At 48.6% G+C, this 137864-nt stretch overlaps 1 protein-coding gene across 3 annotated transcripts; it reads right to left on the reverse strand.

Moving 5' to 3' along the window:
* Positions 1–24277: 24277 nt before the first annotated feature.
* On the reverse strand, positions 24278–119924 carry HUNK (hormonally up-regulated Neu-associated kinase). Of its 3 annotated transcripts, none has more exons than XM_032865437.1 (11): positions 119654–119924; positions 80057–80349; positions 68103–68158; positions 62802–62937; positions 52330–52457; positions 46583–46718; positions 41682–41844; positions 37500–37583; positions 32731–32778; positions 28828–29008; positions 24278–26053 (listed from the first exon to the last, which is right to left on the reverse strand). In XM_032865437.1, exons 1-11 carry the CDS (start codon positions 119912–119914, stop codon positions 25395–25397), a joined length of 2145 nt encoding a protein of 714 aa, XP_032721328.1. In that variant the 5' UTR covers positions 119915–119924; the 3' UTR covers positions 24278–25394. The 3 variants fall into 3 exon arrangements, with proteins under 3 accessions (XP_032721328.1, XP_032721330.1, XP_032721329.1); XM_032865439.1 differs by lacking the exon at positions 119654–119924 and adding an exon at positions 98997–99036; XM_032865438.1 differs by lacking the exon at positions 119654–119924 and adding an exon at positions 98595–98648.
* Between the last annotated feature and the right edge of the window lie 17940 nt (positions 119925–137864).

A 137864-nucleotide genomic window follows, 5' to 3' on the forward strand; every position in this document is an offset into this window, starting at 1 on the left:
TATGCATAAGCTGTAATCACACCATGCATTGTCACTATGATGATTTGGACCAAACTGTCTCTGTCAGCTCCATTGAGAATAAGAAAAATAAAATATTTTATTTTAGCTTCATTTATTCCTTCTCTAATGCTCTCCCCGTTTTTATGCAAATCTGTGTTCCTTCCCTCTGAAGAAATTCTTTTAACAATTCTTGCAAGGCAGGTTTAACCAGGACAAGCTCCCTCACCTTCTGTTTATCTGAGAAAGTCTTGGTTTCCCCTCTGTGTTCAAAGAATAATTTGGCAGAGTACAGAATTCTTGGTTGGTGGGGTTTTTTCTTTAACCTATAAATGTTTCACTCCACTATCTTCTTGCTTGCCTGGTTTCTGAACAGAAATCAATGTGATCTTTATCCTTTTTCCTCTCTAGGTAAGGGGTTCCTCACCCCCCTCTTGAAATCCTTTCAAGATTTTCTCCACGTCTCTGATTTCCTGCAGTTTGAGTATGATACACATAGAAGGAGTGAATGCTTCTAACCCACGTGGACAGCTTTATGATCACTGTGTTCCTACAGCACTGGAGTGAGGAATTCCTTTCCTGTGCATGCATGCGTGTACACTCATGTGCACACACACACACACACACACACCAAACTATGCCAAGAAATTCTAAGTCAGAAAAATAAGAGGTTCCCTTGGCATCTGTAAATCTTCCATTTCATGGGAACAAGTTTCCAGACTCTACTTTATGGGACCCTGGAAACACAAGCCACGGTGACCCACAGGCATCCTGTCTATCCCTCGGCCTGGCAAATAAACACTTTGAGTTATGCAACATGTTGGGTTTCAACGGCGATGCAAAATTCAGGGCCAGGGGGGAGATGCGGGGGCACAGTCCCTGCCTTGAGGTTCAATAATTCACTGGAAGGACTCATGGAGTTCTGAAAGCTTTATACTTATGGTTACAGTTTATTGCAGGGAGAAGGTACAGATTAAAATCAGCCACGAGAAGAGGAGCATAGGGGGAAGTTCAGGAAAGTTCCAAACACAGAGCTGACAATTGCCCTCTCCTGTTGGAGTCAGGACAGCCTCACTCTCCCAGCAGAGATGTGTGACGATCTGTAAAGATCAACCAGGAGCCAACCAGGAAAATTCTCCAGACCTTGGAGTCCTTATCAAAGCCCCCTTACTTCACCCTGGTTGACCTCCTACATGGTTGACCTCAGTATCCAGCCCCTCGGGAAGTCAGCTGATAGTAAGGGACCTGATGCCCCCACCCTAAATCACATTATAGTTGTAGCTCAAAATCTCAAGGACTCCAGGCAAGTAAACTCTCCCCTGCCAAGGAGTATGTCCCAAGGTCTTAGCAATCCCCTCCTGGAAGCTGAGGACAAAAGACCAGACCTCTATCTTGGGCAAAGTTGAATTCTTCAGCATGCAAAAGATGAGAGTTCTCTCTCCTCTCAAAGGAACCATATCACACATCCCATCCCCATCTCTTCACTGGGTCTATAAGTCTGGACAGGCTCAATTCCTAGCCCTTTTGTCTTTTCTGGATCAGATACCACCTCCTCACCCTAATCTAAATAAGTCCCTGGGGTCCGCCAGTGATGCAGGTGAGGGCTGATGAGAACTGGAGTTTTGGGTACCCCTCTAAAACCTTCCTTGTAGATGATACCTAGATGCCTTAAGTATAAGACAAATCGGATTCGCTTTTTTCTTTTTGTAATCTTGGGAATTTGTCGTCCTAGGTATAAGTCATGAGCAGATATAACGTGAAATTTGTAATACTATTTGAAGATATTATACTCTGTTATAAGAGACAGGAAAACAAATGGAGGGGATGAACTTAATAAGGTGAAAGAGAATGAGGAAGCAAGCAGCTTGGGAGACATAAGCAGAATTCATAAGAAATGTTAAGTATAATAAGAAGTTAGTAACCTGTAAGAGATGTTAGTGACTTAGAAGGAGGAGGAGGAGAGGAGGAGGAAGAGGAAGATAGCCAGAGGGCTACTTGGTCTTGGAAAGACCAGGTCAGTAGGAATGGGTCATGCCACCTTCAAGCTGATGGCTTTGCCTCTGCATCTCTCCAATAGAACAAGTATACATGGACCACAGGTGTCTCCCTCCTGCTAAACCCCTCTTCAACCCGGGCACCAAACCATCATGGCGGAAGGTTGGTGCAGGCCACAGAGAGAGAGGACATGTACGTGTCATGCAACCTGGATTTGGTTGGATGGCCTTTCCACCTCACCAGCCCACCCTCCTGACTGTGGTAGCAGCCCCAGCCCTTTCTCCCTGCTTCTTGCTGCGTGTTTTAAGTTGATTTAACAAACCAACAAAACCTTGAGAGGCGAGCATCTTAACTTGAGCTGTGCGTGTCTGTCTGGGGAGCACTGGAACTGTTTCCAGGGCAGTGTTCGCAAGACCAAGGTAATTTCCCACCTGACAGCGGGGTTAAGGGTTACAAATGATTACAAGAGAAAATTCAACACAGAGCTCAGGGGCAGACCCAGCATTTCACTGACCTTTGAGGAAGGAAAGAGGAAGATGTGGGCCGTGCTCCCAAGGCTCCGAGGGCAGCATCTGTCCCCTCACAGCCCAGAGGATGAGCCTGGATAGTCTTGTGAATAGCGAATCAGGCAATTCTTTGCCTTAGTGATTCCCACATAAGAGGGAAAAATCATGAAGCCAGGATTTGGGTATTTATTTTACCTCACACCAACTAAAATAGGAGTGTTTTACTTTTTAAATGAGACAGGGTCACCCTGATCTGTGACTTGTCCTCAGAGAAGTTCCACTGGAAAAAGGTTCAGGATCCAGGACTAAATTTCCTCTCTGTCCAGGTGAAATGATTGAGAAGAAGAGCCTTGGGAGAATAAATGATCTTAGAAGAGACAGCTTCCCTAAAGGGACTACACTAGGCCTTGGGGGAAACAGTGGGGAGGAAGTAGAGGTAATCTCGCCCTGGGGAAAAAGAGGGGATGGTTGCTAGTGCTGAGGATTGGATTCGTGTACCTTCCTCCCCTCCTCTCCCCCTTCTGCTCCTCCCCATGCCATCCCCCACCACACATCTTTTCCTCAATGGTTCCCCAATAATTCTAAAATTCGTTGTAGGAGAGAGTTAGGGAAATAGATGTGGCCAAAGGCTCTGGGAGAAATGTAAATGAGTAAAAAACTTAAGAAGTTCAACAACACTAGTAACTTCAGAAACAGAATTTTTTTTTTTTTAATTTTAGTTATTTATTTGTCAGAGAGAGAGAGTGCGCACAAGCAGGCAGAGGCGGAGAGAGAAGCAGACTCCCTGCCGAGCAAGGAGCCTGATGCGGGACTCGCTCCCTGGACCCGAGGATCATGACCCGAGCCAAAGGCATCGGCTCAACCGACTGAGCCACCCAGGCGTCCCAAGAAACAGGAATTTAAAACAATACAATTCCTTTGGAGAGTTTGAAAAAACTGAGCAAGATGGTCTCAAGTCTGTCCAAGTCTGGAGACCTTTCATAACTCCCTGGGTATGCCTCAAGATGTAAATGATTCTGATTTTAGAGGTGTTCTTTTTCCCCCTATGCTAGTGAAATAATACTGTTATATCATCAAAAGTTGCAGGTATCTGGGATTTAATAAAAGCATGGTATCCAGGATTTATTGAAATCGTAACTCAAGGCAGTCTTGTGAGATGACAGTCTTAATTTTCTTTGCCATTGTTCATGTGGAGATTTCATTTGGAGAAATCAGATCCGAAAACCAGCACTGAGTTTTGCAAGAGGAAATGGTCCCATCTGCATGATGCCTGGAGCCTTCTCTTTCTTTCTTCCTTGGACTCTCGCCCCAACCCCCACCGCCGTCCTGCTCCCTCACCTGTCGGCTGTAGCCTGGGTGGCCAAACTAATAAACTACCGAGACCCAGTGACCTTCTTTGTTAGCAGCTCCTCCTCTTTCCCCGTCCAGAGAAAATGGATGTTTGGAGGTTCAGCTAAAGAACTTTCTGGTTGGCTCCCCTCTGAAATAAAGCTGAAACTGCCTCACGTCATCTAGGAACAGAAATGTACAAGATGGAACGTCCACGTGTTTCTTCCACCCTTCACTTGTTGAAGGACAGATTTTTATTCCATATGCCAGAAGGAATTTCCTTTTCTCTTCCCTCTGTCTCCTCCTCTCCGCTAGGAAAGAAGTTATCCGTTAAGAAGCAAAGCTCAATCTTCCAATAATGCCGAACTGCCATAAGGCATTTTCCTTGGGCTCTGGTCTACCTACAACCCACCTCCCCAAGGGACAGCTCCACCAAATGTCTGGGACACAAGTTGTGAGGGCCGATCCCTTGGAAAGTTCTGCCACATTCCCAACCCTATGAAGAGGGGGAGATTATTGTGTTGTGATCATTAAAGGATTCTGGAACCACTTTCTGGGATTAGCACAGGACGATCCAGTAGGATTTCACTGGCCGCCACCGTCGTGACCCTTGGGAAAGTTCACCAAAATATTTAAATCCAATAGCAAGGCTGCTGGAAACAGAAATGCTGGCGAAACGTCCTGTTGGGGGATCTCTTTTAGGCCCTGTTCTAACTTGCAGTGGTGGTACGTTTTGCCTCAACCTTTGAAACTAACAAGTGGGCCGCTGGGAGGACCACAGATGCTGGCTTTGAAATTCCTGGTTGTTGTTTTCTTTCTTTTTTTTTTTAATTCTCATTTGTATCCACCCAGGAGCTGCTTGGCACCGCGTGGCTGGGAACGGGCGGGATGCCAGAGCCTCATGGCTGTTCCAACGGCAGATTAGGACGTCTGAGAGGCTGCTTCATTCACAGTTTGCATGCCTTGGCCAACGTGAACTCCTCCAGGAACCTCCCCACGGGTCACGTGGATGGGGGGCAATGCCCAGGACACCCTTGCCACTCACACTTCTGGCTCAGATTCAGTGTGGCTGCAGTCAGCAGCCAAAGGGAGCGATCAGCCTGGGGGGAAAGCATGGGGGTGGGGGGCCGGGGGCCCTGGAAAGCCCCGTCCTCTCTGCAAGCGTGCCAGGTGCCTCTGCTGCAGCCAAGGCAAGGGTCCCCCATCATCCATGCAAGCACAGAGGCATCAGCAGGAGGGCAGGGGGCAGGATTCTTGCCCAGAAAGGCTCTGGTAAGCTTGTGTGTTTTGTTAATGTCTCTGTAACCAGCCTTCACGGGGCACGTTATGCACTGAATTGTCATCCCCAAATTCTTCCGTTGGAGCCCCAGCCCCGCAATGTGACTGTATTTGGAGGTCTGAGCCCAGGTAAATAAAGTTAAATGAGATCATAAGTGTGAGGCCCAGTATAAGAATTAAGTGTCGTTATAGGGAGAGACTCCAAAGATCTCTGTCTCTCTCTCTCTGCACTTGCACAGAGTAAAGCCCAGATGAGGACACAGCTAGAAGCTGGCTGTCTATCAGCCAGCACAAGAGGTCTCACCAGAGACTTGGACTTCCAGCCTCCAGAACCACAAGAAAGTCGTATCTTGTACAAGCCACCCAGTCTATGGTATTTTGCCGTGGCAGGCCAAACAGATGACTGCAATAGATTTTCAGAGCAAAAACTGGGGAAGTCCAGGACAAACCAGGACACGATCGTCACCCGACCTAGGGGTCCCATATGTCCCCCATTACCCTTCCTGGAAAGCACAAGGGTATATGCTGCCAGCCCCCCTCCCACCACGGGAAGGTCAGCACTCCTCACATCTTCTCCAAGGAGCTCTGGTCAGCCCTGGGCTCTGGGCAAGCCCTGGGCCAGGAACTCCAGGGCACGTCCGCTCCAGGCCCCTGCAGTTCCAGCAGTGGGCCCCTGAAGGTCATAGGGACAAGCGGGTAGAAACAAAGCAAACAGAAGCTGGGAGATGCATGCACAGGGCAGACAAAAGGGATCCCTGGATTACTGGAAAGAGCATCCAAAGTGTCCCCAGGCCGGGGGGCAGGGGGGGCCTCCTATCATCCCATTTCATAGATGAAAAAAGTGAGGTCCAGGGAGATGAAGTGATTCGCCGAAGACTAGAGAGCTTTGGTTTGGGGCACCTTGATTTTAGAGTTCTGGCCTCCAGAACTTACAAGAACAAATGTTGGTTGTTCTCAGCCTCTCGGTTTGTAGCACTTTTTTACGGCAGCTACAGGAAACTGAGCTGGGGGTGGGTGGCCGGTGGTGGTTAGGGGGTGGGCCGGGGGAAGGATCTGTGATCATAGATTCGGGGGCATGATTTTAAGGACCCTGGGCAGCTGCGGGGTGTTTAAATGAGTGGGGACCGCAAGGACAGCAACTGAGATCCCCAGGTCCAGTCTCCCCGGCTTCCCAAGAGCCTGGCCAGTCGCTGCCGCAACAACTCCCCGTGGGCCACCAGCCATTGTCAGCACGAACCTCCCCACGCAAACCGAGTCCAGCCCCCAACTGCTGTTTTCTTTTCTGAGCCTCAAGAACACATGTTAGAAATCAAGAGTTCCCTGCGGACCTCCTACCGTGATATTTCCAAGGCTGGTGATTTACTGCGCCCAAAAGCTGAACAGGAGCCAAGCGCACCCCGGGGAGCGCCCGTTCTCCCACCGTGGGTCCTCAGGCTCAGGGAGTCACCACACCCCAAGGGGCCCACCCAGTGACCCGCCCACCTCGCAGCCTGGTAGCAGGGAGCACCCCCAGGCTACCCTTGAGCCCCTCCCCGCTCCGGGAGGGTCCTCCCCGGGCAGGGAAGCCTTGGCCCTCGTGCAGACTAGGAAGCTGCCAAAGAAAACGACATTTATGGAGAGGTTTTCCTTCTTTTGTTCTGCATTTGCATTTTGTATTTTGTATTTGCAGCCAAGACTGCATACGCACTTAAAAAGAAAAAAAAGGCTTAAAGACGCCTATTCTCTTGATAACGGTACTGTGGTTGCAGAAGATCTCATCCCCGGCCCAGTCCCTAGGACGGCCATCCTCAAAAAGAAAACACACACAGCAAGTGTTGGCGACGATGCGGAGAAACTCCGGGCTTTGCTGGTGGGAGTGAAGCATGGGGCAGCCACCCTGGAAAACAGGACGGCGAGTCCTCAAAAACTAAACCTAAAGTTATCATATGATCCAGCAATGCCCCTTCTGGGTGTGTATCTAGAAAAAGCGGCAGTGGGGTCTTGAACCCCTTTCGTGGTACACCCACCCTCCGAGTAGCTTCATTCACAATAGCCAAGGGGCGGGAGCAACCTGTGTATGCATCAGCGAATGAGTGGGTGAGACGAATGGGGTCTATCCCTCTGAGGACTGAGTCAGCCTTCAAAAGAAGGGAGTCCTGACACCTGCTGTGCCACGGAAGAACCTTCGGGGCATCACGTTACATGAGAGAAGCCAGTAACAAAGGGAGAACTCCTGTGTGATTCCATATGCAGGAGGCACCTGGAGGAGTCACATTCAGAAGCAGAAGGCAGAATGGTGGGTTCGTGCAGGGGAAATGGGGAGTCAGTGTGTAACGCGGAGAGAGCTTTAGTGTTGCAAAATGAAAAACATTCTGGAGGGGGACGGTGGTGACAGGTGCAAAATCATGTGAACGTACTTATGTCACTGAATTGCATGCTTAAAAAAGTCGAAATAGTAAATTTTATGTGATGTATATTTTTCCACGATTTAAAAAAAAATGAAAAAGATAATATCTGGGGAAACCAGGCGAAGGGGGCGCAGGAACTCTCGGTGCTAGTTTTGCAACTTATATGAGCCTAAAATGATCTCAAAATAAAAAGTTTTTTAAAAATCCATTTAAAGAGTAAAGATGTCTTTATAAATGCACAGGAAAAAATTCTGAGTACACATCAAATGTCGTTTTTAGGTCATGGGATTTGGGGAAAATATTTTTTCCTCTTTTTTAAATTGTCTAGACTCGTTAAAATCCAATGGCATTATTTCAATTGAGGGGAGAAGGAACCCTACTTTTAGAAAGTCCTTGGATACTCTTCTAGTTAAACAGAGAAATGTCTCTTTTGACATCCGAGGGCCAAAACAGAGTCTTATTTTAAGATCCCCAGCCCCTCGCAAAATTTATTTATAAACAAATATTTATAGATTTGTAAATCTATATTTATAGTAGTAAGTAAATTTCTGTTGAAGGAATTATACCATCCCTCTAATCAGCAGTGAGATGAAACCAAGACAGACCAGCTACTAAATAAAGGAAACAGGCGTCAGCCACAGCCGAGGTGAGTGTCTGGATGCTACATCCTGAAGGGGAAAGAATGTCATTGCCACCAAAGACTAGCGGTCTTGTCCATGGAAATCAGGAAACATTTCTATGAAGTTCCGTCATGACATAGGGACATAGGGGCTCTGGCGCCTTCCATCATCAGGCCCCTTCAGCCTTTCCCACCCCCTCCTTCATTGGAAACCACCGCACAAAGTGCAGAGAAAAGTTTTCTTGGGAAAATTGGAGCCAAAATTCTCACCTCCTGGATGACAGGTTGTTATAGGGTAAATAGTGCGTCCCTCCCCGCCCCCCAAAGATACATTGGAATTCTAAAGCCCAGTACCTAGAATGTGACCTTATTTGGAGATAAGGTGTCTGTAGAGAGAACGAAGTTAAAAGGAGATCACTAGGACATCCCTAAATCAATATGACTGATATCCATATAAGAAGAGGGGATACAGAAGCGGACAGGCTCAGAGGGAGGAAAGCGTGAGGACAGGAGGAGAAGACAGCGGCCTTCAAGCCAAGGAACAAGCGAGGCTCCCAGAGACTACAGAGAGACCTGGAAAAGAGTCTCCTTTGCAGCCCTCAGAAGGACTCAAGCCTGCCAAAGCCTTGATCTTGGACTTGGACGCTCTAGAACCGTGAGACCCATGTTTCTGATGTTCCAGCCTCCTGCCCGTGGCTTTGCTATGGCAGCTCTCACGAGCAAATACACTGGCCTTCGCGGCACTTCCAAGCCCTCTGCTTTCTGGACAAGCCGTTCACAGGCCGCCGATGGGGGTGCTCTGCCCTGGACTCAGTCGTTGCTGGTTCAACCCCCTTTCCAGACCCACCAGCATCTGAAGCAGCTGCTTTCCCGTTTGTACCGGAAAGGTACGAGCTCGTCATCTTTGGCCGTGTTATTTTAGGCTGCCTGACAGACTGGATCTTAGCCCATCCCGAAGACCCCTCTCTCCGTTCTGCCTCACCGCAGCCCAGAACAGAGGGATGCGGGACCTAATGACCTTTGACACCCAAGACACCAGCTACCCTGGGAGCCCCAAGGACAGAAGGACGACGGGTTCCAACCAGCCGGTTATTCAGCCTTTCATGTCCCGGGTCGACAGACAGTGGGCACAGCCTCAGATGAGGGTGCGTTTCCACCCTGCAAGGACTAGATGGTGGTGGCCACTTTTTACTTATTTATTATTTTTTTACTTATTCAACCCCCAGCTTGTGGGTTAGCCCAGAATGAAGGAAATGCAGCAGCCCACACGCCACAGTGGGGAGGGTGGTGGGTGAGTTCACATGGAGTCACGAGCTCCAACTCCATGTGGTTTGGCAACATGAAGACCCAGCAGTACTAACGTCTTCAAACCTCAAACCTCCTCTGCGTGGGGAGGAGGGACCCTCAGAGAGCCTGCCCCACCCCGGTTCCGCAGGGCCTCCCTCCTTGCACCTCCGGCCTGCAGCTCCCTGAAAGGGCCGGATGTGGCTCCTCTGGGCTTGGAAAGGGGGGCAGGGACTCAAAGGAGCCAACAACTTGCTGGGCCCTTTCTTCTCTGCACTAGCTACATTCTTGGGTGATCTCAGCCCACGTCAAGTCCAGCCAAAAGTTAGATCTGAAAACCACAATAATGTCTCTATTTATATAACCGTTCAACAAATGTTTGCTGAGCACCTCCTATGTTCGGGGCATGGCTGGTACTGGGAATACAAGATGAGAAAGGTAGGGTTCCTATGCTTAAAGAGTATGCAGTTGGAGGGAGAAGGGAAGGGGGGAGGGGCAGAGAGATGCAGACATAGACGACTGTCTGTTGATAATAATAGTAAGTGATATATATAACCGGTTATGGGAGAATCAGAGAGCATCCTTGTGGTTCACTGAATAATATCCCTGGGAAAGATAGTCACATCCTAATCCCCAGAACCTATAAGTGTTATTTTTTATGGCAAAAGGAACCTTTGATCACAGAAATGATTAAAAGGCTCTTGCTAGGCAGGGCGAGATTCTCCTAGATTATCCAGATGGACTCCATCTAATTGCAAAGCGCCTTATAAGACGGAGGGTTGAGGGTCCAAGTCCGAAAAAAGAGGCATATGATAAAGGAAGCAAAGACGGGTGTGATGTGTGTTGAAGGGGTTCACACACCCAGGAATGTAGGCAGCCTCTAGAAGCTGGAAGGGTGGGAGACAGATTCGCCCTTCAGAGCCTCCAGAAAAGACCAGCGATGACAACACTGTGATTTTAGCCCCATCTGATCCATGTCAGACTTCCGATCTCCAAGGACGTGAGAGGATACATTGGTGTTGGTAAGCCATTAAGTGTGTGGTGATCCAGGACAGCAGCCACAGGCGGCTAACCCAGTCTCCGAGGTTGGGGGGGGGATGATTTCTCCTGGTAGGACCACACATGACACTGTCTCACGAAACAGGCAGGAAAGGGGGCCCAGCAGAGAAGATGGCAAACGCGCAGGGGGAAATCTTAGCAGTTGAGCAGGGCCGGAGCGCCAAGTTGTAGGCAAGAGACAGTGAGAAGTGAGTTGGGGGACAGGCAGGGACCAGAGGGCACAGAGCCCTGCGTCCTTGCTGAGGAGTGGGGATTTGCGCTGCTGGCCGTCAGGAAGCCAGGGAAGGGCCCTATGCACAGGAGTCACATGGTCGGAGTTGCTATTAAGGAGAACAGGGGCCGGGCCGACGCAGGGTGGATTTCGGGAGACCAGGTCCCCAGACCCTTGATGCGAGGGGCTTGATGAGAGATGATCAGGGTCAGTGCATAAGCGACTGAAGGGTGGAAAAAGTTAGATCCTGATGTTGGTTGAACGTGGGAGCTGAAGCACAGGATTCTGGCCTGGGGGCCACAGACGACAGAACAGAGAAGTGAGAGCAGATCCAGAGGGGGAACCTGGTAAGTCGGGCTTTGCAAGGATTGACTTTGAGGTGCCCACGGAGTATGTGACAGACGTCCCGCCAGAAAGGGATGGACCCCCACATTTGAAGGTCAGGGAGCTCCAGATGGCGACAGCTCTGGCTGGCAGAAAGAAGCTAGACAATGAGGGGGAGCGGGATGCTGGGGGACAGGAGAGGGGGACACCATTGTTTAGAAAGCAGGTGAGAGAAGAAGAAATCCAGAGGGCAACCAAGAAGCAGGAATCTGATAGAGAAGACGAGAGTGATAGAACCAGGGTAGGAAAGAGTTTCTGGAAGGAAAGTGTCTTAGCTTGGGCTTAAACAACAACCGTTTCTTTTATCCCAGTTCCGGAGTCTGGAAGTTCCCGATCAAGGTGTCGGCAGGGTCGGTGTCTCCTGGCAGATGGCTGTCGTCTCTCTGTATGTTCATGTGGCCTCTTCTCGGTCCCCTTGTTCTTCGGCCATGGGTTCTATCCCACTGGGGACTACCCTTAGGACCTCATTCAGCCTTCTTACCTCCTTAAAGGCCCTCTCTCCAAATACCATCACACTGAGGGTTTAAGGTTTTCACATATGAATTGGGAAGGGGGGCAGAATTCAATCCATAACAGAGATAGTCCAGGAAAATAAGCAAAAAACGTCCATTAGAAGGCACTGCTGGCGGCCTGTCAGTGTGGCTGTGGCAAATGGTCTCCATTCCAGCAGGTTCCGCAGCCCGGGGCTGACTGACTCGTGGCTCCCAGTGGGGACGCAGGGTACAAAAGAGAAAACCAAAAATATCTAATATATTTGACAACGAGAAAAGTCTTTAACAATGCGGGAGAACAATTTCTGCGAGGCAGTGGGAGATGCCAGCATGCAGTGGTCCGGCAAGGTGAATGGAACAACGTAAAGAGGCAGAGGCAGCGAATGGGAGGACATCTATTTTTTTTCGGGGGGGGGAGGGGCAGAGGGGGTGAGACAGAGAGATTCTTAAGCGGGATCACCCCGGGGCTCGATCTCACCACCCTGAGATCGTGACCTGAGCCCAAATCAAGTCAGACGCTTAACCAACTGAGCCACCCTGGCGCCCCGTGAGGACATCTTTAATGATGGTGGATACGTTGGGATGAGAAGGGGAGAGGAGAAAACAGATTCAAGATGGGACCATGTTGGGTCAAGACAGGGTAGGACTGACACCTTACTGTTGTTTATGGGGCTCTATAGAATAAAGCTTTGTGGGGAATTTGGGGGGACTCCTAGCCAAATGGCACATGGCCCTTCTTAGGTCGGTGTATTAGTTGGGGTTCTCCAGAAAAACAGAACCAATCAAATATGCGTACATGTTATACATACAGTATCCATGTCTGTGAGGGACGGATTTACTGTAAGACATTGTCTCATGAGATAAAGAGGCTGAAAAACCCCCACAGTCTGCCCGCTGTAGGCTGAAGGTCCAGCAAAGCTGGTGTTAGAATTTAGTCCAAGTTCTAGGACAGGAGAACCAGGGGAGCATCTGATGTAAATCCCAGTTCAAAGGCCATAAAGGATGGGATGAGAGGTCCCAGCTCAATGAGTGAGGCGGGAAAGAAAGGGGAGAATTTCTCTTTTTTCTGTGTTTTGTTCTATTCAGGCCCTCAAGGAATTGGGTGAGGCCCATCTACACCGGGGAGGGCAATCTGGGTTCTGTGTCCTCCAATGCGGTAATGATAATCTCATCCGAGAAGGTGCTCACAGACCCAGGCAGATCTAACACGTAACCTGACTGGAGCTCCCTGACTTGTCAAGTTGACGGGTAAAATTCATCCTGACAGACAGAATAAACATTCTAGCTCTGCCCTGTGAATACATCTGTCTGTCCACTGAAGTGGATTTCTGTGTGCTCCAAGAGGGGGCCTTCGAGGCCGATGGAAGTCAATGACTCATCTTAAAAGGAATTTGCTCCAACCTGTCTATGCCTGGCAGCGGCCGGACCCCCCACACCTGGCAGACAGGTCCGGGCCAGAGGCCTGAAGAAGACATGCATGTTGCTTCATGCCTGAGTGAAAATGGTTGCAGTTTTAAGAGCAAAGGATCTCAAAGTTTGTGTCAAGTGAAACAATGGGCAAGCTAGACATTTGACATATTACAAAGAAGCATTTGGAGAAGAAGCCAAGAACAGATGGCAAAGAGGAGAGGTTTGGGGTTGTCACGGAAGGCTGAAGGCAGGGAGGAGAGCCGGTTCAGCGACAGAGCACGAAGGAGTGGCCTTGTCACTCACGAGAGCGGTGGAAATGCTGAAAGGTCAGCATGTGGGACAATTCATCGTGAGCGTGTTGGCTGACGTGTTACATTCACTTGGAAGACAACTTGACCACCAGGGGAATTTCTGTGAAAACTTGCCAAGGATTCTGAATGATGAACTTAACACTAAAAAGCCTTGGCATTTGCTCTGACTGTTCAAGGGTGTTGGGGTGGGGGTGGGGTGAAAATATTTTAAAAGGCACTCGTTTTTGAGAAAAATAGTAACCGATCACTGAACATGGTGTTTGTATTATGATCCAGAAGCAAAGCCTGAGGGTTTGTAGTGGAAAACTTCAATATCCCTAAGACTTAGAAGAAACACCTGGGGCACCTGGGTGGCTCAGTGGGTTAAGCCTCTGCCTTCGGCTCAAGTCATGATCTCAGGTCCTAAAATCGAGCCCTGCATCGGGGGTCTCTGCTCAGCAGGGAGCCTGCTTCCTCCTCTCTCTCTGCCTGCCTCTCTGCCTACTTGTGATCTCTGTCTGTCAAATAAATAAATAAAATGTTTAAAAGAAGAAGAAGAAGAAGAAGAAGAAGAAGAAGAAGAAGAAGAAGAAGAAGGAGGAGGAGGAGGAGGAGGAGAAGAAGAAACACCCATTTCCAAAACAAAAGTGAAGAAAGTACCCATTTGTTTCTTTCACATCGGTGACATTGTTCATGCTCACAAAGGAAGATTTGACCAGATTTTTTGTATGCATAAACCACATGCAAATAGTTAATGCCTTCACTGCACTTACTTTGTACCAGAGTGTACAGGATGTCTTATATATTATTAACTAATTCATCTCATTTACCCTATTACCCCCAAATTCCTATTTTGCAGATGGTTCTGGATTTGATGCGTCTTCGATTGCACCATGCTAAATGGCAAGAGTGACAAAAGAACGGGTTTCCTGCCTCCCATGTGGAGTTTGTACTGATGGCCCCAGCTAGCCCTTCATCTTTGGAGGATGGAACTAACAGGTGCTTTGTGAATGGACCAGATGTGGGAGGTGAGGGAAGAGTGTGGTCCAGGATGATGCTCAGGTTGGGAGGTCTGAGATGGCCTTTACTACGTTAGAGGGCATAGGAGAAGCTGTTCTGGGGCACGAGATTATTTGTTTTATGAATACAACGGGTTAGTGCGAACCTTCTGTGGGGCTCCGTAGGCATGTCTAAAACTCCAGAGAAGGTTCTGTTCCGAACAGAGAGTTGATGAGTGATCTGGATTTTGTGAGGAATCACAGGTCCCATCAAGATTCCATAAACCCTCGGGCACAGCATTCCCCCAGCTGTCCCTCTGTGAAAGTCTATGTCGGGAGGACACCAGAACGTCTACCTGCTTCAGGATCTGCCTTCCCTGAATGGGCATGCCAGTCACTTCGTGTGATCAGATATGGATTCCTCTCCTCTCTGCCTCTAAGCATCCTGAAGTTTCCACCCAAAATGTCACCTCCTAACATCCTCTATTCTGGATGTCACAAGACTTTGCAGAGTTGACTTCCTTGTCATGCCCAAGCCTTCGCATCAAGTCCAGATTTGCCAGGCTTCCCGGCCTGGTGACAGAGCGGGGCCCTTAACCAGTAGAGCAATGAATAGCGTCTCCTCCAAAATTCACGTCCACCTGCAACTTCAGAACATGACCTGATGTGGAAATAGGCATTTTGTGGATGTAATTCACTTAAGATGGCTCTAAGTTCAATGACTGGTATCTTAATACAAGCAGGCCACACGAAAGCACGCAAGGAAGAAGGCCACGTGAAGATGGAGCAGACATCAAGGAGAACTGGGCGCCAGAGCCGAAGAAAGCCAAACTCTGCCTAGAACCATGGGAAGCTGGAAGAGGCAAGGAAGGATCCTGCCCTAGAAACTTCAGAGAGAGCATGGCCGGCTACACCTTGATTTCAAACTTCCCTTCTCCAGAACCGTGAGGGGATTAATTTCTATTGTTTGAAGGCACCAAGTTTGTGGTGACATTTCACTGCAGTCCTAAGAAACTAAGCCAGGTCAGTGGGGTGAGAAGACATCCCACTCCCCTGTGTGATACAGCATGTGCAAATGGACAGTGGCTGGGAGATATGTGACGGCAGGACTCTGACCCACCACCTCTGTGGTAACCAGACTCTGAAGTCAAGCCACAATCAGCCCAAATGCTTAGGGCTTGGTCAGTGACTCCCCCCAGTTTTGCCCCTCCTTCCAACTCAGAACCAATCAGAAAAAGCCAAATATGCTCCCCGAACCAGTCATGTAGGATGCCCCCCTTCTAGTTCGCCTGCTTCCGGCTTCCCCAGGACAACAGCCACCCAGCAGGGCACACCTGAACCCTCCCCTTTATCCTGCTGTAAAGCTTTCCCACTCCTCTGCCCACTGCTGAGTCACTGCTGAACACAAGGGATGGTTCTGACCCCTTCGCTGCAGCAAGCTCTGATAACTGCCTCTGTTCTCATCAGATGCTCTTTGTTATTTCCACACCTGTGACTTGTAGGCATGGACTCCTGGAGTCGCCATAACAAAATGTCGTGACCTTGGTGGTTTAAACCACAGAGATTTATTTTCTCACTGTTCTGGAGGCTGACGATCAAAGTGCCGGCAGATCTGGGGACTCTCTCTTGGGCGGACAGATGGCAGCCTTCTCGCTATGCTCACGTGGTCTTTCCTCTGTGTCCTTGCATCCCTGGGGTCTCTCTGTGTCATCAAATCTCCCCTTCTTAGAAGGATACCATCGAATCAGGTTAGGGCCCACCCTCCCAGCAGCCTTGTTCTGAACTTAATCACATTTTCAAAGGCCCTATCTCTGAATGCATCTCCTGCAGTACTGGGGGTTCAGGGTTCAATATATAGACTTGGGGAGAACTCAGTTCAGCCCACAAAAGTGGAGAAGGTCAGCTGGAGGAAGACAGGTGTGTGAATGCTGTCCAGTCAGCCATATACCTGCCTCGTAAAAATGCCTTATTTGTGTGTAGCCTTTAGATGGTTTGTGCGCAATGAGGTTGGAAGCTTGTGGCAAGACATGAGTGAGGATACCGGCAGTTCAGAGTCGGCATTAGGACACAGAGAGGAGTCTGGGCTTCAGTGTCCTGGGCCAGTAGATGACTGTGGGAGGGAAAGAGCTGGGCTATGGAGCTGGCCCTGCCTCTCATATAGTTGCCTCACGTTCTTGCCAAATCTAAGGTCACCAAAGGTAAACAGCCAAATGGGTGTACATGCATTTGACAGATGAGGACAATGGCTTCGCCACACAACCAAGGTCCATGATCACTTGTTTCCAGGGTGGCAAATGGACTTAGAGTAGGGGGAGGCGGTGCTTTGGCTGCCACATGTGAAGGATGTTGGTACCCAAAGTTCGTGCCCTATTTATTTTCCAGGCCCTTTATTTTTATGTTTAAAAAGTATTTGAGGGCTCATGCCTGAATTAGGGGAGTATTTCCCTTTCCCCTAAGTGCCCTTCAGCCATCCACTAATCTAAGTCATTTAACTCCTCTTGGCATTTACTCTCATCCTGTTCACTCATCATTCTATCCACCACCCATCCATCCAACCTCCCACCCATTCACCACTATCCATCTACCATCCACCACCCAACCATTCACCACCTACCCATCCACCATCTGCCATCTACCAACCCATCTATTTGCCATCCATCCAACCACCCATCCATCTATCACCATCCATCTATCATCTATGCACTCATCCATTCATCTCCCCAATGACCCATCCATCCATCCACTATCTACTAACCCATCTACTAACCCATCTATTTACTATGCATCCAACCACCCATCCATCTACCACCATCCATCATCCACCCACTCATCTGTTCATCTCTCCACCCACCTATCCATCCACTACCTACCACCCACCCATCCATCTATCTACCTTCCACACACCCATGTATTTACCATCCACCCAACCACCCATCCATCTACCACTATCCATCTATCACCCACCCACTCATCCATTCATCTCTCCATCCACCCACCCTCCCATCCATCCAACCATCCACATACCCACCACTATCCTTCTACCATCCATCCATTCACTATCTACCCACTCATCCACCCGCCTATTCATCCATTAATCCATTCATCTATGTGTTTAGGTCACTGGGTATAAATACAAAAATGAGTATAATAGTGTCCTAGAGCCCTGGAGGACACGGCAATATGTTGACAATTATCATAGTCAGTGCTCCAACGTGTATACCTAGGAGTACTCAAAGGAAGTCAAGACAACTTGGCTTGGGAAGGTGGAGAGAGCACAATCTGTATCCTCTCCCTTCAAACACTCTTCACAGATCAATTTCCTTCTTTCTGTTATGATCATCACTATATCCACCCTGTGGACCAAAAAAATTTGAAAGGGAGCAAGTAGACCCAACATCACGACATCCCCAAGCATCCCAGCCTTAACTCTGGGCTCTTTGCCAGGGATGGTGGGAAGAAAACCGACCATGGAGGCAGACATTGCCACCGACAAATTGGGAGTTCTTCAATGCACCGTTTCTCCATTTCAGTGTCAGATACATCATGTAAATCAATGTAAAATGAGGGAGGTTGGCTCTGACTTCTACCTTTCAAAATTATTCCCAGAACTATCCAAAGCAGAGAGGACAAGGAGGGTTGGACTCGAAAGACTCACACTGATTTTGCATCTGAACACTTGACAGGTTAGTTGTAAGTTAAAAAAAAAAAAATCAAATTTAAATTAGAGGTGAGTTATAGAAACTCTGCTCCATGAAGTTGCTTTGTGCTTATTCTAAAAACCCACATTTTTTTGGTGCTCTTTGAGGACTGCCCCAAATTCCAGGAGACTGAGGCTAGGGCTGGGTGACCGCCCCCCCACCCACCAGGTCCCTGTGATTCTGTGGCTTGGACCCAAATGTTCTAAAAGTGAGAATGGTTCATGTAATTGAAGCGGTCATGGGTGGGAAGGACTCTGAATGGGCTCTTTGGAACTGATTCAGATGACACGATTCATCTTTCATGAAAGGGGACACTTGTCAAACCTTTGGTGACACGGCATCATTCAGGTGTGAGTAATGGCAGTGATTCATCTATGAGACACTGTCCCGCCTCACATCTGCTCTAGATTTAGACTTGTTCTTTAGGACTTTCCGCAAGCTCTTTCTTTATCAGCCACGAGAACCCATTTTTGAGAGGCCATTCACAGAGAGAAAGGGGACATGGCTTGAATGGAAAATGATTTGCGCCCCAGAGCCACGTTCCGTTCCTCGCGGATGAAGGCAGGGATGAATCTGAGGGTGGGGACTCCATGGCAGGGGCAGACTCGTGACAGGGACGGCTCTCCGGAAGCACCACTAGGTCTGTGGACAGCAGCCAACCCTGAAAATCCACTCAGAGCAATACAGGGAGCAAGGCCAGGGTCTCTCCCCACCTCCAAATTCCCTTGGCTTAAATCCTCACCCCAGGCCCTTTGCCCGGTTCCTTACTATGAATGATGATGCCTTCTCAGCACCTGTGAGCCCAGATATCACAAAAGCAGCTCTTTCTCCTTTTTACAGGTGGCTCGTTCCTAAAATGAGTGCCTGCAGTGTGTGGCTGAAATCCTGATTGTGTGAATTGGGCAAACGACCTAAACTTACCTCCTTACCTTGTCTGAGACAACATGGCCATTTACAAGGTTCTTGGGAAGGTACAGCAGGAGGCCTGAGGGCCCAAGTCTGCGGTGGCCTGTTTTTATGTGCCCACTAGGTAAAAATTGTGGTCGCATGTTTCAAGGGCCGTAAAGAAAACAAACACCAAACTACAAACCCAAAAATGAATATACAACAGAGTATATTTCCCACCTGGAGAAATATACTGGAGTATATTTATATAAATATACCAGGAGTATATTTACTACCTGGCCCTTTACAGAAAAAGTTTGTGCATCTCTGGATTAAAAGAAGAAATCTACTTGGAACTGGCTGGCACAGGGCCTGGCACACAGGGGACACTTGGAAAGGTGGGATTTCACTGCCAAAAAAAAAAAAAAAAAAAAAAAAAAAAGAAAAGAAAGGACATTCCAGGAGTGATTTAGTTATAAGAAAATGTAAATGGGATGCAGATACAAGAGAAAGTTTGTCAGATTTGTGGAGCATATAAAAATATTCCTATCTGGCCTCCCCGCTGTGTTGGTTCTCTAGGGCTGCCATGATGAAGGGCCATAGACCAGGCAGCTTAACAGAAACTTATTTCTCTTTAGTTCTAGAAGCTGGAAGTCCCAGCTGTCGGTGGATTTGATTTCTCCTGAGGACTCTCTCCTTGGCTTGTGGATGGTTGTCTTCTCACTGTGTCTCTCTCACGGTGTTTCCTCTGTCTGGTGTCCCTGTATGTGTCCAAATTTCTTCTCCTTGTAAGGACACTGGTCAGATTGGACTAGGTCTCACCCTAACAGTGGCCTTATTTTCACTCACCTCTTTATTTTTTTTTAAAAGATTTTATTTATTTATTTGACAAAAATCACAAGTAGGCAGAGAGGCAGGCAGAGAGAGAGAAGGGGAAGCAGGATCCCTGCCGAGCAGAGAGCCTGATGCGGGACTCGATCCCAGGACCCTGAGATCATGACCTGAGCCAAAGGCAGAGGCTTAACCCACTGAGCCACCCAGGCGTCCCTTCGCTCACCTCTTTAAAGGCTCAATCTCCAAAGACAACCACATACTGAAGTCCCGGGAGTGAAGACTTTAATATATGAATTTTGCGGAGGATAACAATTCAGCCCAAAACACCCCCACTTAAATTAAATGAAACATTAATAATTAACAATGCGTATTCCTTTGTTTGGAACAAATAACCCGTACATACTAAGAGGTGCCATAATTGGGTAATGGAAAGGGAATGGCCGGTCTAGTTTGCAGGGCAGGCATCTTTACCTTCCCTGTGACAGAAACAGTGACTGTACCCCAAACACCCATATGCACCCCCACATCTCTCAGCCTCTGGCTCACAGGAGGGCCAGGGCACTAATTTCAGCCCTCAGAGAACAGGCAAGAGCAGAGGAAGGCCCACGACTTCATGTTCTCTCTGCTACAGCAGCCACAGAACCACGCTGGGTGGATGGAGCCAATGGGCCAGAAGCAGCCTGAATCCCTGAGTCACCACAGGGAAGATGGCTGCCCTGGCGTCAGCCAAACTGCCTACAAATCTGTGTGAGAAATAACCTTTATTGGGCAAGTCACAGAGATTTCGGGTTTGTTAGCAGAGCAAAGCCTCATCTATCTAACACTTCGGGTCACCAGAGAAGTGAACCCTGACGAAGGGGTCACGGAAGGCGTTTTCCTCTCAGACCTGCCATGAATTCACCGCCCAACTTTGGGCGAGAAGCCTTGTTCGTGACATGGGCTCGCTTCCTGCCCTCTTCAGCTGGCTCCAGGAATGAGGCCGATACAGAATCCTTTTTGTTATTCCTGAGGGTTTCTAATACCAGCCTTTCTAATACCTAATACCTTTCTTTCAAAATAGCTAATGGGTCATGTTCTGAGCAGGGACTATGTTGCGTAACTAGCTCAGGCCCTGAAGTCGGACCCATTTATTTCGTCTACCTGAGAACCATGCCATGTCCTGGCATTGTCTTCTCTGCCGAGTGCCATTGCCTGGTTTTAAACCGCTAAGCTCTGGCCGACCCCTGGGTTTACTCCATTGCTTGGTTTAATACCGCTAAGCTCTGACTGACCCCTGGGTTTACTCCAACCTGCCAGAGCAGGTTGCCCCAAATGTCTCCTTACCCACACACCAGCTCAGATGGAGACAGACCCACGGAAGGAGACTACTTTCTGTAGGAAGGAGACTCCCCCACCCTGCCCCCACTCCAGTCCATCAGTGCCACAGCCATCAGATTTCACAGATAACCGTGTGTCACGAAAACAGGGCCGCAGAAAACAAGTATATACCCCATTTGTCTCTGGAACCAGATGTCTGAAAAACTCCCTTGACGAAAAAGCTGCCACAAATAATACACTCATTTACTACTCAGGAAATACGCTCCTTTCATTGAGAAGTGATGACATTAAATTGAACCGGCTCCCAGTACTGCTCTGAATTATTCTCACTGTGCCTGGAGCTCACAGGGGTCCTACAAAGAAAACAAATGTAATAACCGAGAGGCTTCCAGACCCCCCCCCCCCAAAAAAAAATATCAGTCTTGCACTCTTTCTGAATTCACTTCATTTTGTGACATGGCTATTGAGAAGATGTTTTATATTGATTTCATCTAGTAAAATCCAATAGCATTTTAAAAGCTAACACAGATAACTAAGAGTCCCAGGGGTCGTTGCTCACTTGGAAGATCTGTTGAGACAGAAAGTCCTTCTCTGGTGGTTGGATGGTGAAAAGAGCGTGATGCGCAGAATCTTAAGAAACCGCATGATTCTGATACTGACCTGAAATTGCAAAGACCGGTCTATGGAAGGAACTTAAAGACACCTGTTGTAATGACAGCTTGTTCGCGGTGGACTCCCCACTCTGTCCACGACAGCCACACTCTGACTTCTGCGTGTTCTTGGAGGGGGGAGCCCTGCCTCCCAGACTTGCTCTGGCACCAGCTCACTTAGGGACGCTGGGGAGTCCTTAAACCATTCAGGGCCCCAGTTTTCTCTTCTGCAGAAAGCTTGGGGTTGAAGCACATCATCTCAGGTCCCTTTCTGTTCTGAAATGTTTCTGATCCCTGGGTGGAAAGAGCATCGCCAAAACCCGATACTCATTGTGGCTCCCTGAGCCCACCACACTTCAGGAAACCTCGCATGGCAAAAGGTGCACTCCCACTACGCCATCCTCTGAGCCACACCATGCAGGGGGACACAAGGCTTTAAGCAAAGTGATATATATGTATATATATGTAAAGCTTTTTACAGACAGTGATGAGTGAAGTCAGAACTGGGACAATTCAACCCTCCCATTCCCCCTCATCACCCTTCTTCCCCCAACCCTACAGCAAGGACAAAAGCTGGAGGTACTATTCACAGATGTCATTCTTCATGTGCCATTTTCAGAATCTCCAAGGGAGATCCTGAGTCTGCTGAAAAAGAGAGAAAATGTTGATTTTTCTTGAACCACCGTCTGCTGTCCTTCGGTCAGATAAGAATTCTGTGGATCAGGGCACCTGGGTGGCTCAGTGGGTTAAGCCTCTGCTTTTGGCTCAGGTCATGATCTCAGGGTCCTGGGATCGAGCCCCACATCGGGCTCCCTGCTCAGCGGGGAGCCTGCTTTCCCCTCTCTCTCTTCCTGCCTCTCTGCCTACTTGTGATCTCTGTCAGGTAAATAAATAAAATCTTAAAAAAAAAAAAAAAGAATTCTGTGGATCATACACCTGCTACGAGGGAAATGAAGCGGTGATACAGGAATGGAAGATGTCTGCAGATGCCCTACAGCTGGGTTCCCACCTGTATGCAGTCCGAGGTGGGGTCACGGGCGTAGAAAACAGCCTGACTGTTGCAACGTACTCAATGTGTTAAGATTTACCAAATGCAAAGAAATGAAGCAGTCGAAGTGAGGGAAAAAGTGTATTTCACAGTCATTATAAAAGTACATATATTTAATAATGGTGACATAAATACGGTCCTTACTCACGACCAAATCGAACAATTACACTTGACTTTTTCCTCCTGGATCTCACGTGGCGATAGGTCAGTCATTTCCATCGGTTAACTACAGGCTGACTGAGGTCATGGGCACAGACTAATGAGAGACAGTCATGGGTCGCAGAGACAACACACTCAGTACTTAACCAAAGGGACAGTCAAGTTTCCCATATAAATATAATAAAATAATAAAGAATTTAACATTTCTTCTTTCACTCGGTTTCATAGATTTGTCAGGTGCTCACATACAAAAAATACAGTTGGCTCCCCCCTTTTCTCACTCCCCCTCACCTCTCACCGGATTCTGGAATAAACCTGAGTTCACAGTTCAAGCTACCAATGGTGACATGGTCAGTTAGTTGCATGACCATCCGTGGCTGCTCCTGTATTGAGGAACAGAACACATGTCCCAATGAGCTAAAAGCGATACAGAAAAACACTATGTTCTAAAGGCAAGTACAATACGAGAACGAGACACAGAGCGCAAGAAGTCCACAAGGCACAGGGACGGGGCCTACAAACCTGCAGAGCGGGACACCTGCTAAAACAGTTCCTTCGCTGATCAGAAACCAGACACTTCACATCCAATGGAGAGGGGTCTTTTTCAGATGCTTTTCTTCTCTCTGCTTAAAAAGCTCCATTTTCAATGGAAAGTTCTGGAACCCGGTCTGGAGCCACAGAGAGGGAAAACACCAACACCCAGGAACCCGACTCCTTCATAGCAAGCCCTAGAGCCGGGAGGACCCCATTGAAGGGGGAGGCAGCGGCTGCAGGGTCTTGTCAAGATCAGCCAAGACTGGGCCTATCCCAGCGGCTTCCAGGGTCAGCCAAGTATCTTTCTGCCTCGGTCAGAATCGTGTAGAGCAGAAGGAGGTCACCATGGCTAAATGAGAAACGATGAAGAAGCACCCCACAGCTCCCCAGCCTGGGCTGGCTGCCGGGGGAATGAAGGTGGGCTTCGCACTTCTCCAGGCCCACGGCCTGTTTCAGACTCGGAGGGCTGAGCGGACTAGCTGTAGGGTGACCTGTGGGTTCTGCTCATGCCTGCACGAGCCAAGAACTGAAGACCCCGAACCACGGTGTGACCTGTCTCCTGAGCTAACCACGATCTGCCCCGTGCTGGTTCTTCTTCTTTTTTTTTTTTTCCCCCAATTTTGCTCATGATGGAGTGGCCTCCCCTCCCCCATCAAGCCCCAGGGCCCAGGTTCCACGTGGAGGCGGCCCCAGCAGGCTCCTGCGAGACATGGTCAGACAACACGGAGATCCACAAAGCCATGCAGGGATGGCACAGACACGGAACCGGAGACGCATCTTTGGTTCAAGCCTTGGCAAAAGGTGTGAACATGGGACGCAGACTCAAAGCGCATTCGAGGAATGCTGCTCTCCTCAGAGAACACATGGAACTGCTTTTCTGACCACGATTCCACGATTCTGAGCCGCAAGAGGCGGCTCACAGCTTACAAAGAACTCGTCCGGCCGAAACCACTCTTGGTCTCTTGGCAGCCCCAAAACAGCACTGGGCAGAGGTAATGAATGGTGCTTTCCAAATGCATCCACATTGAACCTTAATGTCTTCTCTCTTTCTCAATACCCAGCTGTAACTAGGTCCCATGCCTTCCAGAAGGTTAGGCTGTGTTGGTAAGGTGGGAAGAACACAGGGCCCACGGCGATCATGCCCTCCTGCAGGCCATCATGGGGAGGGCCACCGGCCACTGAAAGCCTCACATGGGAGAGCACCCACGCCCTCCACATATATCATCTCGTGAAAACATGAGTTTGGTAGGCTCGCTTCTCATCTCCCCACCCAAGTTTTTAAAATCCTGTTACTCTGATTTGACATCCCCTAAGGAAAAATCATCTTTGGAAAAGATAAGTCGACACTTAGCAAGTTTCAACCAAAAAAAGATGGCAAATGTGTGTCCCCTTTGGCCTTTGCCTTTCGTTGGGGTGCCACTGTCTGGCTCCATCTTTGCCTGCCCCTTCCCACGTAGAGAGGGTGGCACCGCTGGCCGAGGCTGCGGCCCACTTTTCTCGGAGGTGTCCGAGGCCTGGCTGATGAGTCAGCAGCTCCCCGGGCCCTGCGGGGAGTCACCTCTACTAGAGGAAGGGGAACCACTCTGGGACACTGCCAGTCCCCACTTGACAGGCTCCCTGCTGAGAAGTCACAGTCCCGAGAGGCACCCCCAGAGTACAGCATGAGCATAGAGCCCATAACAGGCTGGGATAGGGGTAGCCCAGAGGCTGACGGCCACAGTGGCCCAGCACAGGGAGGTGGGCAGAGGGCTGGTGGGCGGGCGGGCAGAAGCAGGACACAGAGATTGCACCTCTAGCCAGACCTCCGAGTGAATTCCAGCATCTCTGGGGTCCCTGTGCAAGGCCGGGCTGTGCAGGCTTTGGGTCTGTGGGTGTCAGCCATTCACAGTTGGGAGACGGCACGGCAGGGGGAGAGGAGAGACCCTGAAGGAGGCTCCCATGCGGCCTTCCAGTCGTCACACCCTGATGCTCGTGGGGAGCTCTGTTCCTTTGCTTTCCTCGCAATTACCCAGAATCCTACCCCGGCCCAGGTCAGCACTGGCCCTTGACCCCATCGGGCACGTCGAAGGAGAGGCTCACGGGGGCCATGGGCTGCAGCGGGGGCATGCTGGCCTCCAGGGGCCGGTCTGCGGAGGGCTGCAAGCTTTGCTGGCGTTTCCGCAACATCTGTCCGATGCCCATCATGGGGAACCTGCCCCGGCTTTTCACGCAGTTTGGGCTCCCCAGGGGCTGTGTGGTGCCACTGCTGGGAGCTGGAGATGGGGAACACACGCCCTCTTCCTTTGGGGGGCTGTTCTTTTCTTCATGAGCAAAGGAGACCAGAGTGGGATGCAAAGGAGTCTGCAGGGGGGACAGGCTTCCGGGCAGCAGGCCTGGGGAGAGCGTCCGCTCACCGGGACTCCCACGGGCCAAGCCCCCAGGCGAGCCGAGAATCCTATAATGATGAGATGGGGACAGTGGCTCCGTGTGGTCCTCGCGATCCACGGACTCGAAGGAGCGTACCATATCCAGCACCAGGGGGTCTTCCTTGGGGGGCAGGCCAGGGACCCCAGGGCCCTGCTGAGGGGGCTCTGGTCTCTTGACAATCCTGGGGGTCCTGGGAGGGGGGACAGGGATGAACTCCATGGAAGAAGAAGCCACACAATTGGAGTCTGAGGTTTTGCGGAAAATATTGCGGCAGCCGAAGGAATCTGCACCCAAGAAAGCAAAGGACAAAGGAGAGAAAGCAAAGGACATCGTGAGGAGAGTTGTATCAACTGCGCGAACGGCCCTCCCTGGCCTGCTGTGGCCTCCTGACCGAGCCAGACCCCTCCCGGGGAGACCAGGAAGAACCAAGAAGCAAAGGGCTCCGGCGTCCAGTGCCCCCCACAGGGAACCAGATGCTCTTCCTAGGTCAGAGGGGACAGCAGGCCAGGGACAGGCGGCCTCCCGCATCCTGATCTGCCCACGGCACCACCTTAACACCTGCTCTCCTTTCGGTCACTGAACTCCAGACCCTGCCAATGAGTCTTTGAATAAAAAAAGTACGTGGCTCAGCAGAACCACTGCCCCACAGCCAGAATGACACGCACCTGGCCTGGCTTGCTGCGGACCCATGAACTTGGTCCTCAGACAACTGACCCTAGAAGGAGTGTTTCCCTCGTGACTTTGTTTTTTGTGTTTTTTTTTAAATTGTGGTTAAAAAAAAAAATGACATAAATTTCTCATCTTAAATCATTTTTCGGTGTATAGTTCAGTAAGGTTAAGTAGAATCCTTAATAAAATCCTTAGTGGCAGAAATCTAGAACTCTCCCCTACTCAACAGGAACTCCCGTTCCCAGCCCCTGGCACCCACTAGCCTGCTCTCCGTCCAGGACTCTGACTACACCAGGCGCCTCACGTAAGTGGGATCTCCGGTGCCTTCTGGGACTAGCTTGTCTCACTGAGCAGAACCTTCTCGACGCTCACCCGTGTGGTAGCAAGTGTCCAAATTTCCTTCCTCATGATGCCCAGTCGGACCAGAGCCTCACCCAGTTCTGACAGGGGTGACACACTCCTCGTCTACACACCGAAGGCCACAAGCGAGTCCCCACAGTTTCCACCTCAAGCAGGCCCAGCCTGGAATCCAGGTTTGCAAATGGGGCCAGAAAGAAAGGGAACGCCCCCAAATTTGAAGTGCAGGGCAATCAGGCCAAGTTCCTGCAGAGCAAGGCCGGCCTCAGTGTCCCTTCTCTGCCGCCAGGCTTTACGGGCCCCCATCCGGCCTCAGCCGCAGGATCAAACAGTGATTCACGAGCAGCCGAGGCCGCCGGGCATCCTCTTCGCCTCACATAAATAAATCGCAGATCCCGAATAAATCTCCTCCTCGGGCCACCACAGATGCCTGAGGTCCACCGGGGGAGACAAGCAAATTCTCACCAACGGCTGACGTGCCCGGTGGGCCAGCCAGCATTCGAGCATCCCTTCCTCTCCCCTCCCCTCCCCTCCCTGCGATGGCTGTGGGCTCCTAATTGGTGGCCCGTGGTCCCCCTCCTCTGCCCAGTCCTGCATCCTCCACTTCCCCGGAGATGCAGAGCCTGTGAGGAAGCCTCCCACGCACACCCTGCTCATCTCCAGCCCAGAGTCACCTGGAAGTCACCCGCACACCGCATTACCCCCCCACCCCCTCAGCAAGGGCCTGCTCCCCAGCCCCCCACCCTCTGAGCGCTCTGGCTGGCTCCTCCTCATCCATCCTCATCAGGAGGCAGGCGGCTACACGGGTCAGGAGAGAAAGTTCTAGAGCCAGGCGGCCCAACGGGAAATCTGGACTCTGCTGCTCACCAGCTCTCTGACTTTGCACGGTTCCCTGTGCCTGGTTCCTCTGCTCTAGAGAGGAGGGTGAGAATAAGCTCACTGGGGTGAGCTAAGAGCCTGAAACAGGGTCCGCCACACAGCGCGTGCTCAGTGCTAACGACTGCGACCTGCCAGGCTCTCAGACGCCTCAGGGCGAAGGAAGAAAAATGCAAAGAAACCAATGATGACGGGCCGAGGAAACTACCAGAAACGGAATCTACCTCGAGGGTGGCAAAGTTTTCCAAAGTATCAGCACTGACCTAGACTTTCTTGGGGACAAGCACGAGATAGCACCATCAAGGGCCCGACTTCGCTGCTGGTGACCAAGCCAGAGAGCAGAAGCACTAAGGGGGGGACAAACAGAGCTCCGCCCAGAGAGATCCCCTGCCTTCTGCAAGCTCAAGAATGAAACTGAATCCAGTGGAACTTTCCTCCCCGGCTGAGAACCAGGTCTCTCCTAGGGGAACAGCCCTAGTGCTCAGAGCCCTTTGAATCTTTCCAACACTTTCCCGCCCCCCCCCTCCCTTTCTACACCTCTCCGGGCTGTCCCGGAGGAGCGAACCTTGTATTTATCAGTTACCTGAGGGAACGAATTTGGATCCTCTGAGGGTCAGGATCTTAGCTCACAAGAAGCCAACAGAGCAGGGGTCTGAGCCCTCGACCCGCAGCCCAGAGCCCAGACTCTATCGACCAGGCTTCAGAGCCTCTACCGGGCTCTCTCATGTGCACGCTCTCTCAACACCATGCCCTGCACCCCGATCTCTGTTCCTATAATACTGAACACCTGTCCCTTATTCCACAACACTGGGCACCCCAGTCTCTACTCCTGCATCCCAGTCTCCGCTGCTGGAATATTTTGTTCCCTGATCTCTGCTCCCAACCACGATACCATGTACCCCGTCTCTGCTCCCACAATACAGTGCAACCACCTCCCCCCACCACCCCGCTGTCTCAAAGCCTGCCTTCATAGGCAGCCAATACCGCACGGTCTGGACCTTGATGGTTCTCGAGTTCCCTTGGTGTGCTCCCTGCCTTCCCACGGGCACAAGAATCACTTGTGTCCCAGGGGCCCACACAGCCATCCATGAGGGGTACGCAGCAACCATGCATCTTGAAACACAAGGGATCCAGCCCGTAGCCCGAGCTGACCTACCTTTGTCAGGGAAGCCGGCCTTGGGGGCCTTGCGGTCCTTCAGCAGCGCTTTTGTGTTCTGCATCTGCGTGATGAGAGAGGCCGAGGGCTGTTTGTGCGCGGGCGTGTTCTTGTCCGGCTTCTTGGAAAACGGCCGATGAAGAAAATCTCCTCTTTTTTCTTGTTCTTTGGGCTTTTCATCCTTCAAGTCAGAAGTAAACACATGGACTCAGACACACACAGATCTCCGAGGAGATCCGAGACAGCCCAGCCTCCCAAAACTCTGCTCTCAACTGCATGATGAACGTCACAAGAGCCAGGGCCCTGCAGACGCTCCGGGGAAGCCCCCTTCCCTGCCATACCACCCCACCCCGGGCCCACAAGCCAGCTTCCATCACCCCCAGCTCCCTGCATGGCACTGTTTAGAGGTGTGCCAGCAAGAGCAAGGTCACCCTGAGGAGGTCAGTGGCTGCAGAACACAATGAAGAAACTAAGGCATAGCCCATGAGGACTTCTGGAAATCTGTTCACTTATCTAAAGCAGGGCCCTCAGATTCAGCCCACAGAGGAGACACAACCACTTCCATCCCCATGTCTACTCCTGTGTGTTCAGTCAAGCCAAGGAGGCGGGAGCCCTGAGCCGCCCTGGGCGTTTCTGACCCGTGCCCACCCTTGGTCACTCACGCCCTCGCGCGCGCGCTTAACACTGGCACTATTTAGCCATTTTTGCTCGAAGTCTTGCCTTCCCTGAACTCTACCAGGATCCCTCTGACAGGAGTGAAGTTTCCTATTTTACGTATCTTCCACCCCACAGCCTCGGGCATAAAGCCAGACGTACAGAGAAGGTTTAATAGTTATTGAAATGTTTATTTTAAAAAAGCCAGTGAAAACCGAACTGAATTAAAATCGAGTTCAAGCTTCTGGGAAGGGAGTGATAGGGCTCTGGAGTTCCTTCTCTGGCCCTGAAGAGTGTCTGGTGTTTACCATTTAACAGAGTCCCTGACCTCACCACCAGGGAGGGGGAAGAAAAAGACAGTTTTGCATTTTTGCCTTCAGTGTTGAGAGCATTTGCAATTCAAGAGAGCTCATCCATTTTTCATGGGTGTTGTTGAAAAGCTTGTAAGGAAGCCTTGGAAGGCCCTTTCTGATGAGGATTTTCAAAGCCTCTCCAGAGTGGGGTTCATTACGCCCACTCTGAAAATGGGAGGGAAGGAATTGAAAGTGGGGGTGCCATGCTGAGCCTGGGGTCTCCGTGAGGGCCACGTGGCTGTCACCAGTGTAGGGCGGAGGTGGGAAGAAAGAGGCGGAGCCCAGAGAGTGGTCGTTCTCTCCCGTTGCCACTGCAGGCCCTCTGGAAGGCTGGGGCAGGGGCAGGAGAGAGAAAGAGCAGGGCACAGGGGCTGGCGAGGGACAAGGACTGAGCTGTGGTCCCCAGGCTCCAGGTCAGCATTGGGGATGGCACAGAGAAGGCTTGTGCTCCAGGTCCCAATGCAGAATGTTACTGAGTGGAAAGAGGGGGCCGCCTGCTCCAGCCCATCTCGGTCAAGGCCACGGTTCTTTACTGCTTCACTCTCCCTGTTTCAATGAAACACCAACAACCCCTTCTCTAATGCAAAGGGGAGCAAGCTTTCACACGCCCCCGTGCCCCAAACATCAAAGGGTACATGAGAGGCTTGTCCTAAAAAGTCTGGCAAAATTTCCTCCTCTCACGCTGTTCTTTCTACTGTTTTTATAAGGAAAGTCACCAGGTCCACTGTTAACACTCTGAACAGCAAAAAGGCAATCAAATGCACTTCTATGAAACACTGTAAAACAGTGTTTGGAAAGAAAGACAAGATTGGCGTTCCCTCCTTTTCAGGACTGGTCTACAACAATGAGTACAGTTTCCTTTGGGCTGCTCTGGGACCCTACTCTTTAGAGGGCTGCTTGGTTTCATGGCTTCATTTTAGCTCCTCCCCGGCTCTCTTTGGCTTCTCAAAAGCTGAAAAGTAAAGATGCAAAGTTTCTGGGCCCCAGCAACACCACTTAACCAGAGTTCATTAGCACAGAGAGGCATGAATTTTCTGCAGAGAGAACCCAAGGTTGGCTCTAGAAATCTCTCTGGTAACTGACGAAGGGATATGTGGCACCAAACAGAAAGCTGCTATTGGGGGGGGGGGTGGTCAAAGGAGGGGGGAAATGGAATAAGGACACCTGCTCAGGCCACCCTGTTGAACCTAATCCCAGGATCCTACACCCTAGTGTTTCTCCCAAAGGCCCCAGGACGCCCTTCTCCAGCCCAGAAGAATGGGTGATTTCATGGTGACCAGTTTCCTGGGGGGATACCAAGAATTCAGAGTCCGGCAGATCCCTGCCAGGGATAAAGTGCCCGATCGATCGGTGTGGATGGTCGACAGCCCACATGAGGGACGTGTGTGCATGTCACCAGACAATCTCAGAGCCCTCCAAGCGCAGGTGACCAAATGCAACCGGTCATCCAATTATACCTTTTCATTTGCATGCCCTATTTTCTCCACAAGAGATCTAGGGAACAGGATGCGAAACTGCTTTATGTAACAGAAACAGATCTTCAGAGGGACTCATTATGTTCCCCCTTCGACATGCCCACACCCGCTCCCGCGCTCCCCTCCCAGCGATACTGCTGCCTGCGCGGCCTCTTTGGTTTTCTTCTGATTCTCACTTTCTCCCCACACCCACACACCCCCCTCCCACCGCAACCGAACTCCCCAAGGCAGATCAGAGAGGGGGACCCCAAGAGGACCCAGAAGCAAGCCCCGTACAAACCTCCTGGTTTTCTTTAAACCACTTTCTACCCACTGCCCAAGTGAGCGGATGTTTATAAAACTGGACACTTTGAAAATGTGGCATCATAAAGGAGGGTCTACCCAAGACTCATCTAGTGTCAGGACTGTTTCAGAGAAGAGAGAAAGCAGCTAGTGCGTGATGGTGCACCGGGCTTCTGGAAGGAGCGGTCTGCAGGCCTGACAGCGAGTAGGAAAAGGAAAAAGGAGGTCCTTAGCCTCTGAGATCTGAGCCCCAGCACTGGTCCCTTGAGACTTGTCCCTGTGACTCCAGCCTCCTGCCTTTCAAAGAGCAGGACCCCTTCCCTTTCCTCCTCAGCTCTGCTCCTGTGGGAGTAACAAGGTGACCTTCTGCTGGGATGGCCCAGGGGCCCAGGTGTTACTTGCTGTTGCTTTGGGAAAGCCACAGAGATCTGATTTTGCCACAGGACAAACACAACAGAGTTGAGAAAAAGAGGGCTTGGTTCATAAATTAGGCCATGGAAGCTCTGGACTATCACACAGCCCACTTCTCATGCAGGTAGAGACATAAACGCGTAGCCAAGTATAGAGTTACAGCAAGACAATAAAAAACAGTCAACTAAACCTAGAAAGCACCAGTCTGATCTGAGGGGATTCTGATAAACCCACTCACAACTGGATTCTGCATTTTAATTCCAGACTGGGATGGGGGGAGGGGATGTAGAATCCAGACAGCCCTGAGCAGAGAGATCCCTCAACCTTCAGGGTCATATGTCATGGTTAATTTCAAGTGTCGACTTGGCTAGGCCAAGGCACCCAGTGTTTGGTCAAACAGCAGTCCAGATGTTGTTGTGAAGGTTACTTTTCAGATGCGATTAAATCAGTAGGCTTTGAGTAAAGCAGAGGACCCTCCACAGTGTGGGTGGGCCTCGTGCAATCAGTTGAAGGCAGTAAGAGGAAAAAGACTGAAGCGTCCTGAGGAAAAAGGAATTCTGCTTCCAGAAGGCCTTGGGACTGAGCTGAAACATCCATTTTTCTCTTGGTATCCAAGCAGCTCTCTCTCTCTCTCTCTCTCTCTCTCTCTCACACACACACACACACACACTCCCTGTTGGTTCTCCTTGGAGAACTTAGACGAATCCATCACAACCCCAAGTTCTTACCTGCACAGCATGAAATTCAAGGTCTCTTGTCCAGGTGTCCAGGGAGGCCTGTGAAAAGCAACATTTTCAACCATTTAGAAACTGTACCTGCTATTTATCCCCTAAACTCTATCCCCTACCACTTGCAGTTCTGGCTGAGAATTACTCATTTCCATGTTTAGAGACAAGAAGCCAAACTCTTAAATCACCACGAAAGTAGGTAGCAGATGCTCCAGGTCATGCACTGAGCAGGTTTTCTAGCTAAGTTTTTAATTAAAGTCTAAGACACGTAACAGAGGAGTGCTCTAATGGCAAGGAAGTGGTTCAACCAATGCATTTTCTCCAAGAGTAAAAACACGCATGGAACGAGCACCCAGACCAAGCTACAGAACCCAACTGCACCCCCACCCGTGTCCTCTCCCAGTCCCCAATGGTAACCACAACTCCAATTTCCAACAGCACGGACTGTCTGATCTGATTCCACACTTTATTTTTACAAGTTGCATAGATTGGAAACAAGACACCAAGGGAAAGTTTTAGTATCTTCCCTTTAAACTTACTGCCCCTGTGATGGGTTTTATTGCATTCCCCCGAAGTTCAGACACTGGAGTCCTCACCTCCAGGATCTCAGAATGAGACCTTCTTGGAAGACAGGCTCAGGACAGTCTGACCGTGTCCCCTTTGATGCTTGGGGGATAGGAGCATGTGAAAGCGCATTCTCCTTCACCTTTGAGAAGGGGGCCTGTTGGGGAGTCACCTTTACGGAGGTCATCCAGCCCCACTGCGATGGGACTGGGATTCTCATTAAATGGGGGAAACTGGACCCAGAGACGCACACACAGAGAAGAGCAGGCGAAGACACAGGCAGATTTCAGTGGTGCTCTAAGCCAGTGAACCCCAGAGATCCTGGTAACCCCCGTAGCTAGGAGGCACGGGGCAGGTTCTCCCCTCACTGCCCTCGAAGGGAACCGACCTTAGGCCCGGACTTCTGGCCTCCAGAATTAGAGACAGAGAATCCTCGCTGCTGAGCACCCTGTGTGATGCTTTGTGACAGCAGCCCCCCGCACACGGGTCCGGTCCCTCTGTGACCCCCCGCACAGCGTCCTTCCCAGGCTGCCCCATGGCTCTGTGCCACAGAGGAGCCCTCCAGCCCGAGCTGACTTTGCACATGAGCGATTTTAACAAACATGGCCTCTGGTTCTCTGTGGCTTTAAGAAGCCAGTTTAAGTATGATGGCTGCCTCTCCTTGACCTCCACAGCCCTTGGTCCTTGAGGGCAGCTTTTCTTTTTTTTTTTTTTTTTTTTAGAAAGAGAAGCCCCTGGGGCACATGCTCCAGGCGTTCTAAGGTGAGACAGATGTCCCACTTTTACAGACATATTTGCCACCTTTTAAAGTTAGAGGAGGAGGAGAAAGGTGGGGAAGTCGTCCAAGAACAGCCCTGTAATCCCACGGGGGAAATTATTCCAGCTTAATTCCACTCCTTTGTCTCCTAGGAGAAACAGAACTGGAGCCGAGAAGAACAAAGAGGTCACGCACGCTCCCAGGACACGGACATGGCCCCGAGCCACCCCCGAGCCACCCTGGTGCCAGCTAGCGCATGACCTGAAACCCATCCCTCTCCCCGCAGCTTTTCCTGGACCAGCGGATGGCGACTGGAAGGAGGCTCACGAAGGCTCCGAGGGGGCTTTATCTAGAAACCCTGGGCCCCTTCAGCTCTTCTGAACACGCTTTCTAACTGGCCCCATTCCACGCTCTGGGCTCCAACAGAGGCGGGTGAGACAATCTTGTAACGGCCTGTAATTTAATTAGTACAAGTATGGCTGCCGTTTGGAGAAAACAAATGGCTCATAGAAAATTGAAATGCTCTTTTTCCATTAGCGTTCCTATTGAAACCCTAACCATTAAATGTTTCAACAAGTGTTTAAAACACTCGCCATGTGTTTTCAGGCCAAATGAGATAATCATCCGAGAAAAATAATCTGGGTGGAAAAAAAAAAAAAAAAGGCCCTTTTTCCATCACAGATGCTTTCAAACAAACAATTGCAGGGGTTAGGTTCAAGGGCGACCAAGGACACGGGCATCAGCAAGGTGACTCAGAGGCCACTTAGGGCACACACATGGGGCACTGGATATGTTGTTACTGGAGTCCCTCAAGAGTCAAATGCAGACCAAGAGGCAAGGGAGCCTCATGGTGAATTCTGAATCCTCTGCACCCCAGTTGAGGTAACAACCCTCAGAGCAAGTGACTGGATGTCCCTCCCTACCTTAGGGCTTGGGCAGCAAAAGGGACACTCCCTGCTCTTAATGAACTCACAGTCCAGAGTGGGAGATAGACATGAGTCAAACACTCCCTGAGCAGCAGAACGTGCAAATGGGACAAGTTCCAGGACGTGGAATGGGGTGTGACAGCCTGTAGAGAGAGGGGACCCAATGGCAAAAGCCAGAGAATGGCAGGGGTTGGAATGTGAAGACAGAAGATATCAATCAGCAAAGAGAGGTGACGAGAACATTCTGGAAGAAGGAAACGGAATGCATAGCGCTGGGAGCCAGGAGAGCACAGAAGTCTGAAGGTCCCGTGGGTCTGAGCCCACAGCAGGAACCAGCGCTGCGTGTGAATGTCTGGGGGACAAGTTAGATGCGGCGGCTGTGTCACTGACTTTGCCTTCCAGGTGAAGGAAGCCTTCAAAGGCTTGGAACAGGGAAGTGATCCCATCTGAGTATGGATGGCTTAGCTCTGGCTAGCATGCTGAGAAGCGAGAGGCAGGCGTTCATGGAAAAGGGGGTGACCAGTGAGGACTGTGGCCAACATCCAGGCCAGAGGCGGTGCTGTCTGGATGGGGGGTGGGAGGGTCGAGACGGAGGGGGTGGATGGGGTTTGAGAGGTTTAGGTGTCAAGCTGGCAGAGGGGCCAGGAAGAGCAACTCTTGTGTTTCTGCCCTATACTGAGTGTGGGCGGTCACCTGCAGAGGGACACAGGGGTGGGGCAGTTCCAGGCATGCTGGACTGGGGAAACCTTTGCTCATGCAGGAGGAGGGTTAGTAAACAACCAACCAGAGGGGTCTGGAGCTCAGGGGTCTGCCCCCTACACCACCTGCGCCCCCCTGCCCTCAGCCTGAGAGCCGTGCTCGGGCTTAGGGCTCAGCCCCGGAGCACCCCCACCCCAAAAGCTGACCTGCACCCCTTATCACGCTGGCACTGCAGCCTGTCTCAGAGGAAGACAGCCCAGGGTCAAGGCTAAGCCCTCCCACCCCCAGCCATCCCTGGAGTTCCTCCCAACTTCCCTACCCTCACTCCTCCCAACCCACATGGCCTCTCCTTCTCTTCACGGCCAATGTCAGCAGCAGAGAGGTCTACCCTCACTGTCTTTACTTCCCTCCCTCCCCTTCTGGAGCCCATGAAATCTCTTTCTGCCTCTGCCACTTCCATGGGCTGGTCTACTGACCCTGCCAGAGTCTAACTAACAGCGCAGCTGACACCACGGACCATTTTACACTGGGCCTCTCCTGTGGTCTCCTCCGCGCCATTCCCGGCAGCGTCTCCTACACGCCCCCCGGCCACCCCTGTCATCCTTGCCAGTTCCTCAGCCACGGGTGCCTCCCCATCCCCACCTCCCTCAATCTCACCGCCCCCTAGGTTCTGCCTAGACGGGACAGCCCTGCCATTCTGCCCTGCCTTGACGCTCAGGGGTGGCCTTCCCTGGGCTCCTGTCACAGTGGTGCCTGGCAGCTCAGCTCGGTGTCACCCATGTCACCAGACTGGCCTAGGCCATGCCCCAGGTGCTCTCTGTCGCAGCCAATGAGCCCAGAATGGTGTTCAGTCACCACCCACCCTCACTGAAGAACAACCCAGAACTTCCTTCCGAGGTGACAGGCCCAGCTCGTGCAATCATGAGGATGGAAAACTGAGTCCAAAAAGGGAAGAGGAAGGGGGCAGGCCCATCGGCATGAGGAAGGCTTCCGTTTTGATCTCTCCTTAAATGAAAACATTCCGGGGGCATATGGCAGAGGCTCCTGGGGGAAAAGCAAGCAGATTCCCAGGAAAATCAGTGAGAAGACAGAGGAGCTACGTTTGACAAAGCACCAAGTGAGGAGTCCGGGACGAGTGGGTGGGGGTGACCTCAGCTTGGGCCCCGGGACCCCGGATCTGGCTTTTCAGGCAGTCTCTTCGCAAGCACATATATCGGGTCCAAAACTGGTACAACTTGCCATACGATACTAGTTTTTCTCTGAAATCGGAAAATCTCAGTGTTTTCTCTTAGATATGTACTGGGTAGCCATAAGTTGCCAGGAACAGGTGCCTGGAAAAACTTGGTTTCATCCAAAACTTTTTCTGTCCCTCATTTACTATCTCCTTCCGATGCCAAGCGTTACACTCACGTACCTTTTTGAGCATCTATTTTTGCCTTCTGAAGCCCTGACAATGGTTTCCGACCTTGGCCACTCAATGGGGTCAGCCAGGGAGCTTTAAAAAATACAGAACCCCCCACCCCACCGCCCACTGATTCCCGCCCCCATGAGCTTCAGTGGGGGGTCTGTAGGGGCAGTCCACACACCCAGATGTTTAAATGCTCCCCAGTGATTCTAACAATGTGGCCACAACTGAGAACCACAGTCTGACGACTGAGAGATGGTGCTTGACTGGAAACCATTTTTCGGGGCTCAGTTAAGCCAGGAAGCATTTTGTCTTTTGCTGCTTCTATGTCCCACCGTCCTTGGTTTCCTTTCCATTCTGCTCTCCAAATGGAAATCCACTCTAAGCGATCCTGGGTTTTGCTTTAGGGGTCACTCACCTCATAGGGCTCCTTGGCTGGCCTGCACTTTTCTATCTGGTAGAGCTGCGTCTTGTAGCAAATGCTGTCCTGGATGTCAGATTTCTATCAGATGAGAAGAGGGGGGAAAGCACGGTTTAACCCACAGGAAACAGAAATGTCCATTAAGCAGTCATTAATTTTTCAGCCAGCACTTGGCGGAACAAGTGTTAAAAGCGGCTGGCAAGCCAGTTCATTGCGATGCAAAGCCTCATCTGAGGAGGGCAGGCAGGCGGGATGCGGCGAAGGGGGGAGCCCCGGACCCAGAGTCAGGCAGCCTCCTCCTGCTGACCCTGGGCACGTCTCCGCTCCGGGCTGGTCTCAGATTTTTCACCTGCGTGATGAAGGCTGCTCTAAGATGTGAAAGCAGAAACCAAGTATGTGAGCTAGAAAGAATAAGTTATGTTATGGAACCATGAACTAGGACAGGGACCTTGTTTATTGGCTTTATTGAAAAACAGTGAGCCGCATCTACCCCTCCCCCCATGATTCACAGCAATTCATAATACGGCTTAAAGATGACGGCCAACTATATCTAAAACAATCTAGGTGCACGATGGAGGTCCAATCCTGCCTGGAGATGGGTAAATTACATGACTAATTGGTTTACTAACCAACAAATTTTCACGGAATGGCCTTACAGGCTCCAACACAAAGTCCACGCTTCTTGGTTCTACGAAGAAGAGATGAGAACCAAGAGAGAAAGGGAGAAACGACCAATAATTAAGTAATAATCAAGGTATGTATTTTACTTTTGAGTTCACTGGTTTCAGTTTTTAAATTATACAAGGCTTGTTAGTAATTGGTTGATGAGATTAATAGCTGGGACAGTGCATCCTGTGCAATTAAATCAGCCGTGCACGGAAATTGTGGAGCGGACCAGCTGTAGCTGTCTGCGGGGATTAATTCACTCTAGTTAAAAGCAGCCCCTTGCCTAGACACTGGTTCTCAGACCAGGTAGGTGCTATGATTGAAGGAACAAATGCCAAACAGACATCATACAATAAAAACCTTCTCCAGCGAGAAGTACATTCGCTGAGTTTCCATAGAACATTCTCGGGAGACAGAGCCGGGCTCAGCTTCGCAACACTTGCGTGCCACCCCGATGCTGGGCAGAGCGGGGGAGCAGAACCAAGCAGATGGCAAGAAACAAAGACAAATCAAGAAACAGCCGAAGAGCTTCAGTGATTGTTTAGGAAGAGCGTGAGTCACCGAAATTGGTATCTGTACATACGGAGGCAGGCAGCAGAAAGAAAATATTTTAAAAACTAAAGACCCGGGGCACCTGGGTGGCTCAGGGGGTTGAGTGCCAGGCTCTAGGTCTTGGCTCAGGTCATGATCTCAGGGTTGTGAGATCGAGCCCTGTGTTGGGCTCTGCACTCAGTGCAGAGTCTGCTTGGGACTTTCTCTCTCCTTCTCCCTCTGCCCCACCCCTGCTCATGGGGCACGCTCACTCACTCAATCTGTCTAAACATAAGTAAATGAATCTTTAAAAAAAAAATAAAAAATAAAGTCCCTTGGGGTGCCTCGCTGGCTCAGTCAGTAGTGTGCGACTCTCGAGTTTGGGGTTGTGATTCGAGCCCCAAGTTGGGTATAGAGATTACTTAAAAACAAAATCTTTAAAAAACAACAAAACAGGGGCGACTGGGTGGCTCAGTGGGTAGGGTCTCTGCCTTTGGCTCAGGTCATGATCTCAGGGTCCCGGGATGGAACCCCGCATCGGGCTCTGCTCAGCAGGGAGCCTGCTTCTCCCTCTCTCTCTCTGCCTGCCTCTCTGCCTACTTGTGATCTCTGTCAAATAAATAAATAAAATCTTTTAAAAAAACAACAACAACAAAACAAAAAACCTCCAAAGTCCCTCCATCTTATCGATCAGCGTCCAAACAAGTTCTGCCAAAATAACGTTTGAATCGGCTAGCTTGTTTAGGAAAGTAGCAATTTCAGCCTTTAAATAGAGAACTGTGACTTCGATAGTCAGCTTCAGGGAGACACTTTCTAAAAACTAATTTTTGAACAACAGTCATCATTTGAAAAAAAAATCAGTGTGTTGCTCCTCTTTTCTTCCTCTTACTTGACAGCTATTTAAATTCTTTTTCTTTTTAAGATCTTATTTATTTGAGAGAGAGAGAGCATGAGAGGGGAGAAGGTCAGAGAGAGAAGTAGACTCCCCGTGGAGCTAGGAGCCCCATATGGGACTCGATCCCGGCAGTCCGGGATCATGACCTGAGCTGAAGGCACTCGCCCAACCAACAGAGCCCCCCAGGCACCCAACAGCTATTTAAATTATTTTTTTTTTCCTAAAGGTTTTATTTATTTATTTGTCAGAGTGATCACAGGCAGACAGAGTGGCAGGCAGAGGCAGAGGGAGAAGTAGGCTCCCTGCTGAGCAGGGAGCCCGATGTGGGACTTGATCCCAGGACGCTGGGACCATGACCTGAGTCGAAGGCAGCCGCTTAACCCACTGAGCCACCCAGGTGTCCCAACAGCTATTTAAATTCTTAACTACTATCTTCTACCACAGTGGTCCCAGACGGTGTGACCTTAAACTCATATGAGTGAAAAAGGTATATGAAGGCACCTATAATATATGCATATTGTAACTATAAGCATGTACCATTGTACTAACAGATCACATACATGATAAAATATATATCAAATAGGAATTTAAAAGGATAAGATAAGAAACATGAGGCATGTGGTCTTCTTATAAAAAGGAAATGGGAAGGACCTTCAAGTCCGATATCTCTTAGGTTCATCATTATGGGAGAGCAGAGAACTGGGCAGGGTACAAGAGGTTTTCTTACTCCTTATCACATAATAAAACGATATAAAAAATATACTGTGTCAGAGCACCTGGGTGGTGCAACCGGTTAAGTGTTCAACTCTTAGGTTCGGCTCAGGTCCTGATCTCAGGGTCGTGAGGTCAAGCCCTGCCACGGGCTCTGGGCTCAGCATGGACTCTGCTTAAGACTCTCTCCCTCTGTCCCCCACCCCAGCATTTGCACATGCACTCACGCGTGCGCTCTCGCTCTCTCCCAAATAAATAAATCTTAATTTAAAAAAAAAATACTGTGTCAAGGGTCCTGTCTTTCTGGCCTCCACTCCTCTCCTACAGTAGCTTTCCTGCAATGGTGACACCATCTCTAACATCCACTCTCAAAGCTGAGTATTTGTCCCCATCAGAAGCGTCATCCCATCACTGCTTACACAAAGCATGTTTCCTTCCCCTCCATAAAACCCTGTTCTTATTTTTAAAAGCCTTTCACTGTTGAGAATGCTTCTCCTTGTGTACATCTCTCCTTTGGTGGTTCACCCAAGAAGTACTTCTGTGGATAATTTCCTGCTGGAGCAAAGTCTAGCAAACTCCCCAAGCTGAGTCAGCTTAGAAACATCTGCAGTCTCAGCCAACTGTCTGACAAACCTCCCAATGAGCTTCTTCGTTGATCCAGCAATGTTTTCTAGACATCTCCCAAATCTGTTTGCTGAAGAGATACACTCTGACCGTCTTGTCTTCTGGGCATTATCGCGTGGTCCTTTCTGCCATGGCAGGGGAATATCATCTCCCCAGTTCTAGGCAGATTATCGTCTTTAGCCCTAATACAGAACCCTCACAAAAGGTTTCAAAGCCTATTGTTTAGCGGAGTTTTGCAGAACACTGGGTTGCCTATCACATGACTTTAAATAGCACTGTCATGAAGGGCGACTCTCACGGGGTGAGGGCTTCCTTTTTACTTTCCAGAGAAGTACATATAAATAATGGCCTCCTCACAAACCATGCTTTAGAGATGAATGCCTGAGAGGCACTGCTCCCCAACTTGTATGACCAAGAAGTCCCCAATGCCTTTAACACGGGAACCCAAGATACCCAGAGGCAGACAGAGAAGGCAACACAGAAACTGAATGGGGAAAGTGGCTTGAATGTCTACCGGTGCCGCCCGGGGGGTTAACTCTGTGGGAGGATGTTTGAAAAACACCTCAGATAAAAAGCACCAGCCACCTGAGAAGCAGGTTTTGCTACTACTTTATCCCACATTCAGAAACCCAGCCTCCCATTAGTTCAAATTAACAGCTCAGATCAAGTGTCAGCAACTGAGAAACACTCCAGGTGTAAGAGCTCCTTTTTCCACGGAGAGCAGAGAAAATTGCCACCAGGGCCCCACTCACCCCTGACAGATAGCGCTCGAGTTTCTTGTTTAAAAGGAAGTAGATGGCGAGGATGTGGCAGGCGCGGTTGGAGAGCACAGTGTTGATCACGTCGCTGTTCTTGTAACCCAGCTTCTCCGTCATGTGAAGCACCACGCTCGGGCTCAGGTCCTCCAGGGAAATCCTGCCCAGCAAAGAGAGCACCGGTCACCTCTCCACCTCCACTGAGAAGCTCTGGGGCCCCCTTAGCGATGCTCACAAACATGGTGGCACAGAGCACCCACTGCCCCCCACCAACCAGGGCTCCAGTGGACAATCGTGTCCATCCATCCACCTGTCCATTCATTCACTTGATCTTTTTTATTATGAACAATTTCACACAGACAGAAAGCTAGTAAGAAGAGTATAAATCACTTTTGTGTACCCAATACCAGAATACACCACTGTTAACACTTTGCCCTATTTTCTTCATTTATTTACTTGTTTATTTAGTGCTCAAGCACTTTAAGTCACAGACATCATGACCTTTCATTCTTACACATCCCAGTGTGCTCCTTTAAGATCCAAGGACGTCTCCTGCAGAATCACAATGTCATCCATATACCCAATAATTTAATAATTTGTAATAATCCTTAGTATTCTCTAATATCTAGACTATATTCAAATTTCCCCAATGAGCTTCGAATTTCTTACAATCTGGCAGTCTTTTCTAAAAATGTGTTTATTGGACACAGGTGTAGAGCCCACACTTGAGTTGGGTGTAAGCTGGGCTCGGAAAGGAGCACATTCACCAGCCAAACCATACTGCGTTTAAAGGAACAGTGTGAGATCCCGCATTCACAGAGGGAACTGGGGGCTCAGGTGTAAAGGAGGGTGCTCTGGGAGGACAGATTAGAGCTTCTTCACAGGAGTATTATGAAGATAAACTCCCTAGTTAAAACTGAATGCTTGTTATTCATTTATCTACTTATCCACTCATTCACTTATTTATTCCTTCAACAAGTCCCTGTCTCGTGGAGTCAACATTCCAGTAGGAAACAGACATTAGTTCATTTATTCTTCATGAAAATCTTACGAGTGGGTACTATGATGATCCCCATGTTACAGACGGGACAAACTGAGGTCTGCAGCTGTGAAATGCACTGCCCCAGGCTCCCACAGGCAAGAAGGAGCGCACCCTCAGATAGAGTCTGGCTCGGAGTCTGGATGCTAAACCTCTACACTCAGCAGCTTTCAAATAGACAGACACGAGGAAGGGCTACAGAGAACAAGCAAGCAGGCTGGGGAGTGTAGCACGTGTGTGAGGGTAGCGGGGGTACATCATCAACTAGAACACTCTAAATCCCTTAAGAGAGCTATAAATAGGGCAGTCTGAGCAGAAGGCAAGCACAACCGGCCAGAGAGCTCTGTAGCCCACCAACCCTCCGCCAAGGGTCCCAGGATACTTTTTATGGGACCTCAGACCATAACACCCCGAGAAACCACACAGGACAAGTCCATAATGATACAGAAGAGGAAACTGACTTGCCGAATTTACAGCCCAGCTGAAAAGGGGGGCAAGGGCAGACCTCGGTCCGCGGCCCACCTTCCACCCCGCATCGGTGTAACCCATGGCCGCACACTCCCTCGCTAGACACCTAAGTGCCATTCAGAGAATGCACCCAAGGAACCACAAAATCTGCCCTCCCCTCCTTGTTGGCCACAAAATCAAATTCTCGATAATGGATGGGAGGGGGGTAGGAATGACTAGTGGTAAAAAATAATAATAATAATAACGTTTGTTTAAAAAGAATGCAATTGAACTTTGACAAAGCACTTACTAAAGCAGAAGGCTCCATTTTGGAAACTACCCAGCAATGCCTGTGTGGGCGTGGCCCTGCCTCTGGCCAATCAGACCACAGCCCTGTACCTAGTTCTTGGCCAATCAGAGCACGGCCACATGGCCTCACCCCTGGCCAATCAGATCGTGGGTACATGAGCCGCCCCTGGCCAATCAACCACCGCGCCATCCTCGGCAGCACGTCCCATACCCCGCCCTCTACCCAGAGCAAGCCCGGGAAGGGAGAGCGATCAGGAAGAGGGATGCCTCCAGGGTGAGGTTGGGGGATGGGGGTGAGAAGGGGGCAGTAAGCAGGGTCAGGTACCCCATATCTGCCCTTCATATCTCCTGTCCTCAGAAACAGGAGAGCTCTGTCGACTCCACTGACTGGGAGTACTAAATATTTTCAGTAAGCAACATGTATATTTGGAAGTCTGCAATATCAGTTATTTAATTGTTTACTATCTCCCCGTGTTTGAACGATATAGACCCTAGTAAAATGTTCCAGAACACTAGCCAATGACTTCCTTTCCTTCCCACCCACCCCCAGAGCTAAGTGGACGGTGGGAGACTGTCCAGGCTCTAGCAGGGCGATGGAGGAAGGCAGCCAAGGTCACCTCCCTAAAAATATCTGCTCCTAGCCCAGGGAGGCTGGCTCCCTGCACAGCAAACTGTTGACTGCTGGCATGAATATTTATTATAAAAAGTTGACTTTTAAAGATACTTTCCTCTTGCCTTTTGGAGATCAACTTGGAAGCTGAAATGACTTAACAGAAGGCTTTACGGAAGAGTGATATAAAACATAAGCCCCATATTTTCGCTCTTTCCCAAAAGTAAAACATTTTAACGACATCTAAAATAATGACATCCGAGGCTAGGCTTGTTGGGAAGCTATAAAATATACTTTATGATATAGTCTGTATTCCTTTCCCTGATCACACGCTCTGACCCCAGTTATCTGTGCTCTGGTCAAACCAGAAAAATAACTATCAAAAGCACTGTTTCTTTTTAATTTTTCTTTCTTTTTCTTTTTCTTTTTTTTTTTTTGCCTTACACATTTTTCAAAGTCAAGACTAAAAAACCAAGCTCCTGCAAGAGTTTCTTTAAATCTCTTTAAATTTATTTAAATCTAAAACTTTTAAATGGAACATGATTTTGCCTCTGGTACAAAATGAGCAGTGGGCCGTGTATAAACAGAAAATAGCAAGTGGTTGTTTTCTTTAATATACATGATCTTAACCATTTTCACAGGCCAACTAGTTCATGGACAGCCTTTATGTTTCTGACCGGAGTCCAAAGGCAAAAAATTGCTCACCTGGCAAAAAACAGTGGAGGATCCTTGCATTTAAGTTTGAATTTACAAATACTGACTACCACCCGTAGTATGGTATATATATATGGTGTGTATATGTATGTGTGTGTGTATATATATATATATATATATATATATATATATATATATATATCCCAAAACTATAGTATGAGACGCCACGGTATGATTCTTTGTCAATGACAATGCAGCCAACAAAGTGGGGGAGACTGGATTTCCAATACCAGCTCTGCTTCCTCTGAACAGCTGCCATGCTGAGTGGATTGATTACGCTCATTTAGGCAGTGATTACATTAGCTTAATGACTCATGTGGCTGCCACCAGCACCCCTCCTCTAAGGGAAAGCACACCTGTGTGTTGCCGTCTTTCACGAGCACAGGTAATGAGGCATGGCTCCTTGGCTTTGCTTTGCGTCTCACGTTGAGGTAATATTTCTGGTGTCTGTTTCAGATACGGGCCAAGTGGAGGTAGTGTTGGAAACCAGCAATCTATTTCCAGGTTCCCTTGGTAACCTAAGTAACCTAGACTTTGCTTACATTACATCTCAAGAGTCAACTGCTAGAATTCTAGATCGCTGTGGAGTGAAACCACCTCATCTACGGCCACAGGGAGGGTAAATTTGGCTCAGTAGCACAGGAGGCAGACTCCACCTGTGGCCTCTTAAGTTCTCTAGGAACTTTCTCCCCAAGACAGAGCCCTGCTTGCCCATCCAATTTGGAGAACTCAGTGCGACAGCTTTCTTACAGCTTGGTGGATGTTTCTAGAACTTTCTGGACATTTTGAAAATATCTGTACCCCTTCATCGGCAGTCCTTGTTCTCATCTGGGCTTCAGACCAGAGTGACCAGGCCTAGGCCCTAGAGCGTGGGTCTCAAGCTTGGAAGGTATTTGACCCATGTGGTCTTCATGTTTGCTGTAAACGAACCAAGGTGAGGGGCCTCGTGCCTTCACTCGGGGCAGTTAACAATATGTCCAGTGAGTAGGCAGAAAGCACAAGGCAATGTTTTCTTGTACTTGTTTTCAAATCTGTAGTCAGTACAGCAACAGTGGAGACATGTGTGGAGGGGCCCCTCAGGGTCTCCACGCTGTGGATCCCCACCTGCAAGCCTCGCCTGAAGCATTCTCCTCTTGGAAGCTGCGAAGGAGAAGCCCTCACAGGAAGTTCACAGGGAAACATGGCCTGAAGCAACTGTCTCCTTCTACTGCCTTTTCTTCCTGTCCCCAACATTCTAAGCAGGAACTCAACATCAGAGCAAAGAGGCAGCAGCAGAAGGGCCCAAGGGGCGGTCTGAATGGGAAGAGGGACCGTTCCACTGGATTCTGCCTGAGCCTGGCAGGAGGGCTCGGGAATGGATCTCACACACATTCAAACACAACCAGATACCCTCACAGATGCACTCAAACACACACACAGTCACTCACTCAGGCCACAGCTAGTCCCAATGGTTCCTTTGTGTGAATTAGAAAGAGGAGCCACTCTGAAGATGCAAGTCGCCAGGGCAAGTCTGACAAGGGGGCTGTGGCGTGGATTCTGGTCTCCACCCACCCCTGCTGGGTGTCCCAAGCCGGCACACTCAGCACAACATGGAATGGCCCCATCTACACTTCCTCTCGTGTGCTGAGGGTATGTGGGCATGGAGTGGGGGGTGGGCTGCCACGAGAAAACACAGCTTTTTCTTAAATCACCTACCATTTCCTGTCTAGAAGGATTTGGGGCTCCTAAGGCAGCCCCATCCGGCCTGAGAAGGGGTCCACTCTGTGTGTACTTGGTTACCTGTTGGGATAGGTGACGTTACATGGCACTTTGCCCGTGTAATTCTCATTAAGCCAGCGGTTCGCCAGTGCTTGCTGGATATTGGGTCTCTTCACAGGATCTGGTTCCAGGAGAGAACGCAGGAAGTTGATGGCACCTGGGAAGACATTGGGCAAACATACCCATGTTACAGGCCGAACGCAGATGCCCCCAAGACTCAAGGCAGGTGGTCCGCCCCCTCTCCTGAGTCACGGCCAGCACTGGTCTATTCCCGGGATCTCCGGGTGCCTCAAGTCCAAAGAGCTTAAGATATCTGTCCGAGGGTACACGGTGAAGCAAGAACCAGTTCGGGTCTCCCCATGCCCTGCACTTCCCAGGACAGCCTGTGTTCCAATCTCGCAGCCCGTCTCTAAAGATAAGCCCAAGAGCTGTTCTATTTCCAGGCTTGAAGGGATAAAAGCAAGTAAAGAGAAAATGGTTGTCCTCAAGGTGGGTTTTTGAGTAAGTACTCAGAAAAGAACCAGGGGGGTAAAGGCACTCTAAATTATACCCTCTAACTTGCCCCTCACCAGGTAACACACAGTCTCAAGACACCAAGAGAGGTCCTGCTTGCTTTCTGGTCTTTTTTTTTTTTTTTAAGGGTTGGGGAGGGGCAGAAGGAAAAGGGGAGAGAGAATTCTAAGCAGGCTCCACGCCCAGCGTGGAGTCAGACGCAGGGCTCCATCTCACAAGCCCAAGATCACGACCTGAGCTGAAATCAAGAGTCAGAGATTTAATCAGCTGAGCCCCCCAAGCGCCCCTGGTCCTTTCTTTTAAAGGCATTTTACGTGGCCGCCCACTTAGTCCCCAGACTCTGAACGGACAACACGGTGCCCAGACCAGCCAGAGCCCACACAGCCAACCCCATCAGAGAGCCAGGTTGAGGGAAAGTGTAAGGAAACTCTGTAACAGTCCCCCAAGTTTCATACGCCTCGTTTGTGTACAAAGTTCCAGTAAACCCATGTCTACTTGATGGGCCCTTAGCATTTCTGGTTAATCATACTCTGAAAAAGCCTGGCGGTAGCCTTGTTGTACAGGTCCTTTGAGGGTAAGCTACAGAGATGTCTCAGAAACGTTGTGAACTCGCAGCCTCCACATTTCAATTGAGGAAGCCCGCATCTTTTTTGTTTGACCCATAGGCAGCCCTGATCAGGCATCCAGATGACTCTTGCAACGTTCAGAAATGCTAAGAACAGACTGGATGTGTGTTTCTATTCTATTTTCAGAACCACACGCTCGCCATCTTCGCAAATTGCTGATGAGCACAAGTAATTTTAGTTCTGATCTCTACTGATGAATTTTATTTCTTTGGACATCACCAACATTGCATTCCTATCCAAAAAGGACTTTGAAAATATCAGGAGAGTTCTCCAAAGTTTGTCTTAATGATCTTGAAAATCCCAATGTTTCATGAGCAAGAGGGATTAAAATTCTCCACTGTCCTGGAAAGCCATGGTAGGCACAGCCTCTCATGGCTCTCCACTCTTCTAAGCTAGTCACTGGGGTCTCCATTCATGCCCCAGGGTAGGAATGACCCACACAGAAAGCTCTCTCTCTGAGCCCCATATCACAGGCAACACACACTTCTCTGGTGCAAAACCTACTTTCCTCCGGGAGGCATCTGCTTTCCATGGTCTGGACCAGTGTGTGTGAACACCTTGACACCGTGCCTAGGAAAAGGGCTAGAGGCCACAGACACAGACACGGGACTTTCTGTAGAAGGGGAGCCCATCAGACACGAGTGGAGTCCCATCCCCACTCGAGGCTCCTTCCCTACCAACTCCAAGGCAAAAGCAACAAGTTATATGACTTGTTGGACCTTCTCAGAGATCTCCCTTGCAACTGCGAACGCCTCCCCTTCAGCTTCACTTCCCTGACTTCGTGGTACAAAATTCTCCTGCTCGGAAATGACTGTCTGGAATGTGGAAGCACCATAACTGAGATGTAGAGATGTAAAGACAAGCTGTCTGAAAAATATGTAAGCCATGAAAGGCATTCCCGATGCTGTGATATGCCAAGTGCCAACAAGCCGAGAGAGACTGTCTAGAAGCAAGAACTGGAAAGGTCCCAGAAGCTTCAGTTTCCAAGCTACGTGGTGGAGCTGAGGGGCAATTCTTCGAAAGCATGCTTGAAGGACTCACGAAAGCAGTAACGCTGTCTTTTTCCTTCCAACTGGGCAAAAATGCTCCCAACTTAATCTAAAAAAGAGTACTACTATACAATCGATGTATAGAGATCATTGCAAATATGAGTGACAGAGTCATTAAATTAAAGATGCATTGGTGAGGGGCAACTGGGTGGGCTCAGTCGGTTGAGCGTCTGCCTTTGGCTCAGGTCATGATCCCAGGTGCTGGGATGAGCTCTGCATTGGGCTCCCTGCTCAGCCGGGGGTCTGCTTCTCCCTCTCCCTCTCCCCTCTTCCCCTCTCCCCCTTCCCCTCCCCCCAATTGTGCACACACGCACTCTCTCTCTCTCAAATCAATAAATAAAATCTTTTAAAAAATAAATAAAACAAGGGTGTTGGTGAGAGACTTAATGAAACTGGCATATTTACATCTGGACATCCCAATTCTGACATTACTCAGAATATAAAAGCAATAATAAATAATTCCCCCAAATCTGAAGGGAAGGGAAGCATCTTATACCCAGTAAAATAAAGGGAGAGAGGCAGCCCAGTCTAGGAGGAAAACCCAGGTTTGGGAGTTGAGCAGACATAAAATCAAAAACAAAGAAGCTACATAAGTTCATTAAGACTCAGTTTCCTCACTGATACACTGGGACTAAGAGTACTTACCTTGCAGGATTATTATGAGAACAAAAGGATAATGTGAAAAGCACTTACATACAGCCATTCAGCTACTCTTGTTGCTGGAGAGCGAGTATTTCTGGATATAAATGAGATGGTACCACATGGTATCATACATGAAGGTGGGCCAGGCTGGTTGGGAAGAAGGGGTAAACCTGGCAGGGTGTAAAAGGCAAAGGGCTGGAAAAATGGGGGGTTGTCAGGAGGCCAGGGGCTCATCTCCAAAACTGGGATCCTTCACTGTGTAAACAAGATAAGAGGGCCAGCACGGAGCTCAGGGCCCCAGTGGCTCGGGTCAAGTCCCATCCGTGAGCAGGCGGGCAGATCTACGGGCTGCCTTCCGGAGCCATACACTTGGACAATCCAAGTCAGCAGCCTAGATTCCCTGAGCAAACACCACGCTTGATAGCTGGCATGTGCCCTTGTTGAGGAGAAATACTTATATATCTCAATAGTTTAAAAAAAAAAAAAAGGTTATGGGAGGAGTCTGGATTCCTTAATTGGAAAATCAAATATAGAAATGCAATTCTTGGGGAGCCTGGGTGGCTCTGTCGGTTGAGCAACTGACTCTTGGTTTAGGTCCGGTCATAACCTTGGGGTCCTGAGACTGAGCACCGTGTGGGGCTCCGCACTCAGCAGGGAGTCTGCTTGTCCTTCTCCCCCTGCCCCTCTCACAGAGAGAGAGAATGAGAGAGAGAGAGGCAGAGAAGCAGACTCCTCACCCAGCAGGGAGCACAACACAGGGCTCGATCCCAGGACCCTGAGCCAAAGGCAGACGTTCAACCAACTAAGTCACCCAGGTGCCCTTAAATAAATGAAATCTTTTTTTAAAAAAAAAGAAGAAGAAGAAGGAAACGCAATTCTTGCTTGTTCACGCTTGACAAGTCAAGACAACAAAGTCCCTTAGGAATGTGAAGATCTTTAAAAAGCACACACAGAGCTTAAGGCCAAAGTCAAAGCTGTCTGCTCAGAGCAGGAGCCAACCCCAGTGATGCTAAAATTGCTCAGAACATTTCTAATATATCTTCTTTGGAATTTCTTCTGAACTATTTTTTAAACACCTTCAGGGTGGAGCTTTTACTTCTTTAAGGTAAATTTAATTTTCACAATCAGAAAACGCTCAGAGCCCAGCCTGCTAAGTCTGGGTGAAATTACTGGGGTTAAAACGGTGTTGGTTCTTTGCCTTTTAAAGATTGAGATATTGATTTGAGAGAGCGAGAGCACGAGAGGGAGGGGCAGAGAGAGAGAGGATCTCAAACAGACACCATGCTGAGCAGGGACCCCGATGCGGGGCTTGATCCCAGGACCCTGAGATCATGAACTGAGCCGAAACCAAGAGTTGGACACTTAACAGATGGCACCACCCAGGCACCCCAAAACAATGTCAGTTCTGAAGTCAGGAGACTGACTTCTTGGACTGCAGAGCTACTTGCCCTTGTCCTGTTGCACAGCCCATCCCTGGGACCATGGGCCAAAGCACCTGCTCCTCTTCCCACAGCCCGTGGCTCACACTCACGATGTTCAACAGATGTTACCGGTTTTCCGCCTCCTAGACACACAGTTGGGTTGTATTTCCCCATCCCTTTTAGTAGGGTGAAGCCAGGTGATATACACTTTACAAAGCTAGGAGTTATGAACAGCACATTGGTGGGAGACTTAATTGCTAAACAAGATATGATCTAGACTTCTCTTTTCCTCCACATGGACCTGGTATGTTTGAAATGGTAGCTGCTCCAGCAGGCTGGGACCCCGACTGACTAGGAGGGGTGGAATCCTCCAACTCTGGACTCAGTTCTCTGCAGATCTGTGGCATGAAGGAGAAATAAGTCTTGGCCACTGAGATTTGGGGGCTATTTGTTACTGCAGCACAGCCCGGCCTATCATGACTAAAATAACGAGAAGCCTTTCTCCAGGTTCTTAGGGTCTCCATGGGATCCAAAGTGAGCTCTGTCTGCCTTTTCCAGGCATAAGGGTACAAAGAGATTCTACCCTCCCTAGCCAAGGGGAAAGTACAGACCAAATGAGGTCGTTAAACACAAGAACACATTTCAGCTTGAATTCCATTTGGCAAGCATAAATTCAAGGTCAGCTTCATGGATGCTTTACAAACTCAAGAGAAAAAATACCTAACAGTGATAAAATAAAAATGCTGTATTTTAAACCATGTATTGTAAGTTGAAATAATTACTTTTTTTTATTGTTGGTTGGTCACATGCCTTATCTCAGTGAAGCTGAGTTTAATGTTTATTCTAAGGAGCCAATTAAATGATCGCCAGGGCCAACCTGAAGCCAGGAACTTGAAGTGAATCGTGACCCAAACAAAGGAACGAACTGTGCTAATTTACTGGATCTGAAACCAAATCTCAAGGCGACCCGTTTACTGAAACGTGAACCACCTGAAATTCGAGAGTATTTGCCAAACACACCTGACGATTCAGTCTAATCGAGTCACTGAAACTACATATATTTAAAAACTTTCAAACAGGCTCCAAACCTCAAATAGCGAGACAAATCACAGACCAAACTTGAACGAAAGCAGTATTTCTTTACAGGGAATTGACCGAGGAAAGCACAATAGAAATGTGATTACAAATGCTTTTTTCAAAGACGACCTTATAATATGGTGAGATTTAAAACAATCAAGGCTGCAATTATTTTTCCAAGATCCTTTCAATGAGTGTGTTTTGTGCAGAAGGAGAAAGGAGGAAGTTGGGGGTTCAGAGTTATAATGGAGAAGAAAAGGACCAAGGTGAGACGAAGGGTGGCTTAGCCATGGGAAACTCAACCACCCCTGAGTCATAGTTTAATCCCAGGAAAAGGCCTAATACCATTTCTGTGAAGTAAATACTGGTTTCATGGACAGACCAAATCGGATAGGCACACAAGTCCTGGAACCCGGAAGCCACGGCAGCGGGCACCTTACCTGCGGAGAGCTGGGTGGGGAGGGGGTTCATTTCCTTGTCCACCATCTTCTGGTACAAAGCCCTCAGGCTAAAAGGCTCCACTGTGAAAGGCAGGGTCCCGGTCAACATGGCATACATGTTCACGCCTCTAAAGAGAGAGACACCAAAGCATGAGACCAGAATGAGGCTCCCGGGAGGGGAAGACAAATAGGGCACGGGCTTGGCGAAGTTTCAGCCCCGTCACTTTCATGCTGACCTCAAGAGGCCTTCTTTCTAGAAAACTCGGCGCCACAGTGAAGGAGCAAAAGCAAAAGGCATGGGTAAAAGCTCTCCTGAGAAGACTTGGACAATGGACTGTGGAGATCAAAGGAGGCTAAGGAACTTCTAGAGCTGCCCCCTAAGGAAGGGAAACCATGCGCTTCCTTCTGGAAGGAAGTCCAGACGAAATTCTCTGGAAAATACCAGAAGCATGCTGGGAACATGCTAGCATGAGTGAACATGCTCGCTAACATGAGGGAAAGTAGTCTTGCCATTATGTGGTCTTCCAAGGATGGCTTACAAGGTGGAGCCTGGAGGAAGGCACACCAAAAAATATAGGGCAAGACCCTGCATGGGGGCGCAGGGCGGGGGGAGTCACAGCCCAGCTGGCAGGTCTGGTTCCCCATCAGCCCTTCAAAACAAAAGTCTCCTCTCCCAAACTGGCCTGTTGTTCCTTGCGCCTGTAACTAGAGAATTCCACGGGTGGTGGGGGTGGGGGCGGGGAGTATCTCCTTCCCACTCTTATTTTTTATACCACACTTCATTGTGAGATTCGGCCCTGAGCCCTGGCCCCCGTAGCTCAGATGTGGTCGGAAGACCTTCTGAGTGGGCATAACTGCTCATATCCAAAGCCAATGGCAACATCTTCTTGGAGGACTTTTATTTTCCTGATGTGCAAACCCAGTATCATTTTGATGAGATTTCCTGATGGGGATGAAATGACTGCCTTGCCAAGAGGTCGCAAGCGTTCAAAAGGGCCCGAGGGACTATGTTTTAAAAACAGGCAATAGGATTTCCACTGAAAACAAATCCAATGAGACCGATTGAAATGAAGACCCTTGGGGCCCAATTCCACGGAGGCACCTCTGAATTACAGTGCCCCGATGACGGCAGGTACAGAGCCCACGGGCTCCAGCCAGAAACCATTCTCAAATTGCAGGCATAACTCTTAAGACCCAGTTCCTCCTCTGCAACCCACAGAGTTAAGGAGAGAGATACACAAACGTCCAGGCGACAGACACTTGCTGGCCGGCTCTCTGCCCCGGGCAGTGGTAGAGGTGCTGGGCAGCGGTGAACCAGACAAGGCCCCGCCATCTTGGATTGTGGGAACAGACAGTCAACAAGTCAACAGGTGACTAAGCACAATCTCTTCAAGCAGAGATGAATGCAGGGGGTTTAAGAAACTCTGCTGCTTCTGACCACAGAGGCATTCAATTAAGGGAGAAAGAGGTCTTTAATGAATACTTGAAGACAGGTGGCCTCTTGGGGAAGGGGCGAGTATCTGAGTGTGACCTTCTGCGTCTTTGGGATGGGGATGGTAAGTGGGCGGACAAGATCCGGAAACAAGAATGAACCAGGCATACACAGAGCCATGTAGGGCAGCATTTCCCTGTGCGTTTGGTGGAACACCCTCCCCAGGACGGGAATAGATGTTGGGCAAATACAAGTTCCACAGCCAGACAACCTGCGGAGAAGTCATCTGGTATGAAGTGGCTTTTGGGGGTTCAGACGGGGAGCAGGAGCCTGGCGCAGTAAATCGGCAGGCTGCTCTCGACGGCTGAGCGGGAGGGAGGGCAGGCCAGAGAGAGAAAGGCTAGTAAGTGTCAGACATCAGAAGGAGATGTACCAAGTTGTCCCCAAACCCGGAAAGTGGGCCAAATGGTGGGAATGGTGACAGAACTGAAGATACCAGGAGGGGCGGAGTTCTTTTGGCAATATATATCCTACAAGTTGCAACCAAGGCCGTCGGACGGCCACCACAGAACCAAGTCCACACTGGATTTCTGAGCTTGCTTTTGCATTTGTTTACTAATACACAAGCTTTGCCCAAATACAGCACTCTTATTGTCACAGACTAATGACAAAGGAACAGAAATGAACTCTGGGAGGAGGGGTTCCCAATGTGTGCGGCATCACCTGGAAATGTTGGATCTGCAAATTCTGGGGCCCCGCCCAGAATCTCTGGGGATACAGCCGTGGTTGTGGGTTGTGGGTTGTCACAAGCCCTCCAGGTGCTTCAGAGGCAAGTCAGGTTTGGAAGCCACTGGAAGGGTGAAAACGGGGGATGGGGAAGAATCCAGTGATCACGCAGCACGGGGCCGACCAGCTCGGCGCGCCTGTGCCCAGCAATTCTATTCTCATGGCACCCGACTAATTTGACTATCTGGGGATTCTTTCAGTCTCGGTTATATTTAACTTGTAAATCAGTTCTGGGTCTTTATTTGTGCAGGGCCGTACACAAAAGGAGTTTAATCTTAGGTAGCGTATATTCACGTACATTAAGCAACACTTAAATAAAATATAAATTACTCAAGTCAATATAAAATAAAAAGAGCTTAAATAAAAAGAGCTCAAGTCAACGCCGGGGGTTACCAAGAATGTTCTTCCCTTTTAAGAACAGTATACGATACTCCCAGTTTGAAGAATGCTGCCCTATGACCTTATCTATTTCCCTTTGTCTCCAGGGGACATAGAGCTTCCTGTCACAGGTGGGGAGAGTAAAATAGCGCTACATCCTGTAGGAGGCAGGACATTACGGTCATCATGGAGGGAAATCCGACTGAAGGATGTAATATGTAACCTGAACGTAATATGTAACATGAGGACCAACTCTAAAGCCTTTATGAAAGTTTCTTTCTGTGGCTCAGTTGGGTAAGCGGCTGCCTTCAGCTCGGGTCATGATTCTAGAGTCCTGAGATTGAGTCCCACATCGGGCTCCCTGCTTGGTGGGGTGTCTGCTTCTCCCTCAGACCCTTCCCCCCTTCATGCTCTCTCATTCTCTCTCAAATAAATAAAATCTTTTTAAAAAGAAGAAGAAAGTTCCTTTCTTCAAGGTGTCTTTGAGACATCTCCTTGCCACCAAATGGCTTCAAAAGAAGACGTTCCAGTCACCACCTTTCTCCATTATCTGGCTGAGACCCCAGATAAAGGAAAAAGATGCTTGTTCTAAAGACAGTGCTGGTGACCCGAGGCGGAGGAGTCCAACCAGGATGGAGCGAGTGGTTTTTATAAAAACCGATTCTTTTACCAAACCGACTCCCAGAATTTCATGTCGCTTGGAGAATTTTATCATCAGCATAAACAGTTACAAGTCATTAAAGAGGATCCCGCGGTCTCATCCAGGGTCCCTCCTCTATAAAACATCAGTAACAACAGTGCCTCCTTCTCAGGCTGTATGAGGGTCAAATGAACTACGCCACAGAAAGTACTGGATTCTGGGCCTGGTACAGACTCAGTGCCTGATCAATGTGATGGGCTTCATCGCTAAACTTTTAAAAACCACAGATACAAAGCTACAATTGTTATACAATTGTATCCTGTTGCCAAATTAATAATGGAAATCTACGTGAAGAGTCATTCCGTCCCAGGAGATTTTATAAAGAAACTAGATCGGGTGTCTTCCTTCCTCTCCTCCAGGCTTTTCATACATGTTTAATATTGGGATAAAGGGAAATCTCATCCCTCTGACATTTCAGAAGTATGTGAGAATACCAAGGGAAAAATGCGGAATGCAGTTTATAAACTTCTGTAATCCCACAGAATTAGTAGGAGTCCCAAGACATGTTCAGAATTTCCTGATGTGTCTTTTGAAATATGGTCCAGGGGCTTTCTAACTGCTCCGTGGCAGACATGGGGCCCCCAGGAATCACAAATAGTTTTTTTGCTTAATATTTTTTTAATTTATTTAGTAGAGAGTGTGAGCGGGGAGGGGCAGAGGGGGAGGGAGAGAGATTCTCAAGCAGACTCCACCCAGGGTACAGAGCCCGACACTGAGCAGGGAGCCTGCTTTTCCCTCTGCCTGCTGCTATCCTCTCTCTCTCTCTCTCGCTCTCTGTCAAATAAATAAATATTAAAAAATAAAATAAAGTCTTGAAAGTAGAGTGGGAACAGATCTGTCCATTTGGAAAATCTCAAACTTCATGACTGCTCCTTAAAATGGACTGTGAAGAAAGTAATTTGTTGTGGATTTTAACACTTCTTCTTCCCTTTTCCTTCCTCCTTTCCCTCTTCCATTTTACATGCACAGGTTAACTACAAAAAAAAAAAAAAAAAAAAAAAGCCTGAGATTTTATAACTGAAAAATTTTAGAAACTAAAGGAAATCTGTCTGATAAAAGTCAAAAGCCCTAAGCTATACAAAAGAAGTCGTAGGTCTCCTGTTTCTACCTCCTTCTCCTGCCATTTTGAGGGGGTATAAATGGAGAGAAAACGCAATTTCTTCCCCATTTGACCACTTGCAGTAGCTGGTGGTATCTGTCAGTATCTACAAAAGAGAGTCTAGGGGCACCTGGGTGGCTCAGTGGGTTAAGCCTCTGCCTTCGGCTCAGGTTATGATCCCAGGGTTTTGGGATCGAGCTCTGCATCAGGATCTCTGCTCAGTGGGGAGCCTGCTTCCTCCTCTCTCTCTACCTGCCTCTCTGCCTACTTGTGATCTCTCTCTGTCAAATAAATAAATGAAATCTTAAACAACAACAACAACAACAACAACAACAACAAAACAGAGTCTAAAGCCTAAATGCCTGAGCAGGGCTGGCAACAAGATGGCTCCCATTCAGCCAACTTGTCTACCCAAAGGAACAACACTGGGGAGAGATTTTTCCCAGTAAGTGAAAAGAGATTCAGTGAGACTGGGGTGGTAGTCTGGGTGTGTTGTACACCACCCTCCAATAGGCACAGGTCTTCACATAAATACTTCACCCCCTCCCACTCCTACCCCCCACCAGGCACTCCCAGGAGAGCAAAGAGCAGCTTTGGTTGAAACAATATAACATTTCCAATGTTTTGGGGATTGGACTCTCAATTTCTATTTTCCTTACTCTTAGAGATTCACCAAAGTTCTCAAAAGGGCACTGTAATGCTCTGAAAATAAAGTTAATTTTTATTCTTTTCATTTAAAAAGTACATCTGCATTAGTGTTTTTTTCTTTTCAATTAGCATATATGCCACTCTGAGGAAAAGTCAGTTAACCATAAAAATGGTTCACTACCACAGAATGAACATTTTTGGTTTCATGTCTGACATCTCAAAGTTCACTAGAGATATTAAGGTAAGACATGAATGATTTGAAGATACTCATAAATGAAAATGAAGACCACTGAAAATAGTAAACTGACATTGTTAATGCCCGATTCACTAGAGGAGGAGGGTCCTGGGGGCCCAATTAATGGAAAGAGCTCTCCTTCCGAAGATTTCCATGAGTGACAAGCTGGTTTTCTTCCCAAGTCAGTCCCAGACGTCTTGGAGAAAGGCACCATCCATCCGTCAAAGTCCAAACCTCTGGGAGGCAGAAGTTTGCTCTTGATTTGAGAAGTGAATTCTTCATTCTGTTGTCTCAGAATGATAAAAAGGATGTTTTATAATAACAGTGTCTGACCCAGAAAGAAAATTGGTTCCATTTTCACTCTCCTTCTTAAATGGCCTTTTAAATTAAATTCTGTTTGGGTTTTCCATTTCCAACTCTGCAAGCAAAGTCGTGGGCACCAAACAGAAACCCAACCAGTATCTCAGACACAACACCCCAAAGCAGTGGAAAATTAATCTCTTAAAGAAGGTTCTGAAGTTTTTCATTTTCTCCAGGATCAAGAATGATCGTAATCAGGTCTTCATACGTTCAAGCCTCTGCATACGCTGTTCCCTCTGCCTGGAAATCTTCCTCTCCTCTCCTCCACCTGGCAAACTCCACTTTATGCCTCAGACGCAGATTAAACTCTCCTCTGATGGCTTCTTGAATTCACCCAGCTACGCAGCTGGGCCCCCTGAAAAGCCAGAATTGTTTACGGGTAATGCAAGTAGGTAAGTACGTGTGTTAGTGGCCCCAGGCCATCATGACAAAATACCACAGATGGGGTGGCTCAACCAAGAGACATTTTCTCACAGTTCTGGAGCCTGGAGCCAACATGGCGGGGCTGTGGTGGGCTCTCTTCCTGGTGTGCAGATAGTCACCTTCTTGCTTTGTCCTCACTGTCGGAGAGCAAACAAGCTCTCTGGACTCTCCCTTCTAAGGACCCTTATCCCATTATGGGCACTCCGCCCTCATGCATGGCTGATGGGGGCTTCCACTCGGCTGGGTAAGGGATGACCATGAATCCCGTTGGTCTACTTCATTCGTCTGTTAGTGAATTTGATTCAGTACAGGAATCACTTCCTACTTCCTGGGAAGGAGAACGGCTCTTGAGATCTGGAGTGGTGAGTTTTGACTCATCAGTTTACTTTTGGCCTTTCCCAAGATTTCAGAGCTTAAACAATAGAAATTGATTTTCTTACAGTTCTGGAGGCTTGAAGTCCAAGCCAAGAGAGTCAGCATGGTTGGTATTTTCTGAGGGCCAGGAGGGAGAACCTGTTCCATGCTGCTCCCAGAGCTTCTGGTGGTTTCTGGCAATCTGGTATTTCTCAGCTTGGAGATGCAGCATTATGGTGTCCCCCTGTGACTCTCTTGTGTCCCAATTTCCCCCTTTATAAAGACATCTGTCAGACTGGATTTTATGACCACATGTTCACTGGGTTACCCTTATAAAGACCTTCTCTCTAAATAGCATCACATTCTGAGACACTGGGGGTTAGGACTCTGGCATATCTTTTGAGAGGAGAACCCAATTCAATCCGTAACATGTTGTTACCCACCTGCTTATAATCTTCCAGTGGCTTCTCACGACCTTTAGGGCAAAACCCAACCCCCTTCCCACACCTCCCCTCCCCACCCCCACCCAGCCTTGCCACATCCTGTTCCCTGTGCCCTGGGTCTTTCTCCCTGACACCTCCCCCTCCCCAGAATTCAGTTCTACTCATCCTAAGGATCTGGTTTTGAGGTCTCCTCCCCTGGAGGCCACCCCCATTCTTCTTTGCTGTATCCCACCTGCCTCCTCCCCAGGCGTTCCCACACCCAGCTTATAGCTTGTTTAAAAACCGTCTGTCTGCCCCACCAGAACGTAAACCCCACGAGAGAAAGCACAATGTAGTAGAAGTAGAAGCAGTGAAAAGTGACCATTTAAGGCCAACGCTAGCGTCAAGCCAGCTTGGTCAAATCCTGGCTCTATACCCACTATCAGTGCCACTTGCCTGAGAGCCCAAGACTCCTTCGGCCTCAGTTTCCTTATCTGTAAAGTGGGATCACAGAGCACTCCCTTGAAGGGTTGTTAGGCAGGTGAGATAAGTTAATACTTGTAAAGCCCCTGGAGCACTGCCTGCCACTCCGTCCAAAGGACATGAGCATTAATAATGACCTTTATGGGAGCAGGGACTGACCAAGGCTGTTTGGCTGTTTTACTCCCCATTGTGCACTCAGAATTCGGCACAGTGCCCGGCTCAACCCGTATTTGCCAAATGAACAAATTGCTAGTAAGCTATCTCTGGCTCGCATGGCTTCTTTTTGTTTTTTAAGCTTTATCAACAGCTTCTAAAAGGGGCCTCACTGATGCCATCCCTGTGAATTAGGCATGGGTCCTGTGGCCTCATCCCCTAGAGGACATTCCAGGGTCAGCTAACCAAGACTTCCTCCAGGGAAACCTTGTTCATAAGAATAAAACAGAGTCCTTCTCGGCTAAATAGGGAGAGACTCTCCTACCACAACTCCCCACCGCAGGGTACCAGCACACGGAGTCTCTGGTCTACCTGGGATTCCCCCCCACAGCCTCCAGAGTTATGCCACAATCAACGAAAGACCAAGGTGTATATGGCATGTTACTTTCTGTCAAAGACTTCCCCACACATCAATCTCTGACACCAAGACCAAGAATGAGGCCTGATAGGATCTTTTCAAAAGACCTGAAGCTGCATATCACCTTTTTGGCGGGGGTGGGGGGGGGAGGCAACCAAGTGGGAGGTGAGTGAAGAAACATCCAGCAGCTCCAGACAGCCCAATGGTGACAGAAGCCAGCGTGGGGGAGGGGAGCGAGCGTTCCGGGGCACCCCCATCCCTCCCGCAGCTTCCCCTCCACCCTCCCTCCTCTAATGCCACGTTCCCCATGGAATCACTGCTTCTGGCGGACGGAGGCGGATACAACGGGTGGCAGGAGACCAGGCCCCTTTCTTTGAATCATGGGGTCCCCAAAACTGAGAAATAGAGCCCCTGGGGTCCCTAAATGTGGATTTCTTTCCCAAGTCCAGGGACTTGGCAGGAGGGGCAGGAACGAAGCCTGAGCTCACACTGGACCCTCACCCCGTGCTGCCTTTTACAGCTGGTGCCTTTCATTGCCCCTTGGATTTCCCCAGACAGGAGAGTCGGCTTCTTCCCATCCTACAGGCAGCACGAGGGGACGAGAGGTTCCACGCCGGTGAAACATGCCCAGGAGCTTCCCTGAGGCTCTGACAATCCGCGAGGCTCCTTCCCCCTACCAACGCTTCTAGACAGCCAGGAGCTGCCTGCTTTTCGAGTCACGGAGCGGAAAGGTCCCCCTTTGTAGGCTGAGCCTCGTCACCATGACAACTTGTGCTGACACCTATCCTTCCATCCCAGGGAGAGCAGGGCTGAGGAGGACACTGTCACCGGCTCTCCGGCCGCCGCTTCTCATTCCCGTGGCCGTTATGCCGCCCACCCACCTGTTACATCCCGCCTCGGAACCTCTTGGCCTTTCAGGCTCCCTGTGCTCCATAGCCTTTTTATTTTAATTTTATTTTTTGTGCACCAATGGTCCCTGGTATAGCTCTCCATTTAGCATAAGTGAGTTCCCCGACTGTTAAGGAGAGAAGGTGATTACAGACTCTAACGTGTGTATTCCTCCCTTAATAAATATCTACATGCGCCAGACACGCGTGACAGTTCTTCAGCATTGAAAGCGACAAGAATGGATTTCACCTCAAGGGTCAACTCTGATCCCTTGGCAGTGCTTTCTGACATTGTGCTAAGAAGGATTCTGAGGCCCTTCTGGGCCCAGAATAGAGAGCCTGTGAGTCACCAATGCCGACCAAACAACCCAGGGCACCTCAAGGAGAAGGCTGCCTCTGCCAGGACTTCCTGTCCCCACTCCCACCCATTCCAGCAGCACCCCCCAGGACCCCCTCCCCGGAGTCTGCCTGGTTCAATCCCCAGCTCCACCGCTTAGTAGTCCCGTGACCTTAAGAAATTTTACTTTTGGCTCTTACGATGGGTTTCTTCTTCCATAAAATGGGGAGAGCAGAGAGTAAGAGCTTCGCTTGGTTACCGTGAGGATTAAGTGCCATACACCACGCATGGGGCAAAGGTTCCCTTTTCTCCAAACTGGACGGGATGGGTAGCAAGAAGGGAGAGAAGTAGGGGAATTCCAGAAATGTACGGATCCACATACTCTGGGTTCAAACAAGCCGCCCTCATCATCAGCTTCCTTAATCAGGAGCCCCCCTCTGTCTGCAGCCCGTCTCCCCTCGGTGAGGAACTTGATCCCCACCCCAGAATCCAGGATTCTGCTCGGCTCCCTGTACCATGCACACCTGATGCTGAGGGGCTCACTCGGCGTGGGGATCATGGGGACCATGGGGACCCGGACTCAGCAACGCCACAGCAACCCCTGACTCATCCCTTCGGCGGTGACTGAGTTTGCCCCAGGAGGCCCACGCTGTGCGGGACACCGGCAGAGCAGACCCATCGGGTCCCCATGCTCATACAGCATCGTTTCCCGACTGGGGAGACAGACACTAAATGGATTCCCAAACCATAAAATGCCAGGTCACCATGGGTGCTAGCGAGGGCTTTGCAAGGGTGAGGAGACAGCATCGTGGGGGCCTTTCTCACAGGGAACTCAGCGATGCATTCTGTGGGGGAGGGGAGGGGACACTGGATTAAAACCAGGACGTGGGAATGGACAGGCCACCTGAAGATCCGGGAAATGGCATTCCAGACCCGGAGCAGGTGCAAAGCCCAGACGTGGGAGAGATGAAACAAAGGCCAGCGTGCCTGAGGACTCGTGAGTGGAGGGTTGGATGGGAGGCACAGGCAGCCTGCTTTCTGGAACCCCTGGAAAGCCTCGAGATGATTTTAAAGCAAGGGAACCACAGGAGTGACTCCTGAAACCAGAACATGAATTCTGGGAGCTCAGAACCCTGTTTTCTTGTCTCCCCAGCAACAGAATGAATTTTGGCAAAAGCCTCTCTGGTGGTCTGTGAAGAACCAACCAGAAGGCACAGAGGTGGGAAGCCAGGCCCCAGGAATCGCTGGATATCTGTCCCAGCGCAGGTAACACAACACCCTTCTTATCGAATACTCAGAGGTTATTTTGTAAGAAAGGGAGAGCGGACGCGGCAGAAGGGCACTGTCCATAACTCACATGGACCAGACATCAATTTTGGGGCCGTATTTCTTCCGGGCGAGAAGTTCAGGCGCGGCGTAGGCCGGGCTGCCGCACTGTGTGCTGAACGGGTCGGAGTGGCCCAGGATCCCCGCACAGTTGCTCAAACCAAAATCTGCAAAGAGGGGAAGACAAAACCGCCTCTGAGTTAGAAAACTGTGAAACAGAAGACGGAAGGAAAAAAACAAAAACAAAACGAGCAAACAAACAAAGAACAAACAAACAAAAACCCCACAAAACAAACAAACAAACAAAAAAAAAACAAACAAACAAACCAACAACAACAACCAAAAAACCAAACAACCAGAAGGCAGCAGGAAAGGAAACATTCTCTCGGGCTGACACATCAGTCAGGATCCCAAAGGAACACCAGCAGCTGCAGACCATAACCTCTGGACACGGGTCTCAAGCCTGGAAACATCTGACATCAGGCCTCACTGTAAGATCCAGCTCGAGCTAACACGATGTTGCACCAAAACATATTTTCATCAAACCTTGCAAATGAGTCATCTAGGAAAAAAAGGGAGGCTTTGCTTTCTAGGACTAAAGGCAAGAAGAGAGGACGTGCGGAGGCCTCGGAGTCAGCAATCTGGCTTTCAAGGGGCCACGTGCGAAACGCAGAGGGAAGATCCGGTTTCTCTGGCTGGGTCAGCGTCACCCTGGGTGTCATGCGATCCCCCCCATGTAGACTTGACTCTTTTCCAGCTCCATGTTTCATGTTATGCAAGTCGTTGTAAAATGCTCCCGATGCACGTAGCCCTACGTGGGGATTGGAAGAGGGAAAACCATACCCCCGACGATTTAGACGACGCTGAGTGTTGGCTGGGACGCTAATGCCAGGAGACAGCTAAGCGACATCCTAGTGTTGCCTTGTTCTCGGATGATGAAGCAAATGGGAAAAGCCAAGAAGAGTCCGATGCCTCCAAAGCTTTTCTTTCATGTTTACTTTTTTGATCCTCAGGATACGGCAACTGACAGGTGATCAACGATGTCAGTGTCCTGTCCTCATCTGACATCTTTCCTCAATCTTTGCTGACTCCCAGAATTCAGATCATGGCTTCTCCTTCAAACTTCAACGTGAATATTACGGTTCTTGTCCCCCAAACAGGAGACTCTGCCCACAGGGCTCAGTGGCCAGAGACTGGCTCCATGTGTCTTGAACAAAACCCCTGTCTTTTTTCCTCAACCAGCAGGATTTATACCTGCTTTCAACGACTGTGTTTTCTCCTTGACTGACGGGCCACCACCTGCACACACATGAGTGCTCTAACCGCTCTGGAAGGTTCAGGAACAGAGGAAGACGGGACAAGGCGCAAAGGGACTTTTTTAAGTCCACGAAGTGACTCACACCCCGGGTCAAGAGGCACCACTAGAAATTCTCCCCACAGTTGCTGGCTAAGGCTGTGTCATGAAGGAGCGTTCCTAAAAAGAACCCCCACCAGGCAGAGCGCCAAAAACTCTTCAAGGCTCCAGGCTTGGAGACGGAGAACCAGAACCTACCCCGGGGACTGGCAAACCACCCAGGGATGCTGTTTGTGGACACAGTTAACTCTTCCTTTGTTTCCGGTTTTTATGATTTCATGTTTTTTTTCTCATGATTTCCCTTTACTCCCTACACTCCCCCCTACACCCCCACCCAGCCCCCATTTCCTTCCCCTCTCTGACCCTCCCTGCCCCAGTCCATACCAGTAGGTCCCACATAACCTGCCCAAAAAGGCCCCTACAGGAGCCACAGGGCCCCCAGTTCACCATCTCAAGGGGAGAGCTCTGTGCCAAAGGATCTGAGGGCGCCTGTTCTCAGACCTCTCAGACCGTGAGGTATCGCCTACATGGGAAAAAAATTGGAAAGGCGAATATTTTCATAAGAGGAAAAATCATAGTGTGCTTGAAATTGGATGGTTGCTTAAGTGTTTTAGATCTGCAAATCACCCTAAAGGAATTTTAATAAAACAACAAATGCAGAAAGAGCACCATGCAATAAAGATTACATTGTTTGGGGGGCAACATTTTAAGGGAAGTTTCACAGTCATGTTAGAGGCCCGATCTCCTAGGAGTCCCATAAAGTTTCTCTCTAGATTTCTGACATTAAATCAAAAGACTCGGTGTCTAATCTCAGCGGGGCGCCATTCCCAGCAAAGGACCGCCTCATTCAGGTCTCTCCCTCCACTGCGCCTCCCCCAACTGGGCTCTGAGAAGAACTGTGGGACACCAAGAGGGCAGGGCAAGATAAGAGACCAGGTCACCCCCGACCCTCCTACCTACCCCCCTCACCTCCCCCCTACCCTCGCTCTGCTCCCAGGCAAGCTGGAGAACACAGCGCCTTGCCTTGTCACAAGCAGTTTCAAAAAGGTAAATTAGCAGCTGATCTGGTGCGGGGAGGAGAGATCTGCATTTTAAATGACTTAAGGTTGACCTCGCTGGAAGGGTTTCCTTTAAAATATATCATAGAGAAATAACCGGTCCTTTTCACACCCATAAGGGTAATTATTAAAATGTTACGCATGGGCCTATAATTAGAACGGAGAAACTAGAGAGAGGTCTGCCTCCTGGGGTGTCACCCAGGTCTGCCCCAATTAGATCTGGTAAATAGAGAAGCCCACTAGCCTCAGTTTTCCGAGAGCCACAAAATCTCACAAAAGGTCCCAGGGAACCCTGCTGTGGGTCACCAAAGTGAAAAACCGTTCTAAACCATCAAACATCAGACTGCTTTTTCTGAAAGGGGAAAAAAAAATCTTGATTAAATCAGATCTTACCCCCAGTTAGCTCTAGTTTATTTGAAACATGGCGGACCTGGCTTAAGTAAATGCATTTAAATCGAATTATTTCAAAGAAGGAAAACTAATATATGAGGCAATGCAAAGAGCTATAATCCATCTTTGAAAAATAACTAGGTAATTCCTTTGAAGAAAAGGTTCAAAGAGCTTTCGAGTTGCAAAAAGACAGTCACAGAAACATGGGGTCCAAATGGCTTGACCCAGGGGCAAGAAAACGCACATGACCCCGGGTCTTCCCTCCCTCCAGCGCCCACCACTAGCTTCATGATTGACCCACTGGGAAAAAAATGGGGAAAATCGGACACTGGCCAACACAAGGCAATTCCCAGTTGTCCTCTCTGCTACTGTAATGTCTCCTTGGATTACGGGTGTGCGGTAGGACTTCTGGTTTATCCTGGTCATAAGGGAACTGGGAGCCACATAATAAACTCCAATAATGGGAAATCCAAAGATCAGAGCCTCCTTGCCAGCAGTCTTGGAAACCGTGGTCTCTGACACCACGGACAGAACCCACTTGCGTCCTGGCTTGGGTGCCCGTCCACTGGCTGCCATGTTGAGTGGAGATGACTTGAGGCATCCGAATCCAAATCCACCATCCTGCTCTCCTCCAGGGGAACCGTGGGCTCCCACACACGAAGGGCTTGTCTTCCTCTCACTTGCACGGCTCTGCTCTGAGAGGGTTTGTCAGGCGGCCAATCTGTGAGCTACTTATCCACGCATCTGCCATCTACAGAGACTGGATCTTCCAGAATCTTCTGAGCACCCTTCTAGCCAACAAAAACAGCTGTGCTTTTCAACACCTCTCATTCCACAGTGCATTTCTAGCGTCATACGTGATTGTCCAGGGCTATCACTTGGGGAGAAAAGAGAGAGCGAGCCCCCGGGGGAAGGGAGGCAAGAGGGAAGGGAAGGGGCAGCGGGAGTAGCACCAGGGTAGGAGAAAGATACAGCCCCTGCCTCAGCCTCAATCTGGACAGTGCACAGGGGGATGTGAGCTTAGCCTTTACTATAAAGGACATCTGGCCTTCACGTGGCCTACTTTCTTATGATCTGCTGGAAATCAGAACCAGTAAGACATCCACCGGAATGTCAACGTCTGTCTTGTTTAATGTTTCTGTATTTGGCCCTTGGGACAACTGAAACATGACAGTGAAACAACACAATAAAAAGAAAACTCTTTGAATTCTCCATTACAAAGCATCTGATCTTTAAAATCTTTGGGAGGAAATTTAAAAAAAAATGGTTCCCTCTGGTTAGTTTTCTAAAGATCAGTATGTTCATTCATTAACACCTGTCGGTGGTGTTTAATCAGCCAGCCAAGGACTCCTGGTTTGGGGAGCCCAAGAATCTAACTGGGTTACTTGAATGACATGTTTCAGAAAGTCTAGTGATGGTTTTTAGTAGTTGCCAAACAAAATTTCCTTCTTGGGGACAAGAGTTAAATTCACACTGTTCTATTGATCCTTCTCTTTTCTCCTAATATAAAGCCTTTTCAAGCCATCGAGATGGAAAAAATGACTTGCACCTGAGGTGGGAAAAACAAAGAAAAGAGAGGAACCAATGATGGGGCTCACAACTGGGTGTAAAAATGATGCCATGAGACTTTTGCCAAGAGCAATCCTTCAAGCAAACAAAAACGGAATTCTTCTAGAAAATGAGTCATGGAGTGACCTCACTTATGGACCCTGAATTATGAACAAATTATGACTCAGTCTATCCTGGAACTTCCTTCTGATTACCTTCCTTCTAAATTCTCCCTCTGTGGGGATTTCTCTCTGCACAACCACCATTATACGATGGGCTTGGCTAAAACACAGAACGTTAGTTGGGTTCCCTTTTACTTCGGTGCCCCAATATTCACGGAAAGGGAATTCAGCCATGGCTAAGCTAAGAGTAGGACTTCTGAACACAACTATTTCCCATTATTTTTTTTTTTTAAGATTTTATTTATTTGACAGTCAGCGATCACGACTAGGCAGAGAGGCAGGCAGAGAGAGAGGAAGGGAAGCAGGCTCCCCGCTGAGCAGAGAGCCCGATGCGGGGCTCGATCCCAGGACCCTGGGATCATGACCTGAGCCGAAGGCAGAGGCTTTAACCCACTGAGCCACCCAGGCGCCCCTCCCATTATCTTTAAGAAGTTTTATGGTTAATCAAAATAAAAATAACCACTGTAAAATTCAGATCCACCTGAGTGTAGGCGAAGCTGAAGTCTGGACAATCCACGGAACACGGAACCAACAAATACTTACTTGCAGCTGTGAAATTCATTTTGTGGTCACTTTACAGTATTTCTACCTTCCCAATTATGGTTATTATTAAAATTAATTTCACTTTCAAAACTATTATTAAATAATTGGAGGTAAAAGGAGGTGACCTAGAGTACTGTCTGGGATGAGAAACGGACCATGAATCATTTTCAAAGTCAATAATCCAGCAATAAATAACAGAGAATTGACAACACAACACTTAAAGGATAATCTTGCTTAAAAAAAAAGAAAAGTCATACCAATCAGCTTGATATTATTGTCTTCATCTAGTAGCAAATTCTCTATCTTCAAGTCCCTGAAATAAACAAAACCACAGAGCATTTCAGATAAGGCATTTGAAATCGTGGAGTAACATTTTGCTTCTGAAGGCAAAGGAACTGTTTGAGAGCCACTTTGAACCAGCCCAAAAAGCCTGCTACCAAAACTCACACGATCAACAAGTAAATATTTATAAGTATGATACAATTAATGGATGCAGACTGAAAAAGCCAAAGGATTTCAGAAAAGCAGAGAGCCCCGAGGGCAGAACGCATCCTGAGAAGAATCCGGAAGGAGTGGGAACAAAGCTGAAACTTGGAATTTAAATAAACGGGGTTGGGAGAAACTGGAAGAATATTCTGAGACAGGCTCTGCCGGTAACAGGTGGGGACATACCAGTGTGGCCACGTGTTGGTGAGCTGGTGAGCGACACCAGCTGGGGGAAGGAACAGACTCAAGGAAGCAGCCAAAAAAACAAATTGAAAGAGGACATCCATGGAGTTCAAGTGTCATCTACAAATTGGCAGGCGATCATCTACTTAAGCAAGCAGACATCATGGCAGGCAGAAAAATGGACAACAAAGATGTCGGCTCCTAATGCCTGGTACTACACCTGAGTTGATGTTACCATTACATACCCAAAAGGAATGAAGTTTGCAGATGGGGTGAAGATTGTTAAATAATCTGTGGGTGATTCTGACTGATCACGGACACTGAGGGAACTCGAAGAGTGGATGGGAGAAACGTGTTCAGGCTCAGGCTGATCAGGCTCAGGGATCTGCGGGAGCCGAATGTAAGCTCCTAGCCAGAAGGAAACATGGCAGCCTTGCTCACCACTGCACCCCAGTACCTTTGCACGTCCCAGGCGCTCAGTCAATACAAACGAATCTACTTTACCGAAGAGATTGTTTAGGATTTCAGAAGAAAAAAATGTGAGCAAAAGTATATATTTGGTCATCAAAACCATCTAAGTTGATGATTACAGTATAAGCATCTTTAAGCTGTCAACTCAGACACACCATGAGTATTAGATATATAAGAACATCTTTCTCTTACAAACACACACACACACACACACACCATGTTCTCTTCCATGGTTTTGAAACACACGGCATTCTTGGTCCAGTTTTTCTATTTTTCCCACTTTTGAACAGAGGCATAGGCAAAAGAAATCCTTTTTTCCTCCTATCTCTACTGTAAGGAATAGAATAGCGTAATCATAAGCAAACATGGCAACGGACAACACTACATCAAAGTCGTGGGACAAAAGGGAGCAGGACTCTTCATAAATAAAGAGGAGAGCAGTGTCCCATATGTCATGAGGATAGCTGTTCACAGCTTGGTCCCAGCCAGGCCAGCTCTAGCCAGGAGCTAGAAATCTGGATTTTACCCCAGTTTTTAAATGTTGGCAACAAATTCACATTCAAAACAGTAACAACCATGTTGCATGGGCCAACCTTGCGGACAAGACATGGCCTGCAAACTACCAGTTTTCAACCTCAGTACGTGGGGAGGGGAAGCTGAGTCTTGAAAGGACATGAGATTGCCCAGGGAGAGAACAGGGTGGGGGGCGCCGGGGGGAGTCAGGAACACTGCTGTCACGGGAACGAGCAAGGGAAGCACTGGGAAGCATTTCAAGATGGGAAGAAGTCAAGTGCAGAAAAAGGTGAGCTCTAAAAAGTGTCCAATGTCTTTCAAAATTGGAATGTGCCTGGTAGCCTTAGGGCTGGACACTTGGATGAGAAGGATGGTCTGAGTTGAAACTTGCAGATAGGGAATATGGCTATCTTCCAATCTGCATACACCCACCCACCTGGGGGGTGGTGCAGGGGAGAACTGGATCCTTCCACTTGGATCCAGTTGAAACAGTACACAGATTATCTAAACGTGATGTCAGCCTTTAAAAGGTATCATGTGGGGCGCCTGGGTGGCTCAGTGGGTTAAAGCCTCTGCCTTCGGATCAGGTCATGATCCCAGGGTCCTGGGCTTGGGAAGCCTGCTTCCCTTCCTCTCTCTCTGCCTACTTGTGATCTCTGTCTGTCAAATAAATAAATAAATAAATCTTTTTTAAAAATAAAATAAAAGGTATCATGCATGTCCAAACGCAGGGTAACCCCAAATATACAATAATCTCCCCCTTGTTCTTCCAATGGGAAGACTCTGTCCCCCAGTAAAGGGTTTTTGGAAAACACAACTAAGTAATTTTTTTTAATGCAATGGAATTATCAAATGACTATCTACGAAGCTGCACTATTGGCTTTAAGTGCATATACCATAACATTAACTTTAGAAATATTGTTCCCAGACCCTCACAGTTCATGAAACAGTTTCATTGAAACGCGTCACAGCCAGGACCAGGATGACAGAGTCTTCGTGCCATATTACCAGAGTGGCACGGTATTAAAGTCGACTGGATGTTTGTCACAAAGCGCTTTTTGAATCGCTTGCTGGTAATCTTATTGCAAGCCATTTAAATAATAAGCACCCATTTAAAATCTATAAATTAACCACTCAGTGAATTGTTTTTAGAGTCGTCTCCCAAACCCTCACAATGGTGAGGTCCAATCGTGAGACGTTATCATTAAAGCCCTGTAAAATGTCCTGGCCTCCCTTTCTCTCTGTTTCCTTGGGAGATTTCTAGAGCTCCCTAAGTCATAAGTGAGTCCAGGTGACTGTGGCTTTTCCAGTAGTACTTTGTTGTTGAACATGAGACACTTCCTCTTTTTGGAGGAGAACCAGGACACGATCTAATTCGACCTTATATTCAAGCATATACGGTAATTCCAAAAAAAAAACTGCCTGTGCGCACACGACAGCGGGCCAGCAATAGCCCAAACTATGATCCTGTGAAAACTGATTATAAAGCAGCAGTGCTATTTAAATCTAAAGGAAGGCCACAGTTTGTTTCTACAGAAATTTAACCTCCTTCCCTGGAGAGAATAGAAGCCACACTAAGGTATTGAAGGAGAAGTTTGGTTCAGAACATACACTATGGAGAAAAACAATTTAAAGAGATGAGGTATAGAAAGCAATTGCTGAGCATTATAAAGCGAAGCTGGATAATTCTGGAACCACAAAAGCCTAGAGAACAACCACAATGATTAGAAGAATGATATAAATGGGAGACTAAAAATAAGAAAAAAATGCAAAAAAAAAAAAAAAGCCCACTTTCGAAGTCAGGAAAATGTCATAAAAGCAGGGGAGGAAGTATAAAATGTAATGATCAGGCAAAAATGAAAAAAATGAAATCGGTTTTCATTTTCACCCACCGCGTCCTGGAATAACCTACTTCAACCCCTGGGGAGAACGCTGAGAGCAAACATGTTCACTGGCTGTTTGCCCCTGTATCGCCCTTTTGCCAACGTGTCTAGAAGATTTCAGCAATCACCAATCTAACTGCCTGAAGATTCCATGACTAGTTAAAGGCAAGCTCCATTAGTCTCTGTCCAGGAGATGAGTGAACCTAATCCGTCCAGATGAAAGGAACATTCGACCGCTTTTGGCTTCATCTATTTCTACCTCCCACCTTGTCTTTGGAAAGATCTAGAAGGAGGGGGTGAATATTTTCCTTCTGACTTCTAGGGAAAAAAGCATTAAAATCCTATTTGCAAAAGTACTTTTTGCCTCGTTGTTAGCTCAAAGAGCCAAAAACGTGTGGACATCAATGCTCCTAGCAAAGCAGCTTTATTCATAATTACCAAAACTTGCAAGCGACCAAGCTGTCCAGTGGGTGAGTGGATGAACGGACTGTGGGCCACCCAGACGATGGACAGAAATGAGCTATCAAGTCAGGAAAAGCCGAGGAGGAGTCCAGTGCGTGTTTCTGAGTGGAAGGCGCCAGTCTGAAAAGGCTTCACGCTGTGAGATTCTAACCATGGATCCTGGGGAAAGGCAAACCTATGGGGACAGTAACAAGATCCCCGATTGCCTGGAGAAGGAGAAGCAGGAATAGATGAAATAGGTTTTTTAATAGGTGGTGAAATTATTCTTTATGATACTGACATCATGCACTTGTCAAAGTCCACAGAATTATACACCAGAGAGAGAGAGCCCTAAACCACGGGCTTTAGTTACTAATGATGTATCAGCACCGGTTCATGAGTTCTAACAAAAGGACTGCACTATTACAAGATATTAACAGGGAAAACAATGTGGAAGCGGGGTGGGAAGGCATGTGCGAACTCGATGCTTTCAGCACATTTTTCTGTAACCCTAAAACCGCTCTAAAAAAATAAAATCTCTTAATTCTTTAAAAAGTAGCTTTTGGGTATTTTTCCCCTTTCCCTAGGAGTTCAGTGCTAGGAACGTTATGGCCACGGTCACAAGTGCCTCACCCAGGATGTTCACGGCAGTGGGAGGATTCTTACCCCCTGAAATTAACAATGAGTCCCATTCAGCACAGTGGGCCACTCAGACCCTCTGCCTAGCTCATCGACAATGATCAAAGGAACCACAAAATATTCCCAAGAGGCCACAAAACTAAGAGACACCTCTTTGACTAATAAAAGAGGGATGAATCTATTCATAAGGTTTTAGTGTTAGCTATTACGAGGTAGCTTTAAAAGAAAAGACTGGTAGGCCTCTGTTATCCAGAAATCCTCCCGTGAATCATGTGAAAAGCATGGTGCTGACGCTAGCTCCACCCCCAAGAACAAAATATTTGGCTCTCTTAAGTGTCAGATTTGACATGGGGGAAGGAAGGTTCTGGACAGCTGACTGGTTCACACTTGATGATGGAGGCAACGCTCAATTTCACAGTAATGCTCCTCGATCATATTAATCACTTTATGGAGAGGAGAGAGAAGTAGGATGCTCTTCCCACGGTCCTGCAGGGTGAGTTTCTCCTCGTGGTAGGCAAACTGGAAATTCGGAGTAAACTTGTAACTCAGGAAAAAAAGGGAAGGAAAGAAGGCGGCCCCACGGATGGGGGAAATAGCTTTTTCCTTGGCCAAAGGAGCTTCAAAGAGGGGTCAAGACAAGCAAGAAAGAGGACGGGCCGTGCCCCAATATAAGGGGGCACCAGAGGATCGGTTTACCTAGACAATGCTGGGGTGGGAGGATGCATATATCTTGGGAATTTACTAAAGGAAGTTACCATGTGTCTTGGGAACAAAGGAGGGAGCCCAGCCCAGAAAAGGCCTCCCAGGGTGCAGGCACGGACCCTCCTCTGGAAACTGGGCCATTCTGGGAGACACGCCCAAGGGTCTCTCAGCACAGCGCTCTGCAGACCTGACCGTGGGTCTCGGGGTGAACCATGCTTCAGGAAGGAGGAGACTGGGGAGACTGAGCGGCCCAGGGGACAGCCCTAATCACCGGCCCTTTGTTCTAGTTTATTTCAAAAGAACAAGCTCCAACAGGACTGACAATTAAAGGTTCACCCACAGGCTACGAAGCACGCTCCCCTGCACCTACTCGTTCACCCACACTCTACTGGCATTTCTTAACCGATGGCAATCTCTAAGGTCTGGACGCTAGCCACCAAGAACTCCAGTCACAGCCCTCCCAGACAGAGGGGCGTGTGCTGACCCCGTTGCCATAACAAACATACAGGGCCGCAGTGCTCAGCGGGTGAGGGAAGGGGAAGTGGCTGCTGGGCCCCTTCCGACCAGAGGCAGCCAGGAGCAGTGCCGAGGAGGTGTGGCGGGAAGCGTGTGTGTGCGTGAGTTGTGTGTGGATGTGCACATGTGTGCGCATGTGTGTGTACGTGGGTGGGCAGGCATGTGTATGTGTGCACAGGCATGTGTGTATATGGGTGGGTATGGGTGTGCACGTGTGCACGTGTGGGTGTGCATGTGTATGTGGGTGGGTGCGTGAGTGTGCATAAGTGCACGAGTGCATCGGTGCATGTGTATGTAGGTGGGCATGTGAGTGTGCATAAGTGCACGAGTGCATCGGTGCATGTGTATGTAGGTGGGCATGTGAGTGTGCATAAGTGCACGAGTGCATCGGTGCATGTGTACGTAGGTGGGCATGTGAGTGTGCATAAGTGCACGAGTGCACGTGTGCATACGTGCATGGGTACATGGGTGGGCGCATGAGTGTGCTTGAGTGCACAAGTGCACGTGTGCATATGTATGTGGGTGGGTGCGTGAGTGTGCATGTTTGCACGAGTGCATGTGCGCATGTGTATGTGGGTGGGCGTGTGAGTGTGCAGGACTGCATGTGTCATGCGTATGTGGGTGGACACGTGAGTGTGCATGAGTGTACGAGTGCATGTGTGCGTGTGGGTGGGTGCATTGCACACACACGCTTGTGTGTGCACGTGGGCGAGCATGTGTGTGTGCACACACGAGCACACACGCAGGCACACACACCCAGAACACTGGGATGGGAGTAGAGGAAGAGGCTCTCCAGGGCTTCCCCAGGCCCCACCCAGCCCCGCAGGGAAGATCAAAGGTCGGCCCCTAACAACCCTCTGGCCTAGATGGAGGGACCCCTGAATGGGGCCACTCGGGTGGAAGCGGAAGATGAGAGTGAAGAACCAGGCGCCAAGCACAGCCAGGGTTCAAGGCCGCGAAAAGCAGGTGGCCGGGGGGCGTGAGCGGCGGAGGAGAGGGGAAGACCCAGGGCAGACGCACTGAGTGGTCTCGGGACAAGGCGGGGACAAGGAGAGACAGGCTCTCTGTCCCACTGCCCTGCGGCCCTGGGCAAGTCATTTCAACACAAAGTGCCTGATTCTGGATTAAAAAACGGCGTCCCGACCATGGCGGCCTGGCAGGCCATGAGCAGGAGTCCGTGCGCGAATGTGCCCAAGCGTCTGGTGGCCCCTCGGAGGCCAACCGGGAGGCCAGCCAGCCGCCAGCAGGAAGAGACGAGAGGCTGAAGCGGAGGGTAACAACGGGAGCCTAGTGCACTGGGGGGCCCCGCAGAGACTCGGGAGGGTGATTAATTGGGTGATAAGCAAACAGCATTGGGGGCCATTAGCCCTCAAATGAAAGGTCAGGGAGCAGGAGCCCAGGGGATGGCCAGAGCAAACGCAGACAGGGTTAGGTCTAGAGGCGAGCTCTGTGCCTGTGGAGATGGATTTTAGCAATAAGCTAAGAATAAAGTATCCAAGAAAAGCACACAACTCCCCAAGGCCATCAGCATTTTGCAGGAAACAGGAGGGGTGTTTTTTGGTTTTTTTGGGGGGGGTGGTTAGGTTTGTCTTCAAAAGCACTGTATTAAAAGCAAATGACTTTTTAATCACTGGTTTACTTACAATATGGGCATTTTGATACAACACAAGAATAATTTGTTAAGCATGTACCTGATTCATTTATTCAGAATGAAACCTTTTATTGAGTTCCTACAGTGCTCCAGAAATGAACTGTTTATAAAATCAAAGATCCGTGTAGCCACTAAAAAGATGCAACTCTACAGATTGTGACCTGAAAAATAAACAAACTGGTACTAAGTCCATGAGGAAACTCCCTTGAAATTCCAGGGACAGTATGGAATATTCCAGAATGACCATGGACCTGGCTACCAGAAAACTTCCATCCCCAGGACCAACTCTGACACTAGCTGTGCTCATTCAACTTCCCCTTCGTGCCTTCAACAAAGTTTTGCTGCGTGCCTGCCGGGCTCGAGGCTGAGCTCGCTTGTGGCCTGTGCAGAAAACAGATATCAAACAAAGTCAGTCATCGTTCGAGAAAAGTGTCTGGAAAGCAAAGTGGAAATGCAGCGTGAGTCTATGACCAGGGCGGCCTAGCCTGGAGAGCCACCTGGAGGAGGTGAGCTTAGGGCAAGGACCTGAAGGATGAGCGGGACGAGTGTGAGCCCAGGACATCCGGGAGGCTAAGCGCTCAGTTTCCCAGGCACAGAATGAATGAGGTGGGCTTGGGAGCGATAAGAGCATGTGCTCGGTCCCTACTGTCTCATTTTTCTTTTTTCTTTTTTTAAGATTTTACTTATTTATTTGACAGACAGATCAGAAGTAGGCAGAGAGAGAGGAGGAAGCAGGCTCCCTGCTGAGCAGAAAGCCCAATGTGGGGCTCGATCCCAGGACCCTGGGATCATGACCTGAGCTGAAGGCAGAGGCTTTAACCCACTGAGCCACCCAGGTGCCCCCCTACTGTCTCGGTTTTGACACGATACCTGAACTGACTCTCAGTCCTCACAACTGCCACGTGAAATAGATAATCCATTATCCCCATTGTGGAGGGAGGCATGAAAGCCCGAGTGATTTGCCCCAGTGTGGCTTGTAAGCGGCACAGCCGGCAGATGGGGGCGGGCGGTCTAGCTTCCGAATCAACACCCCTGACCGTGGGACACCCCACTCCACAAAGCTGCTGCGTTAGAGCTCTGTGAAGTCTCGTAGTTCCGATCATATTTTTAAAACCCAACTAAAACACAAAACCTTTGATATATATCACCAGTGCCTCTGGATAGGTGCTCTCTCTCTCCGCAGAAGGCCCTGGGAGCCCAAACAGTTCCTAATCTCCTCAGCCTTCCCGTACCCCTCCCCTCTCCAAGAAAACCTAAGGGTTAAAAGAACTCAAGACCCTTCCAGTGCTTCTTGTCAGGCCCAAGAGAACAAAGAAGCGTCCCTCTCTTCCCCGGCATTTCTCTTGAGCACAGAGGGCCCTCTCCCCATACTGATGAATGAGTAAGGTCATGGCCTTGGGAGCGGCAGCCCTGACGTCCGTCCAAACACGGGCTCTCGCTCCCTTTGATCATGTGTCTCTCTGTCCTGGTCCCGCGGGGCCCCATGGCTTGTCTCTTCCTGCTTAGGGAGGGCAGTATTGTGTGACCCTGTTATGTTTTGTCTGTACAGTTTGATTGAATTTTGTTATTTTGAATGAGCAGATGAATCTCAAATTAGCCTCTTGGTATAATCACACTTTTCACGGATGGATGTTAAGCGTCAATGCTCCATCGACAACAGGCAAATCGTCAGGTTTTGGCATCGTGCTGGGTAAGCACGTTTGAGGGAAAGAGAAAAGAAAAAACAAGAACTCTTCAACGTGGGGTATCTCAGGCGATCCTAACACGGGGTAATGAAGAAACGGGACCATACACTTCTTTTGTAAAAGGTCGCCGTCGCAGCCCTCTTACAGCAAAAGTCACAAAGGTATTGGTGGGTCCAGTGTACAAACAAATTTCTCTTCCAGCTCAGGGAATCTGCTAGATAGAGCTTTGGTTTCTTTGTTTCTTTTTCCACTTAGAATATTTACATGATTTTTCGAGATTTGCTTCCTTTAAATGATCTTTTAGTAGTTCTGAGTAGATAATTAAATATTTAGATCCCATGTCACAGGAAACGAGGGCTTTGCCAAGCATTAAGCTGATGAGAACCCTAGGATACAGTATCAGCCCAATCAGGAATTGCGCATTTAGAGCACACTCTCTGACCCCGTAACCAGAACCGAAAGCCCGTCCAATCCTTGCATGCGCACAGACGCCAAAATTCATCCTGAATCCTTTGGACTGATCCAATCTATTTGCTCCGAAATCTGTCCACCAGCGACTCCGGGCCACCCCCAGAATACTACAGTCTCTTACTCGTTTGCAAAATCTACCTTCAAAAGAATTATGAAATTCATTCCATCTCTGCAGCACAGAGGAGAGAAATTCCCACCAAGGAGAGGGGCTACAGGGAAAAGCACACCAGCAGCAAGCTGGGTCCAGTGTGCTAAGAGCTGGCGGTATAGAATCCGGGAAAGCCACGACATTCAGCTGAAGTCACCCATTCTCAGGCGAGGTCTCCACCACCTAACCCCCAACGACGTCTGTGCGCACTGGCGCTCTTTACCGCGATTTCTAGAGAGAAACAGGAAGAACTCCTCCAAAACAACACCCAGCTTTCCAACCCCCCCGAACTTTAAAAGATCTGAGCCTCTGCCCTTCCAGGCTGACGGATCTCTTTCTAAGGAGCAAGGAAGAAGTAGAACACCAGAGATCAGAGGAAGAAAAGCGCCCGTCTTTGCTGTCAAAACATTATTAAATTCATTCCTTTGACATTCTGACAGTAATTGCGCTGAGAAGGATTGGAATTTGTTAAAATTACTTGAAAAGGGGTGTTGAGAGTTTTCTGCGCGAGAGGCCCGAGAGTCATGCACAGCCCTCCCCGGCTTTCCCTTGCACGTCCCCGGAGGCCTGTGACGTTGGGCCCTCCTCTGAGGTCTGACAGCATGAAGCCCTTGTCACAACACCCCAAGCATCCCCCTGCCCCCGCAGAAAAGCTCAGCCCCCACATCCAGGTTCCGCTGTGGCCAGCAGAGCCCGTTATCCTGGCTGATTCATTCCCCAGGCTTCTGTGCCTTTGTCATCACCATAAACAGAGCGAGAACCAGGCACACTCACCGCTGTCATTCTCCTAATCACGGCAGAGTGGTGACAGGGCAGGCTTCACACCGGTATTGTGGGAGAGAGCCAAAAATAGTGTTCTTCACTTAAAATTTCTGAATGTTCCCTTCCTTGCGGATCTCAACTCCAAGAGTTCGAATGAACTGTGATTGCATGACGACACAGGTGACTAAAATTATGTTCACAGAGAGAGTCTCTCACCTCGGGGAGGGAACGATCCACTTACAGGGTGCCTGGCCAGGGCCGGCCCCAGAGCAGCCCCAAGCCAGGGGACCTCCCCCTTCAGTGTCCCAAGGCTTCGCCCAATGGGGCAGAGCATCCGAGCCCATGAGCAGGGAAAGCCCTCTTCACCTGGAAAGCCTACAGGTTCTGTCAACAAAAGGCCTAGAGCTGCCCTCTGCACCAATTAGAATATGAGTGGTTTTCAAACCCAGAACATGCACCATGAGAAGCTGAATTTTTAAAAATATGTGTCTGGTCCAAAAGTCAAACACAGAGCGGCCATGTGACCTAGCAGGTCCGCTCCTAAAGGCAGAATTTTGCAAAAGGGAAAACACATGCTCATGCTATAACCTATATAGGAAGGTTCAAAACAGCATCGTTCACAGCAGCCAAAAGGTGTAAACAGCCCAAATGTCCACCAGCTGATGAACAGATACACAAACGGGGTCTCTCCATGCAATGGACTAGTACGCAGCCATAAAAAGGAGTGATAATCAATGAAACAGGACTCATAATTTTTCTCAACAACCCAGAGTGATTACTGATCATAACTTCAAGAACGAAGAACTACACATTTATTGGTGAAGTCCATGTTTCCTTGGGAGGAAAAGATGGCCACTTTTGAAAAAAAAATTTTTTTTCTCACTTCCTTTTCATACAGAACTAAAAATGGCAACATTGCCAAGAACGCTATCTCCTTTCCCTTCTCCTTGTGGAGCTCCTCCTCAGGAGGGAGCAGACCATTTCAAGAAAAAGTTTGATTTTCGGAAGCATTCGCAAGGTGGGTGTGGCTTATGGGAAAACCCCACCCTTGCAAGTGCAAGGTCACAATTTACACGCTGATTCAGTTCAGCTGAATAACACATCTATGGAGCGACTACCACAGGTAAAGCAAATATAATGAAAGCATCATCCTTAGCACGAGCCGAAAAACCATCTCATGCCATCGTAACACGGATTCTTCTTTCAGACTCCCGAGCAACTGGTCTCATTACTCTTTCCAAGTCAGAAGAGCAGCCAACACTCAACGTGGCTGTTACTACGTACCAAGCCTGCTTCCAAGCACTTCTCACATATTCACTCATAGCCTTCTCTGTTAACCCCTACGCCAGCCACAAGGTTGAGTATCATTATTATTCCCATTTTACAGAAGAAGAGACTGAGGTTCAGAGTGGCTACGTAACTTGCCCAGCGTCACACAACTGTGAAAGGGTAGAGCCAGGATGCAAACCCAGGCGCTCCGGCTCCTGATATCGCTCTCTTAACGCCACAACGGCATTAACCCAGCCCACAGGATCATTCCACGACGCATGCACAAGAACGGTAAAGCCCCGTGCAACCATTCGCCTCGCGCAGAGCACACGGAAGCGCTGTCCAGCCATTCAGCACAGAGTCGCGATCGCGAGCAGGGCAGGGCCCTCACCTGTGCACCACCCCAGCCCGGTGCAGGTGCTCCACGGCGGAGATGAGCTGCCTGATGTATCTTCGGGCTTCAGACTCCTCCAGACGTTTCTTCTCGTAGATCTTGTGCATCAGGTTGCCCCCAGGACACAGCTCCATGACCAGGTAGTAGCTATTCTCCGTCTCCAAGATATCGAGGAGCTGGGTGATGTTGGGATGACGGATCATCTGCTGAATCTGCCCTTCTCGCCGAAGGTTCTTGGTGACGTAAGTGTCCTTTTTGGCTCTCTTCTTGTCAATGACCTTTATGGCCACCTGAGGAGACACCGAGAACACGGCTATTGTCAGGCCCCGCAACCAGAGCTTGTTCCCTTCGCCATTCAAAAGAACCCCAGGGAGATACATAGCCACTCCTCTGTCCCAGGAGAAAAACCTGATTTAAAATGGCATCAAGGGGATGGGGCACCTGGGTGGCTCAGTCATTAAGCGTCTGCCTTCGGATCAGGTTATGATTGCCGGGTCCTGGGATCAAGCCCCGAATCGGGCTCCCTGCTCAGCGGGAAGCCTGCTTCTCCCACTTCCACTCCCCCTACTTCTGTTCCCTCTCTTGCTGTGTCTCTCACTCCGTCAAATAAATAAAAAAAATCTTTAACCTCATTCTCTTGGTGAGTTATGGTACAGGTTAGCTCTTGGCCCCCCATCAGGATCCCAGCTACCCACAGGACAGACCTCCTGGGTCACTGCCCAGCAATCGACACGTCACACACACAGACCCTCCAGCTTTGTATAAAGGCAGGGAAAGAGTGGGGGGATTTTGCCTTTTCCAGCCAAATCTGCACCCCTTCTCTTCGGCGGCATTCACCCCCCTGCTCACCGTGCCCTAAAACACACCACTGTTTTTGCCTTTTAAGACTTCGCTCATCTTGCTATGCGAACAGCCGCTGACATCATGGCGATTTCTTCTGCTGCGGGCTCCTCACCACCCTTCCTCTCTGCCCATGCCACCGATCGGGTTTATTTGGAACCATGCCTCCAGCACCCGGACACACCATCCCTGGGACCCCAACCACCCAAGGGACGTTCTCATGGAAGGCTTCTGAGTCACAGGGTGCGGGACCTGAAGAGTGGCCCTTCCACTTGTATTTATTGCCTTTTGTGTGATTATATTTTATAACTTTCATGATATACTCAATACATCAGTTCAGAGTTAGGACAGAGATCAAAAAATGAATGATTCATAGATGACTGATAGACAGTATTTGCAGTGAGGCGTTCACACATTATTTTCCTGACACAGGTTTGTGATTAAAATTAATTAAGTCGGGGCGCCTGGGTAGCTCAGTGGGTTAAGCCTCTGCCTTTGGCTCAGGTCATGATCTCACAGTCCTGGGATCGAGCCCCACATCGGGATCTCTGCTCAGCGGGGAGCCTGCTTCCCCCTCTGCCTGCTGCTCTGACTACTTGTGATTTCTCTCTGTCAAATAAATAAAATATCTTTAAAAATAATAATAATTAAGCCTTGGGGGCACCTGGGTGTCTCAGTTGGTTAAACATCTGCCTTTGGCTCAGGTCATGATCTCAGGATCCCGTGTTCAAGTCCCACATCAGGCTCCCTGCTCAGCGGGGAGTCTGCTTCTCCCTCTGCCCCTCCCCCCACTCATGCTCTCACATTCTCCCTCACTCACTATCTTTCAAATAAATAGGGAAAATCTTTAAAAATAATAAAATAATAATTAAATCTGGCCACAACTCACCTGGACTATGACATCAATTTCCTACCTCATTTCCCCAGTGCTTGCCTTGGCTCCCCTCGAAGTCACTCTATGCTCTGCCCTAAAATCATTGGGTCTGGAACTCCGATTTCTTGTGTAAATCTCTTCAGGACTTACCACTGCCTACAGGGCAAGGTCCACACTCCCTGTCCCGGCACTCAAGCTCTACCACCTGGGCCAACCCCGGCTGCCCTGGGCGGCCGGTCTCCTCTTTCTCCCAAACACACACCAGGTTACCCTCCAAGCTTGTGCTCATGCCACACACCCCCCACCCATCTGAACACTCCAGTCCTCGAGCCATTAACTCAAATCCCACCTCCCTCCCAGATGGTGCTTTCACTCCTTTTCCCTCGGGCCCACCACAGCCATCAGCTGGGATCCCCCTGAAAGCGCCCATCGCTTAAAGCAGGGACCACGCTCCTCCTCTCCATCACACACACTCTGCATAATCAGTAAGGGACCAACAGTTTACTACCTGAGCAAATCCTAAATATCTTAATTTATTATCTCTTCTGGAGAGCAGAGTCTCACTTTTTTTTTTTTTTAGTTTGTAATTGACATGCAACAGCACAGCAGTTTTGGGTATACGACATCCTGATTTGAGATGGTGTCGAGCCTACAAATGGATTACCATGATAAATTTGGTGAACATCTGTCACTACACATAGTTACAACTTCCGTGCTTGTGTGATATGAACCTTTCTGTCCTGTCTCAGCAACTTTCAGATACACAAGATGGTATCATTAACTAGAGTCATCGTGCCGTGTGTTATAACCCTAAGACTTACTTCTAACTGGAAGTTTGTGCCTTCTGAACCCCTTCATCCACTTTAATGGGGGATCTTCAGGTCCTTAATCCAAAGATATGACGAAGAGGGAACAATCAGCCAATGCACCACACAACCTGGGTGTCTGCTGTACCCCAGGTCAGCCTGGGGCTGAGTTTGTCCCCCCACAGCGGGTGAAGCTACACTGTGGCTGTGGTTTGGTCCCAAAGAGGTCAGGAAGTGCTAGACTAAAAGCTTTATAAACTATACTCATTTATGACCCCCCCCAAAAAGAAAAAAATATATAGATACACATACACACACGTGCAAACACATGCCTAGACACCCACAGACATCCACACCCACACATACACTCCTATGTGTGTGCACGTGAGTCCCCGTGTGTACGTATCCATGGTCTCCTGGGCGGGGGGGGGGGGGGGGGGGGGGGGGGGGAGAAAGGGTTGCTAAGAAGTACAATTAGAGTCTCTGCTTGAGTCTGTGTGGCAATGTTTTAAAAATTACACCCTCTGGCAATGAAATTCTTCAAAGTCCTATGAACAGACAATAGTCTAAAAGCCAGGCGGTAATACGATCTGCCCTTTTCAACAGAGCACACAATAATTATGAGGATAATTTATTTAGCTCTTCAATCGCCTGTCGTAGGTCACGTAAGGGCCACCCAAAGACTTTGGGTCCTACTCCCTGGAATGTGTGAATGTGGCCTTATTCGGAAAAGGCGAAGGATTTTGAGATGAGATTAATCGGGACTCTCTGAGTGGGACCTAAATGTCAGCTCAAGAGTCTTTATGAAATAGAGGGGTGGGGGGGGGGGCATAGATTTCGCACAAATACCCAGAGAAGCAGGATGTGGGAAGGAGGAGAGACACGGTGAAGGCTCACAAGCCAGGGTGCGCCTCCAAGTCAGAGCCATCAGAGGGAGCACGACCCTGGCAACACCTTGATTTTGGTCCAATGACATTGACTTTGGACTTCTGGCCTCCAGAATGGAAAGAGAATACATTTCCGTTCCTTTAAGCCACCACGTGTGCGGAGCTCTGTCTCGGCAGCTCCGGGAAACGAGTGCACCAGATGTGCCCCCTGTCACTGGGTACCTTGGTTCCCACCTTCTGCTGGCTCTGAGAGCCCCCGGTGAAGACCTCCAGCCCCCAGGTCACAGCACGAACGCCCCCTCTCCATTTCCAAGCACCACCCCGTCCCCAGGCTTTTTAATTCACCCACGATACTCATCCCCTCTGCCTTGATAATACTGAAAATGGAATGCCATTCTTGATTACAGCTTTCGGTTGTCATCTGTAACAACAGAAGTGGGAAACACTAAGCGGGGAAATTAAGGGAAAGGCAGTCAATGATCAGCAAATGGAGGGATCTAATTGAATTTGACAGTAATCAGAGATCTGCAGGCAGAGTAGATCTAACGCTGATTCTACCCGGTGGAAGCCTGGCATGCTGATGGGTCTGAAAAGAGAAACTGCTTGAGTCAGGAGAGTTTTAAAAAAGTTAAAATTAAACGGGTACAGACTCGCTGAAGACCAAAGCCAAGGACCCAACTGGAAGCAGTTGTTCGGGGAGGGCAGGACAGGGTTGTGGAGGGAGTGCGGAAGCCTGGACGGCATCCCGAGCACATCAAGAGAAAAAGTCTTGCTGTGGAAGGTGAAATCAAGGGTTCCAGATCTTCACCAGAGTCAAGTTGCAAAGTCTCCCAAAGTCTTACCAATGAATCCATTTTTAAAGATTGCCCTCAAGCTTCCAAGATGAGTCTCCGAGTCTTGAGGAGGGCGGGGGGGTGATGAGCAGAGAGAGAATAACACAGCTCCAGAGGACTCCAGATGAAACAAATTATTCACCAACTTCTCTCATTGAAGTAAGAAACTGCCTTTCTCACAACCTGGCAACTCCTAGCGTCCTCCCCACCCCACCCTCCTCCCACCAAAGAAGAAGAAGAAGGAGAAGGAGAAGAAGAAGAAGAAGAAGAAGAAGGAGAAGGAGAAATAGAAGAAGAAGAAGAAGAAGAAGAAGAAGAAGAAGAAGAAGAAGAAGAAGAAGAGGAAGAAGAGGAAGAAGAAGGAGAAGAAGAAGAAGAAGAAGGAGGAGAAGAAGGAGGAGAAGAAGAAGAAGAAAGGCCAACCAATGATGGATAAGATCAGCAAATTTAAATAGCTAAGCTCCTAAGAAATGAAAGGAAATTCCCCCAAGGCCAAAATAATGAGTATATCTACGATAACTGGGTGGCTACGGGGTGGGGAATAGAAGATACAGGAGAGGGGCGCCTGGGTGGCTTGTGGCGTGGTGGGTTAAACGTCCCACTCTTGGTTTGGGCTCAGGTCCTGATCTCAGGGTTGTGAGATGGGGATAGAGTCCCGAGTCAGGCTCCGCTCCCGGCAGAGTCTGCTTGACATTCTCCCTCCGGCTCCCTCTGCCCCTCCCGCTGTGTTCTCTATCTCTCTCTCTCTCTCTCTCTCTCTCTCTGAGATACGTAAATAAATGTTCGGGGGTGGGGAGATGCAGGCGAGAAGGGGTAACTGCAGGCGAGAAGAACTCGAGGATGCAAAGGAAGAGGTGGAGGAGTCCGCGGCATGGAGGGGTTGGAGCAACGCGGAGGGAAGGGGAGGAGCAACGTGGGGGAGGGGGAGGAGCAATGTGGGGAGGGGGAGGAGCAACGCGGGAAAAGGGGAGAAGCTCAAGTGCCTGGATCCCAATCCATCAGGAGAAAGATGAGTTGCAGAAAGGAATTCGTGCTTAACGGCCTGAATTAGGAGAAAAAATTCCAACACTGAATGAAGGAAACACAAAATCATCTGACCCCGTCATGACACAAGGTCGTTCCTAAAATAATGGGGACAAAGCACTTAGTACGATGTCAGGCACATGGCAAGTGCTCCTTAAATTGATGCTCTTATTCTCATTACCATGTTACTTTCACTGAAGCAGCCTACAGAGAGGGTGAAAAAGCACTCCGGCTTAGCTCAGCTAAGATTTAAAAAAAAAATGTGCGTTTCCGTCCCCAGCCGATTAAAAGACACCTGGCCCGCGTGTCGGTGTCCTGAACTCTCTGGAATGGAGTTGCTTTTAAATCCCAAGGCAGTGGTTTAATAGCAGCCTAGTCTCTCATCTTCTTTAAATATTGACTTTGTTGAGACCATCTACATAGGATCAGAGTTAACGGGATTTAAAATTCATCCCTTCATCCTCGATCCCCTTCCGCTGCCTTTAAAATTCATTCCTCTCAAGTGCGTCAAGAATCGTCAAGAATCGTAGATGTGGCTCATCTCTGAAAGGAAAAGCCAGATGCAAAATGGAGCTTCCAGAGGACTAAGAAAAAGAATGCTGACCTAAGACCTACTTCTCACCATCCCCAAAACACACACGCATGTTTTACCCTTCCGACAATGTGTGCTGTGGTTTCAAAAGTTTAGGTCTTTCCTTAATGTAAGCGCTTTCATGCCATGTTTTAAATAATCAGAAGGTATAGGGAGGAAGAGGCCATGACCAACAGAATTTTCTTATTACATGGAAATTAGCCGAAAAAGGAGCTTTCTTCCAGAATGTTTTGGTTTCTTTCTTTTTTTTTTTTTTGTTTCTTAAGATTTACTTATTTATGTATTTGAGACACAGAGAGAGCACACAGGCGCGTGAGTGGGGGAGAGGCAGAGGGAAAGGGAGGGAGAGAATCCTCAAGCAGACTGCTCGCTGATCGAGGAGGCTGATGTGGGGCTTGATCCCAGGACTCCCGAGATCATGACCTGAGCCAAAATCAGGAGCTGGGCGCTTAACGGACTGAGTCACCCAGGCGCCCACAGAATGCTTTGGTTTCTTAATGAATAATGTATGTGAAACTCAAATGACTCTTTTCTCCTTCAGCAAACATTTATTAAGCACCTGAAATAACACTTGACACTGTTCCAAATGCCAAGTGTATACTACGGAAGAGACCCAGATCTCCAGACCCTCTCGTGGTTCAGACCCTCTCGTGGAAAGAACTCAGATCCTTTGTCGTGGTTCAAGATTATCATCTGTTCTGGACTGAAGGGGGTCCTCCTGCTACAAAATGTGTGTATGGAAGCCAAACTCCCCAGGTGACTGTATTTGGAGAAAAGAGCCTTTAGGAGACATATAAGATTAAAGGCGAGGATAAGGGTGGGGCCCTAATCTGGTAGGACTGGTGTTCGTATGAGAAGAGGAAGAAATACCACCGATCTCTCTCTCTCTCTCTCTCTCTCTGTCTCTCTCTGCACATGCATAGCGGAAAGGTCGTAGGAGAAGCAGCAAGAGGACAGCCATCTACAAACAAGGAAGGAGGCCTCACCAGAAACCAACCCTACTGGACATCTAGCCTCCAGAGCTACAAGAAAATAAGTGTCTGTTGCTTACAACTTCAGTGTGTGGCTTGTAGTCAAGGCCACCCAGGCGGACCAAGAAATCATCCAAGTGTCAGAGAATTCTATGGGATTCCCTTATCCTGCAGAAGAATGAAAACCTAAGTTAAGAGCCAAAGGCTCATGTCCCTTCACCAATGGCTGGAGCCAGACCTGTTTCTTTCCTGATCTCACCTGCTTTCCACCCTCCAGCAGGTGACGGGGAGGCACAGCATGTCAGCTGGGCCTGCGGACTCTGAGGCCCTGGGGCCTTGATACCAGGGCCTGTCTCTGCCACTTGTTAGCCTGGACCTCTCTAAGCCTTAGCTTCCTTACTTTAAAAAAAATAATAAAAATTTAAAATGCAGGGAAGGATAATAGTGCATACCTCATAGGGATGCTGGAGAGAGAAACGAGGCCTCCCAGGAAGAGTGCTCAGCACCCAGAACATTCACGGAAGCCCTTAATAAGTGTTCACTGCTGGGAGCAGCATGTTTGTGCAAGAGGAGTGGACACAGAGCCAGGAAGGCCCGCCCCCAGGCTCCCAACCCCACCACTCCCTGTTGTCCTCACAGGCGGGTCTGGGGCCCTGAGAGCCCCCCAGTCAGGAGGTGAGAGCCGTCTCAAGCTTCCGCCCCAGGCCTCCTCCCTCCTTCCATGATGATGGGCTCATGCGCCACCCGCCAGGCTCTTCTCCGGGCTCCCCTACTTTATGACCGGTATGCTGGTAAGACCCAACGCCCATGTCATGTTCACACCTCTTTTCTGAGCTCTGTCTCCATCAACCCCTCTGGGCTGCCTCCCCAGTCCTGACCCCAAGCCCAGCCTGGAATTTGCTCCCAAAGGGCGGCCCTTCCCTGGCCGGGCCCCACTCCCTCCTGACCTCAGAGGACAGTTTACTTCTCCAGCCTGGACTGCCTCAGGTCACCGACACCTCCCCAGCTCTCACACCCACCACACATGCTTAACAGCTTGGGACACCTCACTGAGATCTCTAGGGTCTGGAGATTGCCTCTCTTTTGGGTCCCCCAGCTTCTAGCTCAGTGCGTGGCTCTTGGAGAGAAAGGAAGGGAGGGGGAGAAGGAAGGAAAGAAAGGAGAACAGAGGGTCCCCTCAGTCTGCCACAGGTGGTCAGTATGGTGGCTTCCTGGGCACCCCTGCTCCTGCCGTGGGTAGGTCTAACCACTCCAGCCCTCCTCATCTTTCACTACAAGACAGGCAGACCAAAATCCTTCCCTTTGACTGTGGAAATGCCACCTATGGATGAGTTTCAGCTTGTGCGGGATTATGAAGCAGAGACACAGACATGCCCTCTTCGAGAAAAGTCACCTTCCAGGAGAGGCTTCCCAAACCTGTCTGATTCCAGCTGCGCCCATGCCCTGTGCGCCCACCATGGCACTCACCATCCCTCACTCTACCCTGTGCTTTTACTGGGCTATAACGTGATGTCCCTACTTCTCAGCACAACATTCGCCCAGCTCCACACCCCCTGCGCAGACTCTGGGCCGGACCCCTCTCTGCTTTTTTCAAGCCTCATCCTTTTCCTAGAACTCTCTTCTTCTTAGAACCCCCTTCTTGGCACTAGCCCCACTGTCACCTCAAATGGTGGTTGCCCTTGTGTGCCCAGTGCCTGGCACAGTGTCAGGAACAGAGGAACTCAGGAAACAGGTACGAGAGCAAAGGCATGTGCAAGCTAAGGATAGTGGGAGACAAGGAGTGAAGACGGATGCCTACAGCCACCCCCTGTGTGCCCTGGGGACGCCACTTCAGGCTCAAAAGAAGGCACACAACTTAGACTAAATGTTAGTGGAAGCAGATCAGAGGACACTGCACAAAGGGTATCCCTGGCGGCCCTCTCTGGGCAAGTCAGAGAGAGAAAGAAATTTAGGATCACTGTCAAGCTAAAGGCAGTGAGCTGATGTCCCCTGCTCCCCACGCGTGGACTGAAACCATCCCGCCACCCCCCCCCCATAAAGCCGTTTCATGCTTCCCAAGCGTCTGGCTGAGTATAGGAGAAATCACTAGGGAGAGAGGCCCCATGACCAGAGTTAAAGGGTATGTCTGGGACCCCTGGCATTCCAGCGCAGAAGATCTGTCACTCTTCACCAGCCACTCCCGGGGTCACCTAAGTCCCTCTCAACGCCACATCTAATTCTGGACTGGGCATGGGCCGGGGAGCCTTTCTCCCTCCCAAACTGGTCTGACTCACCTGTCACCTTCTCGAGAGCAACTAATCGGGGGCTGGGGGGTGGATAGGAAAGCTCTCCAAAAGCAAGGACCAACCCCCATTTCTCCCAGAGGAAGAGCCAAGTGCTGACGATGCCCACAGCCCCCCACAGGCAGCCAGCTCGCCCCCTGACTCCATTGCCCTCTGGTCCCCCTCCCGTTCCTGCCGCTCACCTACTGCTTCCTTACCGCTCCTCGGATGTGACAGGAGTATCCCCCTGCTGACAGCTATAACCACCAAGCCCTTAATACAATCCCCTTACTCCTGCCTGCTCTCCCAGCTTAGCACTGGTTACTTCTTAAATCCTACACCGCCCGCTGATTGAGTGTGGGATCAGCCTGACCCTCGGATGCCCCAGCTCCGTCTTCACTGACACGCTCTCACCATCCAGAAGGGTCTCTGGCATACAGACAGCACTCCAGTATTCTTGAAGGAAGGAAGGAATGAGTACAGTGTGGTTGGAAGAAAAAGACTCTGGTAACTACATCAGAATCTGTAATAAGACTGAATTGTGTCTCCCCACCCAATTCATCTGTTAAAGACCTAACCCCTCCTTTTACTATTTGGCGACTAATTGGTCTTTAAACAGGGAATTACAAGTAAACAAGGAAATGGGGAGGGGGTCCCCTCATCCAAGAGGGCAGGTAGCCTTCCAAGGAGTGGAAGAGACACCAGGCGTTCACAGCGCAGAGAAAAGAAGGCAACCGTGTGCAAGGTAAGCACAGGGGTCTCAGGAGAAACCGCACCTGCCAACACCTTGACCTTGGACTTCCAGCCTCCAGAGCTGTAAGAAAATAAATGTCTGTGGTTTGAGCCACCCGTGAGGGCAGCTCTAGCAACCTAACGCAGAACGTTTACAAAAGTTATTAGCAGTAATTGAACGGCTTACCCTGTATCGCATTCTAACAATGAAGTCTGGATGAACAACGCTGGACGAAATGAATCAGGCAAGGGGGTGAGCTAGAGGGACTGTCCCTAAAGCCGGGAAGAAAATGACAAGGGCCTAAGGGCTCCGAGGCTCCAGGCTCCAGCCCGGGCTGATGCACAAGGGCTGAAAACTGGAGCGATTAGCATGACCCAGTGGGGAACTCTGAAAATAAACGGGTTTCACGCCTTCTTCCCAAGAAACGGTATGTGTCAACGCATCCGAGTGGAATGGGGGCCTGTGTGCAGGATACTCATTTTGCAGAAAGCAGAAAATATCCTTTGCTGGCTTTGTAATTAATTTCAAGGTTGCTCCGATTCACAGAGAGACGACGCTCGACCGCAAACACCCATCGCTGTCCATTACAGGGATCTGTTAATCGCTGCTAGGGACGCAGCCGAGCGCGACAGCTTCTGACCCCTGGTTCCCCGCCGGCCGCCCTCCCGCTGCTGCACACTAAAATCTGTCTTCTTGTAAATGAGGGGGAAAAGTTTCCTTCCCCAGTTTAAACAACAGAGCTCAATAGGACATGATTTGACAACAGTAACAGAACCCTGTGCCAGGTAAAGGCAAAGAGCTCAGCTCCCATGGATGGGGGTGGGGGGAGCCGGCTCGCAAGGCACGCCCACCCCGTGGACTTCTGAAACCAAGGTGCTGGGATTCTCTGTGCTGAGCTCCAGCTTCTGCTCAGAAAGCAAATCACATCCCGACACCCTAGAAATAGCTTGCTGGTGGGAAACCAGAAACTGATTCCTGCAAGGAGGGAAAAATGCAAACTAGAGAATTTTCAGACGGCAAGGTACACCGGTGGGGTCCTGTACCGAGGGCAGTAGCTACGCAAGCTGGAATTCTTAGCCAAAGCCCCTCTATGTAGACAGAATATGCCCGCCGCTTGGACATCAAAATCCACAGAAAAGTAACCCCAAACTCTGGTGCCCAGAGTTCTCCACAACTCGGGAATTTCCAGGAGAGAGAAAGTTCGGATTAAAACAGGTAATGCGGGGCGCCTGGGTGGCTCGGTGGATTAAGCCGCTGCCTTCGGTTCAGGTCATGATCTCAGAGTCCTGGGATCGAGCCCCACATCGGCCTCTCTGCTCAGCAGGGAGCCTGCTTCCTCCTGTCTCCCTCTGCCTGCCTCTCTGCCTACTTGTGATCTCTCTCTCTGTCAAATAAATAAATAAAATATTTTTAAAAAATAAATAAATAAAAATAAAACAGGTAATGCTAAAATCACTTCTCTTTGGCTTTGGAAAAGAGTCAAAAGGCCCAGCTTGGCAGCAGAAAACAAGTTTTTTTTTTACACCACAGAGACTTAATCTGGGTATTCCCCACCAGGCTTGGCTCCCAAAGTGCCAAATACATTGAATCCGTAAACACCTGGGTTAAAAAACTTAATACCCGGTTTTCTCCCAATGCGCTCTAACTCCGATCCCCCAGCAACCCCTTCCTGCTCCATATTCCTTCCAGTTTGGCCCTGGTTTTAATTACCCAGAATGTCACTTGGTGACATTGGAGAGGAAGCCACAAGTGACGTCATCTGAAAGCAAAGAGATGGATAAATCCACAGCAAAGTGGGCTGGTTAGGCAGGACCGCCCCTGGCCATCCATCACTATCAACGTGCTGAGAAGAGCAACTTCCCCACTGCCCAAGTGGACGGCCTGCACCCCACCCCGCTCTAGCCAGCCTCACCAAAAATCACAACCGTCCCTGTTCTTTCTGCTCCTACCCTGGAGGCCATCTCATCTCCACTCGTTGCCGGAGCCATTGACTCTTTTCCTTCTCCCTCCCTGGCAACCAGTCACCAACTCTCCTCCAGTAGCTTCCTTCCTTGACATGTCTATGGCTCTGGCGAGCCTTCTAAGGGCTTCCCTGCCCTCTGTCAGGTCTCCCCCTTTCTCCAAACTGAGGCATTAGAGTCTTCCTTCTAAGGATGGTTAAGATCCTCCTTTAAAATAAACCTGATTCCTTAATGAGAAATTTATTTATTTTCTTTTTTTTTTAAGATTTTATTTATGTATTTGACAGAGAGAGACACCGCGAGAGAGGAACACAGGTGGGGTAGTGTGAGAGGGAGAAGCAGGCTCCCTGCTGAGCAGGGAGCCAGATGTGGGGCTCGATCCCAGGACCCGGGAATCATGACCTGAGCTGAAGGCAGACGCTTAACAACTGAGCCACCCAGGTGCCCCCTTAAAGAGAAATTTAAAAAATCCTTCTCGATCTGGCACCAGCCCCCTGAACTTCTCCTCTGCTTCCCCCCCACCCCGAACATTTTATTCTGACTAGCTTCCATCCTATCAACTTTCACTGACCCAGCTGTTTTTTGGTCAAATATTTTCACATAAGAGTCACGGGGAGACTTACAGTCCTTAGGGTCTTGGTTGTTCTTTTTTTATTATTTCTTTCGCTAAGACGCCTGCCATAAAATAAACCATTACTAAGTATGTTCGTAACGGTTGTGCGGCCATCACCATCTTCCATCTCCAGAACACGGTTCATCTTGCAAACCTGAAACTCTGTCAATCTCTTCAACAAATGGTGTTGGGAGAACTGGATAGCTACATACAAAAGAAAACGAAACCGGACCACTTTCCTACACCGTACACAAAAATAAACTCCGAATGGATTAAGGACTTAAATGGGAGACCTAAAACCGTAAAGAGCCCCAGAAGAGAGCACAGGCAGTAATTTTTCTGACATCGGCCATAGCAACATTTTTCTAGATACATCTCCTGAGTTAACGGAAACAAAAGCAAAAATAAACTCTTAGGACTACATCAAAATATAATCTTCTGCTGAGCAAAGGAAACAATCAACAAAACCAAAAGACAATGTACTGCACGGGAGAACATATTTGCAAATGACAAATGATAAAGGGTTAGTATCCCAAATGTATAAAGAACTGATACAATTCAATGCCAGAAAAAACAAATAATCCAATTAAAACATGGGCAGAAGACGTGAACAGACATTTCTCCAAAGAAGACAACCATATGGCCAGCAGATACATGAAAAGATGCTCAAGGTCATTCATCATCAGGGCAATGCAAATCAAAACCCAAATGAGATTTCACCACATCCCTGTCAGAACAGCTAAAATTTAAAAAATGCAAGAAACAAAAAGTGTTGGTGAGGATGTGGAGAAAAAGGAACCTTTCTGCAGTGTTGGTGGGATTGCAAACTGGTAGCAGCCACAATAGGAAGCAGTTTGGAGGGGCCTCAAAAAGTTAAAAATAGAGCTATCCTTTGATCCAGTAATTCCACTACTGAGTGTTTATCCAAAGAATGCAAAAACACTAATTCAAAAGGATATATGCACCCCTATGTTACTGTAGTATTATTTTACAATAGCCAAATTATGGAAGCAGCCCAAGTATCCCTCAACAGATGAACAGATAGGATAAAGAAAACATGGTGTATACATACACAATGGAATATTACTCAGCCATAAAAAAAGAATGAAATCTTGCCATCTGCAAAGACATGGATGGATGCAGAGGGTATAATGCAAAGTGAAATGAATCAGTCAGTGAAAGACAAATACCTTATGATTCCATATGTGGAATTTAAGAAAAAAAAAACAAATAAAGGATAAAAGCGATAAACCAAAAAAAAACAGACTTTACACTGTAGAGAACACACTGATCCTGGCCATTATTGTGAGGGGCTGTTAATGAGATAGGTTACATTTTTTTTTCATACTTTGCAACGTCTGACATGTATATGTTACACTTCAAGCACATGTGAACTTGGACAGGTACGTTTCCAGGTTCAATAGCCACAGGCGGCAAGTGGCCGGGGTGTTGGAGAGCACTGTCCAGGCTTGATGGCTCTGGCCAAATCACTTACCCCCTGAGCCCCAGGACACAGCGCCCTACCTTCCTGAGACAGAGCACTCAACAGAAAAGTCTGAATGAATGAATGAATGAATGAATGTGTAAAGAAACACTCCACAGTCTCATCTCATCTATAAGCTCTGTAGATTACCCACCCCACAAATTTGTAGTGAGGCTGAAATCACACCTTTTATTTATTTTTTATTTAAATTCAATTAGCCGACATATTACGCAACCAATAAATTACTGAACTACATCATTAGTTTCAGACGTAGTTCAATAATTTATCATTTGCGTGTAACACCCAGCGCTCATTACATCACGTGTCCTCCTTAACGCCCATCCCCCAGTTGTCCCATCCCCCCGCCGACCTCCCCTCCAGCAACCCTCAGTTTTGTTTCCTACAGTTCAAAGTCTCTCCTGCTTTGTGTCCCTCTCTATTACCTCACATCGTTTAGGACAAAACCCAGGAAAGAGGCCCAGCACTCAGAAATCCTGGACCAAAAGAAAACCTAACCCCAATAAACCTCAGATTGCTCATCTGAGGGGGCAATAACAGCGGCCAAGGTACATCGCGCCAAGAGCTGGGTACACAATAATCATTCATTAGCTGTAGTTACAACTGAGCAAACACAGCAACCACACAGTGCGATAGGATATGATTGATCTCTGCAGATAGCGCTCATGGGGGAGAAAACGAAAGTCAGGAGTGCTCTGGGAGAGGGGTTTGTGTCATGGAAACCTGGAGGGCTGGGCTCCTCCAGGTGCAAAAGCTCTGCACAAAGTGGGGAAGGGCAAAGGCCCATCGGGGGGCAGGGGGGTGCTCCAGGAAAGGGGAGTCGAAATAATAGTTGTACATTAACCGAGCACAGGAACACTTATGAGCCCTCCCATCTCTAGCCCCCGGGCCTGCTGGTGACCCTTTCCCATGAAGTCCTCCACAGACGTCTGCGGATGGCTTCCCCACGCCACGTGCGTGCCCAGCTTCCTTCCCCTTCTGCTTAAATCACATGCTGAATGTCAGGGCCAGCCCTAGTGCCTGTGTTCATCAGGAAGAGAAAGCCAGGTCTTTTTTCCACTCGGCTCTGATTTATACATGTACATTTATGGTGTCAGTCTGGATAAAAGCGGAATTTGTGTTCCTGCAATGACACCATAAATCCTGCTGGCCTCTGTTCCACTCACCGGGAATATTGAACGCTCGCCTTCCACCGACAGCAGATAATGGCTCTTAGCAAGGGCAAGGAATTCACAAGCAGATAACAAGGAAACTCGGTGGGAGGTGTGTGCGTGTTCGCACGCATGTGTGCACAGGATGGGGACTGCGGGGAGAAGGCCTGGCTGAAACCCGAACCCCCCCCAAGGGCTTGACTCTTGTTTCCTTCTTTAAATACAGCTCGTTCTTTCCGTCGTTTTAATAAATCTCCCCCAGTGTGTTCGTTTGCAGAGGCTGCTATAGTATAACTGCTTAAATGCAACTGAAATTTGTTTTCTTATAGTCCTGGAGGCCAGAAGTCTGAGACGCAAGTGTCAGCAGGGTTGGCTCCTCAGCCGACAGATGGCTGCCTTCTACCTGCGTCTTCACATGTCTTCCCTCCGCGCCTGGCGTGTCCTCATCTCCTCGCTTAAGGACGCCAGTCAGACTGGATGAGGGCTCACCCTAATGACCTCGTTCAAAAGTAATTACCTCTTGGGGTGCCTGGGTGGCTCAGTGGCTTAGAGCCTCTGCCTTCGGCTCAGGTCATGATCCCAGGGTCCTGGGATCGAGCCCCGCATCGGGCTCTCTGCTCAGCAGGGAGCCTGCTTCCTCCTCTCTCTCTGCCTGCCTCTCTGCCTACTTGTGATCTCTGTCTGTCCAATAAATAAATAAATCTTAAAAAAAAAAAAAGTAATTACCTCTTTAAAGATCCAAATCCAAATATAGTCACAATCTGCACTACTGGGGGTTAGGACTTCAACGTGTGAATTCTGTGGGGGAGACAACTCAGCCTGTAACCCCCACCAAGACGTCTCACAAATGGGAGTATTAAGAAAGGAAGCAACCAATGAGCCCAAAGGAGACTCACCAACACTCGCAAGGGGGAGGTACTGTGAGCTGAGGAAACTCCATTCCAGTCATCACAGCGCTTGATTTCTTTTTATCTCTGTCACCTGTTTTCCCTGCTTGTGAGTTTCAAAATACTTACTATTCTAGGTTATTCACTTTTCTTTTTTTTTTTTTTAAGATTTCATGTATTTACCTGAGAGAGAGAGAATGAGAGAGAGAGTGATAGAGAGCATGAGAAGGGGGAGGTCCGAGGGAGAAGCAGACTCCCTACCGAGCAGGCAGCCTGATGCGGGACTCGATCCCAAGACTCCAAGATCATGACCTGAGCCAAAGGCAGTCACTTAACCAGCGGAGCCACCCAGGCACCCAGTTATTAAATTTACTACAAATGAGCATAGCTTTTAGGTCTTTGGACATCTACTTCCTGCTTCTCTTTGGAAAAGGAGGCCGCCATCTTTTTATTTGCATGTGTTGTGGTGGATTTTCTTCCTTTTCTTCTCCTTTCTTTTTTGGCTGCTTTTAGTGATACATGAAGTCAGGAAGTTTAGGAAACGTCAGATAGATATGCTTTCTACTCTCTACCATTTGTCCATTTAAGGTTCAGCAAAAAAAAAAAAAAGTAATCAGAGACAGAAAGGGGCAGCAAAAGTAGAACCAAAAAGATTTCCTAAAGAAGATCCCTGTCAGAAATCTGCCAGAATTTCAATCTTTGACCATTTAAAACAAACAAACAAAAACCAAACAAAACAACAAAAAAAAAAACCCAGTTCTTTGTAGCAAATAGTCACGACCTGAATACTCAGGTAGAGAGCCGTGATTACTTGCTTAGCTTACAGGAATGGGAGGAACTCGAGATGGTTCTAGGAAGAAACAGAACTGGTTTTTGGCTCCATCTTCCTTAAAGAGGTCTTTAAGCCTCTTGTAGTGACTGCAAGTTATCAACTGGGAAGGTCACACCTATGCCCAATGGGGCTGTACTTTCTGTTGCTATTGTTGAATTTCCTTAAATGTCAGTGTGTTTCAGAAAGAGTTCACTTAAAACCTTTCTCTTATTTTCTCTAAAACCCCTCATTTGTGAAAGTGCACCTTTTTCTCAGCCAATCCCTCTGAAAATGTGACCATTTAAGAAAGGACTGGGAGTTCCATTTTGTTTCCATTAACGAGAGGGGCTTAACTATATTTAGCAGAGGTTTTGGGGACTTGCCTGGGGTGACACAGTGTGGCAATTCCCTGACTGGCACAATCACTCTGATTCTACACAGGACATCAATGTTCAGAATCCTTGTAAGATGTAGACATTTTATTCATCATTTAGTCAAGTGCCTGCTATAAAAGGTTATTTTTTTGGCAAGAATAAGTTAATCTGTTCGGCCAAGAATGAAAATTATTTTCAATTTAACACTATTTTCAGTACCTCCCAAGCATTTTTTTCCTATTCCAATGGCAAAAAAAAGTAACTAATGAAGCAATATTAAATATACACGTACAGCAACATGAATATTTATATAGTCAAGTCCAAAAAGAGAATCATTTCAAGAGAGCAATCATTGACTTCAAAGGGATGTTTCCCACTTAAAAGTCTGTGATCACTAACTCTGAAAATACATTTTAAATTCCGAGGTGCCTTTTTAAAATTTTTCCCTGACGCGTTCCTAGGACTGGGGCTATGATTCTCGGTTTGTGATATCCTGTGCTTGGGTCCCTACTGCGAATTTGGGTCAAGTGCCATTTATCTACTTCTTCCATCAAAATTAATAGAGCTTTGTTATGTCAAAATCAGGCTGGGAAGATGTTAATAGTGTCTTTTATAGGAGACAAGACAGACTGGTTGGAAAGCTCGCCTCTCCCCCTCCATCAAAAAAAGAAAACAAGCAAACAAAAAGCTAGACATTTTGATCTGCTACCATAGCTTTGTAGAGTAGATCAGTAGTGATAATCTCATTATATTGAACACATTTTTCTCATCACATCAAGAAAAGATTAATAGCGGAATAGTATTAAAAATTCATGTTGTAATTAGGCCTGGGTCTCCACGGTCCAGATCAATCTAACGATCAAGGCAGACAACTGTCTGAAACTTAAGCTACAGAAATAATCAAGCGACTGGGGATCCATTTAGTGATCCAAATTACATAGTTTAGTTACCTATAAGCATAAAATTAATGAGCTATTTGGACAACTGCCATTTCTCTGTCAACTGCTTAGTGGGAAAACAAAAAGGCACATGTATGGGCCACCGTCCCCAAGCCACATAAATCTCAGCTGGGGACTAGTCCCACTTAGCAAGCACTCGACAAGCAAGACTCTGCAAGACCCACAGCCTTATGGAGAAGATCCTCTCGTTCTCCCTTTTTACAGAAGGGCAAGCTCTTGGTTTACGCAGATTCAGAAATGGACGTCTCCCTGCTGGGCTGTGGTACAGCCTGGATTGGACTCCCAACCCACGGCAAAGCTGCTTCTCGTCGTGTAGATGGGACCATGGGATCGGGGTTGGGGACCAAGCTGAGCTACCCAGGCTGATTCATGTAAACGGCTCCACCAAGAAAAACAAAAACGTATCCTCCTATCAACATGGATCACTATAAAAGCATAATTCCCAAATCTCTACATACTTCCACTGCCTCGTGAGACCTGCTTGGCATCAAGGGCATAGTTCAACCACCCCGATCATCAGAACTTGGTGAACAGAGGAAGAAACGGCCTCGGTGGGAGAGTGTAAACAGAGAAGAGTGAGTTACAAGTTTAAGCATTAGTTAAACACAGATGTGACTCATGTTAGGTCCTTATCTCTGAGCTCTCAAAAGCTCTCCCTGGAAGGTCCTACTGGTCCCCCTTGACCAGGAGAGCAGGCCTGACCCCTGCCTGCCTCCCCAGACCGGGCTGGTCACTCTTGCCGGCAAGCCTGATGCCCCCATGGGGCACAACAGCTGGGACCCCACCCACAGCAGACCCAGGATGGCTCTCCCAGGGACAGGAGGGCAACAGTGTGGACAGAATGGTCACCCCCTTCTCACGTCCATCTTCTCTGAAGAAACATCTCCCTGACGTGGCAAGCTTCAGCACCTCACCCAAGTCCAACAGGCTCCAGGCTCACAAGAGACCTGCTGCTGGGTACTTAAGGACTGAGTTGCGTCCCATCACCCCCACCCCCGCCTGCCAAAATTTCATGTTGAAGTCCCAACCCCCCAGTACCTCAGAATGTGGCCTTCTTTGGAAATAGAGTTGTTGCAGATGAAATCAGGTAAAATGAGGTCATGGGGGGAGGGGCAATCCAATATGGCTGGTGTCCTTAAAGTGGGGAAATGGAGACACAGAGACACACAGGCAGGGAGAAGATGGAGGTCACAGGGATGTTGCCACAAATCAAGGAGCTACTGGAAGCTGGGAGAGATGCACCTTGATCACAGACTTCTGACCTCCAGGGCTGCGTGAGAAGACGTCTCTGTTGTTCTAGGCCACCAGGGCTGTGGTCCTTAGTTAATGGCAGCCCCAGGACACAAACACAGGACTCTGAGGTTACCTGGATCCCCTCCATTCTGACACCCAGGAAATTCTTCCCAGCCGCTCTGCATCCAATCCATCAGAAAGTTAAACATAAACCACAATCAACTGGCAGCTGACTTTGGATAAAGGCTGATTTCCACAGTACTGATTAACTTAAGTGTCACGCAGGCCTCGACAGAGGGATGTTGTCCAGAGGAAACCTCTGGACCGTGACCAAGCCTTAGAAATGCAGCCAGAACTTCCACAGGAAGACAGACCTCTGTTCTGCGGAGAGGCCCAAGGACCACCCCGTGGGAAGCCTCAGGCCAGGCACCGATGAGACCGTTTCCTTTCTCTGCCTCAAACCTGATTCTACCTCAATAATCGGACAAATTGGCAAGGAAGCAAAGGGCCGCTCACTTAATGTCCACAACGCACAGGGAACAGCGGAGGGGACATGGGCAGGTGAGACAGAGACAAGGCGGCAGGCTGGGCACAGCGGGGCCGGCCCTTGGAAGAAGGGGGCATCTCGGTGGTCTTTAAGGGCAGGCGGGCAGGAGGGGACCGGCGGGACCCCAAGAGGGACACTCAGAGGACAGAGAACCTTTGCCAGGACCAACACGAGTGGGGGTGGACCAGAAACGAGAACACTGACCAAGGACTGAACAGAGAGCCCTGAGCGCAGGCACCGGAAGGGGGAATACACTGTGTAGTAAGGGAACCAACCAGTCCAGGGTTTGGGCTTTTTTTTTTTTTTTTAAAGCAGGCTACAGCATGATTAGAGTCATTTCAAAGTGGTTAAGATGGATTATGGCCACAAGCAACTGGAGATGCAGGGGATTAACAAGGACTCAACCTGAACGTGGCCCGGGGACGGGTCAGCAGGAGGTGACATCGAACAGCAATGTGGACCTAGAGCTCACGGGAGCCGCGAAGGCCCCGAGAGGGGCTGAGGAGGACGGAGGACACGAGCCGGTGCTAAGGCCGGACAGGAGCAGCAGGGGAGCACGGAGAGATGCGGAGGCACTGGGCTTGGTGGCTGCAGAGAATTAGGTTTGCAATGTACTAGGGGTCGAATTAGGTCCCTGCAAAAAGACACGTGAACGTCGAAAGTCTCTGTCCTTCCCAACGGGACCTGATTTGGAACCGGGCTCAATGCTGGTGTCATTAGTTCCAGCAAGGTGAGGTCAGATGGGAAAGGTCCCTGATCCAACGAGGCCAGTGTCCTTAAACGAAGAGACACGAGGAGAAGGCCTTGGCAAGGTGGAGGGAGCCTGAGTGAGGCTGTCGCAAGCAAAGGGACACCCATGGACTACTGGCAAATCACCAGAAGCTGGGACAGGGGCGAGGAACGGTCCCCCACAGGTTTGGGGGAAGTGGGGCCCATTCGGACCTCTAGCCTCCAGAGCTGGGAGACCAGGAATTTCTATTGTTCTAAACCACCTGGTTCGTGGTGCTGTGTTACAGTGAGGCCAGGAAAACAACAGAGAGGGTGAGAACAGAAGATCTAAGTAAGGTTGGCTCACCAGGAAATCTCTGTCAGCCTTAAAATCACTTCCCCCATAGCATCGGTGCGGGAAAAGCTTCTCGGCTCATGCTCCTGTACCTATAGAGAGCAGGGGGAGGGGCGTGATAACTTCAGAGCGATTTAGCATCATTAAAGCTGTCTCCGCTATAGCATACATTATAACTGTGCGCAACACGAAGCCATAAAGGAGAGTCAGTTCACAAATGGTGTCCCCACGGGACCCCTGACCAACTAACAAGCCACACCGGCTGAACGCTGCGTGGATATTAAGGGATCTGCTTTCAAACCAGCCTCTTTCAGGAGCGGCCGATGCCACCCTTGCTCTCCGCCCTCCCAAGTTCACTGCTGCACACCAAGCTAGTCTCACAATCGCCCTCTCTTCTCACTTCTGGAAACCTCCATCCCACCCCACAGCAAAGTCCGATGCTCGACTTCTCCGTGAGGGTGACTAACACAGGCCTCGAGAGTCCCGAAGAAAAGAGAGCTCACAAAACTCATGTTCAACACACCTGCCTTTGCCCTAATAACACCAAGTACTGTAATAACCACAAAACATAAAATGAGGTGCCCAGTGGGGATTCACCGCAGTCAGGCAGGCAAACAATAACGCTAAGAAATACTGCCCTGTGTTGCTCACCTCTTTGCCTTTCCATGGAAGCAACACTGGTCCCCCATGTCTCTCTCTACCCAAGTGCACTGTCACTCTGGGATGAGCCCCAAGCACCCCTAGCAAGTTCAGTGTCTCAGAAAGCTAGAAGATGGGGAGTGGAGGCGATGACGCCCCATGGAAGGTGCGAGAAGCACTGTCCACCCAACACCCAGGGAACCCCAACCCCTGGGGCAGTGGACCTTTTGGTCCCAACCACTCCACCTCCTTCACTGTCCCCTTGACTTTGCCCGTCTCTTGCTCTTTGTTTGGAGGGTCCCAAGGCAATTCGGGGCTAGTGAATGAATAAGACAGGGTAAGGAGAGAAAGCCTAGCAGGCAGTTATGGACTGAATTGTGTCTCCCCCAAACACACTGAAGTCCTAACCTCCCACACCTGTGGATACGTGACCTCATTTGGAACGAGGGTCTGTGCAGATGGCGAAGTTCAGAGGAGAGGAGGTCATTAGGGTGGGCCCTAACCCAGTATGACTGTGTCCTTATAAAAAGGGGACATTTGGACACAGACAGGCACACACACAGAGGGAATATGCAGAGAAAATGCCTTCTATGAGCCAAGAGATACCTGAGACTACCAGAGGCCAGAGAAAGACCTAGAACAGATTCTCCCTCACAGCCCTCAGAGGGAACAGAACCTGTGGCAGCTTGATTTTTACTTCCAGCCTTCAGAACCAAATACATTGGTTTGTTTGAGACACACACACACACAGAGAGAGAGAGAGAGAGGGAGAGAATTCCAAGCATCAGAGGATGCTTCATGCCCAGTTTGGAGCCACTGAGCACGGTGCCTCCTGATTGCCCTCTCCGTCTTCCCTGCTGCTTCTGTCCAGTCTTAGCAGTGATTCGTGTCCTCCATCTTCCCCAGCCCCCCTCGTGTCATTTGTGTTCCTGTGAGCTCTACCTCCACGCAGTCTGTCTCCCTCCCTCTGCCCCTCCCCTGTGCTCTCTCACTCTCCGAGAGAAAAAAAAGAAAAAAAGAAAGAAATTCCTTTAGAAATTTAAAACACTTTAGTCTTCTGAAGGCTACAGAAAGTAAATATATCAGGAAAATAGAAATACTGTTGGCACTGAGTTCACAAACTTTTCAGGGGGTTGGTTAGCTGGTTGGTTGGTTGGTTGGTTGACTGACTGACTGAACTATTCCCACACGGAATCAGACAGCACATGGCATCACTCAACAAAAACAAACCCAGAGTTCAATCAGCAATATTAACTTCCTTACTGAGGGAGGAGATTGTTTCCAGGCATTATCCTACGTGGATCCAACACCATTGACTAGAGTGAAGCAGCCCAGTGTAATTCCTTAGGCTGGCCCTGGTGCTCGGGACCCCCAGCAAATAGGGGTAGATAATCACTGTGTTTGTTTGCTGGGGCCTCCGTGACAAAATGTTGCAGATTGGGGGCTTAAACAACAGCACTTATGTTCTCACAGCCGTGGAGGCTGGAAGTCCAAGAGTGAGGGGTCGGCAGGGCTGGCTTCTTCTGAGGTCGCTCTCCTTGTCTTGGGGATGGCCGCCCTCTCCCTGTGTCCTCACATGGTCTTCCCTCTGTGTGTGTGTCTGTGTCCTAATCTCATCTTCTTAGATTGACACCAGTCAAATTGACCTTATTTTACCATAATCACCTCTTTCAAGGCCCCATCTCCAAATATAGTCACATTCTGAGTAACCAGGGGTGAGGACTCCAATGTAGGAATTTGGGGGGACCCCACTCAGCCTCAACAAACACCTACACAGACGCGAGACGTGAGCCTCCACGTGAGGATTCTCGGGCCAACGGCAGCCTGACAAGCCCCACAAAACACCAGGCACCAGCTCACGAGCCCTTCCGGACACAGAAGCCACGCTGAGCCGCCATATTTAAAAGGCTGCTTCTGCCCGGGCACCAGTGAGGCATGGCCCACCCAGCTGTCCGTGATAAATCAGAAGTCACTTTCCTAATGCTGAAATTTTCCTCGGTCACACCAAGATGGATGAGCCTCTCAGATTACACACAGAGAAACCCAAAACCATCATGATCCTTTCCAGGGAGGGGAAAAAAAAACAAAAACAAAAACACCGCTTTTCAAAGACCCTTGCTTTTGACTCTCTCCACTTGCAAGCAACGGTCACCGACCCTTTATTAAACTGTCACACTATTTACCCATCCAAGGAAGGAACTGTGCAGAGGGGACTGATGAATGATCAGCACACTGGGGGGATTTTTCTCTTGGAGCTCACAGAGCAGGGGCTCCCAGGCCCCAGCCGAGCAGCTGCTGTAGCTCTTGACACACAGGAAGTCTCAGCCCCGGGCTCCTCCATCAGGTTGAATGATGACTCCGGAGACAGACGGGGTCACAGGGCTTGAGGCTCCAGGAAGGGCATTTCCCCCAAGATCTTAACTGTTACATTTGCTGGAGTATGTCTTATGTCTCCTGGGCAGTGAGTGACTCAAACAGACCTGAATTTGTTTCTCATCTTGCTTATCTTTCTCTTCTCCGGCAAAGCAATGAAGTGGGCTTCTCCAGACGGGCACCAGGACTGAGTCTGCAGTTTTACTTAAGATCTTCTAAAACCCCCGAGGACACTTACTCTGTCACTCTTTAAGGAAAAATTCTCACCATAAGGCTGTAAATTCTGTTTGGGGTTCACAGCTCGATTCCCACTCTGGATCTAGTGTTCTTTGAGGGCAGATCTGATTCTTGTGCCTTTCACAGAGCACTCGGTGCCTTTCACAAAAACACCCAAACAGGGGCTCCTGGGTGGCTCAGTGGGTTAAGCCTCTGCCTTCAGCTCAGGTTATGATCTCAGGGTCCTGGGATCGAGCCCCGCCTCGGGCTTTCTGCTCAGCAGAGAGTGTGCTTCCCCCTCTCTCTCTGCCTGCCTCTCTGCCTACCTGTGATCTCTCTGTCAAATGAATAAAATCTTTAAAAAAAGATTTAAAAACACCTAAACACAAAACCACAAACACGGAGGGGGCCATTTGGGACAGAAACCCAGCCTTGCTTGGCTTGCCATCCTGTATGCTCTAATGTATATATAAATTTTCCCCCCTGAAATGCTCTGATCACCAAATCAGGCATCATGGAGCCACAGCCACTTAGAGGAAGCTCCTTTTTCCAACTGGTCTACCCAGAGGGATGCCTTTCTAAACGGTCTGCCTAGTCATACCTTTTTCTAATTCACACAAAAGCCCACACTGGTTCCCAGCAGCTCTGCATAAAGAAGGCAATCAATAAATGTTTTAATGAAAAGACACATGATCATCTCCAATGACCAAGTAAAGATAACGCTTTAAAAAAAAAAAAAGGATTTTATTTATTTGAGAGAGAGCACACGAGAAAGCTCGAGTAGGCTGAGTGCAGAAGGAGAGGGAGAGGAAGGATCTTAAGCAGACTCCATACCCAGCACAGAACCCCACATGGGGCTCGATCTCCTGACTCCCAGATCAGGACCTGAGCCCAAATCAAGAGTTGGTTGCTCAACCGACTGAGCCCCCCAGGCACCCCAAGATAATGCTTTTTTCATTTTCTTAAAGATGTATTTATTTATTTGAGAGTGAGCATGCGTGCAAGTTGGGGGAGGGGCAGAGGGAGAGGGAAAGAGAGAATCTCAAGCAGATTCCCCCACTAAGTGCAGAGCCTGACATGGGGCTCGATCCTAGGACCCTGAGATCATGATCTGAGCCAAAAACCAACAGTGGCGTGCTCAAACAACTCAGTCACTGGGTGTCCCGAGATAACGCTTTTTAAAAAAAAAACTGGTTACAACTGGAAAACTTCTCCAGCAGTGACCATTCTGACCTCACAGTACACCTAGCAAATGGCTTTAGAATTAGGAAATCTATCTTAAAAAGGACGTTCTGAAAGTGGGAAGGGTTTTCCATGGGTGTAGAGGGAATGATTTCAAAAAGCAAGAAGTCATCAGCTTTTTTCTGTTTTCCTCTCCCTTCCCCTAAGCCTTACATGACCTTCTCTTCCACAACAAAGAGATCTCAGACATGCTTTCTTCAAAATCTGACATTTAATACTTAAACTCCAAAATTAGCCCTAATTCAAGAAGTATTCCTGTCCCAAAGGCAGCAGGAAACAATTGATAGTCTATTCGCACATCCTGGGACCAAACTGGCAGCCAAATGTGGCTGAAAAGGTACATGCATAAAGGAGCCTTTGGGTTGGGGGAAGTTTGGGAGACACTGTAAGAGCCGGAAACACAGAAATTTTGGCGATAACAGTCCAAGACAAAATCCTCATCCCAGTCCTGGAATCTAAAGAGGTCTTAGATCACAGCAGAAATAACGGGGACTTCTAGCAGACAGCCAGTGGGCAAACGTAGCATGGTATCTTCAAAACCACAAATGTAGAAGAAATCATAACCCCTAAAGACAGTAACATGTTTTGTTGAGTGTTGAGTACAGAGTTGGCTACCAAACCAAAACATCGGGAATTAAGTTGTCCAATAAATTTTTCCACACCATACCGATCTGGTAACTCGGTGGGGATCTACCATTAGATTTCCTCTTTCTTTCATCGTTAAAATAACTTCCTACTGTTAAAGGCTGCTCTGTCCCGAGAAGGTGACCAGAAAGTAAGGCCAGTAAAGATTCAACGATCATACCTTCCTAGCACTCTGTCACCAATTTAAGAAAGGTAAGGGATCCAGTAATACTCACAAAGTGCTGGAAGTTAAAACCAATCAGCAGAGAAGCCATCAATAGTACCAAGCTGTGAGGCAGAGAGGAGGACGGCCAAAGGAATATTCCCAAGGAGCCATAGAAGCTGCTGGAAGCTCCAGGCAGAAGAGAGCGGAGGGAAGTGGGATCCTAGGAATGCAGGCATCTAGGCCCCCTGGGGTGCTGAGAGGCCCGTCAGGTCCTCAGGGAGGTGTTGACTGCAGCCCTGAGAGGCACAGCCCTAATCTTCCTCACTTCCCGTCACACCTAAAATAAAACTCCCTCACCCAGCGCTGTGAACTGTGTAAGCCTGACGATTCATAGACCTGGGGCAAATAATGCATTATATGTTAATAAAAATAATTAATTTTTAAAAATGAGTCTCTTGTAGACACCATTAAAAAAAACCTCCATCATCCGTGATAAACTCAGTGAGCATCTATTTCTCACCATCTGAAAAAGCCTCATTCACACCTACCTTAAGGTTAAATACAAAAGTGAAAGTCTAACAGAAGAGAATAACCAACTGCCACTTGTTCACTGACTTAATATTGAATATATATATATATATTTTTTAAGATTTTATTTATTTGACAGATAGAGATCACAAGTAGGCAGAGAGGCAGAGAGAAAGGGGGAAGCAGGCTCCCTGCTGGAGCAGAGAGCCCGATGTGGGGCTCGATCCCAGGATCCTGAGATCATGACCTGAGCCGAAGGCAGAGGCTTAACCCACTGAGCTACCCAGGTGCCCCGATATTGAATATATTTTCAGAATAAATATGTGCTTTATACAGATGTACATATATAAAATATATTTGTGTACACTGCATATTATATATATGTACATCACATACATGTATATGTATGTGCATTATCTATATGTATATATGTATATATATGTTTTTATGCTCAGGTATATATAAATATATATAAAATATCAAATCCCCATTGAATACCTATGAGTTATTAACTTTTTTTTTAAGATTTTATTTATTTATTTAGTCAGAGAGAGAGAGAGAGAGAGAGAGAGCGCACGCACAAGCAGACAGAGTGGCAGGCAGAGGCAGAGAGAGAACCAGGCTCCCCACTGAGCAAGGATCCCAATATGGGACTCAATCCCAGGACCCTGGGATCATGACCTGAGCCAAAGGCAGTGGCTTAACTGACTGAGCCACCCAGGTGTCCAGAGTTATTAACATTTTATAGACACAGAAGTTAAAGTCTGGAGGCTTTGAATACCTTGCTCAAGATCACACAGCTAAGCAGCAGAAAGGTGATAGGGACCCAAGATAGGCATTCCCCTAAAGCCTGTGCTTTAGCACATGATACCATTAGATTCCACTGCAACCAGGTAAAAAATAGAGTCAAAAATTCCCACCCAACAACGCAAAGAGTTTTCTGCACACAACAATGAAACACTGGCAAGAGTCTTAATACATTTAGCAATAAGAAATTTATAAAGCCAAACTAGTAACAAACACTCTAGTTTACTTAAGCTTAAAAAATAAGAGAAAACCGGGTTGGGGGGGGAAATAACTGGTTGGACTAGATAAAATTAAAATTTCTATCTGCCCTCCCTCAAAAAAGAAGGAGACACAAAATGAGTCAAAAGACAAATGACCAATTAGGAGAAAATATTTGCAAAGAATAAAAAATAAACAACTAATATCCTTAACATGTAAAAAGTTTGCAGAAATCAATAAGACAAACAGAAACACAGGGGGTGGGATATTAGCAATAATGAGTAGATGAAGAAATACAAATTTTCAATCAAGTACACAAATTATGCTTATCCCTAGTTATTACCAAAATGCACTTTTTTAAAAGTCACTTCCATAGATTGTGTCACTTGATATAATCTTTCCAAAGTGCAATTTGGCAATATGCCAAAAGCCTTCTAAGTATTTATCCTAAGGAATGGCTTCCTGATGTACATACAAGGATAGTAACACAGTATCATTTATGTAGGGAAATGCTAAAAATAACCTCAATGGACAACAGCTGGGAACGAGCTTGTAAAATTACAGTAACTCTAAATAATGGAATGCTGATTATCACCAAAAATCAAATTTTAAAAGAATAGTTAGCAACATGAGAAAATATTCTCATATTAAGGTGGGGGTAGAGTAATAAGAACACTGGAATCTCAATTTTGTAGCAAATGGGTTCAAAGGGGGAAAAATCAACTACGTGTACATGTATCTGTATACATAGCTCTGCTTATGTGTACGCAACCCAAACACCTAAAAATGTTCACAGTGATTACTGCTGGGTTGTGTGATGATGGCTGATTTTTATTTCCCTCTTTGTGTTTCAGTTTATTTCTCACAAGGAACCACAGATAAAAACTCATGTTTAATTACTCAAAAAAAAAAAAAAAAAGACCATTGTTCTAAGGCATCTGAAAAAAAATGGAAGTAGACAATGAAGTGTGATTAGGGTAGTGTGATGGCAAGGGGCTGAGTTAATGATGAAGAGAGTGTAAGTAGCTATGCAAGAAAAAGGGCATGGCGATGAGGAAATATTAGCCCAGGGCCTAACTGATTAATAACCTCAAATATTCTGGAATGTACCTGTGACTGACCTGGTTTAAAGAATTTTAAAATACTTAAATATCTGGTCAAAAGTGGTTTTACTTATTTATTTTTAAATATTTTGTTTGTTTATTGAGAGTGTAATTGTGTGTGTGAGCGCGCACACAAGCTGTGGGAGGAGCTAGTAGAGGGGGAGGGGCAAGCGAGAGAGGGGAGGGGCGAGCGAGAGGGGAGGGGCGAGCGAGAGGGGGAGGGAGAGAGGCTCTCGAGCCCCCTCTGCACTGAGCATGGAAGCCGAGCTCTGGGCTCTATCTCACAAGCCTGAGATCCTAACCCGATCTGAACGAGGAGTCAGCTGCTTAAGCCACTGTGCGCCACCCAGGTGCCCCCAAAAATGCTTTTAAAAATTACTTTTGAAATATTTACAGTTGGTGATCTGAAAAAATTGGTTTCTAGTATATGATTTGTATTTATTTTTAAATTTATTTAAATTTATTTATATGCCCCTTGCAAATCTGGAAGACAGTCTTCTAAGTCTGGTGATTGGAAAGAAACTGTTAGTCCACACACTCTCGGATGCTTGAATGTAAAGGCCTCTATGACAAAAAAGAAAGAAAAAAAGCTCATTCTTGATCTAGGAAAAGGGCATCTAGAGTCATGAATCAGGTGAGAGTACAACAATCATAGAGCCGTTCCCTCCAGAGTGAAATTCACGTTTCAAACATTACACCAAATAGGGCTTGAAATTGCAACTACAGCTCACAAATGTTAGTTTTTAATAGAATGAAATGTCATCCTGTGGGAATGACACTTTAGAAACCTGGAGAAGTGTTTTCAAAACAAGTTTTTTGTTTTGTTTTGTTTTGTTTTTAGTATTCCTAAATACAAATGTTCAACTGAGAACTGAGTCAGAGACCACTTTCTCTAATTAAATGTTCACCCCGGAATAAAGACTACACTTAGAAAGCAAGGCTTCTAATCAGGGCAGCAGTAATTCCAACTGAAAACCAGATTACATCAGTGAGAACACTACCTTTATTCACTTGGTTTCACTAACGTGAGGCTCAGATAAAATTCTAGAACATTCTGCTCCCAGACCCCACAGCCAGCCTGCCCTGACGCCTCTGCTCACCTGGGCACTTCCTCATTCCATTTGCCTCGGATACCCCTTCTCAGCCCAGACAGAGCTTGGAAAAAGCTGGTCAAGGTCCAGCTGGTCTGCATAATAAGGATGGTGAAAGCCCTGGGTGTTTTCCTTTGTTTTTAATAAATAACCTGTGTTCACTCTTGCAGGAGGGCAGTTTTACAAGAAGACTGTAAGGGACTGTTCGGTGAGCTACAGAAGACATGGACTTAAACGCAACTTCACCATTTGATACAAACTCCTCTCTCTCCTCGCAGAGATTTTCCTCCCTCCAGCACAAACGAAAGGTACAAAAACTAAGACTAGAATGCCCGGGTGGCTCAGTTGATTAAGCGACTGCCTTCGGTTCAGGTCATGATCCTGGAGTCCCCGGATCGAGTCCCTCATCGGGCTCCCCGCTCAGCGAGGAGTCTGCTTCTCCCTCTGACCCTAGCCCCTCTCATGCTCTCACTCTGTCTCTCTCTCTCATTCTCTCTCTCTCAAATAATTAAATAAAATCTTAAAAAGAAAATCTGCTGCTAAAAAATTATGCATTTATATTTAGCATAGTATGATGTGCTTTCTATTTAATATAGAACGTGTGATACACGCACGTTGGCGTGCCTGTATAGACATTTATGTGTGCACGGCATACACACATATGCACCCACACACGTGCGTGCAAGGCTCAAGGTCCTCATGTCCTAGTGAACTTATAAAAGGTGGCAGACCACGATCGCTGCCCATGCTCCGAGACTCGGAGGGAACGGTGAACGGTGAACCCGGCACAGTAAAGCAAACAGGTGGGAAGGGGACCCTTCACTACCTGGGACCCCACATGGAGATTGTCATCCTCAACAAGCAGCGCCCCGCCCCCCGCCCCAAGCCATGCCCAGGACTTTGGGCTTTGGTTCATTCATTGCTGACTCATGACCTGATTAGCTGCTCACTAAGTTTTATTCGAAAACCCTTGGTATGATTCCAAACACTCTGATGAACTGTTCTCTTGAGCAAATCTGGTTTTGCCGTGATCTGACGGGTTTCCCAAAATGCGGGATTTTCATTGCTAAACTTGAGAGAGCCCTGGGCACCACGGGATGGCGGGTCACTCTGCAAAGTTAATACAAAAGTACCTACCACAAAGGGCCCCTGTAAGGGAGAAATTATATCACGCAGCAAAGCATCCAGGATACAGCCTAGCAGACCGTATGAGAGCCGTAAATGCTCGTAATTATTATTACATCCGCGTGGGGAAAGCAAAGGGTGGGCACTTTCTTTCCTGTAGGGTTTTGGTGATTTGGGAGCTCCTGAAATCCCTGTGTTGCTGTAGGTAAACAAAAGATTCGCTGGGAGTGTAATTTCATCCTCCACAGAAGCAGCGAGGCTCCCCGAGGGCAGGTGCTCCCTCTGTCCCCCAGCACCCCACTCCGTGCTCCATGGGTGCCCATCACTGCCGTCCGTCTCCCGTGTTATATTCACAGAGCTCCGGCAAAGGGCACAAAGTGACCAAGAGAGGAGTGTCATGGAACAAGAGTAGCTAAACAGAGGCCGAAAGCAAGCCAGACCCCTCACCGAAAAGCCATAGGATGGGAAGTAAGACAACAAGATAAAAATGTAAGAAGTAACGTAAATAGGGAGACGAAAAAGCATCCAACGGCTCAGAGAACAGGCGAGAGGAGCAAGAAGGATTGCCAAGTGTTTTGGCAGGCATTTGGCTACAGAGGCTGATAAACTTATTAAAAAATTATAGTCAAAGAGACAGATCCAAACCTCCATATATCTCCATGGGAAACATCCAAAAACATGTATGTTTGCAAATAGCAATTTCGCCCATCTGTTGCAGCGTTGGTACATTTTCCCAGGAAAGAGCTGAGGGTCCATTAACAGTCCCGTGACATTGCAAAATATTTGTTTGCTTCTGGCTGGTCACCTGTCGCTCCGATGTCCAGGTGCCTTCCTTACATCACTGCCGAAGGCACAGCTGTTCTGGGGCTGGGATCTTTCCCCAGGAACGCCACCTGGACAGCCGGTCCCCTCTACACACCCTCACACAGGCAGACCCTCGAGCTGCTAGGAGCGGAGACAGGGTGCCGGCAGCCAGTCCCTGCTAAGTTGAGCACTGTCATCGGGACCCTGCCCTCCTGTCCTGGGAGACATCAAAGCATTCCCTGATGCACTAAAAAAAATATTGACTGAGGACCTTCTCTGTTCCAGGTTCTAAACACCAGGGAGAGAGCAGTGAGCCCGTCCTCAGGGGGCTGACAGTCCAGGGCGGAGACAAACAGTAAACACGTCCACACATAAATACATACCATGGGGTCAGGCAGTGTTATGGACTGAATTTCAACACCCCCTCCCAAATTCATATGTTTAAGCCTTGTCTAATCCATCCTAGCTACTATAAGAAAATGCCATTGGCTGGTTGGCTTCTAAACAACAGAAATTTATTTCTCACAGGATTGGGGGCTGGAAGCCCAAGATCAAGGTGCTGGCGTATTTGGGGTCTGGTGCGGTGTCTGGTGCTGTGCTTACTTGCTGTGTTCTTGCGGGGGTCAAGGGAGCTTTCTGGGGTCTCTTTGTACAAAACCACCAGTCTCATTCGTGGGTGCTCCGTCCTCCCGCCTGATCACCTTCCCAAGGCCCCACCCCCAAATATGATCACACTGGGGCGTAGGCATCAACATATGAATTCTAGGGAGATCCAAGCATTCGGACCGTAGCAAGTGCTAACCCCCAGTCCCTCAGAATGTGACCTTGTTTGGACAGTCTTCAGAGAAGTAATCAAGTTAAAGTAAAGTCATTAGACACCTAACATGCCGGTGTCCTTCTAAAACTGGGAAATGCAGACACAGAGACGGACACACATACGAGGAAGACGACGGAAGAGTCACAGGGAGAAGCCAGCCATCTGCGAGCCAAGGAGAGAGGCCCAGAGCGGATTCTCCCTCACAGCCCTCAGGAAGAACCAACTCCGCCCAGCACCTTGATCTTGACTCCTAACCCCCAGAACTCTATGACAGTAACTTCGTGGTGAAGCCATCCAGTTGGTGGCATTTGGTTACAACAGCCCCAGCAAACTAATGGAGAGGGTGAGAAACATTTTGAGGGAAGACAAAGCCTCTTTGGGGGTAAGTGGGGAGAGAGTGACAAGTGTCATGCTGACCTCTGTGATTCCAAACACCAAGGCCTGTCGTTCCTGCCACCAGCACTGCTCCCCAGGGGGCTTTCTCGGGTAGACAAAACACCCCGAGGGTCCCAAGCCGTATTTCTACACAGGTGCTTACACTTAGGGCATGTTATGTCCGAGTCAAGAGGGGGCCACTGCTCCTTTAACGGTTTTCATCTCCCTCAATAGTCCCCTTTTTCTTTTTTTTCAACCACCCACCATAAATTCTATCTATTGCCTTTGAGATTATGGGACATGGGTTCAGAGCTATCCCGCAGACACCGGGCTTGCTTCCCAGCTTCCCCGGCTTCAAGGCTAAGGAATTTCCTCCCTGCTGTTGTTGGCTCCCAGCTGTCAGCAAGTGCCCAAGGCCATACCCCCTTCCTAGGGCAGCCCCCCTCCCGTGACAGGTCCCCTCACACCAACTCAGACACCTGTGTAAGACCATCTCAGCACCATGGCCCCGGGCAGAGACCCCATGCACTGGAGCCCAACTCCTCCCCCTGCCCGATGCTGCTCTGCCCCTCCCTCCCCTCCCCTCCAAAGTCACCGTGTGAGGATACTCCCAGAGACCACATTCTTGTCCCCCTCAAGGCCTGCTTCCCAGAAAACCCCGGACAACACAAGCTTCACAGTCTTCAGGGGCGCTGCGAGCTGCACTGGGTCCCAGAAAAAGACATGTTTGGGTCCCACTCCCAAGCACTTGTGAGTGGGACCTTATTGGAAACAGCGTCTTTGCATGCCATCAAGGGAGACGAGGTCCTACTGGCTCAGGGTCGGCCCTAAATCCAAGGACTGGTGTTCTTATAAGGAGACGCAGATTTGGAGACAGAGGTGACACACCGAAGGATGAAGGCCACGTGAAGACGGAGGTAGAGCCTGGAGCCCACAGCCACAAGCCAAGGAATGCCAAGGATGGGCACTGAGCACCAGAAATGGGAACAGCAAGGAAGGATCCTCCCCTAGACTCTCCGGAGGGGGCCCGGCCCGGCTGACCCGTGGATTTGGGACTCCTGGCCTTCAGAACTGGAAGGGAATAAATTTAAGCCACCTGGTTTATGGTTATTCGTTATGCAGCCCTAAGGGGAGAAAAGAGAGTGTCAGAGGGAAAAATCTACTCCCCATTCCTCCGCGTCATCCGTACAGGGAGTAAGAGCCCCAGCAAGTGGCTTCTTAGCTGCCCAGGGCCGCTGCAAGCGTGTGGTGAGAAAATGCATGGAGGGTGCCGGATAAACCACAAAACACACTACACCACACCCCTGAGGGCTAGTCCTTGTGATCAAGGAGAGGCAGTAGCCCTTCCTTCCCTCCAACACATTATCAACCTCCTCTGGTCCTACTCGGGCCCCGTGGCTCACCTCTTTCCTACCGGTCACCCTACCAGACAGCGGCCCCCCAAAAGAGAGCGCAAAATTCAATTCAGGTCCACATGTGGAAGTGGCCAGGGAGGGCCCAGGCTGAGCAGAAGAAAAGCTCTCGCCAGTTTGCTGAGAATAAGGCTTGCAGGTTTGTTTATGCATTTCCATCAGCCAAGAGAGCAGGTCACCGGGTTACCCCGAATAATGGAGAGGGGGCGTATGTCCCAAGGGAAAGGATATTTCATGCCCAAACTACCCGGTCACTGAGGACACCCAGAGCCTGCCCATTCCCTGGGGCAGACGACGCAGCTGCCACTTGCCCGCAGCGTGCAGATCTCTGTCCCCAAGCCCCGCCCCCCAGCCCTTACCGTGACTCAACACCTGCAAAGAAAATTGAGGGTTGGACCGCTCTCCGTGGGCTCCGTGCAGCACTGTGGTGCTGATCCCTAAGCTCCCTTTTAAGCCCACGGGACCTGCTCATCAATGAACACTAAGCACGGAGCCCTACGTGCCAATATCCACCCTTCACGCGTACTTCAAAAAGATGAGACGGGGCAGGAAGTTCAGAAAGAATGTGCCGCAACTGCGGCATCCAATCTCGGAAATTACAGGCACTGCCTTGTCACCCACGCCAGGCTGAGCAGGTGCTTTCACCAAACGCCTCCTTCTTGCCAAGAAATCCCTGCTGCAGATTAATAGGAATTTCCAGTTCTCTAAGCATTTCTTGTTCCTCGGAGCTATTACCCCTAAATTTCTAGCACTTAAAAAAAAAAAAAATACAGGATTTAGCACCTGTTTGTTTCAGAAACACTTGCTAAAAACAGATCTGCCAAAAGGCCATCTCTAAAATTAGTCGTATTTCCTGTTCTGCAAAACATAGTAAATTGTATTTTTAGTAACTCCTTCACTCCAGGTATCTGGCACTGTCGTGCTCCAAGCATAATTATTGGCAACTTACTAAGCAGGCAACCCTTATTTTTAGCCCTGAAATAGCTCCAACAAAATGATAAACAGGTTTATTTTTTTTAACCAAGTGTTAGAACAAGATATTTAAACACCTTACCCAATCATTTATGTACCCAACTTTGTAGCTTAGAAAGACTTAATCACAAAAGGAGGTCCTCTGTGGCATCAACCCCTGTCCTCTTTTTGCAGCTTTGCCTCTAAAATTAACTCTCTACCTGAAATATACCGTGTTTGTCTCTGTTGGTGTGTCTTTTTAAAAAATATACTAATAACCTATTATGTGCCAAAATGATACACTGCATAGGTATTGGGGACCAATTTCAGGGCAGCGAGCACAGCCTCTCTGGGTCTTTCAAAGTCATCACTCAATACCCCCGTTCATCAACTTTGCTCTTTGTCTCAAAGCCACAGTGAATTCTCTTCAAAATCCGATTTTGTGGTCCCTTTTCCTCCTCCAATCATCAGCTTCCTGGAGTCACAGACACTGCGCCCTAAGAACATACCAGTTAAGAGTCTCACATGACCAAGTGAATTACTTATTTTTAAAGCCATATGAAGAGAGATGACATCCACTCAAAGCTAAAGGAGGACAAAAGTAGATGTCACCCAAACCCATTCTTTCTTTTTCAAGCAGCAACAGCGCCACATAGATCCAAATGACTTTCAAACAACTTCAGAGGAAAAAGGCAGGCAAAAGACCGCCCTGCAGACAGCAGTGGCTGAAGGAAGCTTCTTGATGAGATAGGATTGCAGGCTGAGATGAGAGTCAGGGAACAGTGGTTTTCTGTCATCTTGGACCGTTAATTCCCAGCAAGCCGGGGAGAGAGGATATTGCCCAAATCTTTCTGGAAATGTGCACTGAGGTGAAACATAATTAACACACACACACACACACACACACACACACACACCTTCATCCTATGCACCTAAACCAGCAGCACTCTGGATTTTGGCATGAATCACCCAAAACGCAGTGCATAGTTTGAGTGCAACTGTGAGGCAGGCCAAATGTGGGTACCCCCTCTTCTTCCCTTTCTCCATCCCACCTTTCAGCTTTTGCATGAACGGATTCCCCATCACAAGATGCCCCGGGGCCTGCCCCTCGGGGGACAGCGTGGGGCCGTGCATCCATTTCTTACTACAGTGCTCATGACTTAGTTTCCCTCCCACTGTGGTCTATGTCCTTTAAAAAAGGAAGGCAAGGATGAAAGTGGAGGGCTCTATCCAAAGAATACGCCCCAAAAAGGGGGGCAGTATTCAGGGAGGTTGAAGCTGGAAAGGGCCATTCACATCTCCCCCTGGGAGGGACTCATTTCCCTTCCCCTGGGGTACTGTCACCTTAAGGTCTCTCCTTGCTACGTTCATGTAAGTACCCCTTCGCCAGCCTGAAAACCCTCTTACTGCTCCCCTTGTGAAAAGAGGGCAAGGCTGCACATAGCAGGAGGTTGACTTCAGCTCCGTTTGGGCTTAGTAAAACAATATGCAGAAGGCGAGTGTGGATGGGGCTCATGAACTCAGTAATCCCTCCCGCATGCGCGTGCATGTGCATGCATATGCCCGCGCTACACATTTTAATCTCTGCGATCTGCCAAAACCCTAATCTGTTAGTTAAGCATTAAAGGTGTTGGATTCGGGAGATAAAAGCTATGAATGACACCCATTGTTTCCTTAAAGCCGACAATTAAGTGAACTAAAATCCAGATTTCTCATGATGCTTGCACTCCCAAAGCACTGATTCTCATGACTAGAGCCAATCAAGCAGTCAAGAATGACAACTTGACAGCCAGTTAATGGTCTCCTCCCCTTCCGGAGACTAGGTGAGATTCACTGAAGAAAGGTAAGGCAAGGGGCACCTGGATGGCTTAGTCAGCTGAGTGTCTGACTTGATTTTCAGCTCAGGTCATGATCTCAGGGTTGTGGGTTCAAGCCTCCGGTTGGCTCTGCTTAGCAGCAAGTCTGCTGAAGACTCTCTCTCTCTCCTTCCCCCTCTGCCACTCCCCTCCCACCCCACCAGCTCACTTGCATACTCTCTCTAAAATAAATAAAATCGTGGAAAAAAAAGAAAAGAAAAATAAGACGGGAGAGGAAGAACATGGACACCTAGGGGTGCAGAACGCCCACTTGGACCCCATTTAGGCAAGAACACCCTTCATTCCAGCTTGTCCTCTGGGCCCAGCACGGAGCACCTGAAGCCCCAAGTAGAGCCTGAGCTCGGAGTGCATCCTCGCCTGGTTCAGCCAAGGCCAACAGCCGTATGTTACGGAGCAAAACGCACCAGTGAGGAGCCAGAGGCACAATGGGGCATGGGAAAGTGGAAAGAGAAGCCAGGAGAGGCCGAGCAGCCGGCCAGGCGAGATGAATGTGCCACTAATGCCGGCCATATGCTGTCAGTATACAGCCTCGTCTCTTTTTGCTAAGTTTCAAGCGGGAACGTGCGCAACCAGACAGAATCCTGTATGTTTCAAAGGAAAAACAAAGGTCTACTACCCATGCCAACAGGAATTTGCCCAGGCATGGGGAAGTGAGCCCACTGTAGTTGGCGAGGGGGCCTCAGCCGTGCACCCCAGCCAGATGTGTAAGTTGGCCGGCCCACTGCAAACCAAAGGAGGAAAGTATGCTGTGCTCCCCTTGGACCAGAATGAGGTTAGGAGTGTTTTTTCTTCGTCTTTGAAGAGTTACTCAATTCAGTGAGTTAATTCTGCGCACTCCCTTTTTACATGGAAATTCAAGCAAGAGGCACTTTGTAAACTACTCCCTCTAACCCCACCTACGCAAAACAAAGGTACCCCACCGGAATGGGGAGCAGCGAAGGGAGAGAGGACAAACGACAAGGGTGATGGAGACCTGCACTCAAAGGCAAGGGGCTTCCAGACCCAGTGGGAAAAGGAGCAGGAAAACCAAAGTTGGGTGAGGCTGGGGACAGGAAGGCAAGGCAGCTCACCCTAGAATCGGAGCTCCACAGTCTGGCACTCCCAGGAACTCCCAGGCTGTGCAGAGGATCCCAAGTCCATGGGCAGAAGGGTAGGTAGGAAGCTTACAGCTTCCCTCTACCCCATATGCTGATCCCTCCCTGATCAATGAGCCACCAAAAGGGGCTACTCCCAGGCCAGTGCTGGGAGACTCCAAGCCTTGGGGGGGGGGTGGCGAGGAGTAGGGGGAGCCTTGAGTCTGAGATGACCATGAGCTTGCCCCAAACTTGGGCAGCTGCCAGGCAGCCTCACCACCACACCTGGGGTGACCCAGAGTCTGGGCTACTCCCTGCAAAACAAGTCATCCTATCTTGGGTTTCTTCTCGCAGATCCGAGTTACAACTTAGAGCTACCGCGGCAACACCTGGCCAGGGGTTCACAACCACCTAACTTCTTGGTGGTGGGGGGGGGGCTGTGCCCCTTCGGGTCTCTGGGGCTCTTCCTTTGCTTTCCATTCTTCCTGGAAGATCTGAAGGCACCTCCCAAACCCCAAAGCCTGGGAATATCCGTGTGTAGTTCGGTACCTGCAGCTCCCACCCAGTGGCTGAAGAGAATGGAGGAGGGATGGAGGGAAGGAGATGGGCATGGTTGGGGAATGGAGGGGCGGGTGAGATCGGAAAGCAAGGGTGGGAGGGAAAGGGAGTTGGGGGGGAGACAGAAAACCCTCATCTGAGCACGAAAAACTTCCCTAGCTGTGCCAGCCTACAGGTGGAAAATGTCCCTGGGCGTCTCGGCCTTGCCCCACCTCCTAAGCCCAGGAGGGGAATCAGAGTCTAAGCTTCCCCAAGGGCTGGCCAAGCGGCTCCCCCACCCTCAGAGTAACAGCCCACGCGACACAGGCCTGACTCCTGCCCCTCCAAGCATCCGGGACCCCTGCGGGGCCGCAAGAACGCAGCACCTCCACCATCCCCCCCGCGCTGGCGTCCACCAGGCGGCGCCCTTCGAGGAGCAAAAAGGCTGCGGGTGGCTTCGTGGGTAAACCAGCCGCCCCCCGGGGAAGCCGACCCCACACCGCCTGTCGGGAAAGGCCGGTCGCTCGGTCGCGGGGGCGTGCGCGCGCGATGGACTCGTCCCCTCTCCCCACCCGCAAGGAAAGGCAGGGGGAAAGGGGAGGGGAGGGGCCCGGCCGGGACTGCGCCGCCTGACTCCCGGTGCAGTGCTCCCGGCGGGGTCCCCTCCGCTCCTCCCGCCCCGAGGGCCCGGGGACCCCGCGCCCCGGGCGGCTCACCTTCTCTCCGGTCAGCACGTGCAGCCCCTCGCGCACCTTGGCGAAGGAGCCCTCGCCCAGCTTCCTGCTGCCGATGAGGTAGTTGCCCACTCGCTTGTGGTGCTGGAAGTCGCGGAGCCGCTCGCGGGGCACGCCGCTCACCCAGGCCGGCAGGAAACTTCCCTCGCAGGCCGCCGCCGGCCTGGCCGCGTCCTCCGCGCCGCCGCCGCCCCCGGGCGCCGCCGGCTCGCCCAGCAGCCCATCCCCGGCCGCCGCCGGCATCGCGCTCGACCACGGCCCGCCGGCTCGGCTGGGCTCCCGCGCTCGCCGCCCCGCCGCCGCCGCCGCCGCCGCCTCCGGCTGTCCGGGCTCCTGCGCCGCCGCCCTGGGCCCGGCCCCGCCCGGCCCGCGTCTCCCGCGCCCCGGGCCGCCGCCGAGCACCGCGCGCAGACAATAGCGGGCGACCGGGGGCCGGGGATCCGCCCCCGAGAAGTTCTTCCTCGGAGGGTCGCCCGGGCCCCTGCCAGCGCCCCGGGACCCCGGCCGGGTCCCGTCCGGCGGCTGATGCCAGCGGCCCCGCTCGCGGGCGCCGGGCTGGCGGGGTGGGGGCGCGGTCGGGTGCCGGGTGCGGGGTCCCGGAGCCCGGGCGCCTCCGCAGCCTCCGCCCTGAAGCCGCCGGCTGGCCCGCACGGGCTCGGAGCCGGCTCGCTCGCCCTAGCTGTGCACGGAGGGACGGCTCCCGCCCGAGGGCGGCGCGCGGCGGGCTGCAGGCGCCCTCTGGAAGGCAGCAGAAGAAAGCCCCATTCAGTTTGAATTTGCAGAAATTCAATCCGGTCGCGGGCGGCGGGAACAGATGCGAGCTCCACTCCGCAGCCTGTGCACTTTCAAATCCCTCGTAGCCCCTCCTTCGCCGCGCGCAACAGCCAAACTCGACCCTCGCCGGAGAGGGGAGGGCCCGGGGAGGGGAGCGGCGGAGTGGGCGGTGGAGTCACCTGAGCGCCAGACAGGGGGACCCTGCGCGGCCTCGGAGACGCGCGCTCCCGGGCCGCCCCAGTCGGGCTGCCTCCGGCTGCACCTCTCGTCCGGATTCCGGGCTTGGGCTTTCTGGACCTTTCCGCGATGAAATCCACCCCCAGCCGCACCCACCCGGGGCAGGGGGAGGGGAGGGCGGAGGGCGAGCTCTGGAACCCCGCGGACCGGGCTTAGGAGCGGGGGGGTCCAGTCCAGGGCCCGACACACAGTAGGGCCCTGCGGACCCTGGATGGATGGAGAGACGCCGGGTGCGAGGAGGGGTGGGGAGGCGGCGGGGCGCCTGTCCGGGCTCGCACGCAGACCCGCTTGCCGTGTTGGAGGAGGAGCAGCCGCAACAATAGTAGTGGCGGCGGCGACGGAGGAACCCGGGCGCCCGCTGCCTCTGCGTGGTTTACACCTTTGCTTTCCATCAAAACGCGGCCGGCGATGGCGGGAGGAGCTGGATCCGCACCCCCCGGCTCCTCAAGGCTTTTGTTCTGAGCGCGCCGTGACCGTGCTCATCCCTCATAAACAAGTGCGGCTGTCCTGACGGCTCTGGTTTTCTCCTGCGTCCCCAACGCCTTCCCGAACCCAAACGGGGAATCTCGGGAGGCAGGAGCTTGGGGTGGGGGGGGGGGGGGGGGTAGGTGAGGGGAGGCATTTACCAAAAACTACCTGTTGAGCGGCTAGATAAAGGGCGTCAGCGTTTAATGCAAACTTAGCCCCGGGTGCGACATCAGAGTTGAAAGGAGAATTCGGTCCTAACCTAGTTCCTTTATGGACCCCTCGGTGAATGAGTGTGGCGAGATCCCCGTCAGCGCTCTGAGATGGGGGAGGGAGGACACCACCGTCATCAATCCAGTTGGGGGCTCTCTGATCCATCTGAAAAGCGACCCAGAGAAACGCCTCTCTTGAATAGATCAAATGTTAAATATGCTATAGTCTGTTACTCAGAAGTTAGGAGGCACTAGCCTCCTTAACGACTAAGCTTGTGTTTTCTGTCAGTCTTATTGTCCCCATTTTCCAGAATTACATTTTTTAAAGATTTTTTTTCTAAGATTTTATTTATTTACTTGACAGAGATCACAAGTAGGCAGAGAGAAAGGAGGAAGCAGGTTCCCTGCGGAGCAGAGACCCCATGCGGGGCTCAATCCCAGGACCCTGGGATCATGACCAGAGCCGGAGGCAGAGACTTAAACCTGCTGAGTCACCCAGGTGCCCCAAGATTTATTTATTTATTTTTAGAGAGAGAGAGCACAGAGGGGAGGGGCAGAGTGAGAGAGAGTTTTAAGTAGGCCTCTGGCTGAGGGGTGAGCTGACCAGGGGCTCGATCCTACAACCGGAGATCATACCTGAGCAAAACTAAGAGTGGAACACTTTTACCCACTACGCCCTCCCAGGCGCCCCCCAACATTACATGTTTTTCAAATGTTTTTCTTGCTGTGCTTTGGGACTATGCCCACACCCCACCCGCACAATTTCTGCAAGGCCTGTCCAATCACTTTAATGTGTCTGATTCAACAATCAGAGTTGAGGACAGTAACATGGGGTGGAGGGAAGGAGGGAGCTGTATGACCAGCCCTGGGGCCCTGCAAAGTAAAATGGTCAACAAATGTCTGGTGAAGAAGTACGGGCTCCCTTTGGGGTGATAATCATTCTGAATCTTCTTTCAGAAAAGATTTTGGAATTTCCCCAATGTTGTTTTAATAGAGTGTGATGTTTTCATTTTTTTTAAGATGTAATTTATTTATTGGAGAGCGAGACAGAGATAGTGAGAGAGGACAGGAGCAGGGAGAAGCAGGCTACCAGCGGAGCAGGGAGCCCGAGAGGGGACTCGATCCCCAGCGTCCGGGATCATGACCTGAGCCAAAGGCAGGCGCCCAACCAACTGAGCCACCCAGGCACCCAATAGAGTGTGATGTTTTAAAAAAAAATTTAGGCTACTGTCTCTGTATGAAAATTTGGAAGTTCCTTTTTTTATGGTATAAGGCAAATTTCAGAGCCAGTTCATCAAAGTTTCTTCATGGCCAAAAATAATAATAATAATAATAATAATAATAAAGTCAGCTTCAGGCACAAAAATGGTGGAATATGTTTACAGTAAAATAGAGACTTTTCTTTCCTTTTAATTATCCTCTCAAGGTAGAGGTCAGAAAAGGGGTGAAGAAGAGAGAAAAGCCAGGCCCATTAAATCTTTTTCAACCCTTGATGCCTGGGTTTGATTCAAGTTCACTGCTAATTCCATCAGCTGGGATGGATGCCAAAGAGAAGTCCAAATCCTATGCTTGCCTGGGTTTAGGAACTGGTGTTTGAACTACAGGTCCTATTCTCTGAAATGATCTGGTTTGAGAAGGAATTCCTTTGTGTAAGACAAATTCGTACCCAAAACAATCTACTGCCCTCATAATAGATATGCAGAAAACATCTGGTTGAAAAGCAGTAGTCCAGCATCCAAAATGTGCTCTGAATTATCTAGACTTCTCATCCTCCTGTGGGATCTCTCTGGCACTTGTCTTCATCGAGGATCGGGCTTTTGCACCTTTGCTTAGCTCTGCACCTTTGCTTACGCCACACCTACCCCCCAGTCCAATGCCTCCCACCCATCTCTGCCCAGCGCAGATGTCCCCTTTCCCACGATGCCCTCCCCTGTCAGGCAGCTGCAGGAGGCTCATCACTGCTTCCCTCCCTTAACTCGAGATCATTGATTTCACATTCTCCTTATGCCCTGCATTCCTTACCATGAGGGTCTTTCTTCTCTGTTAGACTCCCTAAAAACAGGAGCTGTGTCTTATTTTACATTTTACTTGCCCCAGGGCACCTAACAGAGTGCCCAAGACATGGTCGTTGTCCAATAAATATTTGCTGAACAAATGAATGAAAGTAAGCATTCGCTGATTCTCCAGTGAGTAGAGTTTGATGGCTCCTGACTGAGAGACTCCATCTGTCTTGGGGAAGAACATGTCTAATAAGTTTCCAAAAGCCTTTGCAGTTATATTGTTGGTTGCCTTGGTTGGGGCGGGGGTGGGGGAGTCAAAAAATCAAACTTCTTGTCTTGCCAGAGTTGAGCCATTGTCTCCTTTGGATGAGTTAACCCTTTAAGAAACATGACCAACTCCGGCGGGCTGCAAAGCCACGGAAAGCTTTGTCCGTCAACTTGTCCCCACCGCTCCCTTCCTTGCCATCTTCCTGCCCCATCTCCTCCCTCCAGATGGCAGGCGACTGTCTCTCTGCTCCCACAGAACAGCCAGCTCGGAGACCCAGCTGGAAGCAGTCAAAGACAATTAGAAGTAATCAGGCTGGCACCGGCAGGAAATGAAAGTTGGCTAGAGGGGGTGAGGCAGGCAGAAGCTGGCTGGTGACTTGGGCAAGGGACTCGGAGAGCAAAGCGAAGACAGCAGGCAGGAGTGGATCCATGCTGCCTGGAAGACATTTTGTGAACTCTGTTCTCGATAATTCTCCCCAAGCCAAGCTTCCAATAAATACTCGAGGCAGCATTTGCACCCAGGTCCCCAGAGTTCAAGGCCCCACTCTTCCTTCACGACCCCCGATGTTGAGTGTCACAGTGTGAGGCTGAGGAGGGAAGGATTCCTCTGAAGGAAAGGCATATGTGGAAGCAGCCTGGTGTGGTTCTGGTGAGCAGGCTGCCGCCAACACCCCAGAGTGAAGTGCTTCTCTGAAAATGAATCGTGACTCACCACCCCTCTGTGCCTTGGTTTCCTTCATCTGTAGAGCTGGGATGTTAAGGAAGCACGAAGATTAAATGAGATGCTGTACACGAGGCATTCAACCTGGTGCCTGGCAATTAGAGGCAGAAGGTGACCTTTATCAACACCTCTTTTGATACCCTCATCACAGCACCGAGGGAAGTCCTTGGAGAATGCCCCAGAATTCCACCAGCACAGTTGTCCCTGTTACGGAAGAACTCAAAGCCTTTTCTCCAGGTTGGATCTCTTCCCTGAATCCAGAGTCGTGTAGCTTCCACGCGCCCAAGCCAAAACCATGTCTTAAAAATGGGATTCGGCTCACATCGCTTTGCCACCCCAAACCCTTCGCAGGCCACCACCACGAAAAGATATCCCAAGTGACTCATCCTGGTGGTGCCTCCCTCTTCGGCGCCTGGCCTCCGGAGACCAGCTGTGCCTCCCTCGCAATCTTCCTTCAAGCCACTGACTGAGCTCTTTTCCACATCAGAACCTTTGCCCTTGCTGCTCCCTGCACCGGCAACACGTGGCTTCTAGAACTTGGAATGGTGTATCACTCACTTCATTCAGGGCTCTGCTGTCTGCATCAGAAAACCATCCTCTCCCCACCCACCCACCCCCATTCCCGGCTCAGCATTTCCTCGTGCCATTCATCTACCTTATGTGTTTACTGTCTCTCGGTCCCTCTAGAATTTCCGGTCCATGAAGCAAGGAATTTTCTGTCTCCCAACCCCTGTGCACACCTGCTCAGCGACACCTGTGGAACCTCCCATAACTCCTGCAAGAAAGGAGAGAGCCCCGGACTCCAGTTGGCATGGCACCTGGAGGGTGATGGAGTGTGGGCCGTGGCACCAAGCCCACCCTCTTGCGACAGCTCCCCAGCACCCCTGAGCTGATGTTTGGGACCAGAATTTGAGCAAAAGGCTGATGCTGGCCCTACAAGAGCCAGGCTGTTACCATGAATATTTCCCATCAGTCCTCAATAGCCAAATGTCCCGGCTGTTTCAGTACAAAAATGGTATCCCTCACCTCCCAGCTGTAGGGGAGCCCAAGACTTCCAGACTCCACATTTTGAGGTTTGCCCCTTCCCTCCAAATTCCGGACAGAGGCTACTGAGAAGGAATGGAAGGTCAACTATCCTACAGGAAAGGGCCCTCACAACATAATCCTCGGGACCGGTTCTCCTTGCATGAATTTCTCATTGGGAAGTGGCTTTTCCCAGATCATGTCAAGTCAACGCAACATCCTTCCCATGACCTACAAAGCATCCTGCCCTATGAGGGACCCGTACTCCTTCCCTCGTCTCTCCACGTCTCTGACCTCAGTTTCTCTGTTCACGCTACCCCCACCACCCTGGCCTGCACGCTGCTCCCCACACTTGCCGGCCTGCGCCCACAGTGGGCCCTGCCCCTCATCAGCTCCCTGGAACATCTTTCTTCCAAACACCTGCAGAGCCGGCGCTCTCACCATCTGTGGGTCTTTGCTGGAGTGTCACTTGCTGGAAAACCTAAGTCTGACCTCCTCATTTGCAATGCAAATTTCCCCCAAATCCCTATTTGCCCTTCTCTGCTTGATTTTTTTCCGTGGCCCTTAACACCACGGGACAAAACCTATGTCTCCCTTGATTATTTTGTTTCCTCTCTGCCTTCCTTCCTATAGGATGGAGGTTCCCTCAGGGCTGGGCTTTTTCTAAAGTGCTTGTATGCCCTTAGGAAGAACTCCATACAAATTTGTTGTGGTTGAATGAATTCTTAATTCACAGGGTCTGCCGCTGCAGAGGAGGAGACCACAATACATGAGAAAATTGGGGCAGGGGTGTATGTGTGAAGAGTTCTGCTGGAGAAAACATGCATCATAAAGACATATTTGAAAAAAAATCAATATTCATGCCACAAAGATAAACCTCCATACCAAGCTCCACATTGGTATTATGGCCCGAAAGGAAAGGCTATTATTAGCACTAAAGACTTAAAATGTATGGCCTCCATTTATGGATGCTACTGCCTGTCCATTTCTTGCTGGGGTCGGGGCAGAAGCCGGTGGCATCACCGGGTCTGCAGCGGGACCTGGAGAGGAAGCACACTCAGTGGGACAACTCTCAGCTGTAACCAGCGGGTGGGGAGGCGGTGAGAGAAAGGGCAGCCGGGAAGCCCGCGGAGTCCCCAGCCACCTGTGGGGGCTTTCCCCGCAGGCTGATTGCGGCCGAGTAGAGGCAGGCGCCCCCTGCTGGTTGACTCAGCTCTGCTTTCGCTCCAGGGCAAGGGGAGGCGGCCCAGGCAAACACGGCCAGAACGCTACCATGGAAACCAGAACCTTCCTCACCGGCTGGCTCTGTGACCCCGAGCAGGGCACTTACCACCTGTGATCATCAGTTTTTCCTCCATCTCTAAAAGGAATAGCTCACGGGACAGGTGCAAGGATAAAATAAGGCAGACGTAAGTGAAGGAGACGATCAGTCTTGGTTATTGTTGTCTTAAGCCACCATGGAAAGTGTCTGGGAGGTAGATTAGAAAACAATGAATTTTAAAATGAATAAATAAATAAATACAGTTGAAGAGATGGGGTCGTCTAACGCCTCTTCCTTTCAAGGGGGTAGTTTGCTAGTCATCATGGGCGTGACTGTAAATATCTCTAGGCTTTGTGCCCACTGTCTTAGGTCCATCCACGTGCCCCTGCCTCAACCCACCCTTAACCCTGACCTTCCAGTTTTTCTGCCCCTCACCCCTGGTCTCCGATCGACTGACCCAGTAATGCGTTACTGCCCAGGGGTCTGTGCGTGTAGAGAAAGATGGATGGTAGATACCTTCCATCTAGACCAAGGAGATAACCAGGGGCGCCACGAAAGCCCCACCCATTCGAAGGAATTCCCTTCACTGTGGTCTTTAAGGCCAATCCGTGGGCAGCCGGAGCGCAGTCACGGTCTATTTCTGGCGTGTACCCCCACACACACCATCCAAGAACCAAGCTCTTGCTTTTTCCTCCTCCATCAGTATGTCTTAAGGGGATCTCCCTTCCCAGCGTAGCCATGGGTGTGAGCGGGTGGTGGAGACAGTGGTGCAGGTTACGGAGGTCTGAGCTGCGTTCAGGTCACGGAGATCTGAGCTGCGTCCAGGTCACGGAGGTCTGAGCGGCGTTCACATTACGGGGGTCTGAGCTGCGTGCTCACGTAGCTTGCGTCGGGCTTGCGCCAGCCCTCCCCTCCCACTTCTGGAGACGGCATGTCTACCCAGCGGTGAAGGCTGCTGATTACAGGCAGTCTTCTAACCTAATGACTCGGACAGAATCCAGCCTGTGATGAGCAGCTCTGGAGGCATGGTCACTGGGGGTCCCAGGTCCAGATGCTCCAACTCTACTGGGGTCCCGGAGCAACGCACCATGAGCTCTTTTCTAAAGGATGTGAAATCCCCCCCTACAATGGCATGGCCAATCTAGTCTAGGATTCTCCCACTGAGACCTACTGTAAGCTGCTCACGGTGGTCTTTTCCCACCACTGATGTCTCTAGGAACCTAGGATCTGCTGGCTCGAATGGCCCAAGCAAGTCCACACACTGGCACTGTATTCTGGATCTCCTCCAGACCCTTCCCCTGGGCCTGGCAGCTGGCAGCCTTTCGTGTAACCCAGTCTATGGGTTGGAAGAATATTCCCAGGCATGGAAAATGCCACCTCCAGGAATTATAGGACCTACAAACACTGTGCTTCCTTCTTTGTGGTGGGAGATGGGAGAGGGAGTCATGTGTCCTTTTTCATGGAGGGCTCATTGCAGCCGTCCTCAGACCTCTAGATTCGTACAGTGATGTAGCAGTCCTCTGAAACTGGAGTTTATTTTCCATGATCTAGAGCTCACGTGATTGGTCAATGCTCCCACTACACTTGCTGCTGCTTGCTTCTATTGGATTGGCATGAGGTATTGCTATAGTCCTGTTCAGACTATATATGACAGAAAATTAGACAGTTAACTTAATCCGAAGGAAAACAATAAATAGATACGATTATCTGTTCTAAATGAATGAAAATTGTGGGGGGGTTTTGTCCTTTCCCATAGTGATGGAAAAGAATACATTCACCAGACCAAGGGCCACATACCATGCACTGAAGACTACGCTCATCTACTTTAGTAAAAAATACCAGACCTGACATAGTATCACCGATTTGTGCTACTTCTGGCTGGGTCTGCAGCGATCCACTGTCATGGTCCGGGATCTAGTGGCTCTTGCCGGGGACAGGCTCATGAATGAAATGAGATATGCTGGGGCCATTGTATCTGCATCCTTTAAGTCCTTCAGGATGGAACTAATCTCTTGTGTTCTTCTTGGGATGCCCAGCTGTCTTGGTCTTTCCTGCTACAAGACCTCTTACCCCACAAGCCAAATAATCAAGGTAGTGGTTGTGGCAGTTACCACATACACCCATTCCAATTGTACATGTAGAAACTGGAAGCATCACCACATGAGTCCATGGATGTGGTGGACCCACAGCGCACTGGACGTGGGTCAAGACTCCATTTATTTATTTATTTATTTATTTATTTTAAGATTTTATTTATTTATTTGACAGACCGAGATCACAAGCAGGCAGTGAGGCAGGCAGAGAGAGAGAGGAGGAAGCAGGCTCCCCGCCGAGCAGATAGCCCAATGCGGGGCTCGATCCCAGGATGCTGGGATCATGACCTGAGCCGAAGGCAGAGGCTTAAGCCGCTGAACCACCCAGGCGCCCCAAGACTCCATTTATTATCTCACTCCCATATGCCTTTTCTCTAACAGAGGAAGGACCCACGATGAGGATCTAGGTGTCTGGATAGCAATTCAGACCTAAAGAGTCATTGAAATATTTGGGCATTTCCCTGTATTAACTATATATTACTGTGTAACAAACTGCTCCCCAAACTTAGTGGCTTAAAACAGCAATAAACACTCCTTATCTTGCAGAGTTTCTGTGGAGAAGGAATCTGGGAGTGACTTACATGGGAGACTCCAGATCAGGATTTCTCTTTAGGTTGCAGACAAGATGTGGGCTGGGGCTGCAGTCAGCTGAAGGCTTGACTGGGGCTGGAAAATCCAATCCTGAGATGCACAGCTGAAAAGTTCATATGGTTGCTGGCAGGAGGCTTTGGCTCCTGGTCACATAGGAAGGACCTATCCAAAGGACAGTTCAACTATCCTCCTGTCAAGGCAGTTGGCTTCCCCCAAATGCAGTGATATTTAAGAAAGGGCAAGGTGGGAGCCTTAATATCTTCTCCCCCTATTTTGTTGTTTTAATTAACAATTTAAGATTGCATCTATTTAAGGAGTACCACTTGATGGTTTTATATATTGAACTCTGGAGTGTTTAGGACAATCAAGTTAACGAACACACCCATCATCACACATACTTGTCTCTGTATGTGTGTGGTTAAGATCTTCCCTTTTAGCAAATTTCAAATCTACAATACAACATTTTTAGCTCTCATTACATTGTTGCCGTCAGATCTCTGGAACTTATTTATATGGTATAAACAAAATTTTGTACCCTTTGACCAACTTCTCCTCATATGCCCCTCCCCCAGACCCTGGTAACTACCATTCCACTCTCTGTGTCTATGAGATTGGCAATTTTAGATTTCAAAATCTAAATTTTAGATTTATAAGTAAATGACAACATGCAATATTTGTCTTTCTGCCTCTAGCTTATTTTCCTTAAAATAATGTCTTCCACGTTCACCTATATTGTTGCAAATGCTGGGATTTCCTTTTTGTTTAGGGTTAAATAAATTCCACTGCCTATATGCACTTCACTTTCTGAATTCATCCCTGGATTGTTTCCATATCTTGGCTATTGTGAGTATTGTTGAAATGAACATGGGAGGGCAGATATCTCTTCAAGATAGTCATTTCATTTCCTTCAGATACATAACCAGAAGTGGTATTGCTGGATCGTAAGTTACTTCTGCTATTTTTTTTTTTCTTATTTTTTGAGGAGCCCCCATACTGTTTTCCATCACGGCTGCACCAATTTACATTCCTACAAACACTGCACGAGGTTCCCTTTTCTCCACATTCTCCCCAACAATTGTTATCTTTTGTCTTACTCAAAATAGCCATTCTAACAGGAGTGAGATGGTATCTCATTGTGATTTCAAGTTGCATTTCCCGGATGATGAGTGAAACTGAACGCTTTTTCATGTACCTGTTAGCTACTTGTACATCTTCTTTCGAGAAATGTCTATTCAGGTCCTTTGCTCATTTCTTAAAATATTTATTTATTTGAGAAAGAGAGAGAGAGCTCATGCACAAGCAGGGAGAGGAAGAGGGAGAGGGAGAGAGAATCTTGAGCAGACTCTGTGCTGAGCCCAGAGCCTGATGTGGGGCTTGATCTCACCACCCTGAAATCATGACCTGAGCTGAAACTAAGACTCAGATGCTCAACCGACTGAGCCACCTAGGCACTGCCTGGGCACTGATTTTCAAATCAGATGATCTGTTTCCTTGCTGTTGGGTTGCATGAGTTCCTTACACTGTGAAAATTAACCCCTTATTGGATACAGAAACCATATTTTCTCCCATTCCGTAGGTGGATTTTTCATTTTGTTAATCATTTCCTTTGCTTTGAAGAAGCTTTTGTTTGAGGCATCCCATCTGCCTACTTGTACTTTTTTTGCCTGTGCCTTTGATGTCAGATAAAAAAAAAAAAATCATTTCCCAGCTTGTTCGACCCAGTATCCCAGGACAGTGTTCCCAAATTGATGAGATCTTCCTTATCCAATTTTCTGTTCCACTCCCCTTGATCCAGCACCTGCAAATCCAGTTCTTTCCATTCTTGTTTGGCTTCTGCCAGCACATGTTGGCTAGGTCCTACAGCTTCTTCAACATATGATCACATTGCTCCCGTATTCAGACCAGTACTTCACTGGCTCTGTTAAGCTGTGACTTATCCCTAGTTTTTGGCCTCTTGGCCAGGAGGGGAGATTAGACCAAGGCTCTGTGTCATCCTCAAGCAAGAGAGAGAGACTCTAAGCCTTAACAGGGAGATGAGACTACAACAGTAAAGATAAATGAGCTCCAGTGCCAAGATGGACATGAAAAGTAAAAGAAATCTGGAAACTACATGCTGTTTTTAGACCAAAAACATAAAATTCAACATATCAACCAATCTCAAAAGAGAAGCAATGAAAATAGGCACGTTGATGCTTATAACATAGAAACAAGTCTAAATGCACAATAGCCAGTAGCAAAAAATGTATTAAAGATTTCAAGGTCTACCTTGAAAGGTCTACCTTGCTTAAAGTCAAAATTACAGATTTTTGGTGATACAGTACACAGTACTATTGGAAAAAGACATAAAATAAAGCTTTGGTGACTTACCGATGGTGTGCATTTGCCTCTAAGAGAAGGCTGAAGATAATTTCAGGGAAGAAATACCCCAGCACCAAGAGTAAAGCAAAAACTCAATGGAAATAGGCTGAGAGGAAACGCTGGGTGTCCCCCCCCCCCGCATTTCGTCCTCAGGAAAAAGAAATGTGAGAAGGAGCTGTCATTCACGAGTGGAGACAGTGGAGTATTTCTATTTCAATTTATTTATGCCATCCATAAGTTTCTGGGTTTCCTGAAATTTTAATTAAGAATAAAGATATTTTGGGGGCACCTGGGTGGCTCAATCAGGCAAGTGTCTGCCTTCAGTTAAAGTCATGATCCCAGGGTCTTGGGATCAAGCCCTGCATCAGGCTCCCTGCTCAGTGGGGAGCCTGCTTCTCCCTCTCTCTCTGTCTGCCTCTCCCTCTACTTGTGCTCTCTCCTACATCTCTGTCAAACAAATAAATAAAGTCTTTAAAAAAAAGAATAAAGATATTTTGGAAATATTTTTCATAATTTTTACAAATTGTAAGTAGGATCAGACAACTACGACATGGGCCTGAAACGTGGTGTGGGGACCCTGGAAACATGTGGAACTCTTCACAGGTGGCGGGAGACGTGCTCAATTCTAGGGTTTCATGGAATCATGAGTTATGGACATAAGCCATTATCACTACGTAGGGAAACTTCTTTGCCAAGGGCCTTCTGGATCCTATAAAAATGACAGGAAGTAATACAAACATTCCTAAGTGTCCAAGGTTATCCCTCAGAGCTCAAACATCCCAGAAACCTTGCTGACCTCACCCAGCTAGGACACCTTGTTTCAAATGCATACTCCTTGAATTATTCTAGTCCCAAAGTCCTCCCTGATACAAAGGACAAATACCTTGGTATAACAGAAATTTGCTTGGTCTGACTTAAAAAAAAAAAAAGTTGAATGAAACTGTTGAATGAATGTAAGTGAACTAATTTAATTTGATCTGAAAAAAAAGTTGTTTATTTTTTATTTTTTTCCTTCACTGACCTATTACATTAATGACTTTACTAACTGACAAAAAGAATGCATCCATTTTTGTCTCTATTCTTATGCTTTCAAATCTTCTATTAATCTTATTTATGTATTTATGCTAGCTAAATAATATATTTTTATTAGTTCCAGGGGTAGAATTTAGTGACTCAAAAAAAAAAAAAAAACCTTCACTCATTAGTTATTTTACCTTTTCAACTCAATTTATACCCCCTTCATGCAAAGATTTTCACCTTCTTCCCAGAGCCCAGAGAAGTAACTGGGAGAAAGAGTCAATTTCCCTCAGGTGCTGGTGAGGAAAATGAGAAAGCAAGATTTGAGCCCATAGTCACAAACTCAGTCATGGAAAGCTGTAACTAAACCAACATTCAAACTATGTCAAAGGATTCTTCATGATGCCAAAAATCACACAACTGACACAGAAAAAGGACACGTTTAAAGGGCAAGATCTTAGAAAGACATAGCAGGAAACCCCTACTCAACGAAGATCTCAGTGCTATCCATTCAAGGCTGGCATCAGGAACAGTGACCGCGTCATTGGAAAAGAACCCAGGTACAAAAGAATCATCTGCTACTGCAATAATCCTGCCAAAGAAAATGACTGTAGATCATTTGATGAATGCAGAAAAAGCATTTGACACAATTCAACATCTTTTCATGATAAAAGCTTCCGACAAACTGGGGATAGAGGGAACATATCTCTACATAATAAAGACCATGTATGACAAGCCCACAACTGACATCACACTCAACAATGATAAACTGAAAGCTTTTACTTTAAGATCAGGAGCAAGACAAAAATCTCCACTCACCATAGTACTAGACAGAGCAATAAGCAAGAAAGAAAAAGAAAGAAAGAAAAGAGAGAAAGAAAGAAAAAGAGAGAGAGGGAAAGGAAAGGAAAAAAGAAATAGAAGGCATCCAAAGCAGGAAAGAAGAACAAAACTTTATTTGCAGATGATTATATATAGATGATATATTATATATGGAAAACTCTAAAGGCTCCACCAAAAAACTTTAGAACTCAAAAAATTCAATAAAGTCATAGGATGCAGAATTAATGTATACAAATCCACTAACAAAAAACTGTCAGAAAGAGAAATTAAGAAAACGATCCCATTTACAACTACATGTAAAAAAAAAAAAAATACTTAGGAATTAATTTAACCAGAGGTGAAAGATTTGTATACCGGAAACCCTAAGGTACTGATGAAAGATCCACATAGATGGGTGATTACAAACTTTATTGCCATTAAAAGATTTCAAATTGCATTCATGTTTCTGCATACATGTAATGAAAAATGGGCAAAATAATGAAGATTGATATTTCCTTAAGTTGCTCTGTTTAATTCTACTGTCTGATGCTCCATAATGCTGTGTCTCTAATTGTACACAGTTTAGAGATCTCTAAGAGTATGGAAGTTGTTGCTCATCAATAAAAAATCACAAAGTTGGTTTAAAAAAAAGATATTGATGAAAGAAATTGAAGAAGATATAAATAAATGGAAAGATATTCCACATTCATGAATTGGAAGAATTAGCATTTTTAAAATTATTAACACACAATCTACAGATTCAATATAAACCCTTTCAAAATTCCAAGGGTAATTTTCACAAAAATGGAAAAAACAATTCTAAAATTTGTATGGAACTGCAAAAAGACCCTAAATAGCTAAAGTAATCTTGACAAAGAAGAACAAAGCTGGAAGAATCATGTTCTCTGATTTCAAAGTATATTGCATAGCTATAGCAATCAAAACAGTATGGTATTTGCATAAAAATGGACACATAGATCTGTGGAACAAAATAGAGCCCAGACATAAACCCTTACATATATGATCAATTAATTTGTGAAAAAGGAGAGGATATACAATGGCGAAAGGATAGCTTCTTCAATAAATGGTGTTGGGTAAGCTACACACAAAAAGGCAACCAGACCACGATCTTACACCATACACAAAAATCGACTCAAGATGGATTAAAGACTTGAAGATAAGAAACCATAAAAATCCGAGAAGAAAAGATAGGCAGTAAGGTCCTTGACAATGGTCTTGGCAATGATTTTTTGGATTTGACACCAAAAGCAAAGGCAACAAGGGCAACAATAGATAAATAGGACTACATCATTCTAAAAAAAGGTTTTATACAGCAAAGGAAACCATCAACAAAACAAAAAGGCAACCTAAAGCAAATTATTTAATTGTACACCTTAAACTAATACAACGTTATATGTTAATTACCTTTCACTAGAACTTGGGAAAAGAAAATTACTATAAATCATTTTATTTTTAATATAAAACTTGGACCCTTTAGTATTTTATCCACTAATAGCATTTGCTCTAAAGGAGACAGATAGATATAGAAATATATAGATGTACATATTAGAGGCCATCTTCCAGGTACATTAAAGAAGTCAAGCATCACACTGGCTAAGCTAAATATGACATATTGTGAAACGAACCAATTCATAGAATGTGCAAATTTTAAGCATGTAGAATTTAAAATATAAGTTTAAGGAAAGCTTGATTACACATAGATCACAAATTGTAAATGTAGGTACAGTTGCGTGATATATGACATATGATATGATACAATATTTGGAAGCATGCTTCTTTACTCTGCAACTTTAGTGAGACTATAAAAATTAGACTATGCATCAGTATAACACCCATCATTAATATAATCAAATGTGTGCACAAATGAAAGAAGCCGGATGATCTCTGATAAGATTAAAACTCATGGACTACTACCAGGTTCAGTCACACCACCATCATGGTATGGCATCATACCACCATCATGAAGCTAAAAATGTGAATTTTCTCTTTGTGTACATCTAGACTCTCGGGTCTTGTTCAAGCAAGTTTGCCGTTATGGGTAATGTGCTACAGTCACGCCTCTCACCACGCAATTTTCTTTGCTCCTTAGAACTGAGATGAATTGGTTTGCAGTGGGATTGAATTGCTCGGGACACACTCCATCTTAAATCTGAACATTTTTGCAAAGATGTGATATTTTTAGAAAGCCTCCTGATATTTCTTTTCAGAAGCACTTCTGAATTTATTGCAATACCAACTGTAATAAAAGCAAAAGCCATAAAGATAAACATTTAGAATAGATGAAAACACATTTATGCTTTATTGTTCTGAAGAAAATAAGTTTATTTCAAAACATCCAACATGACTTTTGTTGAATGTTCAGTTTTGATTCCTCAGAAATGAGAAAATCATATTGTATGAATATATGTCAGAGATCTCAGAAACGTACATGCCTTTTGACCCAGGAATTTTACTTCTAGGAATTTATCCTTAAAAGATTTCCTAGAAAAATATTCAAAGCCCCACAAAAAATACATTCATTGCAGTATTTACTAATCACAAAATACTGGGAAAAATCCATTTGCCTCACATTGGCAGATCAAATAAATAAAATACAGTACCCTCCAAAAATGTGCAGCTAACTACAAAGCCTTATTGTGAGGTAGAAGAAAATTTGTGGCCATGGGAAAGTCATACTATTAAGTGGAAAATATGATAATGTCAATGGTATTTATAGGAGCAATCAAGCAAAAAGAACATGTGCCGATACAGTCCATATGCTGAAAAAATAATGGAATCATATTTTTATAGTGGCTATCTCTAGGGAGGAGAATAAGTAACATTTACTTTGTTTGGCTTGGACTTTTCTGTGTGTGCAGTCAACAACCATTTGTTTAGCATCCTCTATGTGCTAGGAACTGAGTTAGGTGCCAAGCACATGAGAGAGTCTGAAAACATCACCCAAAAATTTTCCAGCTTTGTTGATAGACTGGACATATAACATTGTGCAAGTTTAAGGTGTACAATGTGATGATTTGGTATACATATAATAGTGAAATATTGACCACAATAAGGTTGCTTAACACCTCCATCATCAAGAGAGTGTATGTGTGTGTGTGTGTGTGTGTGTGTGTGTGTGTGTGTGTGTGGTGAGAACGTTTAAGATGGATTCTTTTAGCAACGTTTTTTTTAAGTTTTATTTGGCAGAGAGAGAGTGAACGAATGCACAAGCAGGGGAGCGGCAGGCAGAGGCAGAGGGAGAAGCAGGCTCTCTGCTGAGCAGGGAGCCCGATGTGGGACTCGATCCCAGGACTCTGGGATCATGACCTGAGCAGAAGACAGTCACTTAACCAACTGAGCCACCCAAGCACCCCTCTTTTAGCAACTTTCAAGTATACGATACAGTATTGTTAACTCTCATCATCATGCTGCACATGAGGTCCCCAGATCTCTTCAGAAAGCCTCCCTATATTTCTTTTCAGTCCTCTTAGAACTAGAAGTTTGTGTGCTTTGACCACAACAACCCATTTTCTCCAACCCTAAACCCCTGGCAACGGTCACCGATCAACTCTCTTTTTGGATGAGTTTGGAGTTTTTTCTGATTCCATAATAAATGAGATAGAGTATTTTCTTTCTCCATTTGGTTTATTTCACCTAGCATCGTGCTCATGAGGTCCATTCATGTTGTCCCCAGACGGCAGAATTTCCTTTTTTTTTTTTTTTTTTGGCTGAATACCATTCTGTTGTGTACGTGCCACATTTTTTAATCCATTTTTTAAATCTTTTCTGATGGAGAGATCTGTGTCCCCTCTGCTTGAATCTGGGCTGAAGACTGCTTCCCCCAGTGGAATATGGCAGAGGTGGCCTGCTGTGAGTTTGGAAATTAGGTTGTAAAAGACCAAGCCACTTCTCTCTGGTTGTCTCTGAATCCAAACTGTCCAAAGACTGCCCTTAGAAACTCGTTCTTGGGGTGCCTGGGTGGCTCAGTCCATTAAGCATCTGCCTTTGGCTCAGGTCCAGATCCCAGGGTTGTGGGATCAAGCCCTGTGTTGGGCTCCCTACTCCGCGGGGAGTCTGCTTCTCCATCAGCCCCTCCATCCGCTCATGCTCTCTCTCTCTCAAATATATAAATAAAATCTGTAAAAAAGAGAGAAAGAGGGAAAGGACATGAAGGAAAGAGGGAAGGAAGGAAGAAAGGAAGGAAGGAAGGAAGGAAGGAAGGAAGGAAGGAAAGAAGGGAGGGAGGAAGGAAGGAATGAAGGAAGGGAGGGAGGGAGGGAGGGAGGGAGACAGGAAGGAAAGAAGGAAGGAAGGAAGGAAGGGAGACAGGAAGGAAAGAAGGAAGGAAGGAA

This window comes from Lontra canadensis, unplaced genomic scaffold (assembly GCF_010015895.1).
Source record: "Lontra canadensis isolate GAN:19392208 unplaced genomic scaffold, GSC_riverotter_1.0 scaffold29, whole genome shotgun sequence".
NCBI lineage: Eukaryota > Metazoa > Chordata > Mammalia > Carnivora > Mustelidae > Lontra > Lontra canadensis.

Coding starts and splice junctions, on each gene's coding strand:
- HUNK (XM_032865437.1), bottom strand. CDS start 119,914: ATGCCGGCGGCGGCCGGGGATGGGCTGCTGGGCGAGCCGGCGGCGCCC. Junction 68,159..80,056: donor CGGGCTGGGGTGGTGCACAG/GTGAGGGCCCTG, acceptor TGTTTATTTCAG/GGACTTGAAGATAGAGAATT. Junction 32,779..37,499: donor CAGCCAAGGAGCCCTATGAG/GTGAGTGACCCC, acceptor TGCTTTTCACAG/GCCTCCCTGGACACCTGGAC.